We start from the raw sequence: 144,179 nt of genomic DNA, 5'->3' as shown, positions 1-144,179 counted from the left end.
CCGAGATATAATCACACAACTGGAAGTAAGAAAGAAACTGAAAGAAAGATATCCTATGATATCACTTACAGGTGTTACCTAAAAAATGATACCCATGAACTTATTGCCAAGAAAAGGACACTCATGGATTAAGAAATCAAAACTATGTTTAAGCAAATGGGCAGGTGGGAGGAATGGATACACTAGGATATGGAGGTGACAGACCTATACTAATACATATGAAACATATAATCACCAAAGGTCTATGGAATACCAGGAGAGGTCCACTCAACACTCTGTAATAACGTCCATGGGAAAGGATCCAAAGATGAATACATAGATAGATAGATATAATGAACCAGGTTCTGTACACCTAGAGCATACACAACATTTTTATCAAATTGGCTCTGATAAAAAATAAACATAAAATTTAAAAAACAAACAAGAAGTAAGGAGATATAAGCGGTTGGGGGTTTGCCTGGGCACATTCCACTCTAATTTACAGCCTACTAAAACGATTTCCAGGAAGGCTCTGTTGCCCAACTACCCTGAGATTTAAATGCAGAAATTTTGCCGCCTTGTGGCCCTTTCCCGCAAGAGCGGCTTTAAACCGCAGCTAACGGTCACTTAATATTCACAAGGACTCAGGGCTGTAAAGGACCCCTGCCCTCAAAAACATGTTCCGAGGTAGGGAATGGCCAAAAAAACTCAAAAGGGAGCAAAGTTTTCAAGGAGATCATACGAGAGGTAAGTTTTACACACTCTTTTTTTTTTAAAAAAAGGACAATGGATAAAAGGTCAACATCAGGAACTATTACGCTCATGCAAATCTAATCTACGAAAAGGTTTCGACACACACCAGTCGAATGACCATCAGCAAAAATCTACAAACAATAAATGCTGAAGAGGTTTTTGAGAACTGTGTACCCTCTAGCTGCCGGTGAGATGTAAAGTGGTAAGAGCCAAGAATGAGAAGAGAAAGGAACTGCGTTTCAAAGTAACAACTGAGGTACCATTCAATCCAGCAGGCCCACCGCTGGGCCTTTCACCTGAGAAGACCAGAGTCGAGAAGACACAGGCTGGCAAAGGTGCACTGACACAGTATTCACAAAAGCCAAGACGTGGAAGCAACCAAAATGTCCATCAACAGAGGAACGGACAAAGAAGAAGTGGTCCATGTACACAGTGGAATATTAGCCATGGAAAACGATGACACACTGCTCTTTGCAGCACCATAGATGATCCTGGAGATAATCACGGAACATGAGGTCAGTCGGAACGCAAAAGACAAATATCTTATGCTATCACTTGTAGGTGTTATCTAACAACTGACACAAATGAACTTATTTCCACAGAGAAAGACACTCACAGACTTAGAAAACAACAATGGTTATCTAAAAGGAAAGGTGGGAGCAATGGACAAATTAAGATTAGGGTTGCCATATGTATACCAATACATATTAAATACATATAGCAAAAAGACCGACCATATACCAAGGGAGGTCTACTGAACACTCTGTATTAATTTGCATGGGAAGAGGATCTGTACATGAATAGATATATGTGATGTACAAATGAACCAGTTTGTGTACATCTAGAACAAATAATATTCTAATCATTAACCTGATTAAGAAAATGAAATTATGACAATGAAGAAGATGTACTGAGACATAAACTAAGGGGGTTTTTTCCTGGCACATTCCATTCTGATGGACAACCTAGGAACACGACTTCCAGGAAAGCTCTGCTGCCCTAGTGACCAGATTTAGGAATGGAGAGACGCTGCCGCCGTATGGCCGATTCCCACAACAGCAGCTTTCAACCCAGCGCTCATGGTCACTAAATATTCACAACACTTGCAAGCCTGTAAGTGACACATGCCCTCAAAAAAAATCCTGGGGTCGAAAATCGACCGAAAAATACAAAAGAGGGCAAGGTTTCAAGAAGACAATTTCAAGAGGTATATTTTACAAGCACTTTTTTTTTCTGTTTAACAACAACAACAACAAAAAGGCGTGGAAAAATGCTCATCATTAGCTCATCATTAAAGACATGCAAATCCAATCTACAAAAACGTATCAGCTCACACCGGTCAGAATGACCATCAGCAAAATTCTGCAAATAGTAAATGCTGAAGGGGCTGTGGAGAAATGCGTACCCTCATTTCTAAGTGGGACTAAACTGGTAAGAGACACTAATGAAAATGGAAAGGAGGTGCCTTTAACAGGTACACATTGAGGTACCATAGGATTCAGCAGGCACACTCCTGGGCCTATGACCTAAGAAGACAGAATTAGAAAGACACAGGCAGGCAAAACTGCACTGCAGCAGTATTACAATAGCCAAGACATGGAGGCTACCGAAAAGTCCATCAAAAGATGAATGGAAAAGAAGAACTGGAACATGTACAGATGGAATATTAGCCAAGGAAAAAAATGAAACAATGCCTTTTGCAGCACCGTAGATGAATCTAGAGGTAATCACAACTTGAAGTAAGTCAGAAAGCGAAGGACACATATCCTATGATATCACTTTATGGTGTTACCTAAAAATGGATACCAATGAAGATTTTTCACAGAGAAAGGCAATCAAAGATTCGATCAACAAACGTATGGTTAACCAAATGGAAAGGTGTGAGGATGGGATAAATTAGGATATTGTGGTAAACAGAGATATACCAACACATGTGAAATATATAAGCACCAAAGACCTACGGAATACCAAGAGAAGACGGCTCAACAGTGTGTCATAACCCACATGGGAAATGGATCCGAAGATGAATAGATGTATGTAGAAGTGTAAAAGAACCCCATGTTACACACCTAGAACAAACAAGACATTGTAATCGAATTTGCTGTGATAACAAATAAAAATTAAATTAAGTTAACCAACAAGAAGTAATGAGACATAAACTTATGGGGGTTTTTCCTGGCACATTCTATTCTAATTGACAAGGTGGAACACTACACCCAGGAAGGCTCTTTGGCCCTAGTTAATCAGATTTGGGAATGGAGAAATGCCGCAGCCTTGTGACCGGCGCCTGCAAAAGCAGCTTTAAACACCGTGCTAAGAGTCACTTGATATTCACAAGAACTGCAGCTGTGTAAATGACACCTGCCCTCAAAAGAAATCTTGGGTTCGAATATCGATGAAAAAATTCAAAAGAGAGTAACCTTTCAAGAAGACAATTTCAAGAGACATATTTAACTCACATTTTTTCTTTTCTTTTCTTTTTTTTTGTTTAACAAAAAAGCCATGGAAAAAGCTCAACATCAGGAATTAATAAAGACATGCAAATGCAATCTACAAAAACTTTTACCTGACAACAGTCAGAATGATCATCCGCAAAAAATCTCTAAACAATAAACGGTCAAGGGGTTTTAGAGACCTGTGTACCCTCTAGCTGCTGGTGGGATGTCAAATGGTAACAGCCGGTAGTGAGAACAGACAGGAGGTGAGTTTAAAGGTAAAAATTGGGCTCCCATATGATCTGGTAGGCCCATTACTGGGTCTATCACCTGAGAAGACCAGAATCAAAAAGACACAGGCTGACAATCCTACACTGCAGCACTATCTACCCTAGCCAAGACTTGGAACAACCAAAATGTCCATCAACAGATGAATGCACAAAGAAGAAGTGGTCCATGTACACAAAGGAATATTACTGCGATAAAAAAATATAAATTAAATACAAAAAACAAACATAAGTAAAGAGACATAAGCTTTGGGGGTTTATCCGGGCACATTCCACTCTAATGTACAACCAAGGAACACTACTTCCAGGAAGGTACTGTTTCCCTAGTAACCAGAGTGGGGAATGTAGAAATGCTGTCGCCCTGTGGCCGTTTACCGCAACGGGAGCTTTAAAACCTGGGCTAAAGGACGCTTCATATTCACAAGGACAGCAGGGCTATAAATGACACCTGGCAACAAAATGTGTTGAGGGAGGTAATGGCCAAAAAAATTCAAAATATGGCACATACTTCAAGAAACCATTTGAATAGGTATGCTGTACTCACTCTTTAAAAAGCAAAAAAAAAAAAAATTACATGGCTATAAGCTCCATATAAGGAATTACAAGACATATGCAAATCCAGCCACAAAAAGGTATCAACTCACACCGGTCAGAATGACCATCAGCAAATAAATACAAACAATAAATGCTGAAGAGGTTGTGAAGAAATGCATACCCTCCACTGTAAGTGGCTCGTAAACTGGTAAGTGCCACGAAGGAAAACAGAAGGGAGCTGCCTTTAAAAGGTAAAGATTGAGATACCATACGATCCCGCAGGACCACTCCTTGGTCTATAACCTAGGAAGACAGAAATGGAAAGGCACAGGTAGGCAAAACTGCACTGCAGCAGTATTACGATAGCCAAGACACAGAAACCACCAAAAAGTCCATCAAGAGATGAATGGACAAAGAAGAACTGGAACGTGTACACATGGAATATTAGCCACGGAAAAAAAAATGAATCAATGCACTTTGCACAACCATAGATGACTCTGGAGGTCATCATATAACTTGAGGTAAGTCAGAAAACGAAAGACACATATCCTAGGATATCAATTATAGGTGTTACCTAAAAATTGATACCGATGAAGATATTTCCACAGAGAAAGGCAATCACAGAGTTATTCAACAAACTTATGGTTAACCCATTGGAAATCTGTGAAGATTGGATACATTAGGATATCGGGGTGAACAGAGATATACAAACACATGTGAAATATATAATCACCAAAGACCTACGGAATTCCAAAAGAAGACTACTCAACACTGTGTCATAATCTACATGGCAAATGGATCCCAAGATGAATACATATATGTATAGGTGTAAAGCAAACACATCTTGCACACCTAGAACAAACAAAACATTATAATCAAATTTGCTGGGATAAAAAATAAAAATTAAATTAAAAAGAACGAACAAGAAGTAATGAGGCATACAATTATAGGGGTTCTTCCTGGCTCATTCCATTCTAACTTACAACCTTGGAACACAGCTTCCAGGAAGGCTCTGTTGACCTAGTAAACCAGATTTGAGAATGGAGAAATCCTGCAGCATTTTGGCCTTCCTGCAACAGCAGTTTGAAACCAAGTGCTAGTGGTCAGTTAAAAGTCACCTTAATTGCAGGCCTGTAAATGACACCTGCCCTCCAAAAAAATTCTGGTGTCGAAAATCGACCAAAAAATTCAAAAGAGGGCAACCTTTCAAGAAGAGAATTTCAAGAAGCATATTTTACACACATTTTGTCTTCTCTTTCTTTTTTTTCGTTAACTAAAAAAGGGGCTTGGAAAAATGCTCAACATCATAAATTAATAAAGACATGCAAATCCAATCTATAAAAAAGTTCACCTCAAAACAGTCAGAATGATCATCAGCAAAACAGTCCACAAACAATACATGCTGAAGGGCTTTTAGAAGACTGTGGACCCTCTAGCTGCTGGTGGGATGTAAACTGGTAACAGCCAGTAGTTAGAACAGAATGAACGTGCGTGTCAAGGTAAAAATTGAGCTACCATATGATCTGGTAGGCCCACTGCTGGGCCTAGCACCTGAGAAGTCCAGAATGCAAAAGACACTGGCTGGCAATCCTACACTGCAGTAATATTTACCACAGCCAAGACTTGGAAGCAACCAAAATATCCATCAATAGATGAACGCACCAGAAGATCTGCTCTATGTACACAATGGAATAGTAGACATGGAAAAGCATGAAACTGCTGTTTGCACCACCATAGGAGGACCTAGATATAATCACACAACTGGAAGTAAGAAAGAAACCGAAAGGAAGATATCCTATGATATCACTTACGGGTGTTACCTAAAAAATGATACCCATGAACTTATTGCCAAGAAAAGGACACTCATGGATTAAGAAATCAAAACTATGTTTAACCAAATGGAAAGGTGGGAGGAATGGATACATTAGGATATGGTGGTGACAGACCTATACTAATACATATGAAACATATGATCACCAAAGGCCTATGGAATACCAGGAGAGGTCCACTCAACACTCAGTAATAACGTCCATGGGAAAGGATCCAAAGATGAATACATAGATAGATAGATATAATGAACCAGATTCTGTACACCTAGAACATACACAATAATTTTATCAAATTGGCTCTGATAAAAAATAAACATAAAATTTAAAAAACAAACAAGAAGTAAGGAGATATAAGCGGTTGGAGGTTTGCCTTGGCACATTCCCCTCTAATTTACAGCCTACTAAAACGATTTCCAGGAAGGCTCTGTTGCCCAACTACCCTGAGATTTAAATGCAGAAAATTTGCCGCCTTGTGGCCCTTTCCCGCAAGAGCGGCTTTAAACCACAGCTAACGGTCACTTAATATTGACAAGGACTCAGGGCTGTAAAGGACCTCTGCCCTCAAAAAAATGTTCCGAGGTAGGGAATGGCCAAAAAAACTCAAAAGAGAGCAAAGTTTTCAAGGAGATCATATGAGAGGTAAGTTTTACACACTTTTTTTTTTTTTTTAAAAAAGGACAATGGATAAAAGGTCAACATCAGGAATTATTACACTCATGCAAATCTAATCTATGAAAAGGTTTCGACACACACCAGTCGAACGACCATCAGCAAAAAGTCTACAAACAATAAATGCTGAAGAGGTTTTAGAGAACTGTGTACCCTCTAGCTGCCGGTGAGATGTAAAGTGGTAAGAGCCAAAAATGAGAACAGAAAGGAACTGCGTTTCAAAGTAAAAACTGAGGTACCATTCAATCCAGCAGGCCCACCGCTGGGCCTTTCACCTGAGAAGACCAGAGTCGAGAAGACACAGGCTGGCAAAGGTGCACTGATGCAGTATTCACAAAAGCCAAGACGTGGAAGCAACCAAAATGTCCATCAACAGATGAATGGACAAAGAAGAAGTGGTCCATGTACAGAATGGAATATTAGCCATGGAAAACAATGACACACTGCTCTTTGCAGCACCATAGATGATCCTGGAGATAATCACGGAACATGAGGTCAGTCAGAAAGCAAAAGACAAATATCTTATGATATCATTTGTAGGTGTTATCTAACAACTGACACAAATGAACTTATTTCCACAGAGAAAGACACTCACAGACTTAGAAAACAACTATGGTTATCTAAAGGGAAAGGTGGGAGCAATGGACAAATTAAGATTAGGTCTCCCATACGTATACCAATACATATTAAATACATATAGCAAAAAGATCGACCATATACCAAGGGAGGTCTACTGAACACTCTGTATTAATTTACATGGGAAGATGATCTGTACGTGAATAGATATATATAATATACAAATGAACCAGTTTGTGTCCACCTAGAACAAATAATATTCTAATCATTAACCTGATTAAGAAAATGAAATTATAATAATGAAGAAGATGTACTGAGACATAAACTAAGGGGGTTTTTTCCTGGCACATTCCATTCTAATTGACAACCCAAGAACACGACTTCCAGGAAAGCTCTGCTGCCCTAGTGAGGAGATTTAGGAATGGAGAGAGGCTGCTGCCGTATGGCCGATTCCCACAACAGCAGCTTTCAACCCAGCGCTCATGGTCACTAAGTATTAACAACCCTTGCAAGCCTGTAAGTGACGCACGCCCTCAAAAAAAATCCTGGGGTCGAAAATCGACCGAAAAATACAAAAGAGGGCAAGGTTTCAAGAAGACAATTTCAAGAGGTATATTTTTCAAGCACTTTTCTTTTTCTTTTTAACAACAACAACAACAACAAAAAGGCGTGGAAAAATGCTCATCATTAGCTCATCATTAAAGACATGCAAATCCAATCTACAAACACGTATCAGCTCACACCGGTCAGAATGACCATCAGCAAAATTCTGCAAACAATAAATGCTGAAGGGGCTGTGGAGAAATGCGTACGCTCAACTTTAAGTGGCTTGTAAACTGGTAAGTGCCCCTAATGAAAACAGAATGGAGCTGCCTTTTAAAGGTAAACATTGAGATACCATATGAACCTGAAGGCACACTCCTAGGCCTGTACCCTCGGAAGACAGAAATGGAAATACACAGGGCGGCAAAACTGCACTGCAGAAGTATTACAATAGCCACGACAGGGAAACAACCAAAAAGTTCATCAAGAGACGAATGAACAAAGAGGAGCTGGTACGTGTACAGATGGAATATTAGCCATGGAAAAAAATGAAACAACACAATTTGCAGGAGCAAAGACTCTAGAGGTAATCACAACTTGAAGTAAGTCAGAAAGTGAAAGATACATATCCTATGATATCAATTATAGGTGTTACCTAAAAATTGATACCAATGAAGATATTCAACAGAGAAAATCAATCAAAGATTTATTAAAGAAACTTATTGTTAACCAATTGGAAAATTTTGAAGATTGGATATATTAGGATATTGGGGTTAACAGAGATATACAAACACATGTGAAATATATAATCACCAAAGACCTGCGGAATTCCAAGAGAAGACTACTCAACACTGTGTCATAACCTACCTGGCAAATGGATCCCAAGATGAATACATATATGTATAGGTGTAAAACAAACACATCTTGCACACCTGGAGGAAAAAAAAAACCAATATAAACAAGTTTGCTGTGATAAAAAAAAATTAACTTAAAGAAACGAACAAGAAGTAATGAGGCATAAAATTATGGTGGTTCTTCCTGGCTCATTCCATTCTAACTTACAATCTTGGAACATGGCTTCCTGAAAGGCTTTGTTGCCCTAGTAACCACATTAGAGAATGGAGAAATCCTGCAGCATTTTGACCTTCCTGCAACAACAGTTTTAAACCCAGTGCTAACGGTCAGTTAAAATTCACCTGAATTACAGGCCTGGAAATGACACCTGCACTCAAAAATAATTCTGGGGTCGAAAAGTGACCAAAAAATTTTAAAACGGCCGAACTTTCAAGAAGACAATTTCAAGAGGCATATTTTACACACATTTTTTCTTTTCTTTCTCTTTTTTTTTCTTTAACCAATAAAAGGGCATGGAAAAATTCTCAACATCAGAAATTAATAAAGACATGCAAATCCAATCTATAAAAACGTTCACCTCACAACTGTCAGAATGATCATCAGCAAAACAGTCCACAAACAATACATGCTGAAGGGGTTTTAGAGAACTCTGGACCCTCTAGCTGCTGGTGGGATGTAAACTGGTAACAGCCAGTAGTGAGAACAGAATGAACGTTCATTTCCAGGCAAAAATTGAGCTACTATATGATCTGGTAGGCCCACCTCTGGGCCTGTCACCTGAGAAGACAAGAATCAGAAAGACACAGGCTGACAATCTTACACTGCAGTAATATTTACCACAGCCAAGACTTGGAAGCAACCAAAATGTCCATCAAGAGATGAATGCACCAAGAAGAACTGGTCCATGTACACAATGGAATATTAGCCATGGAAAAGCATGACACAGTGCTGTTTGCACGACCATAGAAGGACCTAGATATAATCACAGAAATTGAAGTAAGAAAGAAACCGAAAGAAAGATATTCTATGATATCACTTATAGGTGTTACCTAAAAATTGATACCCATGAACTTATTTCCTAGAGAAGGACACTCGTAGATTAAGAAAACAAAATTACGTTTGACCAAATGGAAAGGTGGGAGGAATGGATACATTAGTATATGGGGGTTGACAGACCTATACTAATACGTATGAAACATATAATCACCAAAGACCTATGAAATACCAAGAGAGGTCTACTCAACACTCTGTAATAACCTACATGGGAAAGGATCCAAAGATGAATAGATAGATACATAGATATAATGAACCAGATTCTGTACACCCAGAAAAAACACATTTTATCAAACTTGCTCTGATAAAAAATAAAAATTAAATTTAAAAAACAAGAAGTAAGGAGATATAAGGTGTTGGGGGTTTGACTTGGCACATCCCACTCTAATTTGAAGCCTACTGACACGATTTCCAGGAAGGCTCTGTTGCCCATGTACCCAGAGTTTTAAGTGTAGAAATCCTCCCGCGTTGTGGCCATTTCCTGCAAGAGCGTCTTTAAACCCACAGCTAACGGTTACTTAATATTCACAAGGACTCAGGGTTGTAAAGGACAGTTGCCCTCAAAAAATGTCCTGAGGGAGGGAATGGACAAAAAAACTGAAAACTGTTCAAATTTTTCAAGAAAATCGTATGAAAAATTAAGTTTTACTCACTATTTTAAAATTTAAAAAAAGGAAAATGGCTAAAAGCTCAATATCAGGAATTATTAGACTCATGCAAATCTAATCTACAAAAAGGTTTCAACACACACCAGTCGAATGATCATCAGAAATGCTGAAGAGGTTTTAGAGAACTGTGTACCCTCTAGCTGCTGGTGAGATGTAAAGTGGTAAGAGCCAAAATGAGAACAGAAAGGAGCTGCATTTCAAAGTAAAAACTGAGCTACCATTTGATCAATCAGGCCCACTGTTGGGCCTATCACCTGAGAACACCAGAATTGACAAGACACAGGCTGGCAAAACTGCACTACAGCCATATTCACAACAGCCAAGAAATGGAAGCAACCAAAATGTCCCTCAACAGACGAATGGACAAGAAGTGATACATGTACACAATGGAATATTAACCATTGAAAACAGTGAAACACTGCTCTTTGCAGCACCATAAATGGGCCTAGAGATAATCCCAGAACATGAGGTAAGTTGGAAAGGAAAAGACACATATCTTATCATATCACTTCTAGGTGTTATCTAACAACAGACAAAAATGAACTTATTTCCACAGAGAAGAGACTCACAGACTTAGAAAACAAACTCTGGTTATCTAAAAGGAAAGGTGGGAGGAATGGATAAATTAAGATTAGGGTTACCATACCTATACCAATACATATTAAATACATATATCAAAAAGACTGACCATATACCAAAGCAGGGCTACTGAACACTCTGTATTAATTTACATGAGAAGAGGTTTTTTACATGAATAGATATATATAATGTACAAATGAACCAGATTGTGTACACTTAAAACAAATAATATTCTAATCATTACCCTGATTAGAAAAAATACATTAAAACAACGAACAAGAAGTACTGAGACATAAACTTATGGGGTTTGTTCCTGGCACATTCCATTCTAATTTACAACCTAGAAACATGACTTCCAGGAAAGATCTACTGCCCTAGTAACCAGATTTGGGAATGGAGAAACGCTGCCACCTTGTGGCCGTTTCCCACAACAGCAGCTTTAAACCCAAGGCTAATGGTCACTTAATATTAACAATAATTGCAGGCCCCTAAATGACACCCGCCTCAAAAAAAAATCCAGAGGTCGAAAATCAACCAAAAAATTCAAAAGAGGGAAACCTTTCAGAATTCAGAACAATGATACTGACAATGATCCAGGGCCTTGGGAAAAGAATGAGGGCAAAGATTGAAAAGATGCAAGAAATGTTTAACAAACACCTAGAAGAATTAAAAAAGAAACACCTAGAAGATTTAAAGAACAAACAAACAGAGATGAAAAATACAATAACTGAAATGAAATATACACTAGATGGAATCAATAGCAGAATAACTGAGGCAGAAGAACGGATAAGTGACCTGGAGACAGAATGGTGGAATTCACTCCCACGGAACAGAAAAAAGAAAATAGAATGAAAAGAAATGAAGACAGCCTAAGAGAACTCTGGGACTATGTTAAACGCAACAACATTCACATTATAGAGGTCCCAGAAAGAAAAGAGAGAGAGAAAGGACCCGAGAAAATATTTGAAGAGATTATTTTCGAAAACTTCCCTAACATGGGAAAGGAAATAGTCACCGAAGTCGAGGAAGTGCAGGGAGTCCTAGGCAGGATAAACCCAAGGAGAAACATGACGAGACACATAATAATCAAATTGACAAAAATTAAAGACAACGAAAAATTATTGAAAGCAACAAGGGAAAAACGACAAATAAAAGACAAGGGAACAGCTGATTTCTCAGCAGAAACTCTACAGGCCAGAAGGGACTGGCACGATATATTTAAAGTGATGAAAGGGAAGAAACTACACCAAGAGTACTCTACCCAGCAAGGATCTCATTCAGATTCGACAGAGAAATCAAAAGCTTTACAGACAAGCAAAAGTTTAGAGAGCTCAGCACCACCAAACCAGCTCTACAACGAATGCTAAAAGAACTTCTCTAAGTGGGAAACACAAGAGAGGAAAAGGACCTACAAAAACAAACCCATAACAATTAAGAAAATGGTAATAGGAACACATATATCGATATTACCTTAAACGTGAATGGATTACATGCTCCAACCAAAAGATACAGGGTTGCTGAATGGATACAAAAACAAGACCCATATATATGTTGTCTACAAGACACCCACTTCAGATGTAGGGACACATACAGACTGAAAGTGAGGGGATGGAAAAAGATATTCCATGCAGATGGAAAACAAAAGAAAGCTGGTGTAGCAATACTCATCAGATTTTAACCCCTGGTGGAGCAGTGGTTAAGAATCTGCCTGCCAATGCAGGAGACACGGGTTCGAGCCCTGGACCGGGAAGATCCCACATGATGCGGAGCAACTAAGTCCATGTGCCACAACTACTGACCCCTTGTGCCACAACTACTGAAGCCCGTGAGCCTAGAGCCCGTGCTCTGCAACAAGAGAAGCCATCACAATAAACATGCACACCGAAATGAAGAGTAACCCACACTCTCCACAAATAGAGAAGGCCCACGCGCACCAACAAAGACCCAACGCAGCCAAAAATAAATAAATTATTTTTAAAAAATAGACTTAGATTTAAATAGATTTTAATAGATTTAAATAGACTTTAAAATAAAGAATGTTACAATAAACAAGGAAGGACACTAAATAATGATCAAGGGATCAATCCAAGAAGAAGATATAACAATTATAAATATATATGCACCCAACATAGGAGCACCTCAATACATAAGGCAACTGATAACATTTATAAATGAAGAAATCGACAGTAACACAATAATAGAGGGGGAATTTAACACCTCACTTACACCAATGGACAGATCATCCAAAATGAAAAATAAATAAGGAAACAGAGGCTTTAAAAGACACAATAGATCAGATAGAGTTAATTGATTTTTATAGGACATTCCATCCAAAAACAGTAGATTACATTTCTTCTCAAGTGTGCACAGAACATTCTCCAGTATAGATCAAATCTTGGCTCACAAATCAAGCCTCAGTAAATTTAAGAAAGTTGACATCATATCAAGCATCTTTTCTGACCACAATGCTAGGAGATCAGAAATTAATTACAGGGAAAAACCGTAAAAAACACAAACACATGGAGGCTAAACACTACACTACTAAGTAACCAAGAGATAACTGAAGAAATCAAAGAGGAAATCAAAAAATACCTAGAGACAAATGACAATGAAAACACGATGATCCAAAACCTATGGGATGCAGCAAAAGCAGTTCTAAGAGGGAAGTTTATAGCTCTACAAGCCTACTTCAAGAAAAAAGAAAAATCTCAAATAAACAATCTAACCTAACACCTAAAGGAACTAGAGAAAAAAGAACAAAAAAACCCCAACGTTAGCAAAAGGAAAGAAATCAGAAAAATCAGAGCAGAAATAAATGAAATAGAAACAAAGAAAACAATAGCAAAGGTCAATAAAACTAAAAGCTGCTTCTTTGAGAAGATAAACAATATTGATAAACCATTAGCCAGACTCATCAAGAAAAAGAGGGAGAGGACTCAAATCAATAAAGTTAAAAATGAAAAAGGAGAAGTTACAACAGACACCGCAGAAATACAAAGCATCCTAAGAGACTACTACAAGCAACACTATGCCAATGAAATGGACAACCTGGAAGAAATGGACAAATTCCTAGAAAGGTATAACCTTCCAAGACTGAACCAGAAAGAAATAGAAAATATGAACAGACCAATCACAAGTAATGAAATGGAAACTGTGATTAAAAATATTCCAACAAACAAAAGTCCTGGACCAGACGGCTTCATAGGTGAATTCTATCAAACATTTAGAGAAGAGCTAACACCCATCCTTCTCAAACTCTTCCAAAAAATTGCAGAGGAAGTAACACTCCCAAACTCATTCTATGAGGCCACCATCACCCTGATACCAAAACCAGACAAAGATACTACAAAAAAAGAAAATTACAGACCAATATCACTGATGAATATGGATGCAAAAATCCTCAACAAAATACGAGCAAACAGAATCCAACAACACATTAAAAGGATCATACACCATGATCAAGTGGGATTTATCCCAGGGATGCAAGGATTCTTCAATATACGCACATCAATCAATGTGATACACCATATTAACAAATTGAAGAATAAAAACCATATGATCATCTCAATAGATGCAGAAAAAGCTTTTGACAAAATTCAACACCCATTTATGATAAAAACTCTCCAGAAAGTGGGCATTGAGGGAACCTACCTCAACATAATAAAGGCCATATACGACAAACCCACAACAAACAACATTCTCAATGGTGAAAAACTGAAAGCATTTCCTCTAAGATCAGGAACAAGACAAGGATGTCCACTCTTACCTCTATTATTCAAGATAGTTTTGGAAGTTCTAGCTGCAGCAATCAGAGAATAAAAAGAAATAAAAGGAATATAAATTGGAAAAGAAGAAGTAAAACTGTCACTGTTTGCAGATGACATGATACTATACATAGAGAATCCTAAAGATGCCACCAGAAAACTACTAGAGCTAATCAATGAATTTGGTAAAGTTGCAGGATACAAAATCAATGCACAGGAATCTATTGCATTCCTATATACTAATGATGAAAAATCTGAAAGAGAAATTAAGGAAACACTCCCATTTACCACTGCAACAAAAAGAATAAAATACCTTGGAATAAACCTTCCTAGGGAGATAAAAGACCTGTATGCAGAAAACTGTAAGACACTGATGAAAGAAATTAAAGATGATACCAACAGGTGGAGAGATATACCATGTTCTTGGATTGGAAGAATAAATATTGTGAAAATGACTGTATTACCCAAAGCAATCTACAGATTCAGTGTAGATTCCCTATCAAATTACCAATGGCATTTTTTACAGAACTGGAACAAAAAATCTTAAAATTTGTATGGAGACACAAAAGACCCCGAATAGCCAAAGCAGTCTTGAGGGAAAAAAGCGGAGCTGGGGGAATCACACTCCCTGACTTCAGAGTATACTACAAAGCTACAGTAATCAAGACAATATGGTACTGGCACAAAAACAGAAACATAGATCAATGGAACAAGATAGAAAGCCCAGAGATAAACCCATGCACCTATGGTCAGCTAATCTATGACAAAAGAGGCAAGGATATACAATGGAGAAAAGACAGTCTCTTCAATAAGTGGTGTTGGGGAAACTGGACAGCTACATGTAAAAGAATGAAATTAGAACACTCCCTAACACCATACACAAAAATAAACTCAAAATGGATTAGAGACCTAAATGTAACACCGGACACAATAAAACCGTTAGAGGAAAACATAGGAAGAAAACTCTTTGACATAAATCACAGCAAGATATTTTTTGATCCACCTCATAGAGTAATGGAAATAAAAACAAAAATAAACAAATGGGACCTAATGAAACGTTAAAGCTTTTGCACAGCAAAGGAGAAGATAAACAAGATGAAAAGGCAACCCTCAGAATGGGAGAAAATATTTGCAAATGAATCAACGGACAAAGGATTAATCTCCAAAATATATAAACAGCTCATGCAGCTCAATATTAAAAAAACAAAAACCCCATCCAAAAATGGGCAGAAGACCTTAACAGACATTTCTCCAAAGAAGACATACAGATGGCCAAGAAGCACATGGAAAGCTGCTCAACATCACTAATTATTAGAGAAATGCAAATCAAAACTACAATGAGGTATCACCTCACACCAGTTAGAATGCGCATCATCAGAAAATCTACAAACAACAAATGCTGGAGAGAGTGTGGAGAAAAGGGAACCCTCTTGCACTGTTGGTGGGAATGTAAATTGATACAGTCACTATGGAGAACAGTATGGAGGTTCCTTAAAAAACTAAAAATAGAATTACCATAAGACCCAGCAATCCCACATATACCCAGAGAACAGCATAATTCGAAAAGACACATGCCCCCCAATGTTCATTGCAGCACTATTCACAACAGCCAGGTCATGGAAGCAACCTAAATGCCCATCGACAGACGAATGGATAAAGAAGATGTGGTACATATATACAAATGGAATATTACTCAGCCAGCAAAAGGAGCAAAATTGGGTCATTTCTAGAGACGTGTATGTACCTAGAGACTGTCATACAGAGTGAAGTAATTCAGGAAGAGAAAAACAAATATCATATATTAACGCATATATGTGGAACCGAGCAAAATGGTATACATGAACCAGTTTGCAGGGCAGAAATAGAGACACAGATGTAGAGAACAAACGTATGGACACCAAGGGGGGAAAGTGGCTGGGGGTGTGGAATGAATTGGGAGACTGGGATTGACATGTATACACTAATATGTATAAAATAGATAACTAATAAGAACCTGCTGTATAAAAAAATAAAATTAAAAAATTAAAAAACAATAAAACAGAAAGAAAAAGTTCTTCCCTTCCCATAGACGTATTTATATGAATGAATTATTTCTATGCTTATATCTATAAATACAAAAAACAAAGGAATAAAACTACCTTGAACCAAAAAAAAAAAAAAAGGAAAAAAATAAACAGAACCCACCAGTTATAAAGACGAAAAGCCTAGCAGGACACTTGCTCCAGTGGTAAACAATTCTGAAGTTGGTCAGAGGTGGGGAATCATCTCCCATGCAGCCAGCAGCTCCCCCGCAAGGAGCGTCCTCATTGCAAAGCTGGTGCACGGTGCCGAGGCGTCTCTGAGTAAACGTGAGCTGAATGCCAGGCCAGCTGCTGCTGAACTTTTCCCACCCTTCCCAGGTAAAACACCTGAATATGTGCAAAGACTTTAAAGCCTAGAGGAAGGGGCTTGGAGCCACACCAGCGAGAGCACGCAAGCCGAGTTGGTGCCTGCAGGCCAGCCAGGATGGTCGTGGCCCCGGGCGCTCTTCTGGAAGCTTTCCATTTCCCTACCGGAGTTACCCCTCCTGTCTCGGCCCCCACTGCTTTTTTTCTTGCTTCCTTACCTCTGCCTGGGGAGAAATTCCAATGGCGGGTATGGGTGACACATCGTCTTCCTTAACAGGGAACAGCCTGGCAAGTCCTGCAGAAAGTCCAGCAGAGCCCCACTCACACCGGGCCACCCACAAAGCCGTGGCCCCTCACTCCCTCCTACCAGCCCAGCCCCGAGACTGCTAACGGGGCAGAGAATATGGCGTCAGGCACAGCTGCAGGCACTCTTGCTGCCTGGAGGGGTACACCTGGGGAGGGCTAGCCGGCCGAGTCAGGCTGCGCAGGTCATCCAATCCTTGCCCATCAGTGGCTCAGAGTTGCAGAAAATGGGCCCTGCTGCACTGGCCAGGTCCAAGGAACAGATGTGGCGTCCTGAGGGTCAGGATAGACAAGGGGCTGCAGCTCTGGCTTGTTTTCTAATCATTTTATCTGGTCCATGGGTGGGAGACAACTTCAGAAAGACCCTCTCCTAATGAGAAGAAACCAGGAGTCAGGGAGAGGAGGGGTCGTGGGTGGAGACAGAGGCCTGGTGCCCCGGCTGTAGTGGAAGCCTCTGGAAGTCCAGGCGGAGTGAGGTCGCACAGAGTGAAGCCCAGTGTCACAGACCTGTCGGAGCTGCTGTTTGTTAGTTCAAGTCCTGCTCTGAGGTGCTCTGTGTCAGCTCTGACCAACAGGTGAGCTGGGAGTGCTCTGCAATGAGGGCTATGTGCACGGTTCCTGTGGGCCCAGCCTGCCGGGGTACCTGTGCATGTGAGCTACGTATCCTGGGAGGCCCCTGCCCATGAGAGCCCCGTGGGCTGCTGGGTGCCAGCCCAGGTGAGCTCCATATCCTGGGAGGGGCCTAACCACGAGAGCCCCGTAGGCTGCTGGGTACCTGTACAGGTGAGCTCCATATCCTGGGGTGGCCTGACCACGAGAGCCCCGTGGGCTGCTGGGTACCTGGTAAAGGACGTCAGGACAGTCAGTGAAGCTACCGAGGATATACATCCAGTAGTTCCTAATTCCTACACCATGCTTGTCATTCTACTCTCCACCAGCACCTGGTATTCTGTATTAGACTTAAAAGATGCCTTCTTCTGTATTCCATTAGTCCCAGAGTCACAAGGAAGGTTAGCTTTTGACTGGCAGGACTCAACATACAACAAAAAGAATACTGCTGGGCTGTCCTACCACAAGGGTTTAAAAATTCCCCCACCATCTTTGGGGAAAATTTAGCTAAAGACCTAAAAGATCTACCTCTGGAGAAGTGAACCCTCCTTCAATATGCAGACAACATTCTGATCGCCAGCCCTACTAAGGAGGTCTCTGAACTACCCAGGCAATAAAGAATAGAAGGTGTCCAAGAAAAAGGCTCAAATATCACAGACTAAGGTGACTTACCTGGGCTTCATTCTCACAGAAGGTCGGAGAAGCCCATCCCAGGAAAGGGAAGAAGCCATTTGCAGCCTTACCCTTCCTAAAACAAGAAGACAGCTTAAGGGTTCCTGGGGAGGCCGGGGTTTGCTGCATCTGCATCCCTAACTACAGTGTAATAGCTGGGCCTCTATATGAAACATTGAAAGGAAAAGATGATGATCTTTTTGAATGGAATCCAGAAGCGGCCTTTCAAGAATTGAAAGAGCAGTTAATTCAGGCCCTTGCCCTGGACCTCCTAAATTTAGCTAAACCCTTTGACCTTTACCTTCCCGGTAGAAGGTGAATCGCCCTTGGAATATTAGTGCAAAAACTGGGACCACTTGAAATGGAACAACTCAAGAATGTGCTCCAGGTAGGGGAAACTACGGTAACTAAGGGCTGGGCCGGCCTCCCCATCCAGCCAGGATACTGGGGGTAACTAAAAACCTGTAAATCAGCAGCCCGCAAGGCCAGCTGCCTCCTAAGGGAAAAGAACCCCACTTGGTGATCCTAACCACCCACCATGCCCTGAAGTTGCAGGGATCGCTCCGTGGGCACACTGACCTCGAGTGAGGAGGCCCTCAAGCTCCAATCTCCTGTGAGACAACCTGGGGCAACAGGCCCCCATGACGACTCGTGTGACCATCACTTGACCTGGAGCTTCTCTTCCAGAAAACAACAAGAGTGTGCCCCAAAAGAGCAGACTACTGGTTGCAGGAATTACTGCACCCAGAGGGGAGCTAATAAGCTTGGCGGGGGAAGCGTATATAATGTTGTCACCATAGAAAAGCCAACACGCACGTCGGTGACGGCGGCCAATGAGACCAGCTGGACTCCTAGCTACTTCAAAAGTCCGTTGACTCAGTGGCCGTCATGGTCCTGGATCACCACCGGCCCTGGACTGTCTGGGAGTTGACCAGGCAGGGCTCTGACACCTGGTGCTGTTTTTAAGTTAATTCAGTGGCCTAATTGAAGAAAGCACAGACTACTAGTCAGAGCATCTAGGCTGGCAGAAACCGTCAGCCTAAGGTGGCCGAACAAATGTGGGGCGGGGGTAAAACTGGCCCACCCAGCGTCTCTGGGCATCTCTTTCCTGGACCCTTAAAAGTCATTAGAATCTATAAAACTTCAAATGTTGGTGCTCAGGCAGACGAGCAGTGAGGGAGGAGCCCTGGGGACAATCAAACTCACCTGGAGGCTGCCGGGGAGAAGTTCTGCCCCTCCCCCTGGGTATGAGGACTCCCAACTCAGCACGAAGCAGTCACAGAAGAGGGGTCTGCACCCTCAGCGCCCCAAGAATGAGGAACAAAAAAAGGCAGAGGAAGGCTTTGTCATCGGCAAAGCCCATTAAAAATTCCTGGGAGATAAAAATAGAATCTAGGCAATAAAATAAAGTCTAACCTTTTTTTCCTTTGTGCTTTGTCTAATTTCACTTGCTCGTAGGGTTCCGCAGGCAGAGGCCTCACACCCGGCACTTCAGACCCGATTTCCTAGTGCAAAATGGCTGGGCCGACACCTCAGCTCGCGGGGCCCCGTGCAGACTCCACGACACAGAGCCTCAGCTCCAGCCAACCCGGCCCACGAGAGCTCCGCCCCTTCCCTCCCGCTGACACTGACGGGATCCCTACACAGCAGCCGGGCCCGCAGCCTGCGGGGGAGCGCACGCTCTCAGCTCTCCATTCTCTGATCAAAATATAACGTTTTCCTTTGCTTCTGAACCAAACTCAGTCTCATTCTCTTGGCTCCAGTGACACTGGGCAGGGGGACCCTTGTTGGGGCCCAGTCTGGAGGATCAGTAACAGAATCTGAGAACATTGTAACTTCAATGAACAGATGTGTGAGCCAAACTGTAATTAACATAGAGCAGTGTATAAGGCTCGTGTAAAATAAGATGTTCCTAACACTTCCATTTGATATTTCCATCACTTTATTATAAGCAAGTTCAGTGGAGGGGTTTGTCTTATTTTTCAGGTCAACATTAGAGAAATGAAGGGATTTCTTTCCAAGGATGTACATCTAATAATCTTAGCTGAAGCTTCAATCTTGTGTGAATGCTTTTCCATTGAAAATAATACCTCTCTTTCAGCTCGCCCATTTCTGAGAAGTATAAAATCTTATAACTTATTATTACCAAAGGGGAAACATGGGAGGAGGGATAAATTAAGAGTTTGGGATTAACAGATACACACTGCTATGTATAAAACAGATCATCAACAAGGAACTACTGTATACCACAGGGAACTACACTCAATATTTTGTAATAACATATAAGGGGAAATAATCTGAAAAAGAACAGATATCTATATCTACCTCAACTATCAATGACAGATAAAATGTAACCTAAAGGAGAGAGATGGTGAGTGCTTCTGACCCTGAAGACTTCAATCAACTAAAGCTCGGACTATGCCTACTGCCCAAGGCCCTTAATGAACATACATGTACCCGTAGCTTAAAAATTTCCCAGTTTGGAGTTCGGGGAGACACTGATTTGGAAAAATCCCTGGTGTTCTCCTTACACGCAGGGGACTCTTCCTACAGCTAAAACATGACTGAGACACCAAAAGATGGTACACAGTTTGAACGGGAAGAGGTAGGAAAAGACACGTCATCTCCTCATATCCTGGTAGTCGGGTTCACCCCTCCAGCCTCTATACTAACAAGCTCACCACTTGGAGAATCAGCACCTTTAACGTCCCGTATCATACAGTTTGCAGTTTGTCCAGAGGGCGAAAGGGAAGAGGGGGAAACAATGAGAGACTGGTTCTAGGTGTATGGACAAGCAAATGTGACGCTAATTGCCAATCAAGAGAATAATTAACCAAAGGCTCAGCCTGCCCCCTGAAAACGGAATAGGGCCTGAAGTACTCCTGCAGCTTTGTGGCCAGTTCCAAAAAAGCAAGTAGAAAATGGAGCTCAGGGGCACTGCAATTCACAAACCTGCAGGGTTATAAATGATAACTATCGTCCAAACATATATTGAGGTAAGGCCAGGAAGAGGATTTGAAAGCAAGGCAGAATTGCAGGAAACACTTTTCAATAGGTAGATTGGACTCGCCTTTAAAGCACATGAAAAGCGGGCAAACGTCGACAATGATGCACTTGGCCAAAGAGGGCGTACGCGTTTTTTCCTGAATATATTCAGGAAAAAACGCGTACGCCCTCTTTGGCCAACCAAACAAGCGGGCAATGCAAGTCAGCACTACAAAGAAGTCTCACTTCGCCTCGGTCAAAAGGGCCATCCTGAACAAGCGTAAAAACCAGAACTGCAGGACAAGCCATGGAGAAAAGGGAGCCTTGTTACGCTGACGGGCGGGATGTAAATGGCCACCGGGCACTCTGGAGAAGTGTATGATGTTTCCTAAAACATCTCAAAAACACAGCTACAGAGAATAGGGCACTTCCACTCATGGGCGTGTATCTTGGGAAAACCAAAAATCGACAGGACACAGGCACCCCAAAGTTTAGGGCTGCTCTGTTTACAAGAACCTCGACTGCGGTACACCTTAAATATACCAGGAAAGAGAAAAATGGATAAAGAAGTTGTGGTACTTACGTACAATGGAATATCACTCAGCCATGAAATCAATGTCATAAGCCTAGTAGCAGCATAATGCATGCCTTGAGGTACGATGACTCTAAGTGAAATAAGATACACAGAAAAAGAAACGTATCATAAGATATCACTTATAGAAGGAATGTAAAAATCGCTACACATGAACTGAATTTCAAAACAGAGCAGAGTCACACATTTACAAAACAAACTTATGGCTGCGTAAGGGGAAAGGTGAGTTGGGGTGATGCATAAAACAAGAGCTTGAAATTAGCACACGTACCGGTCCATAAACCAAATATGTAATAGGGAAGACCGACTCATTGCTAAATAAACTGTATTCAACACACCTTATTCACCACAAAAGATTATATCTGACGGGACACTCTTGGGGCTGAGAGGATTGGTGAGGTTGGCTGAGCAAATGCCGACCCTTTAAAGTAATACTGCGTGGTAAACATTCCATGGGTCCCAAATCTCCAGCTTCAAGGGGATCTTCCTACAGCTAAAACATGCATGGGAAACCCAGAGGGTGGTACGCCGTGTGATCGGGATAGGTTTCTAAAACACACCTCCTTTTTTGCCTCCTGGTGCTCGGGTTCGCCGTTCCAGCCGCTGTACTAACAATCTCCCCACTTGGAAGATCAGCGCCTTTAACCTCCTGTTTCGTACACTTTGCAATTTTTCCGGGGGATGAACGGGAAGCGGGGCAGCCAAAGAGACTAGCTCTAGGTGTTTGGACAGGAAGATTTTACTCTAATTTCCAATCAGGCAGAAGAATTAGCCAAAGGCTCAGCCTGCCCCTGGCCAGCAGAATAGGGCCTGAAGCAATCCTGCGGTTTTGTAGCCAGCTCGCAAAAAAGCGAGTTGAAAAATGGAGCTCAGGGGCACTGCAATTCACAAACCTGCAGGGTTATAAATGATAACTATCGTCCAAACATATATTGAGGTAAGGCCAGGAAGAGGATTTGAAAGCAAGTCAGAATTGCAGGAAACACTTTGCAAGATGTAGATTGGACTCCCCTTTAAAGCACATGAAAAGCGGCAGAACGTAGACAATGATGCAGTTGGCCAAAAAGGACGTATGCGTTTTTTCCTGAATATATTCAGGAAAAAATGCACATGCACTTTTTGGCCAACCAAACAAGCGGGCAATGCAAATCAGCACTACAAAGAAGTCTCACTTCGCCTCGGTCAAAAGGGCCATCCTGAACAAGCGTAAAAACCAGAACTGCAGGACAAGCCATGGAGAAAAGGGAGCCTTGTTAGGCTGACGGGCGGGATGTAAATGGCTACCGGGCACTCTGGAGAAGTGTATGGTGTTTCCTAAAACATCTCAAAAACACAGCTACAGAGAATAGGGCACTTCCACTCATGGGCGTGTATCTTGGGAAAACCAAAAATCGACAGGACACAGGCACCCCAAAGTTTAGGGCTGCTCTGTTTACAAGAACCTCGACTTCGGTACACCTTAAGTACCCCAGGAAACGGAAAAATGGATAAAGAAGTTGTGGTACTTATGTACAATGGAATATCACTCAGCCATGAAATCAATGTCATAAGCCTAGTAGCAGCATAATGCATGCCTTGAGGTACGATGACTCTAAGTGAAATAAGATACACAGAAAAAGAAACGTATCATAAGATATCACTTATAGAAGGAATGTAAAAATCGCTACACATGAACTGAATTTCTAAACAGAGCAGAGTCACACATTTACAAAACAAACTTATGGCTGCATAAGGGGAAAGGTGAGTTGGGGTGATGCATAAAACAAGAGCTTGAAATTAGCACAGGTACCGGTCCATAAACCAAATATGTAATAGGGAAGACCGACTCATTGCTCAATCAACTGTATTCAACACACCCTATTCACCACAAAAGATTATATCTGACGGGACACTCTTGAGGCTGAGAGGATTGGTGAGGTTGGCTGAGCAAATGCCGACCCTTTAAAGTAATACTGCGTGGTAACCATTCCATGGTTCCCAAATCTCCAGCTTCAAGGGGATCTTCCTACAGCTAAAACATGCATGGGAAACCCAGAGGGTGGTACGCCGTGTGATCGGGATAGGTTTCTAAAACACACCTCCTTTTTCGCCCTCTGGTGCTCGGGTTCGCCGTTCCAGCTGCCAAACTAACAATCTCCCCACTTGGAAGATCAGCACTTTTAACCTCCTGTTTCGTACACTTTACAATTTTTCCGGAGGATGAACAGGAAGAGGGGCAACCAAAGAGAGACTAGCTCTAGGTGTTTGGACAGGAAGATGTTACTGTAATTTCCAATCAGGCAGAAGGATTAGCCAAAGGCTCAGCCTGCCCCCGGCAAGCAGAATAGGGCCTGAAGCAATCCTGCGGTTTGCAACCAGCTCGCAAAAAAGCGAGTTGAAAAATGGAGCTCAGGGGCACTGCAATTCACAAACCTGCAGGGTTATAAATGATAACTATCGTCCAAACATATATTGAGGGTAGGCCAGGAAGAGGATTTGAAAGCAAGACACAATAGCAGGAAACACTTTTCAAGAGGTAGATTGGACTCGCCTTTAAAGCACATGAAAAGCGGCAGAACGTAGACAATGATGCAGTTGGCCAAAAAGGGCGTATGCGTTTTTTCCTGAATATATTCAGGAAAAAACGCATACGCCCTTTTTGGCCAACCAAACAAGCGGGCAATGCAAATCAGCACTACAAAGAAGTCTCACTTCGCCTCGGTCAAAAGGGCCATCCTGAACAAGCGTAAAAACCAGAACTGCAGGACAAGCCATGGAGAAAAGGGAGCCTTGTTACGCTGACGGGCGGGATGTAAATGGCCACCGGGCACTCTGGAGAAGTGTATGATGTTTCCTAAAACATCTCAAAAACACTGCTACAGAGAATAGGGCACTTCCACTCATGGGCGTGTATCTTGGGAAAACCAAAAATCGACAGGACACAGGCACCCCAAAGTGTAGGGCTGCTCTGTTTACAAGAACCTCGACTTCGGTACATCTTAAATATACCAGGAAAGAGAAAAATGGATAAAGAAGTTGTGGTACTTACGTACAATGGAATATCACTCAGCCATGAAATCAATGTCATAAGCCTAGTAGCAGCATAATGCGTGCCTTGAGGTACGATGACTCTAAGTGAAATAAGATACACAGAAAAAGAAACGTATCATAAGATATCACTTATAGAAGGAATGTAAAAATCGCTACACATGAACTGAATTTCTAAACAGAGCAGAGTCACACATTTACAAAACAAACTTACGGCTGCGTAAGGGGAAAGGTGAGTTGGGGTGATGCATAAAACAAGAGCTTGAAATTAGCACAGATACCGTTCCATAAACCAAATATGTAATAGACAAGACCTACTCATTCCTCAATAAACTGGACTCAACACACCCTATTCACTGCAGAACAATATATCTGACTAGTAAGAGTCTTATAAAGTATTTATTGATATCTCTCTGTAAGTGAATCAAGTGGGTGTAAAGCAGTATAAAAACAGCATTGAAAATCAGCTAAACCCCATTATAAAAATAAATTACATAAAAAAAACCAAGATAGTGAAAGAGAGAAATTCTTTCAAAATTCGTTCAGGGGCTTTGATGCAACCTGGATTGACCTCATCTAGACCCAGGATGGATGACACCTAAGGGTGGACACTCGTGGGGCTGAGAGGATTAGTGAGGATGGGTCAGCAAATGCAACCCCCGTAGAGTAATACTCCCTGGTCCCCATTCCATGGGACTCAAAGCTCCACGTGCAGGGGAACCTTCCTACAGCTAAAACATGCATGGGACACCCAGAGATTGTACAGAATGTGATCGGGAAGAGTTTGGAGAAGACACCTCATCTCCTCACCTCTTAATGCTCAGGTTCCCTCCACCAGCCTCTTTCCTAAAAATCTCCCCACTTGGAGAATCATCACCTTCAACATCCTTTTTCGAACAGTGTGGAATTTGTCCAGAGGATGAAGGGGAATGGGTGGAACCAATGAGAGATAAGCCCTAGGTGTTTGGACAGGCACATGTCACTCTAATTTCTAATCAGGAAGACGAATTGACCAAAACCTCATCTTTACCCCGGAACCAGAATAGGGCTTGAAGAAGTCCTGATGTTTTGTGGCCAGTTCCCAAGAAAGCAAGTTGAATAATGGAGCTCAGGGGCACTGCATTTCACAAACTGCCAGGTTAGTTAATGATACGTATCGTCGAAAAATGTCTTGAGGTAAATCATCGAAATTGATTTGAAAGCAAGGCAGAATTGCAGGAAAGGGATTTCAAGAAGTAGATTGGACTCAGCATTAAATCACATGAAAAGCGGCTGAACTTCGCCCATGATGAATTTGGCCAAAAGGGCATATGCATTTTTCCTGAATATATTCAGGAAAACAGCATACGCCCTTTTTCCCAACCAAAAAAGCAGGCACTTCTAATCAACACCTCAAAGAGTTATCCATTCACATGTGTCAGAAGGGCCATCCTCAAAAAGTGTAAAAACCACATGCAGGAGAGTGCGTGGAGAAAAGCGAGCCCTGTTATGCTCTTGGGGGGAATACTGCCAACGGCTACTCTGGAGAAGAGTATTGTGTTTCCTAAATCATCTAAAAAACAGAGCTACAGAGCATATGGCACTTCCACTCATGGGCGTATATCTTGGGGAAACCAAAAAGCGACAGGACACAGGCACCCCTACGTTTAGTGCTGCTCTGTTTAGAAATGCCTCAACTTGGGTACAACTTACATGTTCTTGGAAGGAAAAAATGGATTAAGAAGATGTGGTACTTATGTACAATGGAATATTACTCAGCCATTAAATCAATAAAATAAGGCCCGTTGCAGCAACTCGTGAAGACTTAGGTACGATCATTCTAAGTGACATAAGTCAGACATAAAAAGAGACTTATCATAAGGTATCACTTATAGATGGTATCTAAAAATGGCTACACATGAACTAAATTACAAAACAGAAACAGAGTCACACATTTAGAAAACACACTTATGGCTGCTAAAGGAGAAAGGTGGGGTGGGGTGATGCATAAACCAGGAGGTTGAAATTAGCATAGATACGGTTCCATAAGCAAAATAGGTAATCGACAGGACCTACTGTATAGCTCAAAGAACTGGACTCAGCACACTGTTGTCACCGGAAAAGAATATATAAGACTGGTAAGAATCTGTAAAAGAATTTATTGATGTCTCTCTTCAAGTGAGTCAAGTGGATAGATGTAGAGCAGCAAGAAACACAGTATTGAAAATCAGCTATACCCCATTATAAAATTAAATAACGAGAACAAAAGAAAGACAGTGAGAGAGAGAGAAATTCTTACAAAATTTGTTCAGGGGCTGTGATGCAACCTGGACTGACCACATCTAGACACACAGCTGGGTGGGACCTAAGGCTCTACACTCGTGGGTCTGAGAGGCTTGGTGAGGATGGGACAGCAAATGCAGCCCTTTTAGAGTAATACTGCGTGGTACCCATTCCATGGGCCCCATATCTCCAGGTGAAGGGGACCCTTCCTACAGCTAAAACATGCATGGGACCTCCAGAGGATGGTACACCATCTGATCGCGAAGAGTTTGGAAAGGTCACCTCATCTCCATGTCTCCTGGTATTCGGGTTCCCCCCTCCAGCTCCTTTCCTTAGAGTCTCCCCACTTTGGGAAGGCAGCACACTCAACAGCCGGTTTTGCACAGCTTGGAATTTTGCGGGTGAAGAAGGGGAATGGGGGTTGGAATGAGACACAAGCCCTAGATGTTTGGACAGGCATATGCCACTCTAGTTTCCTAATCTGGAGGAAGAACTTCCCTATCCTTCAGGTGCCTGAGTAACCGGAATGGGTCTGTAGAAATCCTGCCCCTTTGTGGCTGCTTCCCTAAACAACAAGTTGAAAACTGGTGCTCAGGGGCACTGTAATTCACAGACATGCAGGGTTGTAATTGACACCTCTAATGGAGTCATTTCTTCAGCCAAGTATTCGTAAAGGACTTGTAAGCAAGGCAGAATTGCAGGAAAGGGATTTCAAGAGGTAGTTTGCACTCGCCATTAAAGCACATGCAAAGCTGCTGAACATCGCCAATGATACAGTTGGCCAAAAAGGTCGTATGCGTTATTCCTTAATATATTCAGGAAAAACCCTTACTCCCTTTTCGGCCAACAAAACAGGTGGGCAATGCAAATCAATACTACAAAGAGGTATCACTTCGCACCAGTCAGAATGGCCAACCTCACAAAGTGTAAAACCTGAAATGCAGGACAGGGCGTGGAGAAAAGGGAACCCTGACAAGCTGATGGTGGGAATGTAAATTGCTAACAGCCACTCTGGAGGATTGATGGTGATTCCTTAAAAATCTAAAAAACAGAGCTTCAGAGCACATGGCGCTTCCACTCCTGGGCCTGTATCTTGGAAAAAACATAAATTGACAGGACCCAGGAACTCCAACCTTTATGCAGCCCTGTTTTACAAGAGCCTCTACTTGGAAGCTACCTAAAGGTCCTTGGAAGGAAGAATGGATAAAGAAATTATGGTGCATATGTACAATGGAATATTACTCAGCCATGAAATGAATGAAATAAGGCCATTTGCAGCCACTCGGAAGGACCTAGATACATTCATACTAAGTATCATAAATCAGACAATGATAAATATCATATGATATTACTTATTGGTGGAATCTAAAAATTGATACAAAGGTACTATCTTACAACACAGAAACAGAGTCCCAGACTTAGAACACAAACTTATGGTTACCAAACTGGAAAGGTGTGTTGGAGGCATAAATCATGAGGTTGGAGTTAGTATATACATATTTACAGAGAGAAAACTTGTAATCAACATGGACCTGCTGTAGAGCACTTGAAACTCTTCTCAACACCCTGTAGTAACCTCAATGGGAAAATAATTCTAAAAAGAGTATATAGTTGTCTCTGTATAAATGAATCATGTTGGTGTATGTCAAAAACGAACACAACATGGTAAATCAACTATACTCCATTATAAATTTAAAATTAAATTACAGAAAAGAAAAATGATCACTAAATTCGTTTAGTCACGGTGAACGTGCTAGTGTCACATCCCTGGACACAGATCCCATTTGGTCCCAAGGCTGGACTGTTGTGAGCCTGAGGACCTCGGGAGGATATGCCAGCTAATTCGCCCCCCTTGAACATGTAGTACCTGGTCCCCTCTGCATGGGATCACAATCTCCAGATCTAAGTGTGCCCTCATACTATTAAACCAACCTTCTGACACCCAAAGGATGGTGGACTCTCTGGGCTGGATGACACTTGGAAAATCACCTGGTCTCAACATATCCTGGTGTTTGGGTTCTGACCTCCAGACTTCTTCATTAGGGTCATCCCACTCTGCAACACAGCACCCTCAACAGGTGATTTTGCAGGGGTTTGTATTTGTTCGGGGGGTGAAGGGTAAGGGGGAAGAAGGAATGGGACAGAAGCCCTTACATGTTTGGTCAGGCACATTCCACTCTAATTTAAAACCCAGGAACAGGACTTTCCCTACATCTAAGGTTGTGTCAGTAACCAGATAGGGACAGTAGAAATCCTGCCGCCTTCTGTTTCCCACAACAACTCTAAAACTGGACCTTATAGGCACTTCATATTCACAATGCCTGGGGAGCTGTAAATGACAACAGCCCTCAAAAAATGTCTTGGGGTAGGTAATCGAAATAGACTTCAAAACAAGGCAAACTTTCAATAACCCTTTTTCAAGGGGTAAATTTTACTCACACTGTTCAAAAAAAAAAAAAGCACATATGAAGATGCTCACCATTACTTTATGTTAGACAAATGCAAATCAGATGTACAAAGAAGTATCACCTGGAACCACTCAGAATAGCCATCATCACAATGTCTACAGCACTAAATGCTTCAGATGGTGTGGAAAAAAGAGAAACCTACTACTTATTATTTTTTTTAATCTGCGTTGGGTCTTCGTTGCTGCCTGCGGCTTTTCTCTAGTTGCAGCAAGCGGGGGCTACTCATCGTTGTGGTACGCAGCCTTCTCTTCGCAGTGGCTTCTCTTGTTGTGGAGCACAGGCTCTAGGCACACAGGCTTCAGTAGTTGTGGCACGTGAGCTCAGTAGTTGTGGCTCGTGGGCTCTAGAGTGCAGACTCAGTAGTTGTGGTGCACGGGCTTAGTTGCTCTGTGGCATGTGGGATCTTCCCGGGCCAGGGCTCGAACCTGTGACCCCTGAACTGGCAGGCAGATTCTTAAGCACTGTGCCACCAATACTACGCTATTGGTGGCAATGCCAATTGGTAACAGCCACTATGGAGCACAGAATGGAGGTTACCAGAGTAGGGGAGGCGGGAGGGATAAATTGGAAATTGAGATTGACATATACACACCACTATATATAAAACAGATAACAAATAAGGGCCTACTGTATAGCACAGGGAACTCTAGTCAATACTCTGTAATGACCTGTATGGGAAAGGAATCCAAAAAGGATTGGATATATGTACAACTGATTCACTCTGCTGTGCAGCAGAAAGTGACACAACATTGTAAATCAACTATACTCCAAAAAAATTGAAAATGAAATGAAATGAAATAAAATAAAATAAAATAGAGTTACCAGATGATCCACCAAGTTCACTCCTGTGCACATATCTGGAGGAAAGCATAAATCGAAAAGACACATCTTCCCCAATGTTCACTGCAACACTCTTTACAATAGCGAAGACATGGAAGCAACTGAAATGTCCATCAACATGAATACAGGTAAAGAATATGTGGTACATATATATAATGGAATATGACTCAGCCATAAAATAGAAGAAAATAATGCCAATTGCAGTAACGTGGATGGACCTAGAGATGATTGTACTAAGTGAACTAAGTCAAGACAGAGTAAGACAAATATTGTATGATATCACTTCTAGGTGGAACCTAAAAATTGATACAAATGAACTAACTTACAAAACAGAGGCAGACTCACAGACTTGGAAAACAAACTTATGGTTACCAAAGGGGAAAGGTGGGGGGTAAGGATAAATCAGGAACTTGGGGTAAACATACGAATACTACTCTATATAACATAGATAAGCAACAAGGACCTACTGTATAGCACAGGGAACTCTACTCAATATTCTGGGAATACCTTTATCAGAAAAGAATGTGAAAAAGAATGAATATATGCATATGTGTCACTGAATCACTTGCTGTGCAGCTGAAATGAACACAACATTGTAAATCATCTATACTCCAATAAAATTTAAATTAAAAAATAAAGAAAATCACCTATATTTCAAAAGAAAAAAAGAATTCCCATATATTTTTATGGCTTGATAGCTTACTTTTTTAGTGCTCAGTATTATCCCATTCCCAGAATATATTAATACTATATCATTTCATTCACCTATTGGAGGACACCTTAGTTTCATTCACATTTTGGCAATATTGAATTAGGTGCTATAAATATCCATATGCAGGTTTTCGTCTGGACGTATGTTTTAAACTACTTTCAGTAAATATCCATGAGAACACTTGCTGGATTGTACAGTAAGGGAATGTTCAATATTATAGCAAGTGTCAATCAGACTACCAAAGTAGCTGTATTATTTTTCATTTCCACCAATAACAAATGACATTTCGTATTGTTCCACGTCCCCTACAGAATTTGTTCTTGTCATTGTTCACATTTTAGCCATTCTAAGTGTTACATAGTGGTATGTAATTGTATTTTTAATTTGCTTTTTCATGGCAGCATGTAATCTGGATTCTTCTTCTGTATACTTACATGCATAGTGTCTATTTTCTTTGGTGAGGTGTCCATAAAGTATATTGGTCCACATTTTATTTAGGCTGCTTTCATTTTTTTCTACCCAATCTGTATTTATTTTATTTATTTTCGTGCCTTATTGCATTAGAAAGGACTTGGAGTAAAATATGGAAAAGGAGTCATGAAAGGGGACATCCTTGCTTTTACCTGAATTTAGTGGAAAAGCTTCATGTTTTTGACCATTAATCATGATGTAACATAAAAGTTTCCTGTAGATCTTTGTTATCAACTTGAGAAAGCTCCAGTCTATTTCTTTAACTGAGAGTTTTTATGAAGAATGGGTGTTAGATTTTTTCAAAGGTCTTCTGAATCTATTGATATGCTAATGATTGTCTTTAGGGTGTTGATATGATGGATATAATTATTTGATTTTAGAATGTTGAACTAGCCTTGCATACCTGGGATTATTCCCTCTCATTCATGATATAAAATTCTCTCAAAATATTGTTGGATTCGATTTGTTAATATTTTGTTGAGGATTTTTGCATTGATGTTCCTGAGAGATATTGGTCAGTTTTCTTTACTATTCGTATGTTCCTCTAAGTTTGGATGTTGTGGATTTAGTGTCAGACATTCATTTGGGGAGATTCTCAGTCATTTTTAAAAAATATTTTCTGTTCTTTGTTATCTTTATTCTCCTCCTGCTATACCCATTATGTATAGGTCACAGCATTTTTCATTGTTCCACAATTATTGATTACTCTGTTCTGTTGATTTCTTTCCTGCCCATTTTCTCTTTTCTTCTGAGATTTAAAGGATTCTCTTGATATGTCTTCAAGCTCACAGATATTTCTCCTCAGCCAGCTCTTTGACTGCTAAAACAAAATACGAGAGACTTGGTATTTTATAAACAACAAAATATTTTTGTTTTCTCATAATTGCTGAGGCTGAAAAGTTCAAGAACAAGTTACCAGGGGCTTCCCTCGTGGCACAGTGGTTAAGAATCCGCCTACCAATGCAGGGGACATGGGTTCGAGCCCTGGTCCGGGAAGATCCCACATGCCATGGAACAACTAAGCCCGTGCACCACAAGTACTGAGCCTGTGCTCTAGAGCCCACAGGCCACAACTACTGAGCCCGTGTGCCACAACTACTGAAACCCGCATGCCTAGAGCCCGTGGTCCACAACAAGAGAAGCCACCCAATGAGAAGCCTGCGCACCACAACAAAGACCCAACGCAGCCAAAAAATTAATTAATTAATTAATTAATTTTTTTAAAAAAAGAACAAGTTGCCAGCTGACTTAGTGTCTGGTGAGGGACCAATTTCTGGTTCATAACGTGGGTCTTCTGGCTCGGCAATGAAATCATGTAATGGGCATAAGATCTTCTGTGTGCTACATTTATTAGGTCACTAATCCCATGTTTGAGGTCTCTGGCCTCATGCCCTAATCACTTCCCAAAAGCCCCTCCTCCTAATACCATCAACATGGGAGCTGGGTTTCAAAATTTTAAAATTAGAGGTACAAAATGTTTACACCATAACAGGGACCACAGAGTTAATTGATTTTTCCTTTCATGCTAAAGGTTTGCACATTTATATTTATTATATAATCCCAAAACCCTTGTTTTTTTTTTTTTTAAGATTCTTTTCCCGTATAGGCCGGTACAGACCACTGAGCAGAGTTCCTTGTGCTATAAAGCAGGTCCTTATCAATACTTATCTATTTTATATATATATAGTAGTATGTATATGTCAGTCCCACTCTCACAATTTATCCCTTCCCCACTTATCCCTTGGTAACACTAAGTTTGTTTTCTATATCCATGACTCTATTTCTGTTGTGTAAATAAGTTCATTCGTACCTTTTTTTTTTTAGATTCCTCATATAAGCAATATCATATGATATCTGTCTTTCTGTGTCTGACTTGCTTCACTCAGTATAACAATCTCTAGGTCCATCCATGTTGCTACAAAACCGTTAATTGTTAATGATAACTCTCAATTTTTTCCAGTACCATCAGCAATTCTTTCTGGCAGACATGTGATAACACTTTTTAAACAGGGATATTGAGACCAAGGCTCCTGACTTGCAAACAAACAAAACATCATTCATATAGTGAAAACTTTGCACATCCAAGGATGAAAGCACTTGGTCTAAATCCCTTTGAACCCACTGCTGACAGAGGGCAGAGGAGTTTGACTCACTAATCTTCCTTACGTGCACTTTTTCCTAATGGGGTATTCCATCTAAAACTTATAAGAAGCAGGAATGCATCATGGAACACACCAAACTCTACTACAGATTCTGAAGCAGCAAAAAAAAAAAAAAAAAACACAAAAACATGATGAATCCATCCAAAGGGTTCTATCCACATTGTTACAGTAGTTTCCCTCGCACTGGGAACCCTTTTCAAACCCTATCACTTGAACCTATTTTTATTTTTTTCAACAAAAATAATGTTAATCTGCAGTCACACGCTCCAGTAATATTACACTATCCCTTGTGCAAGTATGTAGGGATTTGAGGAGCTATGGGAGGCTATCATGAGAGGTTGCCTAGAGTAATTAGGACATTTCATTTAATGTTGGCTCTTCTCCCTAAGATGTCTGCTGCCCTCTTCTTTTTGTAGCTACTAGCATTGAGAAAGTGACCAAGATAAGGCCCTTCTCTTTTATTGCCCATGAATGCAGCTGTGATTAACCCCACAGACCTTGGTGCTTCCAGAATCCCCTGAACCTACTGACCCTCCATGCATGGCATCACATAGATAAGGATGGTGACGTGTATACTTGTATAAATCATGCTATAAAATTTTCGACTCTTCCCTTCCTCATAATTCCAAAGAATAGATTTCTTTGGATTTCTGCTTAATGCTGCTGGTGTTTGTACATAAGTTGAGGGAGGTATCAGGGCACACCAAAAGAGAGGGTAACTGCACAGAAAATACTAGCAGATACATTTCTGTGTAGTTTCAAGCAGCTTATTTGCTATATCAACCATGGTGACATGTTGACCCTTCCTCTTCTACTAGTAGTAAAACAAACAAACATAAAGGATATTTAGGCTGCTTGTTTTATCCCCACCTCTCACAATTGATCTGCATTCACATATAGGACAATGAAGGGCCCTTACTACCATCTTAACCAATACTGGAGAACTAGAGAATGTCCAGATTTTTCCAGGGATTATTTTCATATTCCCCAAACAGGCCTATGAAGGAATCTTACCTATTGTGTTTAATGAAGTCATATCTCTGACAGCATCCCATCATCACCAAAACTGGAAAGAAATTTGAAGGGTCTTAGATTTTACCATATTTGAAATTCCAGTATTTTAGCCTGACACGTTTTTGGATTTTAGAAAAAAATATTTTAAATGAGACAAAAAATCATTTTTATGACACAAAAAGACAGCAATAGTTTTATATTTTTATCTGTTCTACTTGCACACAAAAGTCTCATGGGGTTATGTAAAGCAGTCCTGTTGGGTGCTGTGCATGGTGGAAGTATGGATTAAAGCTTAGGAATCTTAAGCTTCAGTCACCTGAAACTTTTAAATTAGGATGCAAGCAATCCTGTCCAACATTTGAACAGACCAAGACACTGTCTCTATTTTATTTGTCAGGTAATTAATCTGTCTTTTGCCCCAATGAGAGAAACAACTGGCATCTTCCATCAATGTGTTGTACAAAAATCTTTGAACAGAGAGTGCAAGCAGAGGCTGATACAGGATGTGAAAAAAAAAAAGAGAAACCCTTGTGGTATTTTCTCTTAACTTATTTCAATCTCCCATTTAAAATGTGGGAATAATCAATCTTCTGAGGAAAAAGGTCCAAGGAAGGTTTTTGCTTTTGTGGAATAATGGGATTGCTAAAGATTTCAGGAGGCAAGAAGAATTAGTGAGAATGACCATGAGAAATCAGAGAAAAGTCAGATCCATGGATGAAGTGACATTTACCTCTGTGAATCAATAAGAAGTAGGAGCAAATGAAAAGAAAGCTGAATACAACATTTTCTGAATAAATGTAACCTTTCAGCTGTCACAGAAAAATTAATACTATGATACAACATATTTAGTTTAGAAAGTTAACTTAAATTTAAAGCTTAATAATTAGATTTATTGAAGAAATGAAAACATATTTGTGGTTTAGAAAAAATAATGTGTTCTGCTACAGATAAGAAGACTACATAAATAAACAGAAATAAGACTAAATAAATAAATAAAGAGGAAAATAACAAATTAGATGTTATTAACATTAAAAACTGACACTCATCTAAAGAAAAAGAAGGAGAGACAGAGATATATCAAGCATATATAAAAAACTCCTAAATAAGAAGTCTTCAGATGTTAAAAAAAAAGAAGTCTTCAATAAGAAGATAATGTAATAGCAAAAATGGGGAAAATATACCAAAAGATATTTCAAAAAAGAGAGTACAGAATGTTAAGTAAACATATCAAAAGGTGCTTTGCTTCTTAGTAGTCAATTAAATGCAAAAAAGTGATACCTGGAATTATCACTCACCAACCAGAAAGTTCAAATGAAAATGACAGGTATTATCAAGTTTGACAAGAATGTGTATAATCCTTGAATCTCATTCACTGCTGCTGAAGATGAAAAATCATACAAATGTTTTGAAAATAGTTAGAAATATCTAAAAAGATAAACACATGAAAGCTATGACTCGAAAATTTTACTACTACATGTATACTGAACAATAATTTATACACACCCCACCAAAGCTCAAGTTCTAGAATTTATATACCAGTGCTATTCTCAATAGACACAAACTGAAAATCACTCATATTGCAATACACATTGGAATAAATTAACTAATAGTTAAATATTTACACTATGGAATCCTATGCAACAGTGGCAATGCTTGATCACAACAACAGGCAACCATATAGGCATATTCACAAACAACATAAAATAAAAAAGCCCAATCCAAAAGTGATTTTACTGTGCCATTACATTTATATAAAATACAAAATACAGGTAAAGTGATCTTTTTGTTAGATACCAGAACAATATTAAACCTTACGAGGAGTCACTAGAATGGGACCAGGGGGCCTCTGAATATCTGGCAATTTTCTGTGTCTTTATCTAGAAGCTATGTATAGAGTGTATTCAGATGCTGAATTTTCTGAAATTTGTCATTTCCTTACAAACCATGCATGTTTTTAGTTGTTTTTTATACATAACAAAAAGTAAAAAAGATAGACTAGGGAAGGTAATTATATTAGCACTTCAATATCCATGCTTTTCAAGGTGGAAGTGAAAGGTATTAAATACTTGACATTGTGATTAGTTCTTAAAAGGCGAAAATTTGAGATTAATAAATAAGACATACTTCTTCATATATAATCCTCAAAGAGGAGGGGTAGAAAGGAGTATTATTTTTTTAATTTAATACAGAATTGTTAAGATAGAAAATAATGAAAACAGACTAGGTTTAAAAAAGAGCACACTGGACTTCCCTGGTGGCACAGTGGGTAAGAATTTGCCTGCCAATGCAGGGGGACAGGGGTTCAATCCCTGGTCTGGGAAGATCCCACATGCCACAGAACAACTAAGCCCGTGTACCACAACTACTGAGCCTGCACTCTAGAGCCTGCAAGCAACAACTATTGAGCTTGCATGACACAACTACTGAAGCCCATGCACCTAAAGCCCATACTCCACAACAAGAGAAACCACCGCAAGGAGAAGCCCATGCACCACAACGATGAGTAGCCCCTGCTTGACACAACTAGAGAAAACCTGTGCAGCAACAAAGACCCAACGCAACCAAAAATAAATAAAATTAAATCTTTTGACTTCTGAGATGACTCACTCACGTGGCTGTGGGTAAGAGGCCTCACTCAGTTCCTTGCCACACGGATCTCTCCTGAGGGCTGCTTGAGTGTCCTCATGACATGGCAGCTGGCTTACCCCAGGATGAGTGATCTAGCAGAAACCAAAGCAGAAGCTGCAATGTCTTTTATACCTTTGGAAGCTGCACTTTGTCATTTCTGCAATGTCTTATTAGTTAAACAGTCAGCTCTTTTCAAGTGCGAGGAGCCACATGGGTGCATGAAGACTGAGAGATAATTAGAGGATGATTAGGGCTATCTTGGAGGCTGGCTACCAAAGTGGCTGACTCGCCAAAGACTGAATTTTGTTTTCTTCACTTATGGAGAGAAAATGGGTCAGTGAATCCCATTGGTGCTCTTTGAGATGTACCAAAGCTACCTCTTGCTCTCACCCCCAGCCGTGTGGCTGACAGGGTCTTGGTGCTCTGGCCGGGTGTCAAGCCTGTGCCTCTGAGGTGGAAGAGCCCAGTTCAGGACATTGGTCTACCAGAGACCTCCGGCACCTTGTAATATCAAATGGTAAAAGCTCTCCAAGAGATATCCGTCTCAACGCTAAGACCCAGCTCCACTCAAAGACCAGCAAGATCCAGTGCTGGACACCCCATGCCAAACAACTAGCAAGACAGGAATGCAAGCCCACCCATTAGCAGGAACGCTGCATAAAATCATAATAAGGTCACAGACACCCCAAAACACACCATCGGATGCAGACCTGCCCACCAGAAAGACAAGATCCAGACACACCCACCAGAACACAGGCACCAGTCCCCTCCACCAGAAAGCCTACACAACCCACTGAACCAACCTTAGCCACTGGGGGCAGACAGCAAAAACAAAGGGAATTACGAATCTGCAGCCTGTGAAAAGGAGACCCTAAACACAGTCCCGAAAGCCAAATGAGAAGACAGAGAAACACACAGCAGTAAAGGAGCAAGGTAAAAACCCACCAGACCAAACAAATGTAGAGGAAATAGGCAGTCTACCTGAAAAAGAATTCAGAGTAATGATAGCAAAGATGATCCCAAATCCTGGAACTGGAATGGAGAATATACAAGAAACGTTTAACAAGGACCTAGAAGAAATAAAGAGCAAACAAACAATGATGAACAACACAATAAATGGAATTAAAAATTCTCTAGAAGGAAACAATAGCAGAATAACTGAGGCAGAAGAATGGATGAATGACCTGGAAGATAAAATAGTGGAAATAACTACCACAGAGCAGAATTAAAAAAAAAGAACGAAAAGAATTGAGGACAATCTGAGACACCTCTGGGACAACATAAACTGCACCAACATTAGAATATAGGGGTCCCAGAAGTAGAAGAGAAAAAGAAAGAGACTAAGAAGATATTTGAAGAGATTATAGTTGAAAACTTCCCTAATATGGGAAAGGAAATCATTAATCAAGTCGAGGAAGCGCAGAGAGTCCCATACAAGATAAACCCAAGGAGAAACACGCCAAAACATATATTAATCAAACTATCAAAAATTAAATACAAAGAACAAATATTAAAAGCAGCAAGGGAAAAACAACAAATAACATACAAGGGAGTCCCCATAAGGTTAACAGCTGATCTTTCAGCAGAAACTCTGCAAGTTAGAAGGGACTGGCAGGACATATTTAAAGTGATGAAAGGGGAAAAGCTACAACCAAGATTACTCGACCCAGCAAGGATCTCATTCAGATTCGACAGAGAAATTAAAATCTTTACAGACAAGCAAAAGCTAAGAGAATTCAGCACCACCAAACCAGCTTTACAACAAATGCTAAAGGAACTTCTCTAGATAGGAAACACAAGAGAAGGAAAAGACCTACAATAACAAACCCAAAACAATTAAGAAAATGGTAATAAGAACATACATATCAATAATTACCTTAAATGTAAATGGATAAAATGCTCCAACCAAAAGACATAGACTGGCTGACTGGACACAAAAACAAGACCCATATATATGCTGTCTACAAGAGACCCACTTCAGACCTAGGGACACATACAGACTGAAAGGAGGGGATGGAATAAGATATTCCATGCAAATGGAAATCAAAAGAAAGCTAGAGTAGCAATTCTCATATCAGACAAAAAAGACTTTAAAATAAAGACTATTGCAGGAGACAAAAAGGTCACTACATAATGATCAAGGGTTCAATCCAAGAAGAAGATATGCACCCAACATAGAAGCACCTCAATACATAAGGCAAATGCTTACAGCCATAAAAGGGGAAATCGACAGTAACACAATCATAGTAGGAGACTTCAGCACCTCTCTTTCACCAACGAACAGATCATCCAAAATGAAAATAAATAAGGAAACACAAGCTTTAAATGATACATTAAACAAGATGGACTTAATTGATATTTATAGGACATTCCATCCAAAAACAACACAATACACTTTCTCTCAGGTGCTCGTGGAACATTCTCCAGGATAGATCATATCTTGGGTCACAAATCAAGCCTTGTTAAATTTAAGAAAATTGAAATCGTATCAAGTATCTTTTCCAACCACAACGCTATCAGACTAGATATCAATTACAGGAAAAAATCTGTAAAAAATATACAAACACGTGGACGTTAAACAATACACTACTTAATAACCAAGAGATCACTGAAGAAATCAAAGAGGAAATTTAATAATACCTAGAAACAAATGACAATGAAAACATGATGACCCAAAACCTATGGGACACAACAAAAGCAGTTCTAAGAGAGAAGTTTATGGCAATACAATCCTACCTCAAGAAACAAGAAACATCTCAAATAAACAAGCTAAGCTTACACCTAAAGCAATTAGAGAAAGAAAGAAAAAAAAACTCAAAGTCAGCAGAGGAAAGAAATCATAAAGATCAGATCAGAAATAAATGAAAAAGAAATGAAGGAAACAACAGCAAAGATCAAAAAAACTAAAAGTTGGTTCTTTGAGAAGATAAACAAAATTGATAAATCATTAGCCAGACTCATCAAGAAAAAAAGGGAGAAGACTCAAATCAATAGAATTACAAATGAAAAAGAAGAAGTAACAATTGACACTGCAGAAATACAAAGGATCATGAGAGATTACTACAAGCAACTATATGGCAATAAAATGGACAACCTGGAAGAAATGGACAAATTCTTAGAAAAGCACAACCTTCGAAGACTGAACCAGGAAGAAATAGAAACTATAAACAGACCAATCCCAAGCACTGAAATTGAGACTGTGATTTAAAATCTTCCCACAAACAAAAGCTCAGGACCAGATGGCTTCACAGGCAAATTCTATCAAACATTTAGAGAAGAGTTAACACCTATCCTTCTCAAACTCTTCCAAAATATAGCAGAGGGAGGAACTCTCCAAAACTTATTCTATGAGGCCACCATCTCCCTGATACCAAAACCAAACAAAGATGTCACAAAGAAAGAAAATTACAGGCCAATATCACTAATGAACATAGATGTAAAAATCCTCAACAAAATACTAGCAAACAGAATCCAACAGCACATTAAAAGGATCATACACCATGATCAAGTGGGGTTTATCCCAGGGATGCAAGGATTCTTCAATACATGCAAATCAATGTGAAACACCATATTAAAAAACTGAAGGATAAAAACCATATGATCATCTCAATAGATGCAGAAAATGCTTTCAACAATATTAAACACCCATTTATGATAAAAGCCCTGCAGAAAGTAGGCATAGAGGGAACTTTCCTCAACATAATAAAGGCAATATATGACAAACCCACAGCCAACATCGCTCTCAATGGTGAAAAAGTGAAACCATTTCCACCAAGATCAGGAACAAGACAAGGTTGCCCACACTCACCACTATTATTCAACACACATTTGGAATTTTTAGCTACAGCAATCAGAGAAGAAAAAGAAATAAAAGGAATCCAAATCGGAAAAGAAGAAGTTAAGCTGTCACTGTTTGCAGATGACATGATACTATACATACATAGAGAATCCTAAAGATGCTACCAGAAACCTACCAGAGTTAATCAATGAATTTGGTAAGGTTGCAGGATACAAAATTAATGTACAGATATCTCTTTCATTCCTATACACTAAAGATGAAATATCTGAAAGAGAAATTAAGGAAACACTCCCATTTACCACTGCAAAAAAAGAATAAAATACCTAGGAATAAACCTACCTAAGGAGACAAAAGACGTTTACTCAGAAAACTATGAGACACTGATGAAAGAAATCAAAGATGACACAAACAGATAGAGAGATATACCATGTTCTTGGATTTGAAGAATCAACATTGTGAAAATGACTCTACTACCCAAAGCAATCTACAGATTCAATGCAATCCCTATCAAACTACCAATGGAATTTTTCAGAGAACTAGAACAAAAGAATTTCACAATTTGTGTGGAAACACAAAAGACCCCGAACAGCCAAAGCAATCTTGAAAAGAAAAACAGAGCTGGAGGAATCAGGCTCCCTGACTTCAGACTATACTACAAAGCTACAGTAATCAAGACAGTATGGTACTGGCACAAAAACATAAATATAGATCAATGGAACAGGAGAGAAAGCCCAGAGATAAACCCATACACATATGGTCACCTTATTTTTGATAAAGGAGGCAAGAATATACAATGGAGAAATCATAGCCTCTTCAATAAGTGGTGCTGGGAAAACTGGACAGCTACAGGTTAAAGAATGAAATTAGAAGACTCCCTAACACCATACACAAAAATAAACTCAAAATGGTTTAAAGACCTAAATGTAAGGCCAGACACTATCAAACTCTTAGAGGAAAACATAGGCAGAACACTCTATGACATCAATCACAGCAAGATCCTTTTTGACCCACCTCCTAGAGAAATGGAAATAAAAACAAAAATAAACAAATGGGACCTAATGAGACTTAAAAGCTTTTGCACAGCAAAGGAAAACGTAAACAAGACGAAAAGACAGCCCTCAGAATGGGAGAAAATATTTGCCAGCGAAGCAACTGACAAAGGATTAATCTCCAAACTTTACAAGCAGCCCATGCAGCTCAATATCAAAAAAACAAACAACCCAATCCATAAATGGACAGACCTAAATAGACATTTCTCCAAAGAAGATATACAGATTCCCAACAAACACATGAAAGAATTCTCAACATCACTGATCATTAGAGAAATGCAAATCAAAATTACAATGAGGTATCACCACACACAGATAAGAATGGCCATCATCAAAAAAATCTACAAACAATAAATACTGCAGAGGTGTGGAGAAAAGGGAACCCTCTTGCACGGTTGGTGGGAATATACATTGATACAGCCACTACGGAGAACAGTATGGAGGTTCCTTAAAAAACTAAAAGTAGAACTACCATAAGACACAGCAATCCCACTACTGGGCATATACCTGGAGAAAACCATAATTCAAAAAGAGTCATATTCCACAATGTTCATTGCAGCTCTATTTGCAATAGCCAGGACATGGAAACAACCTAAGTGTCCATCAACAGATGAATGGATAAAGAAGTTGCACATCTTCAATATACAATGGACTATTACTCAGCCATAAAAAGAAATGAAATTGAGTTATTTGTAGTGAGGTGGATGGACTAGAGTCTGTCATACAGAGTGAAGTAAGTCAGAAAGAGAAAAACAAATACTGTATGCTAACACATATATATGGAATCTAAAAAAAAAGAAAAAAAATGGTTGGGAAGAACCTATGGGCAGGACAGGAATAAAGACGCAGACATACAGAATGGACTTGAGGACATGGGGAGGGGGAAGGGTAAGCTGGTATGAAGTGAGAGAGTGGCATGGACTTATATATACTACCAAATGTAAAACAGATAGCTAGTAGGAAACAGCTGCATAGCACAGGGAGATCAGTTCAGTGCTTTGTGACCACTTAGAGGGGTGGGAGGGAGATGCAAGAGGGAGGAGATATGGGGATATATGTATATGTATAGCTGATTCACTTTGTTATAAAGCAGAAACTAACACACCATTGTAAAGCAACTATAGTCCAATAAAGATGTTAAAAATAAATAAATAAATAAATAAATAATGTATGCCCCCCAGAAATTAAATCTTTTTAAAAAATAAATATATAAAAAAGAGCACTCAATAACATGGTAACTCTAAACCTAAGTATTTTCAGTACTATAGTAAATGTAAATGGATTAATATCTCCTATTAAAGTGTAATTTTTTATATTATGTGCAACTAAATTTTTTTCACAATATACAGGTAAAATAAAAGAATTACATTAGAAAGGAGAAAACATTCCATGTATTTAAAAACAATAAAACAATAAGCATATAATATGCATCTTAGATAAAGTAGTCTTTAAGTTCAGAACAATTTGTCATTATTGTAATTAGTATTATTATCCCAATTTCTTAAAAATATTTCAATACTTTTTCTATTTGAAAAAATATTTTAATATTTTTTTCTTTGCTCTTTTGTGGCCTAATATATGGTAAGTATTTAGGTGCTAACATAACCTTAAAATATGTTGTTTTTTTACAGCCGAACAAAACTGAATCAAGAAGAAATAGATAACTTGAACAGACTGATCACTAAAAGCAAAATAGAATCTGTAATTTACAAAAACTCCCTACCAACAAAAGTCCAGGATCAGATGGTTTCACAGGCAAATTCTACCAAATATACAAAGCAGAACTTATACTGATTCTTCTCAAACTCTTTGAAAAGATTGAAGAGTAAGGAATACTTCCAAAGACATTCTATGAAGCCACCATCACCCTGATATCAAAACCAGATGGGGGGGGCTTCCCTGGTGGCACAGTGGTTAAGAATCCATCTGCCAATGCAGGGGACATAGGCTCAAGCCCTGGTCCGGGAAGATCCCACATGCCACGGAGCAACTAAGCCTGTGTGCCACAACTACTGAGCCTGCGCTCTACAGCCCACGAGCCACAACTACTGAGCCTGATAGCCAGAACTACTGAAGCCTGCACACCTAGAGCCCATGCTCTGCAACAAAAGAAGCCACTGCAATGAACAGCCTGCACACCACAACCAAGAGTAACCCCCACTCGCCGCAACTAGAGAGAGCCCGTGCACAGCAACAATGACCCAATGCATCCAAAAATAAAGAAGGAAAGAAATTTACTAAAAAAAAAAAAAACAAAAAAAGACCAGATGGGGACTTTTCTGGTGGTCCTGCAGTTAAGATTTTGCCTTCCAGTGCAGGGGGTGCGGGTTCGATCCCTGGTCGTGGAGCTAAGATCCCACATGTCTCACAAACAAGAAACCAAAACATAAAACAGAAGCAATATTGGAACAAATTCAATAAAGACTTTAAAAAACACACACACACACAGAGAAAGACACTACCAAAAAAGAAAATTGCAGGCCAATATCTTTGATAAATATAGATGCAAAAATTCTCAACTGAATATTAGAAAACCGAATCTGACAACACATAAGAGGATCATACACCATGACGAAATTTGATTCATCCCAGTGTCACAAAGTTGTTTCAACATATGCAAATCAATCAACATGATACACCCCATCAACAAAGGAAAAACACAAAACAAATGATCATCTCAATAGATGCCGAAAAAGCATTTGAAAAACTTCAACATCCATTCATGATAAAAACGCTTACCAAAGTGGGTATAGAGGAAACATACCTCAACATAATAAAAGCTATTTATGACAAACCCACAGCCAATATAATACTCAATGTTCATAAGCTGAAAGCCTTCCCACTAAAATCTGGAACAAGACAAGGATGCCCTCTCACCTCTTCTCTTCAACATAGTATTGGAAGTCCTAGCCACAACAATCAGACAAGAAAAAGAAATAAAATCTAACCAAATTGGAAAGGAAGAGGTAAAGTTGTCATTATATGCAGATGACATGATAATATATACAAAGGAAACCCTAAAAATTCCACACAAAAACTACTAGAACTGATAAACAAATTCAACAAAGTAGCAGGATACAAGATTAACATACATAAATTGGTTGCATTTCTTTGTTTTTATTTGTTTTTCTTTTTTTAATTTATTTTGGCTGCATTGGGTCTTCATTGCTGTGCACGGGCTTTCTCTAGTTGTGGCCAGTGGGGGTTAGTCTTCATTGTGGTGCACAGGGTTGTCATTGCAGTGGCTTCTCTTGTTGCGGAGCACCGGCTCTAGGCATGCGGGCTTAAGTAGTTGTGGCACACGGGCTCAGTAGTTGTGGCTCACGGGCTCTAGAGTGCAGGTTAAATAGTTGTGAAGCACAGGTTTAGTTGCTCCACGGCATGTGAGATCTTCCTGCACCAGGGCTCAAACCCGTGTCCCCTATATTGGCAGGCGGATTCTCAACCATGGAGCCACCAGGGAAGTCCCTGGTTGCATTTCTTTATACTAACAATGAAATATCAGAAAGGGAATGTAAACAAGCAATCCTTTTTAAAATGGCATCAAAAAAATAAAATACTTAGGAATAAACCTCACTAAGGAGGTGAAAGACTTATATGCTGAGAACTACAAAACATTAGTAAAGGAAACTGAAGATGATCCAAAGAAATGGAAAGACATCCCATGCTCTTGGACGGGAAGAATTAATAGTGTTAAAATGGCCATACTACCCAAAGCAATCTACAGATTTAATGTGATCCCTATCAAATTACCCATGACATTTGCCCCAGAACTAGAACAAATAATCCTAAAAGGTATCTGGAACCATAAAAAGTCAGAACTGTCAACACAATCCTGAGGAAAAAGAACAAAGCAGGAGGCATAACCCTCCTAAACTTCACACAATACTACAAAGTTAACAGTAATGAAAACCGCATGGTATTGGCACAGAAAGAGATACATGGATCAATGGAATGGAATAGAGAGCCCAGAAATAAAACCACAAACCTATGGTCAATTAACCTTCGACAAAGGAGGCAAGAATATACAATGGGGAAAAAATAGTCTCTTCAGCAAGTGGTGTTTTGAAAGTTGGACAGCCGTATGCAAATCAGTGAAGTCAGAACATACCCCCACACCATACACAAAAATAAACTCAAAACGGCTTGTATGCTTAAATATAAGATATGACACCTTAAAACTTCTAGAAGAGAACATAAGAAAAACATTCTCTGACATAACTCATACCAAAGTTTTCCTAGGTAGTTCTCCCAAGGCAGTACAAATACAGTAAGTCACCTACATACGAACCTTCAAGTTGCAAACTTTCAAAGATGCAAACGTCCATTCGCATGTCCAATCATGTAAGTTAGTTCACGTGTCTGGCATACATTGTCACGTGCGTGCATCCTCTATAAGTGGTTGTGCTTTTGTGTGCTTTACAGTACTGTATAGAGTACAGTAGTACAGTACCTTTATTTCAAGCCCCAGATGTCTGGAAGCAAGCGTAAAAGCAGAGGTGATGTAGCTGGTATTGTTAAGAAGCGCCAAGCGATAATGATGGAAACAAAAGTGAAAATAATTGAGAGAGTGGAGCGAGGCAAAAAAATGTTAGACATCGCTCATTCTTATAACATGAATCATTCAATCATTGGCACGAATCTAAAGAACAAGGACAAGACCATGGAACATGTGAAGTCTGCTGTGCCGATGATGTTGACAAAATATCGAAGAAGCATGGAAAAGTGATGGAGGAGATGGAGAAACTTCTCAGTGTGCGGATGCAGGATCAACATCAGCGCTGAGTCCTGCTCAGCTTAATGCTGATTCAAGAGAAAGCTAAAAGCCTTTATGAAGACTTGAAGAAGAAATACGGCAAAGAATCAGAGGGCACATCTTTTAATGCCAGCCATGGCTGGTTTCATCGGTTCAACGCTAGAGCCAAACTTCACAATGTAAAAGTAAGTGGAGAGGCAGCAAGTGCAGATAGGGTAGCTGTCCAGGAACTTCCTGAAACACTTTGAGAAATTATTGATGACGGTGTGTATTTACCCAAGCAGGTTTTTAATGTGGATGAGACACAACTGTACTGGAAGAGGATGCCGGATCAAAGTTACATCAGTAAGGAGGAAAAGTTGATGCCAGGCTATAAAGCAGCAAAGGATAGGCTAACTGTTGTTTGGTGGCAATGCTTCCAGTGATATGAAGCTGAAGCCTCTCTTAGTTTATCATTCAGAGAACCCAAGAACCCTTAAAAACATAGCCAAGGGCTCTCTTCCTGTTGTGTGGAAGCGTAACCCCAAAGCCTGGATTACACAGGCCACTTTCCAGGACTGGTTTTGCCACCACTTTATCCCAGATGTAGAGAAATATTGCTTGGAGAAGGACGTCCCAGCAAAACATTCTTTTGCTGCTCGACGATGCTCTGGGCCACCCCCCATTCATGGATGACTTTCATCCCAACGTCAAAGTAGTGCATCTGTCACCGAATACTACGTTGCTCATCCAACCTATGGACCAGGGAGTTATATATAAAATGAGCCATTTTGCTCATTCAGTATACTATAAACCACTAACTTTATTAAAAAGGGATTCGTGAACTCTTCCTTCCAAAGAAATATTTCTCCACGCACACAAGTTTAATAGAATGTTCCGCCATAAACTGACTTCCCACCTTAGAGACACGAGATTTGCATCCTGAAATCTCTTTCTTGCAAAAATGTCCAATTAGCATCCTAGCATTACAGAAAAGAAATGCTTTTTTCCAGATCTCAAATTCCATACAACTTTAGTCAAGACATGATGTATGTTTTTTTTCACACACACAGACTGTATTTTATTTTTACAAGAGATAAATCAACTGACACCAAGCATTGGAAATGGATGACCACAACAAAAGCAACAATGATTGCAATTACCAAACACGAAACACACTCATATTATGTCATAATATTGACATTCAGTCCAGTAATCCTCCACTGTAACAGCTTCTTTACTTTGCAGTGAAAGACATCATGTATTTTTAAATTATCAACACTCACCTGAGGTCTTTAAAAATCAACAAAAACATAATTTTGTGTTCTCTTTCATTTATTCTGGTTCTAAGTGGTCATTTTTAAACGAAAGTATTTAACTATGTTAATGTCACCTCATAACATCATATTTCAAATGACTACCGTCTCTCCAAAGATGAAATATGAGGAACTCATAATAAGGCTCTCCAAAGTTTTACTCTCTGAATCTGTATTACCCTTCTGCTGAACTCCACACTGTTCATTATTCTCTGAGAATATTCTTTTTCTTGTATGGCCGTCTCACATGCTCTTTCATTTCATGAAGTTTTTTCCTACAATTTTATGCCTAGTTTATTTCTGAGAAAATGCATTATTTCAGATTGATATTTATAGACACAAAGACTTCTCTATAATTCCCTAAGAGTTTCAAGAACTCCTTCTTCTTTTTTTTTTAATACCTAGATTCTGAAGCTCTCCACAAAGCATTACTAAAATTGCATTTACATAAGTATCTACATATTAATTACACATTAATGCATTTACAATTGTATTATGATTTATTGCTAATTCTGGAACATAAACGTAGCTGTCTTATTTACCACCCTCTTGGAAATCAGTTTAATATTTGCACTTAGGACTTGAAAGAGAATGGATAAATAAAAACCTGAAGAATATGCAAATACAATTTATATATTTCTCATAAAATTAGGTGATTATCTAACCTTTATCCAGAAAAAAGAAGAGCCCAGATACTCTGCAGGCATGATACTCGAGAATGTATGCTCTTCCAGCAGGAAAACAGGCAGTAATCCATGTGGCAGAGTTTACCTGTGACCAGCTGGGGTTAGTGACCTATGCGTTCCTTACATGCAACATATCAGGAGTGGAAAAAGGGAATTTGTCAGTTGTGGCAATAAGTATAATGAAGTTTTGTAGCAGGTCATGCTCATACATTCAACACAGGCACAATCAAAATTTTGCTCAACTCTGGTAAATCTAAGTCTGTATCTGTTACCTTGTCTTTAATGAGGAAATGTCAGAACTGACTTACAAAAAAAAAAGTGTTTTGTTTGTTTGTTTGTTTTAATTACAGCCACGGTGAGTAAGACATAGCTCAGAACAGCTAATGTGACTTAGTGATTCTCTCATCAGGAAATACAGTTTCTACTTCCTTGTTTATTCTCCACATCCTGTAGTAAGTAAAGTTTCAATGAAAGATAAATCTACAGGGCGAAAAGAAAAGAAAACTTACATGTGTGGATAAGATCATTTTGACAGGTTTTACCACGTATGTCAGTGTTTCTGGGGATGGGCACAAGCCAGAGCTCCCTACTCTGACATTTTCACTGATGTCATTCCCCTTGATCCTCAATTTGAAAGTGGATAAAAATGTTTTCTATGTTTTCTTCTTTAAGAAATTAAATAAAGAATGCTTTCTAGACATGATTCTCTAATGATTTTCAGTCAGTGGTCATCAACGGAGGAAAAGCACAGAATCTCATCCCCACAGAAGGGTGACATTCAGTCAGGTAAGAAAATTCTCCCCGAAATCAGAGCTTCATCTTTAACATACAATCAAAGGCTTTCACAGGGTCTTCATCACTCTGCACTCAGCCCTACCATATGGGATTGGCTCTGAGAATCTCACATCAGATGACTGACAAACATGTCATAGTACACTGATTGGTATCAGATCCTGCCTCTCTTAATGATCTCCTGCAGGGACATTGGAATATTCTAGGATATTTCCTGGAGCCCTCTACTCTATACAGGTACACTTCCAAGTAGAAACAGAAGCTTTGATTCTCACTGGGACCACTGCTCTGTCCAACCAACCTCTCTAGAAATATGATGTTCTAATCTCTCCTGATTAGAACATTTCAAGGTCTCTCCCTGTGCTAATTTAGTAAAGGTAAAAGAGAAACAAGAAAGAGCAAACTATGTAGGGACCAATATATAAGATTCCTTTATTTAATGTATTTATCTGATATACCCAAATATTGATAAATATAGATTCATTTCATAATGGTCAAGAAAAGAGGAGGAGGAACCTCCATGCCAACAGTACATATAAAATGGAATCAATATTGCATAAGCTCCAGCTTACGCTTAGCTACGAGGTACTAACTCTTCTCATAAAGAAGCAATAGTTCTCCATCATTTTAAGCACACTGAGGACTCAGACAGCTGGACACTGAGGGTGTAGTCTCCTCACTCGAATTCTGTACCTGCATCACAGAGCAATGAAATATTCCCAAAGAATTATTAAGGATGAGGTGGGGAGCCGAAATAAAAAAGATGAATCCATAGTCTGCCCTACCATCTGTTCTGCTGGATATTACCACCATCTTGGCCCAATATGACCTTCCCACTTTTCTCTGGGCCTCCCTACTTTCCACCTCCATCCTCTTATTATATCTTACCTACACTTGGAAACGACTCTAGTTTTTCCACTTATCTTTATCCACAAGTAATCCAAATAACAACTGTGCACATAACTCCTTAGAAACCTCAGGTCTGACTCAGTAATACATGAGCTTCGAAGTCCAAAGATTTCCTAATTCCCTTTATTATTTTTTTTCTAATTTCCATGTACTTAAACTCTCAGGACCTCCACTGTTCTCAAGTTCGTCTTCCCTGCAAAATCTGTCAACCTAGACATAGACTTAAGTACCACCCTCTAATTATCTCATAGGGAATCCAGTTTTTAAAAAAGCCTCAGCAAGCCTTATGGACTTTATTAAAGACTTTTTAAGATAACCCATGGGAGATAGCAGTACACCCATAGATATCTATTTAATACACCCTCAGAGTAATTTTTTTTTTCTTTATAAAGTCTCTTCTGGCCAATGAAGACTCTCAGCTCTTCTTCAACATATTCAGTGTCTCACCCTTCTGATTACTCTCTGGTCTATCCCAGGTCCACTCCCTTTCCTGATATTACATTCTTTCCCAATTTTGTATGTTGGTAAAATCAAATAACATAAAATATAACATGTTAACTATTATAAAGTGCACTGTTCAGTGATATTAAATACATTCATATTATTGGGCGATCAACATCACCATTTATCTTTCTAATTTTTTTCTACGTTTTAAAACTGTAACTCTATATCCTTTAAACATAACTTTCCTTTTTCTTCCATAACCACCTGAAAAGCATCATTACCCTCCCAATTTCTATGGTTTTGACTACACTAAGTACCCCATATAATTGAAATAAGTAGTTGTATTGTTATGACTCACTAAAAGTCACAAAAATGGCATTTTTGGTAGCTAAATTTCCTCAAGATTCATCCATGTTGTAGCATATTCCTAGATCTTTTCCTTCTTAAGACTGAATAATATTGTATTATATGGGTATACCACACTTTGCTTATAAAGGAACTAGTGGATGAACACTTAGGTTGCTTTCATATTTTAGCTACTGTGATTATTACTGCTCTAAACACTGGAGTACAAATATTTCTTTAAGACCCTGATTTCAATTCCTTTGGGTATACCTCATAGTAAAATTCCTGGATCATGTAGTAATTCTATTTTTCAACAACTGAAAAATTGCCATACTCTTTTGCAAAGCAGCTGTATCATTCTACATTCCCACTGACATAGCACAACGGTTCCAACTCTCTCACATCCTCACCAATACTTGTTTTCTGCTTGTGTATGTGTGTGTGTGCTTGTGTGTGTATGCATGCACACAAATATATAAACATTCATTTAGTGGTATGGAGCATCTATTCAAGTGCTTAGTCATTTGTACATCTTTTTGAAGAACCATCTATTCAAGTCTTTTATCCATTTTTGAGTCAGGGTGTTTGCTTTTTGTTCAGTTGTAGGAGTTCTCTGTATATTCTGAATAGAAATCTCTTGTCAGATAGATGGCTTTCAAATATTTTCTCCCATCTTGTGGGTTGCCATTTTATTCTGTTTAGATTTCTTTGATACACATTTTTTAAAAATTATGTACTGCAAACTGTTTATTTTTTTGTTAGCTGTACCTTTGTTGTTCCTTCATTTCATATTGAGGAAAACACTGCCAAATCCAATGTCATGAAACTCTTGTCCTGTGTCTTCATCTAAGAATTTTTGTTTTATTAGGTCTTATATTTAGTTTCTTGATACGTTTTCATTAATTTTTGCATATGATGTTAGGTAAGGGTCCATCTTCCTTCTTTTGCATGTTGACAACAAGACTTCTCAGCACCATTTGTTGAAAATACTATACTTTCTACTTTGAAAAATCTTGGCAACTTGTCAAAAATCATTTGGCCATATATCAGGGTTTATTTCTGGGTGCTGTATTCTATTCTATTGGTCTTGAATAAGGGAGAAAATAGTATAACCTATCCAGGTTGATGAAGAACAGAAAGAAAGACCAGGACTGAGAATTAAGAGGGCAATATAAAACAGCAGGGAGTAAAATACAGTGTGAGAGAAGGTCTTGTATTTGCGAGTTCATGGAAATATGATCATGCTAAAACCACTAAACGCCTGACTTTGAACAATACAGCAAATGTGCTAGCAAGAAACATAACACTTACCCATCTCTGAGAAATATAGTATGGACATAAAGATAAACTACACACAAATATATTAAAAAGGGAAGGGTTTTCGTAGTGTGAGAATATTGTGGGATTTGAAATACAATTTACTTCTGTTCTACCATTGTCTCTAAAATTTATCAAAGTGTATATACAAGCAATTCCAACTCTGGTAATGTGCTTGACAGGTTTATATATGAACTTCAGCAGAGCAGTAAATGTACATTCATAGTAGGACTGTTCCCTAAACCAAAAAACAAAACACAAAAACTGGAAAGACTAGAGTTCACTTTGTCAACACACATACAGAGGCAATATGATGGTTAACAGTCCAAAAACAGAAGGTGAGCATGGGTGCAAGAGGTTAATCCCTAGGCTGGTGTGGGGTGCAGAGTTTGAGGGTAACACAGGTAGAAAAGGCTTTTGTCTTATCCTTGATTTTGGGGGTATGGAAATTCACAGGTCACTACCTTCATTTCAAAATGAATGAATGCACTATTCAATTTTTTAATACAGGTGAAGTAAACATGAGTGATAATAAATGTCAAACTGTTGCTAATCAAATAAGATACTAAGAAAAATTGAATAATATGATTTAAGAATGAAGTGGAGAGATTGTCCAAGATGGTAGCATTCAAAGACCCAGAGCTTGATGCCTCTCATGGGCAAACCAAAGTCACAACTGTTTACAGAACAGCAATTGATGAAAAAGGCCGGGACCTACCATAAAAGATGTTTTACAGCTAAAGACATAAGGAAGGCACCACGACAAGACAGGAAGGAAGGGAAAAATCTCAATATAGTCAAGACCCATACTACCAGGTGGGTGGCCCACAAATGGGAGAATAATTAAAATTTCAGAGGTGCTCCCAGGTAGCAAGGGGTATAAACCCAACATCAGGCTCCCAAACCCAGGGATCCTTTGCTGGAAAGAAGACTTCCTAGAAAGTTTGGCTTTGAAGACCAGTAGTGCTTATTTTCCAGAGGGCCAGAGGGTTGTGGGAAATAGAGATTCCACTCTTAAAAGATGCTCACAGGGCTCCCCTGGTGGCTCAGTGGTTGAGAATCTGCCTGCCAATGCAGGGGACACGGGTTCGAACCCTGGTCTGGGAAGATCCCACATGCCGCGGAGCAACTAGGCCCGTGAGCCACAACTACTGAGCCTGCGCGTCTGGAGCCTGTGCTCCGCAACAAGAGAGGCCGTGATAGTGAGAGGCCCGCGCACCACGATGAAGAGTGGCCCCCACTCGCCGCAACTAGAGAAAGCCCTCGCACAGAAACGAAGACCCAACACAGCCAAAAATTAATTAATTAATTATTAATTAAAAAGAAAAAAAGATGCTCAAAAAATCCCACATGATCCGAGAATCAGAACAGAAGCAGTCATTTGAAAGGATCCTGGGTCACACCTACCTCCTGATGTTGGAGAGTTCCCCAGAGAGGAAAGAGGCAACTACAGCACAGCCTCAGGGACATAGACACTGGCAGCAGCCATTTGGGGGAGCTCCTTCTACCTCGTGGACACTGGCACCAACAAGCATAATTTCAGAATCCTCCCTCTATCTTTTTAGCCTCAGGACCTAGCCCTACCCATTTCTACCAGACTAAAGACACAAGTACTAGGATGCTGCAGGCCAAGCAATAACTGAGCAGGGGCATAGCCCCACCCACCAGCAAACAGGCTGCCTTCAGACCCTCTCAATGCACAGCTGCCCCTGGACATGGGCCCAGCCACCAAAAGCCCCAGGACCAGCCTCCACACCTCAGTGGACAGGCACCAGCCCCAGAGTCCCTGGCCCCTCTGACAAGTGAGCCTACTTGGCCTTGGAGTCAGCCTCACCATCGGCAGGTGATAACTGCACAGGGACTGGATGGAGCTTGGACCTACCCAACAGCAAACCTGCTCTAGCATTGGGATCAGCCTCATACACCAACAGGCACACACCAGCTCCAGGAATACCATAGCCCAGCAGCCTGTGTGACCAGAACACTCACTTGCAGGCCAGAAGCAGCCATGGACTCAGCTAGGTCCTGACCCTGCCCATCAGAATGTCAACAGAAGATTAGGGATACCCCAGACCCTGCAGATAGCTGTGTCAGGAACAGTGATCCAACACCAACTCTGCGACTCCTGAGCCCTGCAGCCAGAACTCAGGACCTGTCTCTTCCTCCCAGTAGCCAGCATAGCCCCAGGACCAGTGACTGGGCACTAGCCCTGATATCACCTGGACTGCAGTTCTACCCATAAGTGAACCAGCACTAGATTTGGTGTCCCCCAGAGTTGTGCAGCCAGCTGCCTTATGATTTAGTCTCACCAAGCAGCACAGACAGCCTCCATACAAGGCAGAGCCTGGCAAACAAGCAGTCTGGGGGCAGCCAAGCCTACCAGACCACCCACAGTAGTCAGCCCACCACAACAGAAGAGCCCAAGCAGCCCACATAGGGGGTACACCTAGAATATATAGTTCTAGTGACCAGGGGAGAATGGGCTGCTGGGACACATAGGACATCTCCTACAAAAGGTCACTCCTGCAAGGTCAGGAAATGTAACGAACCTACTACATACATAGCAATAAAAACAGCAAGTTAAGAAAAATGAGGTGACACAGAAACACGATCCAAATGAAGGAACAAGATAAGAACTCAGAAGAAGATCTAAGTGAAGTGGAGATAGCCAATCTACTCAAGAAAGAGTTCAAGGTAATGACTGTAAAGATGATCAAAGAACTCAGGAGAAGAATGGATGACCAGAGCAAGAAGTTAGAAGTTTTTTAAAAAGAGTTAGACCATTAAAGAACAACAAAACAGAGATGAGGAATACAATAACTGAAATGAAAAATACACTAAAAGGAAACTACTGTAGACTAAATGATACAGAGGAATGAATCAGAAAACTGAAGGACAGAGTACTGGCAATCACTGAAGATGAACAGTAAAACAACAGAATAAAATGAAATGAGGAAAGTTGAACAGACCTGTGAAACAACATCAAGTGTACTAATATTTGCATTATACTGGTCCCAAAAGCAAAAAGGAAAGAGAAATCAGTGTAGAACATACCTGAAGACATAAGAGCTGAAAACATCCCTAACCTGGGAAAGAAAACAGACAACCAAGTCCAGTAAACACAGTAAGGCCAAAACAGGATCAACCCAAAGAGGACCACACCAAGACTCATTGTAATTAAAATGGCAAAAAAATAAAGATAAAAAGACACTATTAAAAGGAGCAAAGGCAAAGCAACAAGTTACAAACATGGGAACTTGCATAAAGTTATCAGCTGACTTTTCAGGATAACCTCTGCATGCCAGAATGGAGTGGCATGGTATATTTAAAGTCATGAAAGGGAAAAGCCTATAACCAAAAATACTCTACCCAGAAAGGCTTTCCTTCAGATTTGATGGAGAGATGTAAAGTTTTACAGAGAAGCAAAACTAAAAGAGCTCAGCATCGCCAAACCAGCTTTATTAGAAATCTTAAAGGGGCTTTTCTAATTGAAAAAGAAAAGGCCACGACTGAAATATAAAAATTATGAAAGGAAACTTACTAAAGGAAAAAGCTCATTGGTTAAGGCAAATATTCAACAAAGGTAGTAAATCAACCATGTACACAGCTAGTAGGAAGGATGAAAGAAAACAGTAAAACAATCATCTATATTCACAATAAGAAGTTAAGGGACACACAAAACAAGTAGATGTAAAATATAAGGTCAAATTCAGTAACTATGGGGGTGGAGAGTAGAAATGCAGGGTTGTTAATGTCCATGTGAAATTAAGAGCTCAGCAACTTAAAATAATCACACACACACACACACACACACACAACTGAAAGAAATCCAAACATAATATTAAAGATAGTCCTCACATCACAGATGAAGGGAATAAAAGGGGAAGAAAGGAACACTGAAGAAATTAAAGAGGGATTCTAAAAATATCCAGAGACAAATGAAAATGAACACACAATGATCCAAAATCTATGGGACACAGCCAACGCAGTTCACAGGGGGAAGTTATAGTGATACAAACTTATTCTTAGGAAACAAGAAAAATATCAAATAAACAACCTAACATTACACCTGAAGGAATTAGAAAAAGAAGAAAAAACAAAACTCAAAGCTGTCAGAAAGAAAAAAATTAAGAAAACAATACCATATGCAATCACATCAAAAAGAATAAGATACGTAGGAACAAACACACCTAAGCAGGTAAAAGACATGTACTCAGAAATCTATCAGCCATTGGTGAAAGAAGTTGAAGGCAACAGAAAAAGATGGGAAAATATAGCATGTGCATGTACTGGAAGAATTAATACTCTTAAAATAACCATACTACCAAAGACAATCTACAGATTTAATGCAATCCCTATCAGAATACCAAAGCATTTTCACAGAACTTGAAAAAGTAATTTGAAAATTTGTATAGAAACACAAAGACCCCAAATAGCCAAAACAATCTTGAGAAAGAACAGAGCTGGAAGCAACACGCACCTTAACTTCAGAACATACTGCAAAGTGAAAGTAATCAAAGAGAATCGTACCGGAGCAAAAACAGACACAAAGATCACTAGAATAGAATAGAGATCCCAGAAATAAGCCCACACACTTATATTTAATTGATTTATGACAAAGCAGGCAATATGGAGAAAAAACTGTCTCTTCAATAAGTGGTACTGGGAAAACTGGTCAGCTACACAGAAAAGAATAAAATTAGAGTATTTTAGCACACCATATATAAAATAAACTCAAAACTGAATAAAGACCTAAATGTGAGACCAGAAACCATAAAACCCCTAGAGGAAAATACAGAACATTCTTCAACATAAATGATAGCAACAGTTTTAGGTTCAGTCTACTAAGGCAAATGAAACAAAAGCAAAAATAAACAAATGAGACTTCACTAAACTTAAGAGATTTTGCACAGCAAAGGAAACCACAGACGAAATGAAAAGACAACCTGCTGAAGGAGAGAAAATATTTGCACATGATAAGAGGTTAACACCAAAAACATGACCAAGCAAGGGTTAATATCTAAAATACAGAAACAGCACATAAAACTCAATATCAAAAAAACACCCAAAATCTTTTTTAAAAAAATAAGAAGACCTAAAGAGATATTTTTCCAAGGAGAAAATACAGATAGACAGCCAGAACTCACAAAGATGTTAAACATAGCTAATTGGCAGTAAAATGCAAATCAAAACTATGAGATATATCACCTCAGTCTTGTCAGAATGGCTGTCATCAAAAAGATCACAAATAACAAAGGTTAGTGAGGATGTAGAGAAAGGGAAACTCTTGTACACTCTTGATGTGAATGTGAATTAGTGCAGCTACTGTGGAAAGCAGAATGGAGGTTCCACAAAAAACTAAAAATAGAACTACCATAATATCCAGCAATTTCACTCTTGGGTATATATCAGAAGAAAACAAAAACACTATTTCAAAAATATAACTGCACACCAATGTTCATAACAGTGTTATTTGCCATAGCCAAGATATAGAATCAAACTAAGTGTTCATCAATAGGTTAGTGGATAAAAAAGATTTTTTATGATGACTTCAACAAAAAATGAAATTTTGCCATTTGCAAGAACATGGATGGGCTTGGAGGGTATTATGCTTAGTAAAATAAGCCGCAGAGAAAACAAGCATGGTATGTTATCACTTACACGTGGCATCTAAAAAATTGAATAAAACAACAACAACAAAAAAATAGACTCACAGATTAAAGAACAGACTTGTGGTTACCAGCAGGGAGAGATAGGGTGGAGGAACAAAAGAGTGGTAGGAGATTTTGAGGTATAATCCACTATGTATAAAATCAATAATCTACAATGATGTACTGAATAGCATGGGGAATATAGCTACTCTTTCATAATAAGTATAAATGGAGAAGAACCTAAACATTTATGAATCACTATGTTGTACCTCTGAAACTGATATAATAATGTAAATTAACTATAGATCAATAAAATACAAAGTAAGAAACAATAAAGGGGAGACACAGATTATTAGATAGAAATCAATTACATAAACACAAGTTTTGGAAATCAAGGAAATAAAAAACAACATGTAAGACATAACATTGGCATTTAAAGTGTACAATCTATTCATTTAAAAGAAATCATTTAAGTGGTAAAAAATGTTACCCATTCTCACAATTTTGTATATCTAGGATAAATTATTATCTACAAAAATATGTTACAAATATTCACTCAAAAAGAAAGAGAAAATTTGGATTAACCAATTTTAGTATACAAATTTAATATCAAAGTCTCTATCTAAAATTGATTTGAATAAGTTCTGTTAGCCACTTCTAGTTTCTTTGTGATGTAAAATCTTTTAAAGCATAAAAATCAGCCTTTCTACATTATTCCATTACACATACATAGAAGTTAAAAGAAATGAGAAGACAGAACAATCAACCAGGAAGGTGAATTTACTGAGAAACACTCATTCTTTCTCCCTCCTCCTTTTCTTTTCCTCCTTTTCCAGGTCTCTTTCGGTTCCAATCAAGAGAAGTGTTGAGAGTTCTGAGAATATTTCTTTGAGGGCTTCAAATCACCATACTTGCATCCTCTGCCACAACTACACACACAGGAACAAAAATAAACCTCTGCTATCTACTCATGTAGGAGGGATTCATGCAAAATAAACTCCTAAATGGAGACCAACAGGTGAGTTTTCTAGCTGTTCTTTATAATGTCCTTCCATTATAGTAAATCCCACACATTATGAGGCAGAAGTGGTTATGTGGACTTTTCCTTGAAGTCAAAAAACATGCAGTCATTTCAAGTACCTGGTGATCATAGGGTACAGCCAGGGAGGGTGCGATCCCCCTTGGGGGGAGAGGCGGTGAATGGGCTCCCGCAACCATGCACCTCCTGATGTAGAGATTATGGAGGAACAAAGGGCCATCACACCGCAGTCAGCCTGTCAGGCTGTCGGGCCACTGGGCAACCCGACCAGCCTGGAAGTGCCCCATCAGTTGCTGAAAGCAAAACTCTGTCCCCCCTGTGAAGCCAGGTAATTTGGGCCAGAGAGTCAGAGGAGACCGGTAATCAACTCCTCTCTACTCACCTCGTTGGGGTTACAGCAACCCCATCTCCAAACCCAAATCTGACCCTGGAGTGCCAGAGTGGGGATGGCAGGTTGGCTCTGCCGGTGCTTCCGCGCCCTCTGGAGGTTGTCTGTTCTAATGACAACTCTCAGCCCTTCCTCCTCCTCCTTCCCTAGTCCTGGGGGCTGCCTTGGCCTCCTGCAGCTGCTGGCCTGAATTCATTCTTCTTTTTTCTCCAATTACAATGAAGTGTCTTACAGAGGTTTGGAATCTCTTGAAGAAGGAAGATCTTTTAGTCAATACACTTTAACCGTGAGAAGTTGGTTTCAAGAATGAACCTGAAATACTGTATTTTTCTCCTGTTGATTCCAAGGAGAGACAGCTCAAGTTTTCTAAATCATAAGAAAAACCAAGGTAAATATGATATTCTGAGCCAGAGATGAAAAAGCAGTTTTTAGCACCCCCTCCTCTTGTCATATGACCGTGATTTAAATCAATCGGCTGCCACAGGTTTTTAAATCACATGACCCAACTTTAAATCAATCAGCTGCTTCCCTGTAACTCACATGACTTGGCTTTGAAGAGTAAGAAATGCAGAGGTATAAAAATGATGTTCTGAACAATAAATGGAAAAACAACATTTTAGAAAGTTTTCTTTCTTTTCGAATGGACCATTCATTGCATACAGAATAAAGAATTCTCTTGTGGATTTCTTGAACTGTAAACACATACAATGTCTCCGTTGGCTTGATTGACTTAGTTTTTTTGGTTTTTTTGTTGTTGTTGTTAACATCTTTATTGGAGTGTAATTGCTTTACCATGTTGTGTTAGCTTCTGCTGTATAACAAAGTGAATCAGCTATTCGTATACATATATCCCCATATCCCCTCCCTCTTGCGTCTCCCTCTCACCCTCCTCATTCCACCCCTCTAGGTGGTCACAAAGCACCGAGCTGATCTCCCTGTGCTATATGCAGCTGCTTCCCACTAGCTATCTATTTTACCTTTGCTAGTGTATATATGTCCATGCCACTCTCTCACTTCATCCCAGCTTACCCTTCCCCCTCCCCGTGTCCTCAAGTCCGTTCTCTACATCTGCATCTTTATTCCTCTGCAGTGACTCCTGCTAGGGATGGATACTTCCTTTTATGCTCAGGGGAAATCCCCTATTTTGAATATGATTTGAGTTTGATCCTGTGAAACCATCAGAACTTCCCACCAGAGATAAATGAGGAGATTCTGGCCTTTATTAATATGCACGATGAACACGGGTGTCCTGGCTGTACTTGCCAACCCTCCTATTTTACCCACCTATTTTTATCCACCTTCCTCCCTGTGAGTACCTTTGACCAACCCTGAGCTCAGACTCCTGACCTATTACAGTGACTTTGTCAGTCTTTCTTTTAAAATGGACAGGTAATAAAATGAATTTAACCTAGAAGCAGCAGCTCAGTAAGGGAAATAAAATCATCGGAAGTTATCTAATCACAGCCACAGCCATCCAGGGCTCTGTCTTATCTACTGTGTCATAAGAATGGGACCTTCCTAAACTTGAAGGGCATCCAATCAAATAAGTAAAGGTGTTGCCCACCTCTGCCTCTTGGAGGGATTGCTAGGCAGTCTACCCAGGGTATACTAACTGCAAAACACTGTCATGGTTTTGAAACACCTATGTTCCAGGAAAGCTTTCTGGGGTGCATGGGGAAGGTTTCTTTTTGACATCAAGCAAAAAATAAATCACCAAGCTCTTTTGAGCACAGGGGTTCTTAAGAGGGCAGTAGAAGGAAGGAACGGGCAGAAAAGACGATCTCCTCTGAAGTGAAGGTCGTTTTTCCAAAAGAGTAGGATTTAGTCTCAGTTTAAGGGGAACACTTTTAAATAGCTGGGACAGCTCCAAACTGCAGTTTAGGGAACGAGTGCTTCAAAAGAACAGTGCTTTAAAAGTCCTGACAAGGCAGCAAGAGGATGAAGAGTTGGTTTTGCATAGTTTTGAACACAGGAGTAAAGAGGCAGAGGCATCTCTGACTAAAAGGCACTGAGATCCTATGGCACCAATGGGTGAGTTGCAGGGGGCAGGGGGTGGGGGTGGGGATATATTTCCCTCAAAGTCTCCCAGGGCCGTCACCCCTCCCTACCCCACCCGCCTACTCCCTTCACCCTTCCTCCCTCCACTGTTGGGTCCCCAGGCACAGCACTTCTTAAGCTGGAGCACTCAGGCACCATCTCTGCAGTCTGGATTCTGGAGCCTGGCAAGTTCTGGGACAGGAGGCAGGTCTGCAAGGCCGCTGCGGTGCATTCAGTCTGGAGGGCTGGAGGGGAACTGGAGCTCTGAAGCCCGCTCACGTCCTTGAAGCCAAGAGAGGAACACATCCTCCTAACAGTACTTCTCAGGGGTCAGCGTGCTCCCCACCCGACGGTGATCCATACTCACTTGAGGCAGCAAGCACTGCCTCTAACTGGCCCCCTCGATTCCGCCTTAAGGGTCCTCGCACATGTGTGATAGCGCAGGCCCCGGATCTCTTTAGTCAGCTGAGGCCAGTGCTGCCAGGGTCCCTCCAGTCCCATCGCGCAGCCCCTCCCTCTGGGACTGTATCTAATAGAAGAAAGAGCACAGAGGAATTGGCTGAATCAAGGGACCTGTGAGACTGTGTATGAGTTTGAAGACCGAGAACCTAAGGCACAATTACATATTATTGGAAACTCTTGTGGGGTGTGTGGGGGGAGGTTAGGAGGCTGAGAGGCTGAGTCGACCTGGTGAGTCCAGCCCCAGGACACCACACAGCCCCGCCCCCCTTTCCCTGCCATCAGACAAGGGGTGCCGCAACTCCAGCTGGGACTCTGCACTTCCCCCTCCCTGATTCTCCAGAAGAGCAGGTGGCCCCCCTCTGAGGGCAGGGGCAAGGCCATGGACCAAGTACCCCTGCACTAAGGCGCTGCTGGAAGCTCTTCCTGAACAGCAGTGCTGGCTTGGAGCAAACCTGTGCACGCCAAAGCTGGTCTCGTCCTGCAGCTGAGGGATGCAGGCTTTAACTCAGATGCCCTAGCTTTAAATCAATCAGCCCCCCCTTTAAGTCAGGTGACCCGACTTTAAATCACTGTGTGCCCCTCAAGCCTGTAACTTCAAAAGTTGGGAACTTCACTTTGATCCCAGCACCTCACACAGCTGAATGCACACTGTAGTCACCCCCAAGCCTGGCTTAGAGGCAGGATATAAGGTAAAGGGATGGGCGTGCACACATGGTGATGAGGGTGTACTTCATGTACCAGAAGGGTCCAGGTACTCTGGGTACAGCAAGCAGTGCACGATACAGCAGCTCCCTGGCAAAGCTGGTGATGCACAGGGAGAGCAGGCACACCCATGCATGCAGAGGTTCCAGGGCGGGAGCTGGGGCACAGCCAGCTGGGAGGGTGTGAAAGCCGAGGATCTGAGCCTTCTTGAGAAAGGCAGACACAGAGGATGGATGAGAAACAAAGACCAGATGAAACATGGATTTGAAAAACACACCCTGCTATTGAAATTGGGGTGGGGGGCACCCCAGATTTGAGTCCTCTTACTCCCCAGTTGCTAGTGTTTGGCATTTGTCCAATTATTTATAAAATGTGACTGATAATATCTAATCCATAGAATACTGCATTTGTAGTGGTTTTGCGTGTTTATGTTTCCATAGTGGAATAATCTTTTCTGCAAGAAAAATGTATACTATCTGATATAAATCAAAACCCCTTTTTAAAAAGTACTATATCGGACTTCCCTGGTGGCGCAGTGGTTAAGAATCTGCCAGCCAAGGCAGGGGACATGGGTTCGAGCCCTGGTCCGGGAAGATCCCACATGCCGCGGAGCAGCTAAGCCCATGCGCCACAACTACTGAGCCTGCATGCCACCTACTGAAGCCCGCGTGCCTAGAGCCAGTGCTCCACAACAAGCGCAGCAAGGGAAGCCACCGCAATGAGAAGCCCGTGCACCGCAACAAAGAGTAGCCCTCGCTTGCCGCAACTAGAGAAAGCCCGCGCGTAGCAATGAAGACCCAAGGCAGCCAAAAATAAATTAATTAATTAATTAATTTTTTTAAAAATGTACTATATCCTTCTGTACAACTTCTCTGGGAAGAACAGAGAGATGGCGTGGGAGAGTGAGAAAGACCAATATTTAGTGCACATCTCTCATGCAGGTGCTCTGCTGGCTCAGATAGTTTTATCCCCACTTTACAAAGGAGGAAGTAAGCTCAGAGGTTTAGTAATTTTCCCAAAGCCAAACAGCTATTGAGTGGCAGAACCAAGATCTGAACCAAGTCTGTTACCTTCAAAGCCTAAGTCCTCATCACAACAAAACTCAATTAATATTGACATTTATCGAATTACATTGCAACCTGGGGAGTTTTTGGCACAGTCCTGAATAAGAGTGAGAAAGAAAGAAATAGCATTGTTCCTACAGTCAACCAAAATTTTTGGAGCAGCTGCTAGATGCCTGGCCCTTTTTGGGGTTCAGCAGTGATCAAGACAGGAAGAGTCCTACTTTCATGAAGCATGTAGTGTGGAGAAGAGACGGGTGCAACTTGGGTGAGGGATTTCACCTTGCTGGGCCTCTCTTTTCTCATCTGGAAAATGGGATGGGTGTTTCTCATTTTCTGGGATTGTCCAGCCCTCACATTCTCTGATTCCATAAGAAGCATTTGTTTTCCTGTTTTTTTAAAATTCAATCAGGCCATGAGCTGTGATGAATGTTGTTAGCTGCTCCCCAAATCACTCTATTCCCACCCTTTTCCTGTGATCAGGTCTTTCCCGAAACATGACTCACAATCAGTCAAGTCCCAGAACCTAAGGGGCACCCAGCAGAAAAATTCCAATCCTGGCTTCTCAGGAGCTCTGCGGTCTACCTGGCCAGGTAAATTTAACTCACCTGGCACAAGGTGGCCAACTCTGGTTTCACATCAACATGATCTCAGGCACAAACCTCCTTGTTTTCCCATTTTGTCTTTAAGTTACTTGTTGAAACAACTGCATAAATTATGACAAAGATATAAAATCAGGCATCTTCTGCCCCCAGTGCCTACTAATAAATGATTTTCTGCCACCTTAATGATAAAGATAGAACATTTCAACATTCTGCTGCCCTTATTATTTGTCATTTTTGTTGATATTTCTATTGAATACATCTTTCAATATTTTAACAATGGAACATCATTTAGGTTGTTCCAGACCCAGCCTTTAGTGGTAAAGGTTTTGTTGTTATATTTCTATTATGTTTCCTTTAAAAATCATTATCCTATTTAAATGGATTAAGTCAATTCTATAGGCATTTACCTTATGATATTGATGAAATTAATACATAGAGGGCAGTAGTACAAGTTGATTGGACTTGAGAACCTCTATTAGCACAGTTAAGTATAAATATTATCTATATGTAAACCAAAGTACATGCTGAGTGAGATTCTCTGACTCTTTTTCACTGTCTGCCCCTCAAGCCTGTGAGAAATGGAATATTTCTTACCATATCAGTAAAAAAAAGGATGTCATCAGCACTTGCAGCCCTCCAGTGTGAGCCGGTGGGCCCTGAGGCACTCAGGATATGCAAATACAGAATGCAGGCCCCAGAGAGCTGAGGTGCATATCAAAGGAAGGATTTCAGTGAGCCCAGACTCTTGTATCTTCCCATACAAAGAAAAGCGCTCCATTCCCCACCTTGGGAGAGCTGGTTTTCCTTAGTTAATAATCATCTTTTGATGTTCCCCATTACCTGCGCCATTCCCCTCCCCTGTCCCCTCCCCCCAGTACTTTAGCTCAGGGAGGAAGGAGCGCAGAGAGACTCGGCTGAACAAGGGGTCTGCGAGCCTGGGGATGCGTTTTCAGCCGCTTTCCCCGCAGTCAGGAGGAGGGGCGCTGACGCTCCAACAGGACCCTGCGCCTCCCTTTCCCCGTTTCCCCTCAGGATGCTCAGGCCGACCCACTCCCCACGCCCACCAGGCCCCGCGAGCCAGGCCGAGGGCAGGGGCGAGAGGAGGGACCGAAGTTCCCCAGGACCAGACGCTGGGGGCCGCTCTTTCTACACAGCAGCGGCGGGTGGCAGCGAACCCCTGCCCCTCAGAAGCTGGTCTTGCGCTGCCGCCCGGGCACAGAACCAGGCGGAGGGTCCGCGTCCACTTACCTGGCGCGCGGTCCCCCGGACTGTCGCGGCTTCTGCCGCCGGGGCCCCTCCAGAGCCGGCAGCCTCAGTGAGGCCACCCTCCCCTCGGGCTCCGGGGCAGTTCAGTGACGGCAGAGGGAAGAGACCCCGAGCCAGGAGTTCCAGCTCTGCAGAAATGCGGGCTCCATTCTGGGCGCAGGGGGTGGGACGGCTCGGCCCTGAGGCCTTCCGGGAGGGAGGGGGGCGGCGGGGGAGGGAGCCGCCAGGAGCGCGCAGGCCCCGTCGGTGGTCCTGGATGGGCGGCCGGGCCTGGGGGCCACGCCCACTGTGACCGCAGCCTAGGCCTTTTTTCTGTAATCCTACACAAAAAGTTAGAAAGATACACAGTCTATAGTAAATATTCAAAAATGATTGTTGCTGTTGTGCTTACTATTCTATTAAACGTGTAAAATCCATAAAACACTTAAAGTTCAAAGTTAAATATGAATTTTTACCTTTCCTTATTATCTCTCTATTCACAATTGTGGTTAATGAATCAGAGACTAGCATCACTAGTTAAAAATGAGCTCGTTAAAAAAATGGAATTCAGGCCCACCAGACCTACTGAATCATAATCTGCACTTTTACAATCTCCCCAGTGTACTTGTGTACCCATGAATAGTTGAAAGGTACATTTCTACCTCGACATGTCTTTCTGTCTGAGAAATACACACATTTTATCCAGTTTGACATAAATAAAACACTCAAAAATGCATATGCCTGTGTTGAAACCATCATTTTATCATTTCTTTTCCAGAAAAGTGTAGTCTCTATACTGGTTTTGTGGATCACATGCCATACTCTTTTCTTGTAGTTAGAAATAAGGTAGAGAATGTTACTTTGTAAATATATATATATATATATATATATATATATATATATATATATATATATATTAGTGGATAATTCAAAACACTCTTCTAAATTAAAACCAGTTCTCTTAACTTGCTGTTTTCTTCTTGGGTCATATTATGAACTCTTCCCGTGGCCACATGGCCTGTGTACTTTTAATTTCAGGGACTGCTGACATTCCAGGATGTGGCCACAGATTTCTCTCAAGAGAAGTAGGAATGCCTGGACCAAGATCAATGGGAATTGTACAGGGATGTGATGTTACAGAACTATAGGAACCTGCTCTCCTTGGGTGAGGATACCTTCCTTCCAGAATTCCTTATCCACCCACAGGGTTTAGAGTCTTTCATTTGTAGAATGTCTCCTGGAATCTTCTGCTTCCTACAGTAGGGTTTCAGATTGCAACTTTTCAGGAAAGATTGGGAGTTTGTGGGTATAATTTATCTTATTCTTTTAAAATTGCAACCTCCCTTTTAATATACTTTGTAACTGCTTAGGATGCTTCTGTTATAGTTCTTACAATATTTTATTGTCTTATTTTCTGTAACAATTTTCAATGGATTCTTTGGGCTTAAGGTATATTAAAAGGGAGACTGTGATTCTGGGACTTCCCTGGTGACGCAGTGGTTAAGAATTCGCCTGCCAATGCAGGGGACATGGGTTCGATCCCTGGTCCAGGAAAATCCCACGTGCCACGGAGCAACTAAACCAGTGGGCTGCAACTACTGAGCCTATGCGCCACAACTACTGAAGCTGGTGCGCTTTGAGCCCGTGCGCCATTTATTTTTTGGAGAATAAAACCACCTCTGAATGATTAAAATTCAGACCAGCTAGTCAAAATGCTTTATCACCTGTTGTTCTAAAACACTGATCAACGGAACAAGTTAGACTAGGGATAACAGTGTAATCGTATTCTAGAGTTCATATCGACAATACGGTTTATGACCTTCATGCTGGATCAGGACATTTCAATGTTATAACTGCTATTAATGGTCTATTTGTTCAATGATTAAAGTCCCACGTGATCTGAGTTCAGACTGGGTCATCCTGGTTGGTTTCTGTCTATTATAGATTTCTCCCAGTAGGAAAGGACAAGAGAAATAGGGCTTACTTTACAAAATGTCTTCAAACTAAATGATGATATAATCTACATTCAATTAATTTATACATACCCTACTGTAGAACAGGGTTTGTTACGGTGGCAGAACCCGGTAATTATGTAAAACTGAAACCTTTATCTGCAGTGGCTCAAGTCCTCTTCCTAAGAATATGTTTATAATCAACATTCTTTCACAAATTACCCAATTTAATTCACCATAGCATTCCTCATATTAACTAAATGGAGACTCCTAGGCTATATACAAATCCAGAAAAGGCCCAAAATCATCAGCCCCTATGGATTATTACAACCCATTGCTGAGGCATTCAAATTATTTATTAAAGAACCACCATGACCATCAACATCATCAATTTATATATTACTGCCCCAATGCTAGCCTTAACCGTGGCTCTCACAACATTAATTCCTCTTCCCATATCTTATCCACTAATTAACATAAATGTAGGCATACTATTTATATTAGCCATATCAAGCCTAGCCATTTATTCCATCCTCTGATCTAGATGAGCTTCAGATTCAAAATACTCACTCACTGGAGCTCTACGGACAGTAGCACAGACAATCTCATATGAAGTATTGTTAGCAGTTATTCTATTCTCAGTCCTACTGATAAATGGATCACTTACACTTTCAACAGTATTTATTACACAAGAACACCTATAACTAATTTTCTCCTGACTCCTACCCAGAATTTGATTATCTCTGCAGTAGCAGAAATCCAATGAAACCCCACTTGATTTAACAGCAGTAGAATCAAAACCTGTATTTGGCTTCAATGTAGAAAATGTAGCAGGCCCATTCACCCCGTCCTTCCTAGAGAATACGTCAATTTCCTTATAATAAACATTTCCACAACATTCTATTTTTAGGAGCATTCGACAATCCCTACATGCCAGAATTATATACAGCCCAAGTCATCATTAAAACACATCTAACAATCTCCTTTCTATGAATTCGAGCATCCTACCCACAATTTTGATATGATCAACGTATACATCTCTTATAAAAATTTTTTTATTACTAACATTAGCCCTATGTATATGAGAGTTTTCACTACCTGTCATCATACCAGGCAACCCACCACAAACTTAAGAAATATGTCTGACAAAAGAGTTACTTTGATAGAGGAAATGATAGAGGTTTAAATGCTCTTATTCCTGGAATTGAACTTATTCCTAAGAATTTTACATTCTCCATGCTACCACATTACACCACATGCTATATAGTAAGGTTCTCTAAGAAAGCTTCAAGGCCCATACCCCCAAAATACTGTTGTATATCCTTCCTGTACTATTAAACTCTCATTGTTTTTACTATCATTCTACTGACCATTATCTTAGGAAATATAATTGTATAACAAGCTCACACTGGTTAATGGTATCCCCATTCTAATAAAAAACATGAACCCATAAGCTACAGAAGCATCCAACAAATATTTTCTAAAACAATCCACCACATCAATACTACTTATATGGCTATTATCATTAATCTAATATACTCTGGTCAAAGAACACAATGAATTACAAAAATCCTTAATCCAGCAGCATCCACTATCATGACAATCGTCCTTGTCACAAAAGTAGGACTTTCCCCATTTCACTTCTGAGTGCCCGAAGTAACTCAAGGCATTCCATGAACAGCAGGCCTGATGCTATCAACATGACAAAATTGCACCCCTATCAGTTTTATACCACATGTCACCATCCATAAACCTAAACATACTGTTAATCATAGTGATATTATAAATCATAGTTGGACGCTGAGGCAGACTTAGCCATACTCACCTGGAAAAAATTACACCCTCCTCATCAATTGCCCATATAGGATGAATAACAGCTATTATAATGTATATTCCAAGTATAACAATCCTAAACATACTAATTTATATCATAACAACACTATCTTCTTCCTATTAATACCCAGATCATGTACTACAAGAGTATCATTATCACACACATGAGATAAAACACCTCCCATCAGGATCCTTATCCTCAGCATTATAGTGTCATTAGGAGGTCGCCCACCATTATCAGGGTTTTGACCCAAATGAATAATTATCCAAGAGATAACAAAAATGATAACATCATTCTACCAACACTAATAGCCATCACAGCAGTCCTCAGCATATATTTCTACTTGCAGCTAACATACTCCACATCACTAACTATATTCCCTTCAATAAACAACACAAAAATACAACAATTTGAACATACAAAACAAATAATCTTCCTATCATTACTAATCATAATAGCCACACGATTACTACCCATAACCCCCATTCTATCAGTGCTGGACTAGGAATTTAGGTTAGTTCAGACCAAGAGCTTTCAAAACCCTAAACAAGTACAATTTGCTTAATTTCTAAAAATAAGGACTGCAGGACTTTATCCTACATCAATTGAATGCAAAGCAAACATTGTAATTAAGCTAAATCCTTACGAGATTGATGAGTTTTAACCCCAGGAAATTTTAGTTAACAGGCAAATCCTCTAGTCAACTGGCTTCAATCTACTTCTCCTGCCTTTGAGAAAGAAAAAAGAAAAATGAAAAAAAAGGCAGGAAAATCACCGGCAGAATTGAAGCTGCTTCTCTCAAGTTACAATTCAATTTGTTGATTCACCACAGGGTTTGCCAGAAAGAGGGCTCAATCTCTGTCTTTAGATTTAGAGTCTAATGCTAACTCAGTCATTTTACCTCTGTTCATACACTGCTGATTATTTTCAACAAATCACAAAGATATCAGCATTTTATCTTTACTATTTGGTGGTTGAGCTGGAGTAGCAGGCAGCACCTTAAGTATATTAATCCTGGCTGAGCTATGCTGACCTGGAGCGCTACTTGGAGATGCCCAAATCTGTAAGGTAGTCATAACAGTCCCTGCACTTGTAATAATTTTCTCTATAGTTGTACCCATTATGATTGCAGGGTTTGAAAACTGACTTGGGCCACTAATAACTGGGGCACCTGAGGTAGCATTTCCCCAAATAAATCATATGAACTTTTGACTACTTCCCCCATCATTCTTACTCCTACTCATGTCACCAATAGTAGAAGCTGGTTCTGGTACAAGTGGAACCGTATATTCAGCTGTAGCCTGCAATCTGGCCCCCACAGGAGCCTCTGTTGACCTAACCATTTTCTCCTTACATTTAGCAGGTGTCTCTTCAATTCTTGGTGCTATTACTTTTATTACTATAGTCTTTAATACAAAACCAGCAGTCATATCCCAATACCAAACACCAGTATTTGTTTAATCTTTCCCAACTATAGCCACATTACTATCATTACCACTCTCAGTCTGAGCAGCCAGAATTGCCATACTGTTAAGAGACAGAAATCTAAACACTACTTTCTTTGACCCTGCAGGAGGAGACCGAATCCTATACCAACACCTATTCTGACTCTTTAGTCACCCTGAAGTCTGTATTCATGGCCTACCAGGGTTTGTTATAATCTCACATATCATGACATACTATTTAGGACAAAAAGTGCCTTTCAGCTATTTGAGAATAGTATGAGTCATGTCCACTGGCTTTTTAGGATTTTTCTTGTGGGGCCATCATATGTTTACCATAGGGATAGCTGTCGACTCAGGAGCATACTTTGCATCAGCTACCGTAATTACATCTATCCCCACAGGAGTAAAAGTATCTAGCTGATTAGCAACTCCTTTTTATTTTTTTTTTCTTGGCTGCATTGTGTCTTCGTTCCTGCACGCGGGCTTTCTCTAGTTCCGGTGAGCGGGGGCTACTCTTCGTTGTGGTGCCTGGCCTTTTCATTGCAGTGGCTTCTCTTGTTGCAGAGCACGGGCTCTAGGCGTGTGGGCTTCAGTAGTTGTGGCACGTGGGCTCAGTAGTTGTGGCTCGCAGGCTCTAGAGAGCAGGCTCAGTAGTTGTGGCGCACGGACTTAGTTGCTCCGTGGCATGCGGGATCTCCCATACGAGGGCTCGAACCCGTGTCCCCTGCGTTGGCAGGCGAATTCTTAACCACTGTGTCACCAGGGAAGTCCCTGATTAGCAACTCTTCACGGAGGTACTATTAAATGATCTCCCATTATATCATGACTTTTATGCTTGATTTTTCTTTTTACAGTAGGTGGTTTGACAGGAATCATCTTAGCCAACTCATCCCCAGACATTGTCCTCCAGGATACGTACTATGTAGTAGCACACTTCCATGACCTAATGTCCATGGGAGCAGTCTTCACTATTATAGGAGGCTTCCTACACTGATTCCCACTATTCTCAGGTTATACACTTAACTCAACATGAGCAAAAATTCACTTCACAAGTATATTTGTAGAGGTAAATATGACTTCCTGCAGCACTTTCTTGGCCTCTCAGGGATGTCAGTACATTACTCTGAGTACCCTGATGCACAAACAACATGAAATATTTTGTCTTTAGGCTCATTCGTCTCAGTAGCAGCAGTAATGCTAATAACCTTCATACTTTGAAAAGCTTTTGCGTCCAAGCGAGAAGTCTCAGCAGTGGAAACTGTTACTCCTAACCTAGAATGGTTACACGGATGCCCTCCACCACATCCTATGTTTGAAGATCCTACCTATGTGAATGTAAAATAAGGAAGGACTCAAGTCCTTTTCAACCAATTTCAAGCCAACACCATAACAATTATATCTTTCTCAATAAATGAGATAAAAGTAAAAAGTGATGTCACTTTGTCAAAGTTAAATCATAGGCTAAAATCCTGTATACGGGATTGAGATACATACAATAGATGCACAGGCAGAGAAAATTTGAACAATTTACCAGCCATTGTTGTAATCTTAATTGCCCTATCATCATTGTGAATCCTTTACATGATACATGAAATCAATAACTCTTCCGAAACCATAAAAACTATGGGTCAGTAATGATACTGAAACTACAAATACACAGATTATGAAGATTTAAATGTTGACTCCTCTGTAATCCCCACATCAGAGCTAAAACCAGGAGAATAATGACTAATAGAAGTCAACAACCGAGTAGTTAGAGATAGTCATTGAATATTAATTTCATCTGAAATTGTTGTACACTCATGAGTTGTTCCTTCTCAGGCCTAAAAAGAGCTGCTATCCCACGATGCCTAACTTAAAGAATCCTAATACCAACAGGACCAAGCCTATGTTCTGGACAAGAGAGCTTGTTTTCCTGAGTTCAAAGACAGGACAGAAGGATATGGCTGAGATATGGGGTGAATCTGGAGCCCATGGGGATGCACTCTCCAAGCTCCAGGATAGGAATGGGGCCTCTAGGGTCCCAGGCCACTCACCACGTCCTCCCGAGCAGGATCTGGGCAACATTCCCTGTCAGTGATGAGGCAGCCCTAGCACTTGTCACGCCCCGATGTTGTGTCCTATGTGGGCCCCATGCTCTTGGGACCACACCCCACACTCTGCAGGTCCATGCTACAGGGTCCTTCATGCCTCAGGAATAGAGCCCACACAGCAAGCAGTTCCCTCCCCAACCAGCAGGCGGAGGGGAGGAGAGCAGGGGCACCAGGTGAGTCTCACTCAGACAACAACACCCCAGGGGTGCCAGCGGGGACAGTGATGATGCAGATGAGGCACAGACCAAGAGATGGGACCAGAGGACCCAAAAGGCAGCTGGTCAGGTCCTGGCTCATCTGCACCCCGGACACCTTTGTCCCTCATACACCCCCTTCCTCATACACCCTCTCCTTAAATGCAGAATCTTCAGATGCAAACAGGCAGAGCTTCAGACTGAAAGTCAGCTCTTCTAAAATGACCCATCAGCAAACACTGCAGGATTCCACTCCAGTGGGTGCCCTGGTGTCGACAACTCAGTGACTGAAGTGGATTTCGGTGTCAGCGGCAATGGGAGGGAATGGGGAGTGAGACTTTCATGGTTGTGGAATTTTGGTTTTGCAAGATGAAAAGTTCTAGGGATGGTGGTGATGGCTCCACGAGAAAGTGAATATATCTGATGCCTCAGAAACGTGCACTTAAAATGGTGATGATGGTAAAGGGTATGTGATGTGTGTTTTATTTTACTTAAAATAAATTCTTAAAATAATGTCTTGTTAATTGAGATTCCATTTCGACTCCCCTTCATCACAAATGTTGGAGGCCCAAACACAGTCCCCCACCTTAGGGCCATCATGGTACCCTCACATGGCACATGGGAGACAATTCTTACAGGGGGCTAGTCTGTGCTCACCTGACCTCTTTCCTGGGGGACCCAGGCAGTGGTGACCCCCATAGATTAGATATATGATATGCTATGATATTAATATGATACCACCAAGGGTTGTCACTCACCAGAACACAGAGCAGCAACCCACTAAAACATGCCTGACAGCATATGAATGTGACAAGATTAAGAGAAGAAAAGGAACCACAGGATAATCAGGGAAACACTCTTAATTCAGATGTTGGAAATCTCAAAAGGGACAAGAAACTCTGCAGGCAAAGAGCAGATGTGGGGTCTCCCCGTACATGTGATCCCGACCCATGCAGATGTAGTGAGACCCACACAGTCCCCGCACCCTATACCTGGGGTCGCACATCCACACTCACTACGGTGACCCACTTCCCCAGACCCTGCATCTGAAGTCACACGTTCTCACTCCCCAGGTGACCCCACCGACCCAGACCCCTCCACCTGGGTCACACGTGCACAGTCTCCAGGGTGACCTCACCTCCCCAGAACCCCGCACCTGGGGTCACCGGTCCACACTCACCAGGTGACCCCACCTCCCAAGACACCCCACACCTGGGGCCACAGGTCCACACTCACCAGGTGACCCCACCTCCCCAGACACCCCACACCTGGGGCCACAGGTCCACACTCACCAGGTGACCCCACCTCCCCAGACCCTGCACCTGGGGTCACACGTCCCCTTGGTCAGGACACCATGGCTCTGCTGGTTGGTCCCCTAATGTGGAAAGAAGCTGGGTTCCTGGGACCTCCTGGGATGCCAAAATAAGTGTAAGGTTGCTCTCCTCCCTCCACACTTGTCCCAGAGGAGTCCTCCTCTTCTCACTTTGGTTCTGTGTGATTTTAACTGTTTTTAAAACTTTCATGCTAGAGTTGAACGCACTACCTTGGTTCTGGCAGGCTCAGTCCTTTCTTGTCTCACTTACATGTTGAGAAAACTCACAGAACAGCAGGGCTGAAAACCGAGGGGCAGCTCTGGACTCTGCTGAGTAGGGACAGTTGACTGGAAGGAGTGCTCAGCAGCAGCCTCAGCTGTTACCCATCGGCCTTTTGCCCGATCAGCGTGCCCTGCAATCAATTCACCAGGTAAACCTGTCTCCCTACTCACCATGCACATGCTGGTAAATTGGAATAATTTCCCGGTAGTCCTTCTGAGGATTCTCCACGAGCCCCAGGGAAGGTGAACTTGCAGGGATAAAGATTAAGGCTCCGACCATAGCACTGACCCTTGGGAGGGCCAGGTAACCACACTCAGAAGAGAGACTGTTACGTAGACAAACCCACCTCAGCTCCAGACCCCAGACATCTAAGCACTGACATTCAGATGCAGGCACGGAGCTTCCCAGTACTGAGGCCAGGCCAGGTCTCTACCCAGGTCCCCATAGTCCTAACGTACACAGAACATGGTCAGGTCTAAATGTTCTTATTATAGACAGCACATGGTCAGCTCTAAACATAATCAGTAGACAGGACATGGAGAGGTCTAAATCTACCGTGTAGACAGAACTTGATCATGTTTAAACTACCTTAGGCCTGATCTCATAGGAGGTACAGGTCACACACATGGGTCTCTCATCTTTGGATAACCACATCAGAAAACCGAACAAAGTCTTTGTCATTAAACATTTCAACAGGCAAAACAAAAATTTTACCAATTTCTCTGGCCACCTGATGGTCAGGATCCACGGGTGAGCCACGAACTTCTTAGAGTGCAGCCCAGTCTGCTGCCAGGACAGACAAGAAGTGGCCTGATTCCAGCCTCCCAGGCTTCCAGAAGGAGGCGACCACACTGGAAGCCCAGGCAGGAGAGTCCTGCATGGTCCGGGCCGGGAGATCCGGTCTGTCCATTCGGCTGGCAGATTCCGGGCGGGGCGCTCAGGGCCGCTGAGAGCCCTGCACTCAGGTCCTGCTTCCCTGCAGCGTGTGCGGGGGGCGGGGGGGATGGAGGGGGGGTGGCTGAAGGCTCCTATGGCTCGCGGTCAGGTGACCTCATGCCCTGGGGCTGACACCCAGTAAGGGCACCAAGCTGTCTTCGAAGGGAGGCATGGGGAGAGGTAGGGGCACAGAAGCCGTTGGAGAGGAGAACCCACGGTGGAACTCCTTGCACACTGGCTCATCCCCACCTGGTGACCCGCCTGCCCATCGTGGGCCGCATGCCACCACCCCACCAACCCTGAGTGCAGAGTGCCTGCTCTTTCAAAAGTACAGGGTCTCACATGAAGGAGGCCCAGTGGGGATTGTCACCCCTCCCTCCCTCCTGATGCTGTGTTTGGGGAGAATGAAACCCCTTGACTCGGCGATGGGACCCTGTGAGGAGAGAGGTGGCAGCCCCATCCAAGTTGGGGCCTGGCTGAAAGATGGGAACACAGGAGCCACGTTCAGGGCCTGGAGGCCATGCCAACAGGAGGGGCACAGCCAGCCCTGGCCAGGCTCTCCAACTGTGACATTGTAGCTTATAGGGAACCCGGGGCAGGTGACTGAATGTAATGGGGGCCTAAGGTGGACCCTGAATGGGGCTTAAAGAAGGTGTGAAGGATGTTACTGAGACAGTGACAGTCATTGGAAGACAGACTCTGTGTCAGGACATCCTGCTAAATCCATTTAAATCCCTGAGATCTGTGATCTTTACGTGGCTACGCAGGATTGTTTGAGCAGGTGTGTGCGGACATATCTGGGGCACAATTCAGTCTGCAACCAACTTGCAAGTGGTTCCAGCAAACACACAGGTGTGTGCACAGGCAGGCACAGCACACACGCAAACACATGCATGTGCACAGCACACATATATTCACACACTAGCATATGAACACACATGCACGCATATGCCCATGCACACACTCACGTGTGCAAATGCACATACCTATGCACATGTATGCAAACAGGCACATGCACATGCATAGCACACACACAGAGAATAAAGTGAATACCATAAAGCATTAATTCCTGAACACAAGTGAAGCTGACATGTATTCTTCCCTTTTTCTTAGTTTTGATGTTTTTCACAATAAAAAGTTTAAGAAAAAAGTTAATGGCAAATGACTTTTGATTCATAGGACTTTCTGACGTTATTCCACAAATATTATACGACATGAGAAATGAATGTAGATATTACATGTGTCCATTAACGGATGAAAGGAGAAGCAAAACATGGTCCATCCATACAAGGGAATGTTATTCAGCCTAAAAAGGAAGGCAATTCTGACACAGGCTGCAGCAGGGATGATCCTTGAGGGCATTATGCTCAGTGATGTAAGCCAGACACAAAAAAACAAATAGTGCTTGATCCACTCATACAAGGCCCCTAGAGCAGTCAGAACCATAGAGACAAAAAGCAGGATGGTGGGTGCAGGGGCTCAGGGAGGGAGAATGGGGAGTGAGTGTTTAATGGGGGACTGTTTCAGTTTTGCAAGATGAAAATGTTCTGGAGGAGGATGGCAGTCAGTGTTGTACAACAGTGCGAATTACTTCATGACCCTGAAATGTGCACTTAAATATGGTTAAGATAGTAAATTTTATGTTATGTGTATTTGACCACAATTTTTAAAACTTTTTAAAAAACAACAGGAAATAGTCCATGAATACAACAAGATGCACAACTTCACTAATTACCCAGGGATTAAAACCATAAGAAAAAAACTGCGTACACCTACCAGAATGGCAGACATGAAAGACACAGTATCAAATATCAGCAGGACGTGGAGCAATGGAAAGCCTGGTACGCAGCGGGGGGTGCAACCACTTCTGAAATAATCTGGCCTCAGAGAGTGAAGTCCATGCACACAGACCCACAGTGCTCCTCCCAGCTGAACACAAACCCACCAGCACTGCACCAGGACACACGGACATGGACGCCGTAGCCACAGGAGCCAAACCTGAAACCAACCAGAAGGCCATCACAAGCGGATGCAGAAATGAACCATGCACGCTCCTATGAAGGAATATTCCACAGCAATGGAGTACATTTTGTTTAAAAGTAGTAAAACTATAAAAATTATTTTAAAAAATACTATATTCACAAGATGAAAGAATCTCATGGACACAATGCTGAGCCATTGAGAGCAACAAAGCAGCCTGCACGGTACACCCACTTACCGACTTTGGAACTAGGCAAAGCTGGGCTGCGTTATTTAGGGATGCGTGCCTGGGCGTAAACTATGAGGACAAGTCACTGACACAAAATCAGGAGAACAGCTACCTCATGGTGGGGAGGACACTGTGACGAGGGAAGGGCACTCCTGGGTGTCCACTCATCATGTTCTGTTTCTTGATCTTTATGATTATTCTTTACATATGTATAACCTAATCCTTAATATGTACTTACAGCTTATCAGTTTTGTTTATTAAAAAGGGGGTCTCCCCAACAAAGTAGAAGGAGACCTGCTTCTCCCAGGGAAGAAAAGGAATAGTTTCTACCGTGAAATCTCGATACCATGGCTGCTTCAACCATCAAGCTTGACAGAAACTCTCGTGAGAGGGGCACCGGGGCCACGACACTCAGAAGGAGACTCTGGGACCGCAGTCCGGGGTCACTGCCTCTGAGGAGCCCATGGTACCTGGTCAAAGTTCTCAGTCATTCTGTGCATGACGCTTTTGCCTTGGTTGCTCTGGCACAGCTCGGCCGGCATCACCGCTGGGAGAGAAAGAAGAAACTTGCAGAAGAGGGAACCGGGCTTCAAGCTGACCCACCTCCTTCTACGGAGATGATGCCACAGTCCCTAAGAGAGAACAGCAAGGCCACGGAATGCAGCCTCTCTGCCTGAGGCCTAGCCACACTAGCGCCCTACGCTTCTGATGCCACAGGGAGAATTTCACAAGGTGCCCTCAGACCACCTGGTTGGACACATGGGGCTTTCAAACATGCAGGTCCTATCCGACCCCATACCTCTGCTGTCAGATTCTGGAGGTGGGCCTGGAAGCCTCCAGTTTTTTCACTTTTGGTAACAGCTTTATTGAGATTGAATTTCTATACCACACAGTTAACCCATTTTAAGTATTAAGCTCAGTGGTGTTTTGCATATTCACAGGGTTGTGCAGCCATCAGCACAATGCATTTGACAACATTTCCATCATCTCCCCAGAACCCCACTCTTTAGAGGCCACCCCTCATTTCCCACAGTCAATCCACTTTCTGTCTCTGTAGGCTTGCTTATTCTGGATGTCTCATGTAAGTGGAATTCACTAACTGCCTTTTTGTGTCTGGCTTCTCTCACTGAGCATCATGTTTCCGAGGTTCATCTACATCATAGCCTGTGTCAGTGCTTCACTCCTATTCCATGGCTGAGTAACCCTTACCCTCTCTGCTTTTAACTCTATAATTAATTGTGTCTCCCTGCCTGCACCGTACAGAGATGATGAGAATTTCACCTTCCATCATTCTTGGGGTGTTAGCTGAACTTTTAACCAACACCAAGGGGTCCTGTGCAGAGGCTGAAAGCCCAGCCCCACAGGGTGCACAGTTGCCGTGTGTGACCAGAGCCCAGGAGAAAGGGTGAGATGGGCCTGCCTGTTTACAGGACCAGCGTCCTACGGTCTCATGTGAAACCAACTTGCTGGTCAGCGTTCCGTGGGAGCTGCTTGCCACCGTGCCAAGCGGGCAAGACAGAATGGTCAGGGACCACGGTGCTGCCTTCAGTTCAGGCCCACTCATGGTAACTGTCTAGTTGGAAAGTGCTGAGGCTCCTTCCTGCTTCTTCCAGCTTCTTGGGGCTCCAGGCATCCCTGGGCTTGTGGCTTCATCCCTCCCATCTCTACCTTCATCTTCATGTGGCTTCCCCTCTGTGTCTGTGTCTCCGCTCATCTTATAAGGACACAGTTACACAGGATTGGGACTACCCTAAGGCCCTTGTCTTACTTACTTACACAACAAGGCCCTATTTCCAAATGAGGTCATGTCCTGAGGCCCTGGGGTCAGGACATGGATATCTCTTTCCCTGAGGGGTACACAATCCCCCTTCACTCTGAGATAACAGATAATGTTGCCCAGAAAACAAGCAAGCCCCTTACCTAAGCCAGCCCATCGAAGAGGTCTGAGCCTGCCTGGTCTCTTGGAAACTGACTCTGCAGGAGAGTGCGGCTCATGACCCGAGTGTGAAGGACACCAGGAAGCACCCGTGTGAGGCTCCCCTTCACAGCTGCAGCGCTGGACCAGCTGATGAGGTCCAGCAGGGCAACTCCGACCTCCTTATAGGACTCGACCCACGTGGTCTGGGGGCGACAGGCAGCAGTGAGTGGGTGTATGATGAAGTGTATGTGATGGGCCTGCAGTGAGCAGGTGAGCACATCTGTGTGTGTGTGACATCAGGCACACCTGATGGGTCAACAGTGAGCACACATGTCTGAGAGATCAGGTGCGGTACACACTCACGTGATCAGGTTCACGTGACATCTTAGCGGGAAGGGCACCACAGGGCTGCAGTGCTGCCACGGGCTCGAGCCACCGACCCTGCCTGGTGTGGAGCATCCCTCCCCCACCACGTGCCCCAGCAGCTTCCATGTCCGCAACTGCGGTGGCTGCACCTGTGCAGAGTACTTCCCCTGGGCAAATACTTCTTTAAGAGGGTCAGCTCCGTGGTGACGGCGACCTTCCCCTTCTGCTGCTTCAGCGGGGGCCGCCCCCGCCAGTGGCTGCTTGCACCAAGGCATCCGGGCGGCAGAGGGCTGGTCCCTGCACCTGAGACCAAAGAGAAGGACTGGAGGGGCTGCGCTTTCTCCCACCAGGAGCCCCGTTTCCAGGGGAGCCAGCGTGGCCATGTCAGACACACAGGGCCGGACATTCTGGTTCATCTTCCCCCAACACAGTGGGTGAAAGGAGAGCCACGTGGGACCTCAGACCACATAGGACAAGGCACGTGTCGAGGACCACCTCACCACTGTCGATTGGCCCATTCAGTTTGCACTCCTGTGAAATGCTGTTCCTGACTGGCTTTTCTCTACGTGACAGCGGAAAAGAACTGCTTGTATTTAAAAAGTGACCCATTTGTGTGAATTTGACGAAGGGGTACGTGCAACCAAGCACACAGCTTGGTAGGAGGTTACTGCTATTCAGGAGAGACAGATACCTTAATGGTTTTAGTGCTTTTCTAAATGTGGGCAGAGGCAAAAATCCAGGTTCATAAAAATTTTCTCCTGAAAATATCGAACTCTCTGAGGGTCAGTTCTGCCAGTTTTCCCAGAGTACAAAGTGCCTCATCCTGATCTTCGCCCTGAATTCCTTTCAGTGTGTCCTGTAAGTCAGCGATTGTGGTGGTTGATGACTTAATTCTTGTACAACTGAATGGTGGGCAACATTCTTTATGTTACAATCCCCCCTCTTTTGGTCAAAATTTTGACCAAGGTTTAGGAGACATTTCATGACCAATTTATCCCACGGCGCCTGGAATACTCATTCCCAGTTCAGGCGAGGATTTCCTTGATAGGCCACTCAATGTGCTGTTACTGGACTAGGCCCTGTTAAGAGTAGCCCAAAGCCTCTGGGTCGCCTGTCCTACTAGTCTGTTATGGTCCAGGAAATGGTTCCCTCTTGTAGCGTCTTCCCATATCTAGAGTTATACTATTAAAATCACTGATCTTAGAGAACTGTGTATTTGACAATTGTTTTAGACACTGTCCTGTGCCTGCCTGCCCTTCCTGGGAAGGACCTGCTCATGATTTTCTAAGCTGAGAATCTGACTCTGTTCTACTTTACACACAAGTTATTTCTATATGTCTTTAAGATAGGCTGAATTTTGCAGGAATAGAACAACGATGTGATTCTAGGAAAGCTTGTTCTCACAGTTATTCAGAACTTTACCAAGAATTCTCTGACAGTTTGGAAAACCAACTCTCCTGGTAAAGTGGCTCAGAGTTTCTGAATTGCCAGTTAATACACCAGGATTGCTGTCACCACAGTAATTCGAATTATATACAACAATGCCTATTTGTCCTCATTTAAAAACATTAAATATAAAGTTTGAAGCAAGTTGAATGTTACCTGTCTTTTCTTAAATCTAAATTGAAGAAAAATTTAAGCAAACATCTGATTACTTAGTGTAGTTGAAGCCAAGCATTCACCTATTAAATTATGTATAATTTCATTAAAATGTATTTCTTTAATTCTCCTCTCTATTGTAACTATAGCTGCATACACACATATACATAATTATACTTTAATTATATGTGTAGAGAGATTATCTTATCTCTGCCTCTGATTTCAGAAAGTGAGGGGAGCGTTACAAAGTACTTGGTATAAAAGGAGTGAGGGTCTGATGGGCTGACAGAACATCCATGACATAGCATTTCATTCCCACTAAGATACTAGAATCCAAAAGACAGACAATAAAAAGGGGAGAAATTGGAACCTTCAAACAGCGCTAGTGGGTATGTGAAATGGTGCCACTGTTTTGGAAGACAGTCTGGCAGTTCCTCAAAATGTCAAACGTGGAGTCACTACAAGACCCAGCAATTCCACTCCTACATATAAACCCAAGAGAAAAGAAAACACATGTCCACACAAACACTTGTACATGCATGTTCATAGCAGCATGATTCACAACAGCCAAAATGTGGAAGCCACCCAAATGACCATCAACAGGTAAACAGAGAACAGATACACACAATGTGCTCCATTCACACAATAGAATATTACTCAGCCATGAAAAGGAGTGAAGCACTGACACTCGCTACAGTGTTGACAAACCTTGAGAATACAATGCTCAGTGAGAGAAGCCAGACACAGAAGGACACTGTCTTAGTCAGCTTGGGCTGCCATAGCAAACTACCAGGCTGGGGGCTTCAACAACAGAAATGTATTTCCTACAGTTCTGGAGGACAGAAGTCCGATATCAGGGTGCCACTACGGTCAGGTCCTGGTGAGGCTCTCTTCTCGGTTGTATGTGGCATCTTCTCCCTGTGTCCGCACATGGAGAAGATGTGAGGGAGCTGTCTGAGGTCTCTTTTATAAGGACACTAATCCCATAATAGGGGCTCCACACTCATGACCTAATCACTTCCCAAAGGCACCACCTCCTAATACCATCACCTTGGGGGTAAGGATTTCAACATGTGAATTTTGGAGGGACACAAACATTCAGCCAAGAACAACCACAAACTGATTCCATTTATATCAAATGTCCAGAACAGGCAAATCCACAGAGACAGGAAGTAGGTTAGTGGTGCCAAGGGCTAGGGGAGGGGGAGGGGGTCTCCTTCTGGGGGAATGAGAATGTTTTAGAACCAGAGGGATGTGGTGCTGGCACAACATTGTGAATGTGATAAATACCACTGAGTTGTTCAATTTAATGGTAAATGGTGAATTTTATGTTACATATATTTTAATCACAGCTAAAAAAATAATTATTCATCACATCAACAACTTGACATCTCAGGGAATTTCCATTTCTGCCAAGAGACCCTGTCTGTTTGCCCAGGTGATGCCTGGGACCCCGGGTGACCTCGTGGGGGCCGTGGAGTAATGAGGGACAATCCAGAGGCAGACCCAGGGCTCGTCCCCAACAGCACAGGACAGAATCCATTTGGATTTATCATCACACTGTGAACAACCCCATGGGGCCGGTGGCTGTGTACTGCCTGACTGCAGCCCTGGACACCGGGGCCATGGCCCGATCCCTCTCGCCCCAAGGCTGGGACCTTCCAGGTGAAGCAAACGGCGCTGCAGTCAGTCCTCGGGCGCTGCTGGAGCACGGGCACAGCCACAGAGTAAGGCCAGAGCACTTCCAGCTACCTGAAAACCCGCATATTAGAAACATGATTTTTCCATAACACACGGGGGACCTGAAAGTGTGTTTTCTCAGGTAAACTGATAACACCGCCCCCTCCATGTGTGGATGCCGCCCTTACAGCGGCAGAGTTGAACACTTACCCCTCCCCCACCAGAATTGACCTCCAAGGCCTCTTGGGGGTCCTCCCCAAACCCTGAGGATGTGTCCTGCCTGAGGCTCCTGACACAATATACTCCCACTCAGGCCGGCCTGCAGAGGTCACGCAGAGGTCGGGCCCCAAAGCAGCAGGATGTGACCTTGGACACAGGCATGTCCACCCTGCACAGATTGGGTCCCTATGAACAAGTGTCAGGTCACTTCTTAGGGCCACGCCCCTGTCCGGCTCGAGGTGCAAGGCCCACCCCACTGCCCGGCCCACGTCCCTTTCTCTGGGGCACCTGCAGGACTCAAACCCGCACCTTCCCCAGCCCTGCCTCCCTGCCTTGTAAGGCTGTCAGCATAACTGATGCCATCCTGGGCTCGTCCTTCCGCTGACCCTACCCAGGACTGTACTGTGTGGTCAATCACTTCTCTGTCCTCAAGGCGTTTCTAGTTAATAGAGGCTATTTAATAATTATCAGGACCAGGTGGCCTCTATGCTTTGTTAGTCCCCAAACAAGGAAGACCTTCGCTGATGTGTTCCCGGCGCCCATGAGACCAGTTACCCATTCATGAACCTTGACTTAGGAATGTACGTCCTGTTTCCAAGCACCCCCACCCCATGTTAACCATAAATTGTCCCGGTGACCCCTTGGCCATACAGAGCGCGGCTGCACATGCCTCCGATCGTTGTCCACCGCATCCCAATCCCACTCTGTGAGTAAATTACCCAATAATAAACTGATCCATTAATTACTTGGAGCTGCCTGCCTCGGTTTTCTGTCTCACAATGCCCTGTCAGTTCGGTGGGCACTTCTCGTTCCCTCCATCCTCTAACACCTCACCTACTACTGTGGTTTCAATAGTGTCCCCCCCCCAAATTTATATCCATTCTGACCCCAGAATCAGGCCTTATTTCTGAAACAAGGTGTCTGCAGATGTGGTTAAGATGAGGTCATGCTGGATTAGGGAGAGCTCTAAATCCAACAGCTGGTGTCCTTATAAGAAGAGGGAAATGTGGACAGAGACACAGAGGAGAAGCCACATGATGATAGAGGCAGAGGTGGGGGTGATGCAGCCCCAAGTCCAGGGACACCAAGGATTTCTGGAAACCAGAGAAGCCGGGAGAGGCCAGGGCAGATTCCCTGAAGTTCCAGCAGGAACCAACCACACCTTCATTTTGTATTTCCAGCGTCCAGAGCTGCGAGAGAGAAATCTCTGCTGTTGTGACTCCCCCGGCTTGTGGCATGTTGTCACAGTCGCCCCAGGATCCCCACACCTGCCAGATGATGAGACACGAGGCATCGGAGGAAAGGGCTCCTCGGTATCTGGAAGAGCATCTCTACACACACATCTGGGTCCTGAAGATGGAGGACACGCAGCCGCCTCCCCACCTGAGCTGGGCATCGGGCTGCCTTGCTGTCCCACTCATTCCTGTCGTATGTCCAGTGGGTGACCAGCCTCTGTTGATGCAGGCGCCCCACCGCTGTCCTGCGACCTCCCCACACACATCCCACCCACAGGCCGTGCTCCGGCCCTGGCCGCTCAGCAGCCTCAGCTTGGCTGCAGTGACAGGTCATGGGACCCGCTGGCCCCTCCCAGCCCAGGGGCGGTGCCCAAAGCAGGAGGCCCTGGGCAGCCGCCCTCCGTCCCTGACCAGGTGAGGCCTGGAGCAGGCACCTCGAGCTCCTCAGGGCCCTGGATGCAGTCCCACATGCCACCAGCCCCACACACTCCCCGGCAGGCTGGAGGCTCTGTGTCCCCAGGCACAGGCACTTCTCGAAGGCGGCCCTGGGATGTGTCTTCAAACCCCTCCACGTTTGGCCCAACCTGGCTGGGAGCCCTCGGCCGGCCGCCTTCGTAGGAGCAGACAGAGGGCATCCCTGAGGCCCCCGTGCCTCTGCCCCTAAGTGACCCCGCACGTCGCAGACCAGGCCGCCCGCCTCTGACCGCCGCGTCCCACCCGCCAGCTCCGGCCCAGCCCTCTAGAGACTCCTCACTCCCCGGAGGGCAGGGCTGACCGCCCCCTCGGCCTCCCTCTCACCTCTGCCTGTCCGTCCATCCTCCCTGAGTCAGGACACCACTTCCTCCGTGAGGGTCCTGGATTCCGGCCTGGGGCCCCACCCCGCACACGCCCCCACGAGCTGTGTCGCTCACCAGGATTGGTCACCTCAAGAGGCCCCGGAAGACGGACTCCCCGGGACCTCAGAATGGGACTTCGTGTGCAGATGGGCCACTGCAGAGGTGCCCGGGTTGAGACGAGGTCATTGACGTGTGTGTGGGGAGGTCCTCATGGGGGTAATTTGGACACAGACACATGGGGGAGAAGGTGAGGTGACGGCAGAGACAGAGATGGGGCTGGGAGTGGCCTGGGACCGACTGACCCCAGAACCTGCGAGAGGAGCGGGCCCCCAATACCTTGACCTCGGGCTCCAGGTCTGAGAGTAAGCGTCCCCTGTTCCAACCCCCCGCCACGGTGTTCTGTGACGGGTCGCAGGAATCCCACACCCGGCCTGCGGGGGGCGGCGCTGTGCTTGTTGACACCCAGGACCGTCACCAGCCGCCTCCCCTCTGGACATGACCCCCACTCTTCCTCGGGGAAGGACCCAGGGCCCAGGTCTCCCGTCCCACACATCCTTGTCACGGCGACCTCCCCCCCTCACCCAGCCACGCCTGGGGCATCTCAGACCCCAGATAGGAGCCGCAGCAGTGTGGTGACCACGGTGAGTGGCCGCAGGCCACCGCACCCACCCCGAGACCTGAGTGTGGCCATCTGAGAAGGGACTCACCAGCCCCCTGACCCAGGCGCCCCGTTTCACAGGGTAGGTCCTTGTGCCGAGTTCCTGTAGGGGGGTGTCGAGCAGGGGTGACTGAGGCCTGTGAACATGTGGGGCAGAGAGGTCCTCCCCAGGAGCCCAGGCACAGCTGGGCCAGGCCGAATCCATCCCTCCCCTCCTGTACCCCACGGAGCGAGGATAAAGCCCCAGTGACCCCCAAGAAGTGACATGACACCCAGAGGACTAGACCATCTGCAGACCGGGGACTGAGTGTCCACCTCATTCCCTCAGAGTGAACAATGTCTTCACTGGGGCTGCCAGACTGGCCCATGTCCCCACAAACACCCAGCTTCAGTGAACCAGACAGACAGAAAACCCCCTTCCAGGGTCCCCTGTGTTAATAGACACAGCCTTCTGGGGAGGCAGGGCCGGCCTGAGGGAGGATGGACGTGCTCCAGCGCCGGACACTCACTGACCGTCCCCCTCCCCATCCCCCGTCCCTCTCCTGCTCCCTGTGGTCTCACCCCCTCAGGAAACCCTCCTCTCCAGGCTCCAAGCACCCACATTTCCCACCTCAACCCCATCACTCTCCACTTCAATTTGCCTGTTTCCCCGCCAGAAGAGGAGGGCAAACGTTCCGCACTGGTGTTTTCAGTAGTATAGACGGGGCTTCCTTTCTCTTCCTGGCGGAGGTCTGGCCTGACACCAGGTGGCTTCCAGTGGTGCGGGGCTAGGCGCCGCCCTGCAGGGAGCAGCCCTGATCCCCGCGCCTACAGCACTGCCTGATGGACACCGGGTGGTTTCCAGCCCTGTGGGGCTTGGGAGCCACCCTGCAGGGAGCAACCCTGATACCCGCGCCTATAGCGCCGCCTGCTGGTCTCTCCGTCCTCCCGTCAGGCACAGTCTTCACCTTTCCCGCTGCCTCGGATGATCCCCCTCCACACTGTCCGGCGATCAGCCCCTCCTCGCCACCGCCATCACCCCCAGCTCCACACCCCTCGTCCAGCCTCAGGGATGACCCAGGACCCTTCCTGGGCTCCCCCGCCTGCCCAGCCTTAGTCGGTGTCCTCAAACCACCTGTGTAGACAGGTGAGGATCCCCTCCAGATGCTCCCAAAGGCTTCATCCCAACATCCTCCCCGTGGTCGTCTCCATGACCTGTCAGGATGTTCCACCCTCACCAAGCCCCCAAGTACACGTCAAGGGCAGGCATCAAGCCTGCTGCGTGCACTGCTGTGCATCCTGCTGTATACACAGACATGACCCTGCCCCAGGATGCAGGAAAGGCAGCTCTACCTCTTGATGTGGGGAGATGGACTGACCACAGGGCGGATGTCAGCTCACAGCTCACCAGGCAAGGGCAGCAGTGTTCTTGCTCCTTGGACCGTTTCTCACCCAGCCTGACCATGACACGGCTTTGTTCCCACCCCCATTGTTCCTCCATTGGCCTCACTCTTGTGAGCAGAGCAGGACAGTGTGGTCAGTGGTCACAGGCTGAGACACACAGACACTGGCTGACCCGCGTGCACCCATGCTGACCACACGGAATGGGCACTGCACCAGGGCCCGTGCGCTGTGGGTTCACCTGCCCACAGAGAGGCCGGGCCTCTGCTCCTGGCCCCAGAGGTCACCTTGAGTCTGACGGGAGTGTCCGTGTTCCATGGACCTCGCTCCAGGCTGGTGTGTGCTGACAGCATGATGCACGGTGGGGCTTCCTGAGTCCCCCCGGGGGCTGCAGGCCAAGGTCAGGCACATGGTGTTCCCCACATTGATGTGACAGACCCCAATAAACCCGGCACTTCAGGACTCAGGTGGGTTTCCCTGGGCTGCCACAGTCGAGGATGCTCGACCCTGCTCATCCCCTCTGTCCTCGCTGATTTTAACTGGTATCCTTCACCATAATATACCCTGAGTATAACAGCTTCAGGGAATTCTGGGAGCCTCCAAGGAAAAAGAAGCCGGGGAGGGGGGTCTCTGTGTCCCCAACTCTGCAGTTGGGGTCAGAAGTCGGTGGGGAGGATCTTGGGGCCCTGGAATCTGAAGGGGTCCCCTACCAGGGGAGGGGTAGGAGACCCCGGCTGGTAGTTAAGCTGAGTCCGAGGCCCTCCTGGGTAGGAGGCATCTTGGCCCCCATGGATCCCGAAGAGGCCGGCTCCCTCCTCCCCTCAGCCCCCAGGCCTGGTCCCTGCTCTTGAGAAATTCCCTAGGGTGGGGTCCTGGTGCTGGAGGTGCCCCGATGCTGTGGCCTCCTGAGCCTCCAGTGAGGATGACGGGAGTGGGGGAAAACTTGTTCACAGAAAGGGAGCTTCTGCCAAAACAAAGCTTCGGCCTGCTGCCCCCGACCCCAGGTGCACTGGGGCAGGAACGTGAGAGCGAGGCTCCTTCCCCTCCCAAGACACACAGGACACATGGGCGCTGGTCACTGGACTCCCACACAATATTAAAATCTCCCACGCATGCCTGTTGGGTGAGAGACACAATTTAAAGACTATTAATGGGGTCGGGGGGCTCAGGGGGTGAAGCTGGGGGTGGAGAGAGTTGGAAAATCACCCAAGGATGTGCTCTCCCTGCAGCGACCCCCCAGGTGAGCCCAGGTGGAGGTGGACCCCTCAAGTCAGAGCCCACATTCTGGGTCTTTGGGGGACAAATAGCCAAGCACCCCTAGTACTTGCCTTTACCTGCTGCAGTTAGGGCCTGCCCTGTCTTCTTTGTGGCCAAGTTCTCACCCCTCCCAGAAGGCCTCTTGGGGGTTAATGAGATGGGGATGTCCATGGCAGGACTCGAGGGTCTGTGGTGGGCTGGAGGCCACGTGGCAGGCAGGAGGGCTCCCACCGATCTTACCGGTCCACACCTCCTGGTCATAGGCCCGCACAGAATCCACCAGGCTGTGGATGTGGTAGAAGGTGCTGGGGACCGGTCTAGCCCATGCAGGTGTCCGACCACCAAGCGGTCAGTGTAAGGTATTCACAGGGAGCCCTGGCCGTGCTCCCACACTCCCGGGAAGGACACTTCAGCATGGTCCCTGGAATGACCAGGAGGTCAGCCAGCAACGCCCCCGACCCAACCTCACTGTTACCACGAGAAACAAAAGACAACTCCGTGCAGGTAGACAGAACATCACTAGCCTGATGCTGTCCTGAGGATGGTCGGCTGGCATCTGGGAACTGGGTGCTATAGTGGGTTGAATGGGGGGGTCCCCCCAAAAGTTATGTCCACGTCATGCCCCCCAGAATCTGAGAATGGAACCTTTTTTGGAAGTAGGGTCTTTGCAGGCATAATTAGTTATGTATCTGGAGATGAGGTCATCCGGGATCAGGCTGGCCCTAAATCAGTGACAGTGTCCTTCTGAGAGACCAGAGGAGAGACACAGACACACAGGAGACACCATCTGAAGACAGAGGCAGAGACGGGAGAGATGTGGTCACAAGTCCAGGGATGCCTGGAGCCCCCAGAAGCTGGAAGAGGCAGGCAAGACCCTCCCCTGGAGCCTCCACAGGGAGCGCAGCCCTGGGACACCTTGACCTCAGACGTCTAGTCTCCAGGGCTGAGAGAGGACAGGTTTCTGTTGTTCTGAGCCTCCGTTTGTGGTCGTTTGTCACAGCTGCCCGGGAAGCTAATGCAGCTGGTGAGCAGGTCCCTGCCCTGATCTAAACCCTCCCGCCTCCCCTTAGGGGCAGCCCCCTGCACCTGTGCTGTTGCACAAACCATGTGGTTCATGCTGAACCCCGGCTCCCCTTCTGGGCACTGGCATTTTGGAGGGTGAGGGCAGAGAACATCAAATGACCAGCCCCCAGCCAGGTGCCAAGTCTCTAGTGAGCTTCCCTGGGGGGAGGGGGAGTGGGGGTAACTATCATTGTTCTGCCCTTCGTCGCTGGGGAAAGAGACACCCTAGAGACCCTCGAGGGAAGGAGGGGGCATGAAGGTCATGAGCTGACTGGAACAGGGACCCTCCCTCCCGTGCATCCCTACTGCATGCTGTGACCCATCTCAGCTGTGAGCACACAAGCCACAAGCATGTGTTGGGTCCTGTGAGCCTCCCAGCCAGTACCTGAAGGTGAGGGCGGCCCTGAAGACCCCAGCCCTTTCCTCCACGTCTAGTAGGTGGAAGACCCACTTCTCCTTGCCGTTCCAGAAGCGGTTCTGGAGCTGTTCGGGGAGGGGTTCTGGGGTTTTGTGGGCTGAGCCCCTGTTGCTATGCCCCCACTTCCCCACAAGAACATCCAGAGCAAGCAGTTTGCCCTGTTGCCTGAATGCCCCCCCACCAGTTTTCTCAGGAAAGAATCAGAGGTTTCTGTAGCAGCATCTGCAGGCAGCTCTGCATCTGGACACACGTTCACATCTTTTGTGTAAACACCGAGGACCTTCCGTGACACATGCCCCCTACTGACCACTTCCGCATGCCGACCACAGACCCCAGTGCGGGCGTCAGACTGACCGCCCATCTCAGCCTCCTCCTCTTGTTGTCAGAGCTGCTCTAGGCCCTTGCTCAAAACCCGTGGGTGGAGGGCTGTCCTCCACCCCACCCTCAGCAGGAGTTCACCTATGTATTTAAGTTAACTGGTCCAGAGATAAAGGAAGCTACAAACAAAAAAACAGATGGAACCAGTTGGGACCAAGATGGCAACGAATCTGACCTCCAACAGACCCTGCGTCTCATCACAGGGTGAATTTACTATATCAGCATATTAAGTGACACAACTACCGGTGGTCATGACTGGACATGAAGGACCAAAGACGGGTAAAAGGAGGTGGTACCCCACTCCCTTGGAAAAAGCTCTGCCCCTTCCCCGGAAGGCCTCTTCATCACCATCATTAGCCTCACTCCTCCTCCCTTTGTCTTTACTCTTTCAAATTAAACCACTCATGCCAGGTGGGTGAGAAGTTGATTTGTGATCTTAGTTCCCGCTTCTCCATTCTTTGGCCACTGAATAGAGCCTGTGCTGTGGTGGTCTCAGCTTTGGTTTTGTTATTTGCCTACTTGAACCCAAATGGACAAAGGAAACCTTCCCTGCTGAGGCAGAGTGCCTCGCCAGGCTATGGCCCGAGCAGGGTCCAGATGACTTAACTTGGTAACAGTCTGTAAGGGGATGGTGGTCTCTGCCCATGGGGTGGGGGGAGGGAACACGTACAGCCACAGCACCGGCTCCGTGGACGGCACAGCCCCTCGTGGGTCTAGATCGTGTGCTCTCATTCCCCCACGCCTGACACCCCCTGACAGTCATGACCCGGTGACACTGGCTGCTGGGCGTCCAGTCAGGAGGGACCAGAGGCAGCACATGGTGCCAGATCAGACGTGCCTTTTCACGGGCAGGGGACATAGGAGATATTAGGACTTTGTGTCTAGAAAACAAACCAAGCGGCTGGAAGGTGATCTGAGCTGTGGACTTGAAACCCACATGCAAGGTGAGAGCTCCCACTGGACACTGGCTCAGAAGCTTCTGTACAGGTGATGACCACACCAGTGCTTCCCGCCCAGCCCCTCCAGGCCTCCCTGGTGGCCACACCTGGACCTGCGCTCCTCAGGCTCCCCGACCCAGAGCCTGAAGGTCTGGTGCTGGCAGGGCCTGGGGACGAGAGTGGTCCCTCCACCAACGCTGCTCAGCTCCTCCTCCCCAGTGACCAGGAGAGGGAGTCTGAGGCCTGGCACAGGCAAAGCTTGTGGCAGCCCCTCCTCAGGACTCCTGGCCCTGCCCTGCTTACTCAGGCCCACGATTTGCCCCTCCCAGTGCCTGCGTCCCCCCGACCCACATTCCTGGTGTGGACGTCTACATACACAAGCTGCTCCGTGTCCTCTTCCCACATGGGACACCCCCATCCCTGCTTCTTCCTAATGACGGCCTGGACCTCACCTGTTCTGGGCAGGAAGAGGGCCAAGGAGGATGCCGGCCTGTCCCGTCTGCTTCCTGGGGGCCCAGACACAGGGCTCGGGGGCTGCTGGGCCTTGAGGTCTGGATGCTTCCAGGCGGGATGAACCTGCCACTGCCCACTGGAGCCCGCTCCTTCTGAGATTCAGGAAACAGGGGGACCCACCAAACCGAGCCCATCCCAAGGCTCTGCTGCAAGTCCGCTTGGATTTGCTCTCCTGACCCTGAAGACAGACCTGCGGGAAACAGGGCCCGCGATTCCCATACTGACGGTGTTCCATGGAATTTCCACTAGACCCCTTTCTACCCTGTTCTGAGGAAATTACTAGCCAATCCATGCTACCATCACCCCACAAACAGACCAGGAAGCTGAGGTTCTGAGAAGCCAAGTAATCCAGCCAGAAGCACAGATGTGCAGGCACGGAGGGGGGTCTGCACCCACCGCCCACCCAGGGGGACTCCCCACTCCCAGCAGGTTCCACACCTGTTCCCTTCACCCCCCTCCCTGGGCCAGCTCACAGAGCCTCCTCTTGGGGGGATTCACTTACCTTCTTCTGACAGGATCCATCTCACTATCCTGTTTTGGGATCATCCGGAAGCTTGTCACTCTTAAGCAGGTTCAGCCTCACATCACCAGGGCAGCTTTCCTGGATCACACTCACCACCTGCTCGTCCACTCCCAGCTCAGACCCAGAAAGGCCCCCTCGGCTCGAGCCCCATGGCTCTGCCTGGGCTTCCACCTCCTCCTGCCTGGTCCGTCCCTCTCATGTCCCCTGCAGGGTCACCAGGACCTCCCACCTGTCCCAGGCAGGCTGTCTGCTCTGTCCGGGGTAGGCCCCGTGGTGTCAGGTGGAAGAAACAAGAGGTACCCGTGGGGCCTCCCTCACGCAGCACAGTGGCCAGTACCCACCTACTGACCTCATCACTCTGGATGGACAGGGGTTCACGGGGCCCACAGCATCTCCTGGTTCTCATCTCATCCCAGCGCTGCCCACAGAGAAGTCGTTAAGCAACTCTGTGCAGGCTGCACAGAGAGGACGCCCATACACACGAACCCCTCCCAGCCCACGGGGCTCTCGTGGTCAGGCCCCTCCCAGGATACAGAGCTCACCTGGGTAGGCAACCCAGCAGCCTACGGGGCTCTCATGGTCAGGCCCCGCCCAGGATATGGAGCTCACTTGGGTAGGCACCCAGCAGCCCACGGGGCTCTCATGGTCAGGCCCCGCCCAGGATACGGAGCTCCCCTGGGCAGGCACCCAGCAGGGCTGGGCACACAGGAACTGTGCACGTAGCCCTGGTTACAGAGCACCCCCAGCTCACCTGTTGGTCAGAGCGGACACAGAGCACCTCAGAGCAGGACCTGAACTAACAAACAGCAGCTCCAACAGGTCTGTGACCCTGGGCTTCACTCTGTGCGGCCTCCCTCCACCTGGTCCTCCAGAGGCTTCCACTGCAGCCGGGGCACCAGGCCTCTGTCTCCACCCACCACCCCTCCTCTCCCTGACTCCTGGGTTCCTCTCATTAGGAGAGGGTCTTTGTGAAGTTGTCTCCCACTCATGGACCAGATAAAATGATTAGAAAACAAGCCAGAGCTGCAGCCCCTTGTCTATCCTGACCCTCAGGACGCCACACCTGTTCCTTGGACCTGGCCAGTGCAGCAGGGCCCATTTTCTGCAACTCTGAGCCCCTGAGGGGCGAGGATTGGCTGACCTGGGCAGCCTGACCCGGGCGGCCAGCCCTCCCCAGGTGTACCCCTCCAGGCAGCAAGAGTGCCTGCAGCTGTGCCTGACGCCATATTCTCTGACCCGTCAGCAGTCTCGGGGCTGGGCTGGTGGGAGGGAGTGAGGGGCCTCGGCTTTGTGGGTGGCCTGGTGTGAGTGGGGCTCTGCCGGACTTTCTGCAGGACTTGCCAGGCTGCCAACTGCTAAAGAAGAGGATGTGTCACCCATACCTGCCACTGGACTTTCTCCCCGGGCAGAGGTGAGTAAGCAAGAAAAAAAGCAGTGGGGGCCAGGACAGGAGGGGTAACTCAGGCAGGGAAATGGAAAGCTTCCAGAAGAGCGCCCGGGGCCACGACCATCCTGGCTGGCCTGCAGGCACCAACTCGGGCCTGCGTGCTGTAGCTGGTGTGGCTCCAAGCCCCTTCATCTAGGCGTTAAAATCTTTGTACTTTAACAAAACAAAAAACAAGTCTTTGTATTCAGGTGTTTTACCTGGGGAGGGTGGAAAAAGTTCAGCAGCAGCTGGCCTGGGGCTCAGCTCACGTTTACTCAGAGACGCCTCGGCACCGTCCACCAGCTTTGCAATGAGGACGCTCCTTGCGGGGGACCTGCTGGCTGCATGTGAGACAATTCCCCACCTCTGACCAACTTCAGAATTGTTTACCACTGGAGCAAGTGTCTTGATAACATTTTCATCTGTATAACTGGTGGGTTCTGGTTTTTCTTTTCTTTTTTTTTGGTTCAAGGTAGGTTTTATTCCTCTTTTTTGTATTTATAGATATAAGCATGGAAATAATTCATCCATATAAATAAGTCTATGGGAAGGGAAGAACTTGTCTTTTCTGTTTTATTTTTTTAAATTTTATTTATTTATTTAATTTTTGAATTTTACTTTATGTTTTTATAGAGCAGGTTCTTATTAGTTATCTATTTTATACATATTAGTGTATATATGTCAATCCCAGTCTCCCAGTTCATCCCACGCCCCCTCTCGCCACTTTCCCCCCTTGGTGTCCATACGTTTGTTCTCTACATCTGTGTCTCTATTTCTGCCTTGCAAGCCGGTTCATCTGTACCATTTTTCTAGGTTCCACATATATATGTTAATATACGATATTTGTTTTTCTCTTTCTGACTTACTTCACTCTGTATGACAGTCTCTAGATCCATCCACGTCTCTAAAAATGACCCAATATCATTCCTTTTCATGGGTAATATTCCATTGTATATATGTGCCACATCTTCTTTATCCATTCATCTGTCATGGGCATTTAGGTTGCTTCCATGACCTGGCTATTGTAAATAGTGCTGCAATGAACATTGGGGTGCATGTGTCTTTTTGAATTATGGTTTTCTCTGGGTATATGCCCAGTAGTGGGATTGCTGGATCATATGGTAATTCTATTTTTAGTTTTTTAAGGTACCTCCATACTGTTCTCCATAGTGGCTGTATCAATTTACATTCCCACCGACCATTCAAGAGGGTTCCCTTTTCTCCAATTAATGTTTCTCCAGCAATTATTCTTTGTAGATTTTTTGATGATGGCCATTCTGACTGATGTGAGGTGATACCTCATTGTAGTTTTGATCTGCATTTCTCTAATGATTAGTGATGTTCAGCATCCTTTCATGTGTTTGTTGGCAATCTGTATGTCTTCTTTGGAGAAATGTCTATGTAGGTCTTCTGCCCATTTTTGGATTGGGTTGTTTGTTTTTTTTTGATATTGAGCTACATGAGGTGCTTGTAAATTTGGGGGATTAATCCTTTGTCAGTTGCTTCATTTAAAAATATTTTCTCCCATTCTGAGGGTTGTCTTTTCGTCTTGTTTATGTTTTCCTTTGCTGTGCAAAAGCGTTTAAGTTTCATTAGGTCCCATTTGTTTATTTTTGTTTTTATTTCCATTTCTCTAGGAGGTGGGTCAAAAGGATCTTGCTGTGATTTATGTCATTGAGTGTTCTGCCTATGTTTTCCTCTTAGAGTTTTATAGTGTCTGGCCTTACATTTAGGTCTCTAATCCATTTTGTGTTTATTTTTGTGTTTATTTTTGTGTATGGTGTTAAGGAGTGTTCTAATTTCATTCTTTTACATGTAGCTGTCCAGTTTTCCCAGCACCACTTATTGAAGAGACTGTCTTTTCTCCATTGTATATTCTTGCCTCCTTTGTCATAGATTAGTTGACCATAGGTAGGTGGGTAGTTTACCATAGGTAGGTGGGTTTATCTCTGGGCTTTCTATCCTCTTGCATTGATCTATATTTCTGTTTTTGTGCCAGTACCATATTGTCTTGATTACTGTAGATTTGTAGTATAGTCTGCAGTCTGGGAATCTGATTCCTCCAGCTCCGTTTTTTTCTCGCAAGACTGCTTTGGCGATTTGGGGTCTTTTGTGTCTCCATACAAATTTTAAGATTTTTTGCTCTAGTTCTGTAAAAAATGCCACTGGTAATTTGATAGGGATTGCATTGAATCTGTAGATTGCTTTGGGTAGTATAGTCATTTTCACCATATTGATTCTTCTAATCCAAGAACATGGTATATCTCTCCATCTGTTTATATCACCTTTGATTTCTTTCATCAGTGTCTTATAGTTTTCTGAGTACGGGTCTTTTACCTCCTTAGGTAGGTTTATTCCTAGGTATTTTATTCTTTTTGTTGCAATGGTGAATGGGATTGTTTCCTTAATTTCTCTTTCTGATCTTTCATTGTTAGTGTAGAGGAATGCGAGAGATTTCTGTGCATTAATTTTGTATCCTGCAACATCACCAAATTCATTGATTAGCTCTAATAGTTTTCCGCTGGCATCTTTAGGATTCTCTATGTATGGTATCATGTCATCTGCAAACAGTGACAGTTTTACTTCTTCTTTTCCAATTTGTATTCCTTTTATTTCTTTTTCTTCTCTGGGTGCTATGGCTAGGACTTCCAAAACTATGTTGAATAATAGTGGCAAGAGTGGACATCCTTGTCTTATTTCTGATCTTAGATGAAATTCTTTCAGTTTTTCACCATTGAGAATGATGTTTGCTGTAGGTTTGTCAAATATGGCCTTTATTATGTTGAGGTAGGTTCCCTCTATGCCCACTTTCTGGAGAGTTTTTACCATAAATGGGTGTTGAATTTTGTCAAAAGCTTTTTCTGCATCTATTGAGATGATCATATGGTTATTATTCTTTAATTTGTTAATATGGTGTATCACATTGATTGATTCATGTATATTGAAGAATCCTTGCATGTCTGAGATAAACCCCACTTGATCATGGTGTATGATCCTTTTAATTTGTTGTTGGATTCTGTTTGCTAGTATTTGGTTGAGGATTTTTACATCTATATTCACCAGTGATATTGGTCTGTAATTTTCTTTTTTTGTAGTATCTTTGTCTGGTCTTGGTATCAGGATGATGGGGGCCTCATAGAATAAGTTTGGGCATCTTCCTTCCCCTGCAGTTTTTTGGAAGAGTTTGAGAAGAATGGGTGTTAGCTCTTCTCTAAATGTTTGATAGAATTCACCTGTGAAGCCATCTGGTCCTGGACTTTTGTTTGTAGTAAGATTTTTAATCACTGTTTCAATTTAATTACTTGTGATTGGTCTGTTCGTATTTTCTATTTCTTCCTGGTTCAGTCTTGGAAGGTTGTACCTTTCTAAGAATTTGTCCTTTTCTTCCAGGTTGTCCATTTTAATGGCATAGAGTTGCTTGTAGTTGTCTCTTAGGATGTTTTGTATTTCTGTGATGTCCATTGTAACTTCTCCTTTTTCATTTCTAATTTTATTGATTTAAATCCTCTCCCTCTTTTTCTTGATGAGTTTAGCTAAAGGTTTATCATTTTTGTTTATCTTCTCTAAGAACCAGCTTTTAGTTTTATTGATCTTTGCTATTGTTTTCTTTGTTTCTATTTCATTTATTTCTGCTCTCTCTTTATGATTTCTTTCCTTCTACTAACTTAGGGTTTTGTTTATTCTTCTTTCTCTAGTTCCTTTAGGTGTAAGGTTAGATTGTTTATTTGAGACTTTTTCTTGTTTCTTCAGGTACTCTTCTATTGTTATAATCTTCCCTCTTAGAACTCCTTTTGCTGCATCCCATAGGTTTTGAATCGTCATGTTTTTGCTGTCATTTGTCTCTAGGTATTTTTTGATTTCCTCTTAGATTTCTTCAGTGATCTCTTGGTTATTTAGTAACGTATTGTTTAGCTTCCATGTGTTTGTGTTTTTTACGTTTTTTTCCCTGTAATTGATTTCTATTCTCATAGCGTTGTGTTTGGAAAAGATGTTTGATATGATTTCAATTTTCTTAAATTTACTGAGGCTTGATTTGTGACCCAAGATGTGATCTATCCTGGAGAATGTTGCGTGTGCACTTGAGAAGAAAGTGTAATGTGCTGTTTTTGGATGGAATGTCCTATAAATATCAATGAAATCTATCTGGTCTATTGTGTCATTTAAAGCTTGTTTTTCCTTATTAATTTTCTGTCTGGATGATCTCCATTGGTGTAAGTGAGGTGTTATAGTCCCCCACTATTTTTGTGTTACTGTTGATTTCCTGTTTTATAGCTGTTAGCTGTTGCCTTATGTATTGAGGTGCTCCTATGTTGGGTGCACATAAATTTATAATTGTTATGTCTTCTTCTTGGATTGATCCCTTGATCATTATGTAGTACCTTTCCTTGTCTCTTGTAACATTTTTTATTTTAAAGTCTATTTTATCTTATATGAGTATTGATACTCCAGCTTTCTTTTGATTTTCATTTGCATGGAATATCTTTTTCCATCCCCTCACTTTCAGTCTGTATGTGTTTCTTGGTCTGATTTGGTCTCTTGTAGACAGCATATATATTGCTCTTCTTTTTGTATCCATACAGCAAGCCTGTGTCTTTTGGTTGGAGCATTTAATGCATTCACATTTAAGGTAATTATTGATATGTATGTTCCTATTACCATTTTCTTAATCGTTATGCGTTTGTTTTTGTAGGTCCTTTTATTCTCTTGTGTTTCCCACTTAAAGTAGTTCCTTTAGCATTTGTTGTTGAGCTGGTTTGGTGGTGCTGAATTCTCTTAGCTTCTGCTTGTCTGTAAAGCTTTTGATTTCTCTGTCGAACCTGAATGTGATCCTTGCCAGGTAGAGTACTCTTGGTTGTAGGTTCTTCCTTTTCATCACTTTAAATATATTGTGCCACTCCCTTCTGGCTTGTAGAGTCTCTGCTGAGAAATCAGCTGTTCCCTTGTATGTTATTAGTCATTTTTCCCTTGTTGCTTTCAATAATTTTTCTTTGTCCTTATTTTTTGTCAATTTGATTACTATGTGTCTCAGCATGTTTCTCCTTGGATTTATCCTGCCTGGGACTCTCTGCACTTCCTGGACTTGGGTGGCTATTTCCTTTCCCATGTTAGGGAAGTTTTCAACTATAATCTCTTCAAATATTTTCTCATGTCCTTTCTCTCTTCTCCTTCTGGGACCCCTGTAATGCAAATGTTGCTGCGTTTAATATTGTCCCAGAGGTCTCTTAGGCTATCTTCATTTCTTTTCATTCTTTTTTCTTTATTCTGTTCTGTGGCAATGAATTCCACCTTTCTGTCTTCCAGGTCACTTATCCGTTCTTCTGCTTCAGTTATTCTGCTATTGATTCCTTCTAGTGTATTTTTCATTTCAGTTATTGTATTGTTCATCACTGTTTGTTTGTTCTTTAATTCTTCTAGGTGTTTGTTCTTTAATTCTTCTAGGTCTTTGTTAAACATTTCTTGCATCTTCTCCATCTTTGCCCTCATTCTTTTTCCAAGGTCCTGGATCATCTTCACTATCATTATTCTGAATTCTCTTTCTGGAAGGTTGCCTATCTCCACCTCATTTAGTTGTTTTTCTGGGGTTTTATCTTGTTCCTTCATCTGGTACAAAATCCTCTGCCTCTTCATGTTGTGTATCTTTCTGTGAATGTGGTTTCCCTTCCACAGGCTCCATAATTGTATTTCTTCTTGCTTCTGCTGTCTGCCCTCTGGTGGATGAGGCTATCTAAGAGACTTGTGAAAGCTTCCTGATGGGAGGGACTGGTGGTGGGTAGAGCTGGGTGTTGCTCCAGTGGGCAGAGTTCAGTAAAATTTTAATCAGCTTGTCTGATGATGAGTGGGGCTGGTTTCCCTCCCTGTTGGTTGTTTGGCCTGAGGCAACCCAGCACTGGAGCCTACCTGGCTCTTTGGTGGGGTTAGTGGCCGATTCTGGGAAGGCACACGCCAAGGAGTATTTCCCAGAACTTCTGCTGCCAGTGTCCTTGTCCCCACCGTGAGCCACAGCCACCCCCTGTCTCTGCAGGAGACCCTCTAACACTAGCAGGTTGGTCTCATTCAGTCTCCTAAGGTGTCACTGCCCCTTCCCCTGCATCCTGATGTGCACACTACTTTGTGTGTGCCCTCCAAGAGTGGAGTCTTTTTATCCCCCAGTACCGTCAAAGTCCTGCAATCAAATCCCACTAACCTTCAAAGTCTGATTCTCTATGAATTCCTCCTCCTGTTGCCAGACCCCCAGGTTGGGAAGCCTGACATGGGGCTCAGAACCTTCACTCCAGTGGGTGGACTTCTGTGGTATAAGTGTTCTCCAGTTTGTGAGTCAACCACCCAGCAGTTATGGGATTTGATTTGATTGTGATTGCGCCCCTCCTACCATCTCACTGCAGCTTCTCCTTTGTCTTTGGATGTGGGGCATCTTTTTTGGTGAGTTCCAGTGTCTTCTTGTCAATGATTGTTCAGCAGTTAGTTGTGATTCCAGTGTTCTCGCAAGAGGGAGTGAGCACACGTCCTTCTACTCCACCATTTTGAACCAATCTCCACTGGTGGGTTCTTAATTAGCAATGTGAATGGTAATGTTAAAAGTCCTGAATCAGGATTGAAATACTTACCCCCCACGTGTACAGGTGTAAGAACCTGGGGAGGCTGTGTGCACACAGCACCCTTAGGGCTTCCAACTTGACCCCTCAACATTCTGGTGTCCAGCCACTGCTTTAGGATTTCTGGGGGCCCAATGCTGACTCTAAGGGTTCCATAATCCAGCCTCTGTCTGCCTTTAGTGAGACCCACATTTCCAGGATCCTACAGAGCAGGGTCTGTGTGACTGTTTTGTGGCTTCTCTAACAAATAAGCACAAGCTGGGTGGTTTAAAACAACAGGAATTCATCCTCCCCCAGTCCTGGAGTTCAGACATCTGAGATCAAGGTGTTGTAGGACTGAAGTCCCTCCAGAGGCTCCAGGATAGGGTTCTCCCTGCGTTTTCCAGCTTCTGGGGGCTCCAGGCGTCCCCAGGCTTGTGGCGGTATCCCTCCTGTCTCTGCCTCTGTCTTCACGTGGCATCTCCTGTGTCTGGGTCTCTCCTCTTTTGTCTCTTACAAAGATGCTGTCATTGGATTGGGGGCCACTCTAACCCAAGATGACCTCCCTCGAGATCCTTAACTACATGTACGAAGACCCTTTTCCCAGATATGGTCCTGTTCACGTGTTCTGGGGGGACACATCTTTTGGGGCCACCATTCAACTCATTATCTCTGTATAAAATAACCCTCATTTTAGGAGATTACCAAGGTCTCATATAGGTTGGTACAGACAACGGCCATGTGGGTGGGGGTCTGGTGATGATGAGGACCCTAGAGTCACCTGGAAAGGATCAAAGCCTGGCTTCATCAGAAAGTGAGCTCTTCCACCATGGGGCCCGTGGAAACAGCCACTCCACTCTGTCCGTGGAAAGGGACCCAGTGCCAAGTCCTGAAGTGGTTACCTTGCAAAGCTGGCTCTTCTGGGATTTCACAATCAATAACATCATGTAACCAATAACTACAGGCTTGGAGGAATTGCTTTCTGGTACGTGATGACAGCACTGTCAGTTTATGCGTAGCAAGTCTAGAATAGGAATGTTTGAAGGAGAAGAGTTTGAGAGATTGCAAAGCTTGGTTTTCAAGGAAACTGAGCTGGTTTTTCAAGGTTGTCAAAGCAACTTCTCTCTTAAACTGAAGGCAGGGCTGGGAGAGCTGAACTCCAGGGATCTTTTAAATGGGATGCTCTGAAGCAACATCACCTGAGTGGTGGTCTCAACGTGAGCTGGGGTTTGTGAAAAGTGTGATGAGATTAAGCCTGACTTTCTGTGACAGCTGGGGAGGGGTTTGTAAAGCACCTTGGCTTTTAGAGCAAAGGTTTGTTGCTGGAACAAAGTGGCTCCCAAAAATGGGCCGAAGCTGAAGATGTCTCTGTCCCCTTCTTGTTAGAGTCCAGGGCAGCTGGGTGTCGGAGCCCAGGCCCTGTCCCTCTTGTTTCTCCTCCCTGCTTCCAGGTCAGGGCTCTAACCAGCAGGGTGGGGTGACGACGGGGACATCACGCCCTGCGTCCTAGGATGCAGGCTGGCCAAGCCCCTCACCACCTCCAACCTTTCCCCTTGGTAACGCGAGACACTGGGTCCCAGCTGCAAGGTGTGGGAAGGCTGGGGGGTGCAGGGTAGCCGTGAACAGGAAAAAGGGAAATGGGTCCTGATGGGCAGCTGGGCAGCTCTCCTGTGAGGGTCGCCCAGACGCTAGCGCACAGACTCTGGGTCCTGTGAAGCTTCGATGTTTTGTGGTTCTGGGAATCCTATAGGAGACAGTCCACAGCAGGTGAAGCTAATGCTGTCAGTGGAGATGGTGAAGCCAAAGATCCACAGTCCAGACTAAAGGTGCCAATGTACATACAGGGCAAAACCATCTCGTGTGAATGTAGTTCAGGCACGTTTAACATGAATGCACTCGTGTTAATGCCTAACATCTTCTATCTTGTGCCTCCCCTCCGAGACCCCCTTCTCAGTTCCTGAGGCTCCTGTAACTCATGTACAGGGGAATGGAGAGTGAGCTCTGTCCAGTCTGAGCCCTGAGTTATCCTGTGTGTGAGTCTACTCGGGGCTGCCGTAACAAATACCACAGACTGGGCAGCTTAAACGACAGACATCTCCCAGTCCTGGATGCTGTCTGAGATCAAGGTGTTTCTTCTCAGGCGTCTCTCCTTGGCATGTCGACAGCCATCTTCTCCCCATGTCCTCACATGGTCTCCCTCTGTGCCCATCTGTGTCCTAATCTCCTCTTGTAGGACATCAGTTCTATTGGATTAGGATCCACCCTAGTGACTGCATTTTTACCTTGATCACCTCTTTGAAAACCCCATCTCCAAATACAGCCACATCCTGGAGTCCTGGGGGTTAGGGATTCAACATGTGAATTTGTGGGGGACATGGCTGAGCCCACACCATCCTGATTAGGAACCAATATGTGCCTCGGTCCCTCCTTCCCTCAAGTCCCACAGGGATCGTGCGATGGCTCAGGGAGAGTCTGGGCAGTGTTTGTGTCCCAGCTGGGGAACCCTTCTCTGCTCTCTTTGATCAGGCAGTGGCAGTGTGTTGCTAGTCCCGTCCCGAGGTGAGCAGTTCTGGGGTTTTGTGCCGTGTCGCCTGGCCTGCTGAGATGTTCATTGTCAGGGAACCCAGGAGCCAGCAGCCTAGTAGGGATGCCGGGGACTCTCAGGGCCATGATGGACGCCTCTCCCACCAGACATCCCAGCAAAAGTGAGGAAAACTTTGCGGGGGTGTACAGGTGGGAGAGAGTCAAAGTCTCGTTTATGTTTCAGAAGGACCACTCTTTGGGGTGGGATGTGAGATGCACTTTGGGGGAAGCGAGCGTTGTCAGGGCCTAATGGAGGGATCGGGCTTGGGCCAGGGCTCTGGGTGTAGAGGTGAAATAGTGTGGGGACTGACCACAGACTCTGGAGGAGGAGCTGACAGTCACTGGGGCACAAGGAGAGTGAGAACCTGGGAGGCCCCAGTGTTACCGAACCAAATTTGGGTCTCCTTGCCCGAGTGCAGTAAAGCCAATCTACTGACACCGGTTGTGGTGAAGGAAAGTAGAGCTTTAAGTGTAAAAGTGCCAATACAAGGAGGACAGGTGGCTTGTGATCTAAAAGCCCGAACTCCCTGAGGGATTTCAGCAAAGCATTTTAAAGGCCAGTTTAAGGAGGGGGGTCACAGGGTATGTGATCAGCTGGTGCACAATTCTCTGGTTGATGGTGAGGTAACAGGGCAGTTAACATTGTAAATTCTTAGGCACCAGAAGCTCTGGGGCTACCTGTTCATGATCATCAAGTAGTTAATTTCTTCCACTTGGTGGTAGTTTTAACATCTGTAAAACAACTCAGGAAGCGTACATCAGATACTGTTATCCAGGTACTTCAGAGAGGAGCTACAGCAGAGGATATGGGGGAGGGGTCTGTCCTGGGAAGGCTCCATAGGGTCCTGTTCGGTTACACCTGGTGCCTGGGCTTGGCAACCTGGGAAGGTGGGGCTGCTCCTGGCTGTGGGGAGCTGCAGGATCACAGTCCTCTGAGGGGCCTGTTAACCCCCAAGGTGAGATGGGGATGCAGTGGCTGGACAGAGGAATCTGGCCTGGGAGAGAGGTCCAGGCTGGAAATGTCACTGGAATCATTACAGGGAGGGAGAGGAAAGGCCAATGGGGGCAGGTAGGTCACAGCAGACTACGTGCAGGTGACTGCGGTCCTGTTGGAAGCAACTCAGAGCCAGAAAGGAGTGGCCGTCAGGGGCTCAGCTTCATTCTCTTGTTCCTTTGTAAAACCACTGTGTCAGAGGTTGAGACACCGCCAGGAGACTTCTTGGGCCAGTGCTGCCATGGCTTCATCAAAGGGTCCAGGGGGAACACAAAACCACAGCACGCCCCGCCCATGTCCCCACTGGGAATGAATCCCATCGGGGCACCGCGGCTCACAGACTTCAGGGAACCTCTGTCCTCAGGACTGGTCCTCCTCCTTCCTCTCACCTGCTGGTCAGAGGCCCAGGAACCCCCAATCTGGCTCCATCCCCAGGGCCTGGATTCTGGGACAGCTTAGGGGTAAGCAAAACCCTTATGCTCCTTTATCTGCCTAGGGGTGATAATGTCTTAAAATCTGCAATTGACTGATTATGAAGGACTGAGTGTTTCCAGCAGGTATGGGTGGAAAGATGGGGTGTGAAGTTCCCCCGGCCAGTCAGCATCCTCCCAGGAAGCCCAGATCCAGGATTACGAGGACAGAGGCTCTCCCCTTGATTACGTGTAACTTCCCACTCTCACAGCAAGGAGCCTGGTTCCTGGCATCTGCCATTTAACTATGCATTGCTCCTTTCTAGGTTACATGTGCAGAAGTTTCAGAAATGTTAGCTACTACACCCTGGAAAGAACTTCATAAAATAAAGCCCACTGTTTATGTATGGTCCATTTTGACTTTAGTCTACAGATTTCATTCATTTCCAAAGGTAACTTAGGTCAGCACCTTTTACCCCATCCCCTACAGTGAGTTTTTTTCCATATATTTCTAATACAGTTAGATTCTGTCACATTATTTATTCCATCCTGCAACACTCCTACATTCTAAATAACTAAATTTGAATAGATTATATGATTGACCCCTTGGGCTATACACATTTATGGGCTTAGACAAATGCATAGTGATGGGTATCCATCCTAGAGTATAACATGGAATACTTCAAACGCCCCACCCCATGATCTGCTTATCATCTATGTACCTTTGCCTTTCGTAGAATGTCATCAATGGGATCATACTGTGTGCAGCCTCCTCAGACAGGATTCTTTCACTTAGCAGTATATACTGAAGAGTTATCCATGTCTTTCCATAGGTTGCTGGTGCATTCCTTTCTACTGTTGAGTAGTATTCCATTGCACGTGTATGGGAGGAAAAACAATTTTCCCTCTACTTTTCTAGGTTCTTGGTTGAGGCACCTCCCCGCCCCCCAATAATAAAAGACAGGTTACCAGGAGAAAAACAGAAGTTTAACAACATGTATACCCCCTGTATACGGGGGAGATACCAAGGAAAATTGAGTCACTCCCTGAAATGACCAAAGCCATCACCTTAAATACCATCTTCAGCTAAAAACAGAAGAAAGATGTTGGGAAGGGGGAAGCCAGTTATGGCAGGTTATCATGCATAGCACAGTGAACAAGGGTATGATTGTTTGCACATTTAAGTCAGGACTTCTTCACTGATAGCATTTACTTGAGATTTCATTATCCTATTTCTAGTGCAAAGAGGGACATACCCTTATAAATGGAGACTTCTCTATTGTAAATGTCCTTCAGAAAAGGGCAATCTCTACTCAGTTTTCTGAGTTTCCTTTTTTTTTTCTTTTCTTTTTTAAAGCACACTGAAATAATCCTTATGCCAGAGAGGCATATTTTGGGGTGGCATATTCTACTCACCTTGACATGAATGTACCCCAGTTTGCTTATGCATTCATCTATTGAAGGACATTCTGATTTCCTCACGTTTTTAGCCATTATGAGTAGAGCTGCTGTGCATAATTGCATCTTTGTTTGCATTTGGACATAGATTTTCAAAGCAGTTGCCTAAATACTGGAAGCACGATTGCTGGATCCCAAGGTGAGACTTGTTTAGCTTTGGAAAGAAGTGACAAACTGTCTTACAAAGTGGCTGTACATGCATCCCACCAGTAAGCAGGGAGAGTTCCTATTGTTCCTCACCCTCTAACAATTGGTCTTGTCATTATTTTGAGTTTGGCTGTCCTGATCTTGGAGAGGCAGCAGTGAGTGGTGGTGTGAAGTGAGATCTTAATTCCCTGCCCAGGAATGGAACCTGGGTAGCCTGGATGAAAACTAGGAATGCTAGCCACCACACCCCCTGGCTCTTGCCCCCAGTGAAAAATGCATTTCTTACAGAGGCAAAACTGTAAAAACAGGTACAAAGTTTATTATTAGAGACATAGCACAACAACAAGTGGGAGAGCATACAGAGAAACTGTTTGTTTAGTTAAGACAAAAGCAGGGCAGAGATGCACACCCGGAGAGAGAGGGTGTGGGCATCCCCCCAATGAGAAGGAGTTCAGTAAAGAGGCGGTTAAGTCACTTTTATATAGGGCAGTTCTTCCGGGTCTCTGTTTACCTCTGGCCAATTATCTGGTTTCTTTTTCCACACCTGCCCTGCCCTAAGACCCTGCCCAACATGCGTGTGCAACTTTTTTCCAAGATGGATTACAGCACAGAGACCTATGGGACGGCCTTAGCATCACCTATTATAGGGTGGTGCTCCTTCCTTTTTGACCCCCAAGGTGCCTTTCTGCACATGTGCAATGTCTCCCTTGCCCCAAGGATGGGAAATGTATGACCTCTTGATCTTTTAACAGGGTTTCGTCCCACTCTGTCCTTGCCATAAAAATGTCCAATGTCCAATGTCCAGTTATTTACCCTGTTTCTGTTACTGGTTTTTATATCGAGGTGCAGATCTCGAAATATAGACAGGAGTCCAGTCATAAACATGTAGTCCTGGAGCCTGCTTGTCTCTTGCTTTAGGAGATGTAAACAGGGGGCTGGTAATGAATGTCCGGCCTGGAGTCCATCTTCTTCTCACCCCAGGAAGTGTGAACAGGAAGCCAGTTGTAAATGTCTAGCCTGGAGCCCATCTATCTCCTGCCTCAGTCCTAGTAGGTGTGCTGTGATATCTCATGATTTTAATTTGTAATTCCCTAACGGTGTATGATGTTGACCATGTTTTTGTATGACTTTTACTATCTGTATATCTTTTTTGGCTGGGTGTCTGTTCAGATCCTAACCCATTTTTTATGGGGTTGTTTTAGAGGTCTTTGTCTATTTGAGTCCGAATCCTTTATCAGATACAAGTTTTGCAAATATTTTTCTCCCAGTTTGTGGCTTGTCTTTTGATTTTCTGAATAAGATCTTTGAGAGTAGAAATTTTTAATTTCATAAAGTCCATAAGATTACTTTTTTCTTTTGTGGATTGACTTTTTGTGTTGTGTGTTAAAACTCAAAGCTCATGATCTCCAGACCAAACCCAAGGTCATGTAGATTTTCTAGGTTTATCTCTGTAATTTTTACAGTTTCCCATTTTAAATGTCTGTTAATAAATTTGAGCGAGTTTGGTGTAAGTTTTAAAGTTTGTGTCTACAGTCATTTCATTTCATACAGTTTCCAGTTAATTGTTCCTTAACTATTTTGGAGAAGTCATGGGATACTTGACTGTATTTCAGTTTGAATTTCCACAGTTTAGTGGAGGCAGCAGAAGTGTCCTCGGGGAGCGGGGCCTCCACTGAACTGGGAGGCAGCTTGGTCTGCACGTTCCCATTGGCTGGCAGGGAACGTGAGCCCACCTCCCTGACCCTCCGCGGAACGCGCATTCAGCCTGTGGACTTGGCTCCGCGCGCAGCTGACGGGAGCCCCGTCTAATCAGGACCCGCTAAGGCTCTGGCTTCTGGAACACGCGGGGCTGAGTCCATGCTGACGGCCGGGCTCCGGGACAAGCCGGGGTCGAGTCCACACTAACGGAAGCCGGGTCTCCTCAGGACCCGCTGGCCCTTCAGCTTTGGGACATCGTGGGGTCCATTTCTCTCTGACAGGAGCCTGGTCTCCTCAGGACCTGCCAGGAGGTGATGGCGCTGAGGGAAAAGGTGAGGAAAAGTGGGGAGAAGGTTCCTGTGTGTGGCTGACCGCTGAGGGTGTCTGTCTTCAGAGGACCCAGGAGAGGAAGGGCTTGATGTGGAAAACTGGGGTTTTGGCCGCTTTTGTGTGTGGTGTAGACAGAGTGCAGTGTTGTTCTTTGGCGTGTGGCGTCCGGTTTTCCCAGCACCATTTATTGAGGGGACTGTCCTTTCCCTGGTGTATGTTCTTGGCTCCCTTCTTGTGAATTAACCGACCACATGCCTGTAGGTTTATTCCTGGGCTCTCTGCTCTGTTCCTATGGTCTGTGTGCCTGTTTTTGTGCCAATTCCACACTTTTTTGGGACTGTAGCTTCGTAATGAAGTGTGAAGTCAGGGAGCGAGATGCTTCCAGCCCGTTCTCCTTCCTCAGGGTCGCTTTGGCTCTTCTGGGTCCTTTGTGGCTCCACACAAATATTAAGATTGTTTGTTTTGTTTCTATGAAATGTCATTGAAATTTTGGTAGTGGTTGCGTGTATGTGTACATTGCTTTGGGTAGCATGGACATTTTCACAGTATTTTCACCCATGCGCACGAGATATCTTTCTATTGATTTGTGTCTATTCAGTTTCTTTCATCAGTGTGTGCAGGTCTTTCAAGTTCTTGGTTAAATTTTTTCCTAGTTTTTTGGGGGGTGAAATTATAAATGGAATTGTTTTCTTAATTCCTCTTTCTGATAGTTCATCATTAGTGTATAGAATTACAAATGATCCTGCAGTTTTACTGAGTTCATTTTTTTAGTTCTGACCATTTTTTCGGTGGTTTTATGTGGAAACCTAGAATTCACAAATCCCACTGTTTTCCACTACATCCAGGTCATCCACAGCACCCAAGCACTAGTGGCTCCTAATATTATCTTCCCACGGTGCCTCTTAATACCATGTGGACAAAGTGATTAGCATCACCACTTTGGTTGAATTTGGTCTGGGTAAGTCTTGGCCTCTCTAGCAGTGTTTGATGTCATCTCTGATTTTCTGGCATGTTACTGACATAGTTGTATTGAAAAGTATTTTCTAGTAAATTTCAAATGTTTAAACTTTAAATAGCAGTACAAAGTTTTCTACATTCACACCAAATACTGCAGTGTGTTTTAGCCAAAACAGGGCCAGTCTCCCAGGGAACCAGGACATAACTTCAAAATGAGGGATAATTATGGTTTCCACATTATAATCCTATCCACAGGACCACTTCAGCTTTCACCAGCTGCCCCAACTTTGTGGAAAGGTCTTTTTCCATTCTAATCCAGTTTTCATTTTCTGGAACCATCCCTGGGGCTTTCCCTCATTTTAAAAACCTTCATGGATTTAAAGTGTACAAGATGAGTATGATCTGGGTGGCTTTTCGTGTATGGCTTCTTTCACTTAGGATGTTTTCAGTGTTTATCCATGTTGTAACGTATCATTGTTTTCATTGTGATTGAAAACACATAACATCATTTAAGTCATTTTAAGTATACACGTCTATAGCATTAAATACATTCACATTGTTGTAAAAACATCCTCACCATCCATCTCCTGAACTTTTTAATTCTCCCCCAGTGAAACTGTAACCATTAAATACTTATTCCCCTCAACCCCTGGCAAACTTATTCTACTTTTTGTCTTTGAATTTGACTTATCTGGATACCTCATACTAGTGGAATCATAGAATGTTTGTCCTTTTGTGTCTGGCTTGTTTCACTTAGCTAAATGACTTCAAGGTTCATCCACATTGTAACCTGTGTGAGAATGAACTTAGTTTTAAAGGTTGAATCATATTCCATTGTGTATATACTTCACTGTACTTATGCATTCATCTGTTGAAGGACACTTGTGTTGCTTCCACCTTTTGGCTATTGTGAATAATGTTGCTATGAATATGGGGGTACAGATATCTGTTCCAGTCCTTGCTTTCTAATATTTTGAGTGTATACCGTGGAGCGGAATTGAGGGATCATACGTTAATTCCATGTTTAAGTTTTTGAGGAGCCGCCATACTGTTTTCCACAGCGGCTGCACAATTTTACTTTATTCCTTTATATGACAGAATAATGCAGCTTATGGATCTACCTTATTTTGCTTATCCATTCACCCGTTGGTGGACATTTTAATTGTTTCTTCCTTGGGCTATTGTGAACAGTGCTGCTATGAATACTGGTGTACAAGTTTTTATTTGAACACCTGTTATCAGTTCTTTGGGTATATATCTAGGAGTGGAGTTGTTGAAACATATGATAATTACATTTTTATATTTTTGAGAAAATACCAAAATTTTGTACACATAGATTGCACCATTTTACATTTCCATAAGTAAAGTTTAAGGGTCCCCATTTCCCTACATTGTTGCCAACATTTGTTACTTTTATTTATTTTTAATATAACCATTCTAGTGTGTGTGAAGGGGTATCACATTGTGGTTTTAATTTGCATTTCCATCATGACTACTGATGTCTGACATCTTTTCATGTGCTTGTTGACCATTTGTATGCCTTGTCTGGAGAACAGTCCATGTAAGTCCTTTGTGCATTTCAAATATTGGGTGGCTCTTGTACTGAGTGGTAAAATTTCTTGATACATTCTGGATAAAGACTCTTATCAGATATATAATGTGCCTAAATTTTCTTCCATTCTGGGGGCTGTCTTTTTACTTTCTGGATAGCCTCTTTTGATGTACAAAGGTTTGTAATTTTGAGGAACTCCTGATTATCTGTTTTTTTCTTTCATTGCTTGTGCTTTAGTGTCAGATCTAAGAAACTATTGCTAAATGCAAGATCATGAATCCCTTGGTTTATTCCAGAGTACCGTCATCCCTCGGTATCCACTGGGCGAGGGTTTAGGTCTGGCGTTTGAGTCAGGTCAGGGTTTAAGAGTCAGAGTAGAGGGTCTAGGGGTCTGAGGTTAGGGTGTTAGGGTTAGAGGTTAGTATTCCTTAGGGTTAGGGTTACGTTTAAGCATAACTGGCCTCCATTGCCCTTCTTTTCTCCTCTCTGAGGTCTCCAGGATGGATAGGATTTGCCCAGGGTCACACCTGAGTCAGGAAGTTGAGCTGGACCACTGCTTTTCTACCCCCCAGTCCTGGGCTCTGAGAGAAGAATGAAATGTCTGTACTGTCTCTGAGTGTTTCAAATTGAACTCGATGTCAGTCAAGAGTTGTGGAGGGTGTCAGCAGTCATGCACGGTTTCTTCCTGCCCTCCCATCTGGGAAAGATGGTGCTGGCCCTACTCTGCCTGGGCAACCTCAGTTCCAGCAGAGTGCCCAGACAGAAGGGCACTCAGTGGACATGTGTGGATTAATGCAGGACTGGGTGTAGCAACCTGCCAGCCCCCCTGCCTACTTGAGGGCTGGTGGGGCCCTCCTGGGACTGCAGGCATCCTTTGTCCCATCTGAGTGGGTGTCAATAGACCATCAAGTCTCAGGCAGGACAGTCCTTGACCTCTGACCATTCAGGCAGGCATCTGTGGTCCTCTAGCTCAGTTCAGCCTGGACCCTGTCAAGACCCCGTGGACAGTTAGTGAGCTGACCATGCTCCTGAGCAATGGAACAGCTACCTGGGCTCGGTAGACATTCCTTTGAGATGTTTCAACTACCAACATCCATGTGGTTGAGAAAAGGGCCTCCCCTTCACAGCCTTCACAGCCTCATAGCCTGCCAAGAGAGGTAATAACCCTCTAAATATTTGAGTGTGTCCCTTACACAACAACCATACAGCAGACCATGGCCCTGCAATCCTTTGTCCTTTTAGTTGTTAGAAATTTTGACATTCATATTCATTAAGAATCAAATTTATGGGAGTAACTGGGCCTCCCAATGGGAGGTTCACACTGAGATTGCATTGTCTTGGAGAGCCATATGCATCCATGTGGCCCCTGCAAATCCTGCCAATTATGGGTTCCATGGCATGAAATAATTCTTGAGCCTCCCATTACTTCATTGCACAAGAGTTACCTTACCACCCTAGCATTTGGTTTCTTCCCTTAGTAAAGGAGACAGAAGAAACTGGAAAAGGAGCAGTATTGTTTTTCAGGGATGGGTAATTAATATGGCCAGGGAGATGCCATAACTCAAGGGCTCCCACCTCTCAGGGACAGGAATGAGGGCTGTGTGTCTTCTCAGGGCACATGGGCTGTTCTGGGCCAGCCCCTGAGATGTGAGGACCTGATGCCCAAGGCAGGAGACTTGAGTTTACCAACAACAATGATCCTGCCTTTTCAGCAAGTGAAAGAACTCTTTGCAGTCTTGGGAGGACAGTAAGAGCACTGGATGAGTAGCTGCAGCCTCTAACCCTAAGTGAACCCCTTTCTTCCTTTTGTGTCAGATTCTGTGCTGTGCAGTGAGCTGTCATTGACATAGAATCTGCTGCTTTCTCCCAGCCAGCATCTGTTCTCATGCCCAAGTCTAGTGCCTCAGTTTTCCTTTGGGAATTATATCTCACCTGCTTCCAGTCCAAATAGTTCCAGAAGGATGAGCCCATGTTCCACCCAGCTCGAAGATGAGTTTACAACCCACATCTAGCCAGTCCCATTTTCCATCTTCTGGTGATGGGTCAAGGATGAGAATGAAACCCAAGCCAGGCCAAAGGTATTCAAAACCATGACTTTTCTTACAACCCAAGAAGAGGAGAAACTTTTTCTTGGGAAAAGGATGGTGAGTGGTTGTCAGCCTAGAATTGCTGTTGGCCCAAGGGCAGTGAGAGAGACTGTGCCTGTGAATGGGGTCCCCCAAAGACACTGAGCAGGACAAAGGTTTGGAGAGAAACAAGGTCTCACTGAGAGAGTGTGAGACACTGGACCTGCCAGGTCCAAAACCATTCTTAAACTTGCCACTTGCAAGTATTAATTTCTACCCTTACAATAAATACTAATTTATTTTACTTCAGTAAGTGTGTCCAGTTGCTGGGAATAAAAAAAGTCCTAGTTGACACATCTGAATCAATAATCCCTGATGCATCCTCAGGTGTCCTCACTGGGTAGGCATGGCTGGGGGAGATGAAGACACTGGGTGGGGTCATATACTAGGGGAGCTGCCAAACAGCTCTGTCCCTGTTCCTTCCGTGTCCTGGGAGAGGGAAACCCTGGAACAGTGATAGGATAACCAGTGGGGAAGAGGTTCCTCAGTGGTTAATTAGTCTTTTTGTATTTTCCTTAATTTAGGGTCCATTTTGGTAATGTGTTTTTACAAAGAAATCATCCGTTTTCTCTAGATTTCCAGTTTGTTACAGTAGGTTTCTCTTATTTGACTTTTAATTTTTCCAGTCTACTTTTCTACAGAATCATCACAACTAATGAATAAATATTGATACTTTCTTATTAACTGATGTCCCTATTCATGTTTCCTTTGTTATACCTTTCCTTGTTCCAGGGTCTCAAAGGACATGGGGTCATCAGGTCTGTTTAGTCTCTTCTGGGCGTTGACAATTGCTCAGACTCTCCTTGTTTCCATGACCTTGACAGTGTGGAGGAGGATTGGTCAGGTATTGTGTAAACTGCCCTGCACTGGGATTTGCTTGGTGTTTTTGTTGTAATTAGACTTGGCTTTGAAAAAGCAGATCACAGAGGTAAAGTGCTTCCTCTTCACTATGTATCGAGAGAACAGGCTCTTAAGGGAACTTCTCACTTATATTCTTAACTTTGGTCACCAGGCTGAGGTAGTGTTTGTGAAGTTTTCACACAGTGAAGTTAATTTTTTCCCATGTTCATCCTGTGTGTCTTATTTAGGAGGAAGTCATAATGCAGAAGCCACACTTGAGGACAGAGTGGTTAGCTTCACACCCTTGATGGACAGCTGAGTATCTATATGAATCGTTTAGAAACTTTCTGCCTAGGAGATTTCTATTTAACATCATTCATCAAAAACTATGTAACTTATTTTTTACCAGTTTGGACACATGAATAATTATTGTAAACTTTTGGGTATAATCCAGCATTACATTATTAGACTGCTTAGTTCATTCTTGCTTTGGCTGTTGAGCGCTTTTTCCATTTGCTCCTGTTTTCATTTTACATAATTTTTCTTTTGTGGGTTTTTAAATTTTTTGGTACTTCTTTACTTTCTGATATTTTAAGATTATCCTGCTTCATATATTTACTGTCTCAGTCCTAGCATCAGCCCTTTCTTCAAAGAGCCCTTGTTCCTTTTATTAGAGAATGGTGTTAAAAACTTACATGTGGGAGCTAAATATGCTCAGCTGACAGTACATGGAAATATATGCATGTATCCCAGCCTATGCATATACACGTAATTATAAAGATTTCCATGTGGAACTATGTGTATCTCTATTAGGCTAAAGATAGTTTATACTGATGTCTCCTACCTGATCTGTTATGACGTGGATATTGTAACCTTCTCCCTTTGTTTGTCTGTGACTTCCCATTCCAGTGGTAAGAAACCTGGCTTCCACCATTTGTCATTAAATTCAGGGCTTGTTCCATTCGATTACTGATATAGTAGTTTCAGTACTATTAGTTACTACTCTCCATGGGAAAGAACTTACAGAGTCCACTGTGTATGTACGGCATATTTTGTCTTTGGCCTACAGAGTCCACTCATTTCCAAAGTTAACTTAGGTCAGCCCATTTTGTCCCACCACCAACAGTGAGTTTTTTTCATACCTTTCTAAATCAGTTAGATTGTTTGTTACATTCTGTATGCCAGTCTTTGACACTCCCATATCCTAAGTAACCAAATTTGAATAGATTATAATTTACTTGTTGGGTTGTAAAAAATCTGTGGGCGTAGACAAATGCATAGCGACAGGTATTCACCACTAAAGCATCATATGGACCTCTTCAACTACATATTCCATAAACTGTTTACCATGTCTGTTTTGCCTTTTCTAGAATGTCATATAAATGAGATCATACAGTGTGTAGCTCTTCAAACTGGATTCTTTCACTTAGCAATATAAGTGTTAGATTCATCTTTTTTTTTTTTTTTTTTGCTTGGGTTGATGATTCATTCCTTTATATCGCTGAATACTATTGCATTGCATGTATATGAGAGGAAAAATAATTTTCCCTCTACCCTTCTATGTTCTTCATTGAGATTCCCATTGTAATGAAAGGGAGAAGAACTGGAGAAAAACAATCAGAAGTTTCATATATACCATGCATACCTCCTGTATACTTGAAAGATACCCAGGAAAACTTAGTCTGGCCCAAGCCATTACCTTAAAGGCTACCTTCAGCTAAGAACAGAAGAATGATGTTAGGGAATGGAGGAAGCCATTTAAGGGAGGTTATTAGGCAAAGCACCATAAACAAGGGTATGGTTGTTACACAGATTTACATCCAGACCTATTTCATTGGCAATCTTTTTTTTTTTAATATTTTTTATTTGGCTGTGCCAGGTGTTAGTTGCAGCATGTGGGATCTAGTTCCCTGACCAGGGATCGAACCCAGTCCCCTGCATTGGGAGTGTGGAGTCTTAACCACTGGACGACCAGGGAAGTCCCGACAAGTTTTTCTTGATATTTAGTCATCATTCAATTCCTGGTCCAGAGAGGGACATACCCTTACGAATGGAGATATCCTTAATAAATGTAAATTTACCTCATAAAAGGGCATTTTCTACTTGGTTTTCAAAGATTCTCCTGGGTCTGCTGTTTTTTAAATTAATCAGTCCAAAATAATCCATTTGTCAAATGGGCATATTTTGGGGTGGTGTATTCTGCTCCCCTTGACACGTATGTGCCCTAATTTGCTTACGAATTCATCTACAGAAGGACATCCTGATATCTTTAAGCTTTTAGCCATTATGAATAGAGCTGCTGTGCATTACTTGATGCTAGTTTTTGTTTGAACACAGGTTTTCAAAGCGGTTGTCTAAATACAAGAGGTACGCTTCTTGGATCCTAAGGTGAGACTATTTAGATTTGGAAAAAACTGACAAACCGTCTTCCAAAGTTCGTTGTACATGAATTCTACCAGCATCTTGAGTATATTCTTGTATGCTTATTTAGTATCTGTTTATCTTCTTTGGACAGGTGTGTGTTTCATTCTTTATCAAATTTTAATGGCATTGTTTGGTGTAATTTGAGTACACAGCCTTTATCAGATATGTGTTTTGGAAATACTTTCTTCCAGTTTGTGGTTTGTCTTTTGGTTTTCTGAATAAGTTCTTTCATAGAGTCGAAATTTTTAATTTTATAAAGTCCACATTATCAATTATTTATCTTTTGTTGATAGACTTTTGGTGTTGTGTGTTTAAAACGCATCATCAGACCCAAGGTCATGTAGATTTTCTTCTTTTTTTAAAAAATTTATTTATTTATTTATTTATTTTTGGCTGTGTTGGGTCTTTGTTGCTGCACGCGGGTTTTCACTAGTTGCAGTGAGCGGGGGCTACTTGTCATTGCCGTGCGCGGGCTTCTCATTGTGGTTTATTCTCTAGTTGTGGAGCATGGGCTCTAGCTGCACGGGCTTCAGTAGTTGTGGCATGTGGGCTCAGTAGTTGTGGTGCGTGGGCTCTAGAGTGCAGGCTCAGTAATTGTGGCCCACGGGCTTAGTGCTCCGCCTCATGTGGGATCTTCCCAGACCAGGAGTTGAACCCGTGTTCCCTGCATTGGCAGACAGATTCTTAACCACTGTGCCACCAGGGAGGTCCCTCTCACTGTGCCTCTTAATACCATGTGGACTCCTACAAAGGAAATAACAATCACAACTTCGGTTGAACTTTGTCTGGGTAAGTCTTGACCTCTATAACAAAGTTTGATGGCTGTCTTATCTGATTTTCTGGCATGGTACTGACATGGTTGTTTTGAAAAATAATTTACTTTCCAGTAATTTAAAATGTACAGAAAAGTTTCAATGATGGCAAAAGTACTCACATTTGCCACTTCACACAAAATGCTCAGTGTGTTTTATCCAAAACAGGGATACTCTCCTGAGGAATCAACACATAACCCCTAAATGAGGAAATCATGATGTCTACATTATAATTTAATACACAGGCCCACTTCAACTTTCGCCTGTTGTCCCAACTGTATGAAAATGTCTTTTTCCATCTGGATCCAGTTTTCTTTTTCTGGAACCATTACTGAGTTTTTCTCTCATTTAGACAACCTTGATGGATTTAAAGCAGACAAGATGAGTGTGGGATCTGGGTGGCATTTTCTGTATGGCTTGTTTCACTAAGGATGTTTTTAATGTACATTTATGTTGTAAGAAGTATCAGCACTACACTTTTTTTTTCATTGTCATTAAGAATACAAAACATGACATTTACCATTTAATTCATTTTACGTATACACTTTTGTGGTATTGACTACCTTCATATAGTTTCACAAACAAGTTAACTAACCTGTACCTCCTGTGTGCATGGGAGATACCCAAGAAATTGAGTAACACCCTGAAATGGCCCAAGACATCACCTTAAATACCATCTTCATCTCAAAGGGAAAAAAAGGAAGGGTATGGTTGTTTCTGTCTACATTCATTTGATTGCATATGGTTTCCAATTGATTGTCCTATAACTAGTTTTGGAGAAGTCATAGGATAGTTGACTTCATTTCAGTTTGAATTTCCAAATTTAGTGGATTCTGCAGGCTTGATACAAGGTTTACAAACTTGATATTGGATCAGGACATCCCATGGTGTAATTGGTATTAATGGTTTGTTCAACAGTTAAAGTTCTGTGTGATATGAGTTCAGACTGGAGTAATCCTGGTTAGTTTCTATCTGTTATACATTTGTCCCAGGATGAAAGGATAAGAAACACAAGGCCTACTTTATAAAAGTGCCTTCAAACTAATTGATGGTATAATCTCCACTTAATTTTTTAAAAATTTATTTCATTAAAGTATAGTTGACTTACAATGTTGTGTTAATTTCTTCTGTACAACAAAGTGATTCAGATATATATATATATATTTATATACACACACACATACTGTTTATTACATATATACATATGGTTTACTACAGGGTATTGAATATAGTTTCCTGTGCTGTACAGTAAGACCTTGTTGTTTATCCATCCTATATATAATAGTTTGCATCTGCTAATCCCAAACTCCCAATCCATCCCTCCCCCATCTTCCCCTTGGCAACCACAAGTCTGTTTTCTATATCTGTGAGTCGGTTTCTGTTTTGTAGATTCATTTGTGTCTCATTTTAGATTTCACATATAAGTGATATCATATGGTATTTGTCGTTCTCTGACTTCACTTAGTATGATAATTGCTAGGTCCACCCATGTAGATGCAAATGGCATTATTTCACTCTGTTTTATGGCTGAGTAATATCCCATTGTATATATTTATCACATCTTCTTTATCCGTTCATCTGTTGATGGACATTCAGGTTGCTTTCATGTCTTGGCTATTGTGAATAGTGGTGCTATGAACATAGTGGTGCATGTCTTTTCAAATTATAGTTTTGTATGGATATGTGCCCAGGAGTGGGATTGCTGGTTCATATGGCAATCCTATTTTTATTTTATTTATATTTTTATAAATTTATTTATTTTATTATTTTTATTTTTGGCTGCGTTGGGTCTTTGTTGCTGTGTGCAGGCTTTCTCTGGTTATGGTAAGCAGGGGCTACTCTTTGTTGCGGTGCGCGGGCTTCTCATTGTGGTGGCTTCTCTTGATGGGAGCACGGGCTCTAGGCGCGTGGGCTTCAGTAGTTGTGGCATGCGGGCTCAGTAGTTGTGGCTTGCGGGCTCTAGAACGCAGGCTCAGTAGTTGCTGCGCACGGGGTTAGTTACTCCACGGCATGTAGGATCTTCCCGGGCCAGGGCTCGAACCCGTGTCCCTTGCATTGGCAGGTGGATTCTTAACCACTGCGCCACCAGGGAAGCCCTGGCAACTCTATGTTTAGTATTTTGAGGAACCTCCATACTGTTTTTCATAGTGGCTGCACCAAGTTACATTCCGACCAACAGCATAGGAGGGTTTCCTTTTCTCCACACCCCCTACAGCATTTATTTGTAGACTTTTTATTGATGGCCATTCTGAACACTATGAGGTGATACCTTCACGGTAGTTTTGATTTACATTTTTCTAATAATTAGCGACATGGAGCATCTTTTCATGTGCCTATTGGCCATCTGTATGTCTTCTTTGGAGAAACGTGTATTTAGACCTTCTGCCTACTTTTTGATTTTTTTTTGAGTTTTAAGCTGTTTGTATATTTTAGAAATTAGGCCCTTGTTGGTCACATCATCTGCAAATATTTTCTCCCAAGCAATTAGCACAGGTGCTGGGACAGCTGGATACCCACACACAGAAGAATAAAGTTGGACCCTTACCTGCCCCCCATCCCATATACAAAATCAACACAAAATGGATCAAAGGCTTAGATATAAGAACCAAAATTATAAAACTCATAAAAGAAAACATGAGAGTAAATCTTCATGACCTTGGATTTGGCTATGATTTCTTAGATCTGCTACCAAAAGCACAAGCAACAAAAGATAAAATAGATGAATTGGACTTCCTCAAAATGAAAAACCATTGTGTATAAAAGGAGCAAGGAATAAGATAATCCACCATCCAAAATGGCACAAGATGTTTGCAAACCATGTGTCTGATAAAGGACTGTAGCCCACCAGCCACGCCCCCGGTGCTCCAGTGGAGTGTCTGTGTGGCCCTTCCCGTCCTAGGTGATCAGGAGATTTCAGACCTCACAGCACCCAAGGGCCGGACACTGGTCATCCTCAGCACTCTCAAGGAGTGAGTGCTGGATTGTTTTGAGCCCATATTCCCTCCCATTACTGCCCTCAAAGGCTGAAGGCTTCGGCATGCCTCCAGAAGGACACAGAGTATTTGCAAGTCTTTGAGAACCAAGAGAAGAGTCTTCACTTTTCTGAAAAGGACATCTTATTATTTCACAACATGAACATTTTCAATCTGGCTCCCAGGGGTGCCCTCCCACCTTCTTTATTTCTCTGAAAGTGGGCATGGTGGTTTGGCTGTCCCCAATCCCCACACCAGGTGACAAGGCCAGTGGGGCCAGCTCCTGGTGGTCCTTAGCTTCATTGGAGATTAACCCAGACTCTCAGCCTGAGATTGAACATGGATGTCTTTGCTTCTCCGCATCACCAATTCTCATCTCCTGCCCTGTCTCTTTTCCTCTTGCTTTTCAGAATCAGATTTACCTGATGGTCACCACTCACAGTTCCCTCAGAATCCAGAGATTTCTCCTCGAAAGAAAGGTTCTGGAAAAATCAGAGGGATAAATAAAGCATGCCGCTGATTCCGGCCTTGTGCTGATGCCCAAAAGGGTGATGAGAATGAGTGTTTTCATTAGAATTTTAAATCCTCCAAGTAATAGATCATTGGGGGGCATCCTGTGTCTTCCTGCTCATTCTAATAATGTCATTCCTGAATTTTAATGTGGCAAATAATTTATATTATAAATATGCCAAGGGGGAGATCCATTTAAAAAATGTTAGAGGTAACTCCAAGGGTTTTACAACAAACAAGGACACAGAACCCTGTGTCCAGACACTGGCTGAGCGATTCCTACCCTGAGCCGCAGTCCCCTGGAGGGCGGAGTGGCCATGACCCTCCTCCCGCAGGTCAGCCTACTCAGGCACATCCCACGTGGGACCACTGCATCGCAGAATCTTAGAGTGGCCAATGGCAGGTAGCTGGCTAGAGATGCGGACAAGAGAAGACTGCCCAGCAGCTTGGGACAACCCCAGGGTGAGGCCTTAGTAAGGGCCAGTGTCATGTCATTAGTTAGGGCCAGCATCAGGGCCGAAGTTAAGACCATTGTCAGGGCATTAGTGAGGGGTATAATTAGGGTGTTAGTTAGGTAAAGAGTCAGGTCATTAGTTACAGACAGTGGCAGGGCCTCAGGTAGAGACTTTGTCAAGGCCTTAGTTAAGAAGAGCATCGGAGCTTCACCGATGTTAGGGACAGCGTCTGGACATTAGTTAGGACCAGCCACCAGGCCTTAGTTAGGGATAGTGTCAGGACCTCAGAGAAAACTTGAGGGGCTTAGTATAAGACAGTTCAGGCCGTTAGTTAGGGACACATCAGAGACTTTCTTAGGGACATATTCAGGGCCTTAGTAATGATCAGGATTGGGGCGTTATTTAGTGACAGTAAATGCTATGAGGGACAGCTTCAGGGCCGTAGTTAGGGACAGCGTCAGGGCCTCAGTTAGAGATAACTTAGGGCCTTAGTAAGAGAGAGTTCAGGCCGTTAGTTAGGGACATCGTGAGAGACTTTCTTAGGGACATATTCAGGGCCTTAGTTATGGACAGGATCAGGGCGATAGTGTCGGATATCTCAGTCTATTAGGGTCACCGTCAGGGACTTAGTTAGAAATAGTTCAGGCTGTTCCTTAGGTATATTCTCATGGACTTAAATTTAACGCCAGAATCAGAGCTGTAGGTAGGGCCAGTGTCAGCGTGTTATTGTGAGATATCTGCAGCTATTAGGGACATCGTCAGGGTATTAGTTAGGGAAAGAGGCAGGCCACTATTGTAGACAGTGTCAGGGCCTCAGGTAGAGACAGCGTCAAGGCCTTAGTTAGGAAGAGCATCAGGGCCTTATTTAGGGACAGTGTCAGGACCTCAGAGAAAACTTGAGGGTCTTAGTAAGAGACAGTTCAGGCTGTTAGTTAGAGACACCTCACAGACTATTTTAGGGACATATTTAGGACCTTAGTAATGGACAGGATCAGGACATTATTTAGTGACCACTTAGGCTCTGAGGGACAGCATCAGGGCCTAAGTTAGGCAGAGCATCAGGGTCTTAGGGACAGGGTTAGGGACTATGTAAGTTATAGTTCAGACCATTAGCTTGAGACAGCATCAGGGGCTTCGTTAGGGAGAATGTCAAAGCTTCCGTTAGAGATAATTTGCGGGCCTTAATTAGACACAGTTCAGGCTGTTACTTAGGGACATCTTCAGAGCCTCAGTTAGGGACAGCATCAGGGTGTTAGTTAGGGAAAGATTCGGGCCAGTATTATAGACAGTGTCAGTGCCTCAGGTAGAGAGCGCATCAGGGCCTTAGGGACAAGGTCAGAGACTTACTTAAGGACATATTCAGGGCCTTAGTTATAGACAGCATCAGGGCATTATTGAGAGATGTATGAGGCTATTAGGGACAGCATCACGGTGTTAGGGAAAGAGTTGGGGCATTATTACAGACAGTGCCTTAGGTAGAGACATCATCACAACCTTAGTTAGGAAGAGGGTCAGGACCTTGGTTAGGGACAGGGTCAGGCCAACAGTGAGGGCATCTAAGGCTATTAGGGACATTGTCAAGGCCTTAGACTGGGTCAGCATCAGGGCTGTTGTGTCGACCAGTGTCAGGGCATTAATGAGGGACAAAATTAGGGTGTTAGTTAGGGAACGAATCAGGTCATTAGTTACAGGCAGTTTTAGGGCCTCAGGTAGAATCAGCATCAAGGCCTTAGTTAGGAAGACCATCAGGGCCTCAATTAGGTTCAGCATCAGGACGTTAGTTAGGGCCAGCAACAGGGCCTTAGTTAGGGACAGTGTTGTCAGGACCTCAGAAATAACTTGAGGGCCTTAGTAAGAGACAGTTCAGGCCATTAGGGACACTTCAGAGACTTTCTTAGGGACATATTCAGGGCTTTACTAATGGACAGGATCGGGGTGTTATTTAGTGACAGACTAGTCTATGAGGGAAAGCATCAGGCCCCAAGTTAGGGAGAGTGTCAAGGTCTTAGGGACAGGGTTTGGGTCTTCATAAGTTATAGCTCAGGCCATTAGCTTGGGATGGCATCGGGGCTTGGCTAGGGAGGATGTCAAGTCTTCAGTTAGAGATAACTTGAGGGACTTAATTAGACACAGTTCAGGCTCTTACTTAGGGACATTGTCAGGGCCTTAGTTAGGACTAGTGTCAGGGCGTTAGTTAGGGACAAAGTTAGGTTGTTAGTTAGGGAAAGAGTCAGGTAATTAGTTACAGATAATGTTAGTGCCTTAGGTAGACATCGCATCAAGTTCTTACTTAGGAAGAGCGACACGGCCTCAGTTAGGGACACTGTCCGGACATTAATAGGACCAGCCTCAGAGTGTTAGGTAGGGCCATTGTCAGGACATTAGTTAGGGGCAGCTTCAGGGCCTTAGTTAGGGACAGCACCAGGGCCTCTGTTAGAGAAAACTTGAGACCCCTAGTAAGAGACAGTACAGGTGTTAGTTAGGGACCTTGTCAGGGCCTTAGTTAGGAACAGTGTCAGGGACTTAGTCATAGCATCAGGGCCTTAGTTATTGACAGTATCAGGGCCTACATTAGGGACAGTGTCAGCGTCGATTTAGGGACATGTCAGGGCCTTAGGGACAGTGTCAGGGCCTTTGTTAGTGTCAGTGTCATAGCGTAATTAGGGGAAAAGTTAGACCATTAGTTAAAGACAGACTTAGGGAGTTAGAGACAGCGTCATGGTCTTAGTTAGGACCAGTGTCAGGACATTAGCTAGGGATAGTGTCAGGACCTTAGTTATTGACAGCATCAGGGCCTACATTAGGGACAGCATCAGCGTCTAGTTAGGACCAGCATCAGGGCCTTAGTTACAAACAGCACCTCAGCCATTATGAGAATAAAATATTCTGTTGTTTATAAACTACCAAGTCTCTGGTATTTCATTTTAGCAGCCAAAGAGCTGGCTGAGGATAAATATCCTTGAGCTTGAATACCTATCAAGAGAAACCTTCAAATCTCAAAACAAAAGAGAAAATGGGCTGGAAAGAAACCAACAGAACCTAATAATCAATAATTGTGGAACAACTAAAAATGCTATGACATATACATAATGGATATAGCAAGAGAAGAAGATAGAAAACAGAAAATATTTTTTAAATGACTGAAAATTTCCTCAAATGAATGTCTGACACCAACAACACAACGTGGGAACTGAGACAAAAATATGAATAGTAAAGAAAACTACTGACCAATATCTCTCCAGAACATAGATGCAAAAAATCCTCAAAAAATATTAACAAATTGAATCCAACAATGTTTTGACAGACTTGTGTACCATGAATGAGAAGGATTTATCCCAGGTATGCAAGGCCTGTTCCACATTCTAAAATCAAATAATTACAGCCATCATATTAACCACCTAAAGAAGAAAACTATATTATCATATCAATAGATGCAGAAGACTTTTTTAAAAACTCCAACACTCATTCTTCATGAAAACTCTCAGTAACATAGAAATAAATAGGAGTTTTCTCAAGTTGATAACAAAAATCTACAAAAACCTTCACCTCACATTGTGCTTAGTGGTAAGAAACATGAAACTTTCCCACTAAATTCAGTTAAAAATCAAGGATGTCCCTTGCTCATGCAATAAGGCAAGAAAAGAAATAAAATATAGATTGTGTAGAAAAATAATAAGAAAAGCAGCTCAGTTAAAAAGTGGACCAACACAATTTACAGCCACCTCACCAGAGAACACAAACACTTTCCATGTAAGTATATGGAAGAATAATCCAGATTACATGCTGTCATTAAAATGCAAATTAAAAATACAATGATATACCACCACGTAACTCTTAGACTGGCCAAAATGTGGAACAGTGATAGCAACAAATGCTGTAGAGGATGGGGAGCAATAGGAACTATTGCTCATTGCTGGTGGAAATGAAAAATAATAGAGCTACTTTGGAAGACAGATTGACACTTTCTACAACATTGAACATACACTACAATCCAGAAAGTGTTCTCATGGATGTATACTGAAAGGAGTTAAAAACATTTGTCCATACAAAATCTGCATATGGTTATTTTTAGCACCTTTATTCAATATTGCCAAAATGTGAATGAAACCAAGGTGTCCTTCAGTAGATGAATGGAAAAATACACTCTAGTATATTCTGGGAATGGAATAATATTCAGCACTAAAAAAGTAAGCTATCAAGCCATAAAAATATATGGGAAATTCTTTTTTTCTCTTTTGAAGTATAAATGATTTAAAATAATGTTAGTTTCTGTTGTACAGCATACTGATTTTATTTTTTGCAGATTCCATTCCATTATAGGTTATTACAAGATATTGAATAAAATGCCCTGTGCTATACAGTAAATCCTTGTTGCTTATCTATGTTATGTATAATAGTTTGTATATGTTAATTCCGTACCCTAATTTGTTCCTCTTCCCCTCCCTTTCCCTTTGGTAACCATAAGTTTTTTTCTATGTCTGTGAATGTGTTTCTCTTTTGTATATAAATTTATGTATTTTTTTTTAAATTCCACCTATAAGTGATCATATAGCATTTGTCTTCCTCTGTCTTATTTCATTAAGTGTAATGTTCTCTAGGTCCATCCATGTTGCTTTAAGTAGCATTATTTTATTCTTTTTTATGGCTGAGTAATATTCCATTATACAGGTACACAAACCACATCTTTTTCTAAAAATTAATTAATTAATTAATTAATTTCTGGCTGTGTTGTGTCTTCGTGGCTGCGTGCGGGCTTTCCCTAGTTGCAACAAGTGGGGGCCACTCTTTGTCATGGTGTGTGGTCTTCTCCTTGTGGTGGCTTCTCATTGCGGAGCAGGGGCTCTAGGAATGTGGGCCTCAGCAGTCGTGGCACGCAGGCTCAGCGGTTGTGGCTCACGGGCCCAGTTGCTCCATGGCATGTGGGATCTTCTCAGACCAGGGCTCGAACCCATGTCCCCTGCACTGGCAGGTGGATTCTCAACCACTGTGCCAGTAGGGAAGTCCCTACCACATCTTCTTAAGTCAATAGTTTGTTGATGGTAACCTGGATTTTTTCAGTGTCTTGGCTACTGTAAATAGTGTTGCTATCAACATAGGGGTGTAAGTATCCTTTCAAATTAGTGTTTTTGTTTTTTTCAGATTTATACCAAGTAGTGGAATTGCTGGATCATATGGTAGCTTTTAGTTTTTTAAGGAATCTCCAAACTCTTTTCCATAGTGACTGGAATTCTTAAATGCATATTACAAGGTGAAAGAAACCAGTATGAAAATGGTACAAGATATATGATTCCAAAGATATGATATTATGTTAAAGACATATGTATAAGACAGTTAAAAGGTCAGGGTTGCCCAGGGTGGCAGAGATGGGGCAATGAATAGCTTAAGTCTAGAGAATTCTCAGGAAAATTAAAATAATCTGTATAATACTATTTATATAATGATGGATTCTTGTCATTATGCATTTGTCCAATCCCACAGAATGTACATCACTAAGGAGGAACCATAAGGTAAACTGTGGTCTTTGAACAAGTATGATGTATCAATGTAGATCCATTAACGGTACAAAAGTACCACTCTTTTGTGGGGTGTTGAGCATGAGGGGCCTATACCTGTGTGGGAGCAGGAAGCATATGGGAAATCTCCGTCATGTTTTCACTTTTGCTATGAACCTAAATGGCTTTTTAAATAATCGCTTAAAATTTAAATATTTACATTGGTAAGTGGAGCATGAAACACTTATTGGCATATATTAAAAGATTCCACAACTAAAAATAGAACTACCATATGACCCAGCGATTCCACTCCTGGGTGGATAACAAAAACAACCCCAAAACACTAATTCAAAAAGATACATGCACCTCAATGTTCATAGCGGCATTTTTTACAACTGCCAAGATATGGAAGCAAGCTAAGTGTTCATCAACAGATGAATGGATAAAGAAGATGTGATATATATACACACAATGCCATCCTACTCAGCCATAAAAAGCATAAAAATTTTCCATTTTCAGCAACATGGGTGGAGTTGGAGGGCATTATGCTAAATGAAATAAGTCAGACAGAGAAAGGCAAGTACTGTGTGATATCACATATATGTGGAATCTAAAAAGTACAACAAATCAGTAAATATAAAAAAAAAAGCAAACTCACAGATATATAGAACAAACTAATGGTTACCACTGGGGAGCGTGGAGGAGCAATATAGGGGTTGGGAAGTGGGAGGTACAAATATTGGCTGTGGGTGGGGATGTATTTTACAAAGCAGGGAAAATAGCCAATATTTTATAATAACTAAATGAAAAGTAAACTTTTTAAATTGTATAAAAATTTAATTTTTAAAAAAGAATAAAATAAAATTTTTAAATGATTCAGTATTCTCAAAGAATATTTGAAAAAGTAGATATGCTTTTCTCTAATTTTTAATTAATGCACTTTAAAGATGTGAGAAGTATAAAGTGGGTGTCGGGAGAACGAACTGTGACTACAATTCATAACACACACAGTAAGCAAATTATTCTGATCTGTTGATTCATTTATAGTGTGCTTTATTACTTAATATAGATCACGACTTTTTTTGTTAATCATCAGATGTGCATTCGTGTCATTATTTTCAAAGGTTTCTGTCCATTCCCAAGCCAAAATGTTAATCCACCCTCCATCGCTGCCTTCGGTTTATTTTCAAACAAATCTGTGATGTAAACAACTTTGTGCTCTGCATCTTTTGGGGTATGGAGTCTCAGCTCACCTGAGGACTGGTGGTCATGCTCTGCCCCCGGGAAGTCCTGTGGGTCAAGTGGGCCCTGAGAGGAGAGGGGGCTAGAGGACCTGAGGACTAAGGGTACCTTTCGGTAGATTTCTAATGGTGACCCCCTCACACATCCCTAAACCCACCATGTGATTTCCACCAACACAGCAGCATCTACCCTAGGCAACAGCAAGGCCACACCCATTCCAGGAAGAGCTCAGCCCCTAGGAATCAGGCCCAGGGAACCTGCACTTCTGGAAATTCTTACCCCAAACCTTCGTGCTACGCAGTGGTCTCAGGTGTGCTATGCCTGATATCTCTAGCTCAGTGTTGTTGAATACGGGTCTGAGGGAGTAACATCTGCTCCAACAAAAAACTTGTTAAAGATGCCATTTCATCAGCCCCACAGGAGGATCATAATTTAGAGTGGGACCCTGATTCCCCCAAAATTTGTATGCACTTTGAAGCTGCAGAAGAAATGTTTGCTACGTGGTTCCCGTGCAGTTTCCCATTAGTACTACCTGATGAGTATTTAGAAATAACATCATCTGTGCCCTCCCCACAGAGTCTGTCTATTGATCTGGGTGGGAGCACCCGTGTTGTTTTAACTCCAGGTGATTCTAAGGTGGGGCCAGGTTTAAGCCCGAGGGCTGCTGGGTAATCGGTGAGAGTTGCTTCCAGTCTTTGGTCCTTCTTCCTTTGGGGGGCACTGGTGTCTGCTCTACATGGGCCTGGAAGGGGCAGGGCATTATAGTCCACTTACTCTGTGCTGTAGCAGAGTTTTTGGGCATCTGTGTGAGGGAAGAGTATGTGTAGATAGGAAAGAAAAAGATCACAGTTTGGTCTCCATTCAGGGACTCATTGTTCCTGAATCTCTCTTTTTCAAGAGGTTGGCATTTCAGCGTTTCAAGGTCCTTTTGTCTGTGGCTGTGGTGGGAACAGGTGAAGGAGCTGTGCTGATTGTGCTGAAGGCATATTCTCAACATGCTGATGTGGTTCCTCAACATAATGTCCATGAGAAAATGACCAGAGCAGGAAGAACTTGAGGAGGGAATGGCAGCTTCTCAGGTGACTGTCCTGTCCTGGGTCAGAGGCTGTGTCTGCTTTTCCTCCTGAAATTTCATGGATTGCGAACCTAAAAAACTTTAATTTTCTACTTCTGATGTTCCTGCCTTGCAAAGTTGTTTTCAACTACTTATTTTTTTCCTTCTTATGATACTCAAAGTCCACTCTTTAGAATACCTCTTCCCTGTGATCCAGAGCCTTTTCCCCATTGTCTGCATCCAGGCTCCCTACAGAGCATGGAGAATTCTCACTATGAATAAATGACATTCAACTATTGAAATGATTCTCTTTGTGAAAGATCAACATGGGAAGGCAGTAATATCCAAAATGCCCTACGGCATATTTTCAGATGCTGGATATTAGTGAAGAAGGGAAAGTGGAATGATTAATGTACATCTGAATACAACAGAAACGTCAGCTTAGCACAGCAGGATTAAGAAAATGCTCTTTTAAGCGTGATGGCATTAGTGGCCCAGATAACTCAAGGTTCTGGGAGAAAAAGTAATTAGGAGAGATTTGCTCTGTGTGTTGATAAGAAAGACTATTTAAATACAGTGTAACAGTCAGGGAACATGAGAGGTATATGTGGACTGAAATTTCCGTAAAACTGACATTTGTTTCGTGATAGTTTCAGATTATGATTTTCTTATGTATTTTCACCCAGAGTACCACAGTAGTGATAATGTTTCTTGTGAGCTTCAGTCACCTGATAATCATTTGTCCCATTACACCTGATGGTCACTGGTTCAGGTGCTTTCTGCAAGATTCCTCCATTATGAAGTTCATATATTTTATCTTTAGTAAATGTCTGGTGTGATTCACTGAGAAAATGTGCATAAACCATCAAGGTAAATCTGGAAAATCCCATTTCTTCTGAGTTTTGTTTTTCTGTTTGTTTTTTTTTTTTTTTTGCTTGTAGTTTTCTTTGGAAAATGAACATTGTCACCTTTGTTTATTAAAGATATTGGCTTTTCAAGTGGAGGTTGTAATTTGTCAAGACTTGTTCTTGTAAGTTTCCGTTGTACTCCATACTCAGGTAACAGACATGGTCTTCTTTACCACTTCTTTGTATTTTCAAAAATGTTTACCAGAATCTCATTATTAATGTATGCTCAACTGTGCTTAATTTATGAAATAAAGCTCAACTCAAACGATAAATAATTTTTCAAAGAAATCAGAGATTAAGAACCAATAGCTCTAACTAATTTTATATCATTGTGGATATGTCTCCCCTAGTGTATTTATAATATACAAAGTGTATCACCCACAAATAGATTTATATGATTTACCCAATTAAAAATGGTTCGTATTAATTATTCTTTAAAGGTTTGTTAGAATTCACCTGTGAATCCATCTAGTCTTGGTATTTTTTTGTTGGAAGGTTTTTAAGAACTGATGCAATCTCCTTAATAGTAATTTGGTCTGTTCAGATTGTTTCATTTCTTCATGATTCAGTCTTTTTATTTATTTTTAAAATAAATTTATTTATTTATTTGTTTTTATTTTTGGCTGTGTTGGGTCATCTTTGCTGTGCGTGGGCTTTCTCTAGTTGCGGTGAGTGGGGGCTATTCTTTGTTGCAGGGTGCGGGCTTCTCATGGCGGTGGCTTCTCTTGTTGCAGAGCACGGGTTCTAGGTGTGCGGGCTTCAGTAGTTGTGGCATGTAGGCTCAGTAGTTGTGGCTTGCGGGCTCTTGAGTGCAGGCTCAATAGTTTGGTGCACGGGCTTTGTTGCTCCGTGGCATGTGTGATCTTCCCAGGCCAGGGCTCGAACCCATGTCCCTTGCATTGGCAGGCAGATTCTTAACTACTGTGTCATCAGGGAAGCCCCTGGTCTTTTTATTTTTTATTTTTTTCTTTGGCCCATTGATTATTTAGGATCATGTTGTTTAATTTCCACATATTTGTAAATTTTCCAGATTCTGTCCTGTTCATTTCTGGTTTCTTACCATTATGGTTGAAAAAATACTTAGTATGATGTCAGTCTTCTTAAATTTACGAAGACTTGTTTCGTGACCCATCACATGATCTGTCCTGGAGAATGTTCAATGTGCACTTGAGAAGAATATGTATTCTGCTGCTGTTGGATGGACTGTTCTGTTTTTGTCTGTTCAGTCCATTTGGTCTAATATACAGCTCAGGTTTGGTACTTCCTTATTGATTTTCTTTTTGGATGACCTATTCATTGTTGAAAGTTGGGTATTAAAGATCCCTACACTTTTCTTTTTAGTATTGTCTATTTGTCTCTTCCAATCTGTTAGTGTTTGCTTAATATATTAAGATCCTCCACTGTTGGGTGCATATTTATTTTTGATTTTTGTCTTGATAAATTGAAAGCATTATCATTATATAATGACCTTATTTATTTTTCCTTGTTGCAGCTTTAGGCTTAAAGTCTGTTTTGTCTGGTATAACTCTAGCTACCACTGCTTTCTTTTGGTTTCCACTTGTATGGAATATCTTGTACCAGAGCTTCAATTTGAGCTTATTTGTGTTTTTAACTCTGAAGTGAGTCTCTGATAGCCAGCATATAGTTCGATCTTGTATTTTTATCTGTCTAGCCACTCTATGATTTTTGACTAAAGAATTGAATACATTTATGTTTACAGTAATTACTTACAGTTAAGGACTTACCAACGCCATCTTATTGTTTTCTGGGTTTTTTGTTGTTTCTTGTTCCTTCCACTGTTGCTACCTTTCTTTGTGAATTAGTGATATTCTGTAGTGGTATGTTATGATTCCCTTCTCTTTATGTTTTCTGAGTCTACTATAAGATTTTTGCTCTGTGGCTCCATGAGGCATACAGAAAACATCTTACAGATTTAACAGGCTATTTTATGTTGATAATAATATAATTCCATGACACAAACACAAAACTACACTTTTACTCCCATCCATGAATTTTTGTATATGGTGTTACAACTTATCTCTTTGTATATTGTTTATACATTCAAATTATTATAACTGCAGTTATTTTAATAATCACATACTTTAACCTTTATACTAAAGTTAACCGGGTAACACACCACCATATCACATTATTAAAAGTATTCTTACCTTTACTATATACTTATGTTTACAAGTCTCGTGTATTCTCATATGTTTTCATGGTACTATTTAGTTTACTTTTATTGTAGCTTGAGGAACTCTTTTAGAATTGTTTTAACACGGATATAGTGATTATGAACTGTCTCAGCTTTTTGGGAGAGTTTTTAATCTCTTCATTTAAGAAGGACAATTATGATGGAGAGGATATTCTTTGTTGGCAGTTTCTTTTTTCATTGAGTAATTTGAATGTATTATCCCACTCTCTCCTGGCCTGTGAGGTTTCTGCTGAGAAATCAACTGATAACCTTATGAGGTTTCTCCTGTAAGTTGTAAGCTTCTCTCCTCTTGCTGCTTTTCAGATTCTTTGTTTTTGATTGTTGACAGTTTTACTATAATGTGTTTTGGGGAATGTTTTTCTTTTTTTCTTCCTTTTGTTTTTTTAGTTTGGTGCCCTATGAGCTTCATGAACTTGGATATCCAAATCTCTCCCTGATTATGAAAGTTCTCAGCAACTGTTTCTTTAAATAAGCCTTCTCTCTATATCTTTTCCTTTTAAAACTCCATAATTCACAGAAGGTTTCTTTTGATGGTATCCTATAGATCACAAAATCCTTCTTCACTCTTTTTTTCTTTGTTCTCCTCTGAGTGGATATATTCAACTTACTGTCTTCTGACTTACAGAAAATTTATTTTGCTTGATCTGTTTGTATATTGATTATGCTTATTGCATTTCTTTTTTCTTATATTTACAATAAAATATTACTTGAATTTAATGGTGCTTTGCTACATTTAAATATTATGCTTTGCCATTGTAGCAGTAGCTATCACCTCTATCATGTCACATAATTATTATTTCTTTATTATGGTTAGAAAAATTAAGATCTAGTCTCTTAGCAAGTTTGATGATTATAATACAATACCATGGTCTATATTGACTATCGTGTGCATCAGATCTTTAGGAATTATTTACTATTAGTTAAAAGCTTGTATCCTTAAACAACATCTCTCCTATTCCCCACACCCCAGCCCCTTGTGACCAACATTCTACTCTTTATTTTTATAAGTTTGGCTTCTTTTTATTTCCATATATAAAGGATATCACATAGTATTTGTCTTTCTCTTTTTGACTTATATCAGCATAATTTACCCAAGGTACATCAATGTGAAAAATGGTAGAATTTCCTTCTTTCTAATGGCTAAATAATATCCATTGTGTGTATGTAAACATAGATAAGTATATAGATATAGATAGCATATCTTTCTTATCCATTCATCTTTTGATAGGAACTTAGGTTGATTCCATATATTGGCTATTGTGGATAATGCTGCAAGAAATATGGGGGTGCATATTTCTTTTCAAGTAAGTGCTTTTTATTTTTTTGGATAAATACCCAGAAATGGAATTGCTGGATAATGTAACAGATCTATTTTCAACTTTTCTGAGCAACCTTCATGTTGTTTTCCATAGTTGCCATGAAATTATATCCCCACTAACAGTTCACAAGTGTTCTCTTTTGTCAACATCATCACCAACGCTTATTTTCTCATCTTTTTGATGATAGCCATTCTAACAGGTGTGAGATAATATCTCATTGTGGTTTTTATGTGCATTGTACTGATGATTAGTCATGTTGAGTACATTTTTGTATACTTATTTGCCATCTATATGTCTTTTTTGGAAAAATAATCTGTTTCCTTTGCCCATTCATACATTGGATTGTTTGATTTCTTGTGGCCACTCTTCGTTGCGGTGCGCGGGCCTCTCACTATCACGGCCTCTCTTGTTGCGGAGCACAGGCTCCAGATGCGCAGGCTCAGTAGTTGTGGCTCACGGGCCTAGTTGCTCCGCGGCATGTGGGATCTTCCCAGACCAGGGCTCGAACCTGTGTCCCCTGCATTGGCAGGCAGATTCTCAACCACTGCGCCACCAGGGAAGCCCTGTACAGTAGCTTTTTTTAAAGCTTTATTTATTATTTATTCATGCATTTTATTTATTTTTCTTGGCTGCATTGGGTCTTAGTTGCAGCATGCGGGCTCTTCATTGCGGTGTGCAGGCTTCTCTCTAGCTGTGGTGTGCGGGTTTTTCTTTTTTTCTCTCTTTGTAGTTGTGTTGTGCAGGATCCACGGTGCATAGGCTCTGTAGTTTGTGCCACGCAGGCTTTCTAATTGAGGCGGGTGAGCTGAGTAATTGTGACGCACGGGATTAGTTTCCCTGCGGCATGTGGGATCTTAGTTCCCCTACCAGGGGTCAAACCCGCGTCACCTGCATTGTAAGGCAGATTCTCTACCACTGGACCACCAGGGAAGGCCCTAGAAGCTTTAAGTTTGATTTCTTCTTGGTTGTGGATTTCTGCTTTTGTTGTTTGCGCTTTTAGCATCATATTAAAAGAGTAATCATCGAAACCAATGTGGAAGAGTTTTTTATGCTTTCTTTTAAGACTTTTATGGTATCAGTTCTTAGGTTCAAGTCTTTGATCCATCTTGAGTTAATTCTTGTGCCTGACGTAAGATAGGGGTTCAAATTTCTGTTTTGCTTGTGCTTATCCAGGTTTTCTAACACCATTTATTGAAGACACTATTATTTCTCTATGGTTGTTCTTGCCTACCTTGTCAAAAATTAGTTAACCTTATATCTAGGGGTTTAATTCTGGGCTCTCTGTTCTGTTGCATTGGTCTGGGTGCCTATTTTGATGCCAGCACTGTACTGTTTTAAGTAATATAGATTGTAGTATAGTTTGAAATTAGGAACTGTGATGCCTCAGATTTTGTTCTTCTTTCTCAGGACTGTATTGGCTATTCAGATTTCCTCTGGTTCCATAGAAAGTTTAGAATTGATTTTTTATTTCTGTGGAGAACGTCATTGGATTTTTGAGAGATATTGTTAGAATCTACAGATGGTGTTAAGGACTTTTGATCTTAGAAATCCCTCCAATCTATGAACATAGGATACCTTTCCATTTTTTAGTGACTTCAATTTATTTTATCAATGTCTTACAGTGTTTAAAGTAGAGACTTTTCAACAACTTTGTCAAATTTATTTCTAAATATTTTATTATTTTTGATGCTATTGTCAATTAGATTGTTTTCTTTTCTCAGACGTTTTACTATCTGTGTATAGAAATACAACTGATGATGTATGTTGATTTTATATACTGCAATTTTACATACTTTGTTGATCAGTTACAACTTTTTGGTGAATTCCTTGGGACTTTTTATATACAAAATCATACCCTCATCAAATAATGATAATTTTAGTTCTCCCTTTCCTATTTGGACACCTTTCTTTGTCTTGCCTAATTGCTCCAGCTAACACTGCCAGTACTATATTGAATAAGATTGATTAAGTGGGCATGACTTTCTTGTTCTTGACCTTAGAAAAATAGCTTTTACCTTTTTACCAATGAGTATGATGTTAGCTATGGGCTTGTTACATATGGCCTTAATTATGTTGAGGTACATTCCCCCCGTACTCAATCTGTTCAGAGTTTTTAATCATAAAAGGATAGCATTTTGTCCATTGCTTTTTCTGCATGTATTGAAATGATCATGTGTTTTTTATTTTTACTCTTTTAACGTGATGTATCTGGCATATTCATTTGTGTATGTTGAAACATTATTACATCTCAGTGATAAATCCCACTTGGTCACAGTGTATGATCCTTTTAATGTGTTGTTGAAGTTGATTTGTTAATATTTTGTTCAGAATTTTTGCATCTATGTTAATCAGTTTTATTGACCTGTAGTTTTCTTTTCTTACAGAGTCTTTATTTGACTTTGGTGTTTTGGAAATGCTGGCCTCATAGAACAAGTTTAGAAATATTCGTTTCTCTTCAGTTTTTTGGAAGAGTTATTACTGGTATTAATTTTTCTTCATTGGCTTGGTAGAATTTACCAATAAAGCTATCTGGTCCTTCCGTTTTCTGTGTTGGGTGTTTTTTGATTACTGATTCAATCCCTTGTTATCGGTCTGTTTAGATTATCTATTTCTTCCTGATTCAGTCTTGGTAGGTAGTGTGTTTCTAGGAGTTACCAGTTTCTTCTAGGATATCTAATTTGTTGACATATATTTGTTCATAGTAATCCCTTATGATCCTGTATTTCTGTCGTATCAGTGGTAATGTCTCCTCTTTCATTTCTGATTTTGTCTTCTCTCTTTTTCCCTAACCTAGCTGAAAGTTTGTGAATTTTATGGTTTTGAAAATCCAGCTTTTATTTCGTTGATCCTTTCTCTTGACTTTCTTTTATCTATTTTATTTATTTCCACTCTAGTCTTTATTGTATCCTTCCCTCTGCTAACTTTGGGATACATTTCTTCTGTTTCTAGTTCCTTGAAGTGTAGAGTTAGATAATTTAGGCGCTTTCTAATTTCTTGTCATATGCACTTATGGCTGTAAACTTTCCTCTCTGAACTGCTTTTGCAGCATCCCACAGGTTTCAGTAGGTTGTGTTTCCATTTTCATTTGTTTTGAGGGTTTTTTTAAAATTCACTTTAAAATTTTTTTATTTATTTAATTTATTTAATTTTGGCTGTGTTTGGTCTTTGTTGCTGCGTGCAGGCTTTCTCTAGTTGTGGTGAGCGGGGGCTACTCTTCGCTGTGGTGCGCAGGCACTACTCTTCATTGCAGTGCGCGGGCTTCTCATTGCGGTGGCTTCTCTTGTTGTGGAGCACGGGCTCTAGGTGCGTGGGCTTCAGTAGTTGTGGCGCATGGGCTTAGCTGCTCTGTGTCATGTGGGATCTTCCTGGACCAGGACTCGAACCCATGTCTGCTGCATTGGCAGGCGGATTCTTAAGCACTGCGCCACCACAGAAATCCTTTTAATTCACTTTTGATTTCTTTTTTGACCCATTGATTTTTTGGAAGTGTACTGTTTAGTTTCCACATTTTTGTAGATTTTCCAGATAGACTCTTGTTGATTGCTAGTTCTGTATCATTGTGTCCAGACAGTTGATATGATTTTGATCTTCTTAAATTTACTAAGACGTATTTGTATTTTATGATATGACCTATCCTGGAGTATGTTCCATGAGAACAGGTTGTTGGATGAAATGTTCTGTATATGCCTGTTAAGTCCACTTGGTGTAACGTATAGACCAGAATCTTGATTGTCAGGAAGTTGCGGTGGGGGATACTGGGGATGCTGTTCAAATGGTATAAAACTTTGGTTATGAAAGATGAATGAATTCTCGAGCACTGAGTACAGCCTGGTGAAACAGTCAATTATGGAGTGTATTATACTTTTTAAAAAATAATTTAGATTTAATCAACAAATTATCAATAACATTCTGAAACGTATGGTGCATTACAATAGACATCACCAGTTAAAGTATAATGTTAAGGCAAATCTTCTGCAGTGAAAAATTACTCCTTTCCCAAACTATCCTTGCACTCATATAACTTTTTTAATGCAATTTATTTTTTATATTTTTTATTGAAGTATAGTTAATATACTATATTCCTCCCTCCCACCTTTCCCCTTTGGTAACCATAACTTTGTTTTCTTTATCTGTGAGTTGGTTTCTATTTTGTAAATAAGTTCATGTGTATCATTTTTTTTTAGGTTCAACATACCAGTGATATCATATGGTATTTGTCATTTTCTGTCTGACTTACTTTATTTAGTACGTTTATCTCTAGGTCAATCCATGTTGCTGCAAATGGCATTATTTCATTTTTTTATGTCTGAGTAGTATACCACATCTTCTTTGTCCATTCTTCTGTCAGTGGACATTCACGTTGCTTCGATGTCTTGGCTATTGTAAATAGTGCTGCAGTGAACATTGGGGTGCATGTATCCTTTGTTTCTTTTTTAAATTAATTAATTAATTTTTAACATCTTTATTGGACTATAATTGCTTTAAAATGTTGTGTTAGTTTCTGGTGTATAACGAGGTGAATCAGCTATACTTATACACATATCCCCATATCACCTCCCTCTTGCGTCCCCCTCCCACCCTCCCTATCCCACCCATCTAGGTGGTCACAAAACACCAAGCTGATCTCCTGTGCTATGCGGCTGCTTCCCACTAGCTATTTTACATTTGGTAGTGTATACAAGTCAATGCTACTCTCTCACTTCGTCTCAGCTTACCCTTCCCCCACCCTGTGTGCTCAAGTCCATTCTCTATGTCTGCATCTTTATTCCTGTCTTGCCCCTAGGTTCATCAGAACCTTTTTTTTTTTTAGATTCCATATATATGTGTTACCATACAGTATTTGTTTTTGTCCTTATGACTTACTTCACTCTGTATGACAGACTCTAGTTCCATCCACCTCACTACAAATAACTCAATTTCGCTTCTTTCTATGGCTGAATAATAGTCCATTGTATATATGTGCCACATCTTCTTTATCCATTCATCTGTCAATGGACACTTAGGTTGCTTCCATGTCCTTTCTATTGTAAATAGTGCTGCAATGAACATGGTGGTACATGACTCTTTTTGAATTATGGTTTTCTCAGGGTATATGCCCAGTAGTGGGACTGCTGGGTCCTATTGTAGTTCTATTTTTAGTTTTTTAAGGAAGCTCCTTACTGTTCTCCATAGAGGCTGTATCAATTTACATTCCCACCAACAGTGCAAAAGGGTTCCCTTTTCTCCACACCCTTTACAGCATTTATTGTTTGTAGATATTTTGATGATGGCCATTCTAACCGGTGTGAGATGATATCTCATTGTAGTTTTGATTTTCATTTCTCTAATGATTAGTGATGTTGAGCATCCTTTCATGTGTTTGTTGGCAATCTGTATATCTTCTTTGGAGAAATGTCTATTCAGGTCTTCTGTCCATTTTTGGATTGCATTGTTTGTGTTTGTGATGTTGAGCTGCATGTGCTGCTTGTATATTTTGGAGATTAATCCTTTGTCAGTTGCTTCATTTGCAAATATTTTCTCCCATTCTGAGGGTTGTCTTTGGTCTTGTTTATGGTTTCCTTTGCTGTGCAAAAGCTTTGAAGTTTCATTAGGTTCCATTTGTTTATTTTTGTTTTTATTTCCATTTCTCTAGGAGGTGGGTCAAAAAGGATCTTGCTGTGATTGATGTCATAGAGTGTTCTGCCTATGTTTTCCTCTAAGAGTTTTATAGTGTCTGGCTTTACATTTAGGTCTTTAATCCATTTTGAGTTTATTTTTGTGTATGGTGTTAGGGAGTGTTCTAATTTCATTCTTTTAAATGTAGCTCTCCATTTTTCCCAGCACCAGTTATTGAAGAGGCTGTCTTTTCTCCATTGTATATTCTTGCGTCCTTTATCAAAGATAAGGTGACCATAGGTGCATGGGTATATCTTTGGGCTTTCTGTCCTGTTCCATTGATCTATATTTCTGTTTTTGTGCCAGTACCATATTGTCTTGATTACTGTAGCTTTGGAGTATAGTCTGAAGTCAGGGAGTCTGATTCCTCCAGCTCCGTTTTTCTTTCCCAAGATTGCTTTGGCTATTCGGGGTCATTTGTGTTTCCATACAAATTGTGAAATTTTTTGTTCTAGTTCTGTGAAAAATGTCATTGGTAGTTTGATAGGGATTGCACTGAATCTGTGGATTGCTTTGGGTAGTATAGTTATTTTCACAGTGTTGCTTCTTCTAATCCAAGAAAATGGCATATCTCTTCATTTCTTTGTATCATTTTTAATTTCTTTCATCAGTGTCTTATAGTTTTCTGCATACAGGTCTTTTGTCTCCTTAGGTAGCTTTATTCCTAGGTATTTTATTCTTTCTGTTGCAATGATATATGGTAGTGTTTCCTTAATTTTTCCTTCAGATTTTTCTTCATTAGTGTATAGGAATGCAAGAGAGTTCTCTGCATTAATTTTCTATCCTGCTACTTTACCAAATTCATTGATTAGCTCTAGTAGTTTTCTGGTAGCATCTATAGGATTCTCTATGTATAGTATCATGTCATCTGCAAACAGTGAGAGTTTTACTTCTTCTTTTCTGATTTGGATTCCTTTTATTTCTTTTTCTTCTCTGATTGCTGTGGCTAAAACTTCCAAAACAGTGTTGAATAATAGTGGTGAGAGTGGGCAACCTTGTCTTGTTCCTGATCTTAGAGGAAATGGATTCATTTATTCACCGTTGAGAATGATGATGGCTGTGGGTTTGTCATATATGGCCTTTATTATGTTGAGGTAAGTTCCCTCTATGCCTACTTACTGGACAGTGTTTATCATAAATGGATGTTGAATTCTGTCAAAAGCTTTTTCTGCTTCTATTGAGATTATAATATGGTTTTAATCCTTCAATTTGTTAATATGGTGTGTCATATTGATTGATTTGCATGTATTGAAGAATCCTTGCATTCCTGGGATAAACCCCACTTAATCATGGTGTATGATCCTTTTAATATGCTGTTGGATTCTGTTTGCTAGTATTTTGTTGAGGATTTTTGCATCTCTGTTCATCAGTGATATTGGCCTGTAGTTTTCTTTCTTTGTGACATCTTTGTCTGGTTTTGGTATCAGGGTGATGGTGGCCTCGTAGAATGAGTTTGGGAGTGTTCCTCCCCCTCCTATATTTTGTAAGAGTTTGAGAAGGATAGGTATTAGCTCTTCTCTAAATGTTTCATAGAATTCGTGTGTGAAGCCATCTGGTCCTGGGCCTTTGTTTGTTGGAAGAGTTTTAAACACAGTTTCAATTTCAGTGCTTGTGATTGGTCTGTTTATATTTTCTATTTCTTCCTGGTTCAGTCTCGGAAGGTTGTGCTTTTCTAAGAATTTGTCTGTTTCTTCCAGGTTGTCCATTATATTGGTATATAGTTGCTTGTAGTAATCTCTCATGATCCTTTGTATTTCTGCAGTGTCCATTGTTACTTCTCCAGTGTCCATTGTTACTTCTCCTTTTCTGTTTCTAATTCTGTTGATTTGAGTCTTCTCCCTTTTTTTCTTGATGAGGCTGGCTAATGGTTTATCAATTTTGTTTATCTTCTCAAAGAACCAGCTTTTAGTTTTATTGACCTTTGCTATGGTTTACTTTACTTCTTTTTCATTTATTTCTGATCTGATTTTTATGATTTCTTTCCTTCTGCTAACTTTGGGGATTTTTTTTGTCCTTCTTTCTTTAATTGCTTTAGGTATAAGGTTAGGTTTTTTATTTGAAATTTTGCTTGTTTCTTGATGTAGGATTGTATTGCTATAAACTTCCCTCTTAGAACTGCTTTTGCTGCATCCCATAGCTTTTGGGCCATCGTGTTTTCATTGTCATTCGTTTCTAGGTATTTTTTGATTTCCTCTATGATTTCTTCAGTGATCTCTTGGTTACTTTAGCCTCCATGTGTTTGTATTTTTACAGATTTTTTCCTGTAATTGATATCTAGTCTCATAGCATTGTGGTCAGAAAAGATACTTGATACAATTTCAATTTCTTAAATTTACCAAGGCTTGATTTCTGACCCAAGATATGATCTATTCTGGAGAATGTTCAATGAGCACTTGAGAAGGAAGTGTATTCTGTTGTTTTTTGGATGGAATGTCCTATAAATATCAATTAAGTCCATCTTTTTTAATGTACCATTTAAAGCTTGTGTTTTTTTATTTGTTTTCATTTTGGTTGATCTGTCTATTTGTGAAAGTGGGTTGTTAAAGTCTCCTACTATTATTGTGTTACTGTCGACTTCCCCTTTTATGGCTGTTAACATTCGCCTTATGTACTGAGGTGCTCCTATGTTGGGTGCATAAATGTTTACAATTGTTATATCTTCTGGGATTGATCCCTTGATCATTATGTAGTGTCCTTCTTTGTCCTTGTAATAGTCTTTAAAGTCTATTCTGCCTGATATGAGAATTGCTACTCCTGCTTTCTTTTGATTTCCATTTGCATGGAGTATCTTTTTCCATCCCCTCACTTTCAGTCTCTTTGTGTCCCTAGGTCTAAAGTGGGACTCTTGCAGACAGCATATATACAGGTTTTGTTTTTGTATCCATTCAGCCAGTCTATGTCTTTTGGTTGGAACATTTTATCCATTTACATTTAAGGTAATTATCAATATGTATGTTCCTGTTACTATTTTGTTAATTGTTTTGGGTTTGTTTTTGTAGGTCTTTTCTTTCTTTTGTGTTTCCTGCCTAGAGAAGTTCCTTTAGCATTTGTTGTAGAGCTGGTGCTGAATTCTCTTAGCTTTTGCTTGTCTGTAAAGCTTATAATTTATCCGTTGAATCTGAATGAGATCCTTGCTGGGTAGAGTAATCTTGGTTGTAGGTTTTTCCCTTTCATCACTTTAAATATGTCCTGCCACTCCCTTCTGGCTTGCAGAGTTTCTGCTGAAAGATCAGCTGTTAACCTTAAGGGGATTACCTTGTATGTTATTTGTTTCTTTTCCCTTGCTGCTTTTAATATTCTTTCTTTGTATTTAATTTTTGATAGTTTGATTAATACGTGTCTTGGCGTGTTTCTCCTTGGATTTACCCTGTTTGGGACTCTCTGTGCTTTCTGGACTTGATTGACTATTTCCTTTCCCATATTAGGGAAGTTTTCAACTATAATCTCTTGAAATATTTTCTCAGTCCCTTTCATTTTTGTCTTTTTCTTCTGGGACCCCTATAATTCGAATGTGGGTACATTTCATATTGTCCCAGAGGTCTCTGAGACTGTCCTCAATTCTTTTCATTCTTTTTTCTTTATACTGCTCTGCAGTCGTTATTTCCACTATTTTATCTTCCAGGTTGCTTATCTGTTCTTCTGCCTCAGTTATTCTGTTATTGATTCCTTCTAGAGAATCTTTAATTTCATTTATTGTGTTGTTCATCATTGTTTGCTTGCTCTTTAGTTCTTCTAGGTCCTTGTTAAACGTTTCTTGTATTTTCTCCCTTCATTGTACTTTTGATTTACATTTCTCATAATTAGCACTTTGAGCATCTTTTCATATGCCTGGTGGCCATCTGTATGTCTTCTTGGGAGAAATGTCTATTTAGAGCTTCTGCAATTTTTTTCATTGAGTTTTTTTTTTTATATTGAGCTTCATAAACTGTTTGTATATTTTGGAGTTTAATCCCTTGTGGGTTACATCGTTTGCAAATATCTTCTCCCATTCCACAAGTTGTCTTTTCATTTTGTTTATGGTTTCCGTTGTTGTGCAAAAGATTTTCAGTTCAACTAGGTTCCATTTGTTTATTTTTGTTTTTATCTTCATTACCCTAGGAGGTGGATCCCAAAAGATTTTGCTGCAATTTATGTCAAAGTGTCTTCTGCCTATGTTTTCCTCTAGGAGTTTTATAGTATCTATTCTTTCATTTAGGTCTTTAATTCATTTTTAGATTATTTTTGTGTATGATGTTAAAGAATGTTGTAATTTCATTCTTTTACATGTAGCTGTCCAGTTTTCCCAGCACCACTTATTGAAGAGGCTGTCTTTTCTCCACTATATATTCTTGCCTCTGTTGTCATAGATTAACTGACCATAGGTGATTGTGTTTACTTCTGGGCTTTCTTTTCTGCTCCATTAATCTATATTTCTGCTTTGTGCCAGTACCCTGTTGTTTTCAGGACTGTAACTTTGTAGTATGGCCAGAAGTCAGGACGTCTGATACCTCCAGCTCCATTTTTCTTTCTTAAGGTTAGTGTGGCTACTAGGGGTCTTTGTGTTTTCATACAA

The sequence above is a fragment of the Eubalaena glacialis genome, chromosome 2 (genome assembly GCF_028564815.1).
Source record: "Eubalaena glacialis isolate mEubGla1 chromosome 2, mEubGla1.1.hap2.+ XY, whole genome shotgun sequence".
Classification (NCBI taxonomy): Eukaryota; Metazoa; Chordata; class Mammalia; order Artiodactyla; family Balaenidae; genus Eubalaena; species Eubalaena glacialis.
Note: the sequence above shows the minus strand (reverse complement) of the source record.